The sequence below is a fragment of the Eumetopias jubatus genome, unplaced genomic scaffold, assembly GCF_037043125.1.
Source record: "Eumetopias jubatus isolate StellerSeaLion01/CBP00866 unplaced genomic scaffold, mEumJub1_p1.0 scaffold_14, whole genome shotgun sequence".
Lineage (NCBI taxonomy): Eukaryota > Metazoa > Chordata > Mammalia > Carnivora > Otariidae > Eumetopias > Eumetopias jubatus.
In genome coordinates this window covers 41,528,808-41,672,986 of record NW_028274820.1, presented here as the reverse complement: position 1 = coordinate 41,672,986, position 144,179 = coordinate 41,528,808, and the positions used below count along the sequence as shown (strand labels likewise).

The window sequence follows — 144,179 nt, the reverse complement described above, 5'->3', positions numbered from 1 at the left end:
ATTAGATTTGATCTCACTGATAGCATTTTTAAGTTCTGCCAATTCAGCTTTCATTTCTGCCCTTAGAGACTCTCTGTTGCCATTAATTGATTTCTTCATTCTAGCTATTGTCTTCACAATTGCTAACCTGAATTCCATCCCCAACATCTTGGTTATATCTGAATCCATTTGTGAATCTGTGGCATAAGTCATAATCTCTGAGTCTTTCCTATTTGGGGGGTTCCTCCTCCTACTCATTCTGTTGATGGGTGGTTGAGGGAATGTACAGAGTCCAAATTATTGACTACAACCCAAGTAAGATGCACCTGTTTTCTAGGGGCCTTAAGGGTTGCTGGCCTCTTGTTTTCCCAGCTTGTCTTCTCGGGGAGGGGCCTGCCACACTGCTACTCAGGCAACCCTGTTTGGGCAGATGGGCTCAGTGAAAACCGGTTTTGGGGGGCTTTTGTTCTCTGGCAGCTTTCCCCTCGCAGCTTCCCACATCTCTTCCAAGAGTCAGAGCAGAAGAGACCATTTCCAACCCTCTGCCTCAGAGCAGAGAGATCGTAGTCTGTTCTTCAGTGAGCTCTCCAGGCCACACTCTCTCCGTTTCTGTCCATGCTGCTATAAACTGCAGTGTCTTGGGTTGTGCGCCCCTCCACAGCGCTCCCAGTCCTCGCCTCCAGGTCAGGGCTCGTGTCTGCCCTTTGTGCTTCTAAAACCGCCAGCCGCCCCCAGTTTGCACGCATGACCCCATTGCTCTGGGTTTCGTCTGGGGGCGGGGGCTGCCCTAAAGTCCTTTCCCTGATGCTACTGGTCTGCAAGTCTGTGCCCCTCCCCAGTGCGGGAGGCTACCAATCACCCGCGGTTGCAGGATCCCCATGGCCAGGCTCCTTCCCACTGCCATTTATCCTCTGATATCTGCCCACAGAATCACGGCTCCCTGCTTCCTACCACAGAACCAACCACCTGTGATATTCTGTTTGTAGAGATCCAGATCTTCTTACATCTCAGGCTGATTGGGTGTTCAGAGTGGTCTGGTAGATATCCAGCTCAATTCCAGGGACCAGTTGGAATAGGGTCCCCTACTCCTCCATCTTCTCCTCTTCTCTGTGTATTATTTCTTATACCTACAAGTGAATCTACAGTTATCTCCCCCAAAAAGGTTTTACTTAAAAAAAAGTATATGCCAAGAAAATTACTGACCAGAAATGAAAAATTCTGGAGGAAATGCCTTGCCTTCTTGCAGTCAGACCATTTTCTTCATTATTTTGGTAAAACTTTTATGAAAGGATTCAAAACTTTTATGAAAGGATCCAAACTTCACTGAAGAGTTTTGAGTATTTTGAGAATAATTTCAGGAGGCAACACCACTGCCTTTTAAAGTAAAATTGTAGCCTTCTAGAAGAAGGCTCTCAGCTGCAGTCCAAGCACTATAGCACTTCCGGTAAATGGGGTCCTCTTATTTTAAACTGTATTTTGATGACATAAATGGTGTTTCTCCTGCTTTCTTGAGGAAGGAGCCCTCATTCATTTACCTTACTAATCCTTTTTTCCCTTGCTAATTATTAAAGAGACCCTTGCGAGGGGACACCATCATGTCATAGCAATTACGAATCCTAGGTTACATCCAGGAGGCTTTGAAGAGTTTAATACCCATACTCAAGAGAGATGGCATCTTCTTCAATTACTCTTTTCCATGGGCTTCTCCCCTCTATTTATATTTCTTTTTAACTCCCATTCACCTTCCACATGACAGTGAGGTGTTCCCATTTGGCATTCTCATTGGCAGAAGGAGTGGGGTGGACGCTGGTTATTCATGAGAAAATTAAGTGCAGCCTGGAAACAGTAACTTGGATTCTCTCTTTGTCATGGTCTTCCTAGGGTCTGACAAGCTTTCACCCAAGCCTCACTGCCAGGACCCTTGTACTTGCAGAGATAGAGTCTCAGCCTCTGAATTTTAGCTCACTGTATTCCTTTTGAGGCTTTATTCCCTTCTGTCCCCTTGCCCTTTATTTGAACATGATCTCATACTGCCTGGAAGCTACTCAGAAGCTCTCGGACCCTGTGTGGAAACACAGTTTTCAAGCCCTTTGAAGTCTGGAAAAGTTTCCCATAAATTCAAGCAGGAGGGAAGTTTGTATGGGGTCCCTGCAGTAACATTTCAGATGATGAAGAATATTTCAACCGCTATTTCATTGCAACATGCTTGCTAATAGTTCCAGTAGGAAATATCTTTGCCTTGCTCTGTGAAGTAAACAGGTGAGCTGCCAAGTATAAATACGGAAGCAAGGGGCTTCGTCTTGAAAATGAATGTAGTCTTGAAATGAATCACAGTTCCTTTCACAGATTGATTTTCATTAGTGCTTAATTGGTATCAATACTACATTTCATAGGAAATAAATGTGAGTTCTTTACTGCCTAGCCACTGATGCACACTTCCTCCTCTAATACCAAACACACTGTTTATGTTTTTCCTTTCAAAAGAATTGTGGTTTTGTTCTAATAATAAATATATTATCTAGTCCTTGTAATAATTTAGCTGTAAGAAGGTTTATAGCAAAATTAACAGGGTTAATGGGTTTTGTATTTCTATTTTTGATAAAATATGAACTCATACTCTCCATACTGTTCCACAAATTTCTTTTTCACATTATACACAGTGGACAATTGTCCAAGTCAAGCTTTATTTCTTTTGACCATATATCATAGATCACATGTACCAGCTATCTCCAGCATTCCTGACCAAAGGTGAGAGGTATCCTCACATTGCCGGAAGCAGGCAGAATAGGTCTCCAGATACAATTTGAGGACTGCTGTGTGTCTATACAGAAATCTACACCTTTATGATTCACATTTTCAGTTAACTCGTGGTTCTGTCTTTGGTGACGATGATGAGATACGTCTTCTGAAGCAGAGCTCTTAGCTTCCTGAGAGCAGAGCTGAGGACAGTGTGGAGGCACTGGGCCCTAAAAAGGGAAATAAAACTTAGAACTTTTTAAGTATAATCATAAAAATAGTGGCCACAGGCTTTGAGCATTTATTTTATCAGAAGCACTATAGTCAATTATTCACATATAATTCTCACATCAACCCTAGGAGATGGCAGCTGTTATTTCTTCTCCCATTTATAGATGAGGGGGATGGGACCTTGAGAAGTAAGTAGCTTGCTCAAGGTTCACTGGCTGGTAACTTGTAACAAATGTTTCTTACTGGTTAAAAAAAAAAATGTAATAGTACAGAGAACTCAGAGTTTAAGAGACTAAGTGCCTATCCTACCCATCCGAACCTCAGTTCTATACACCAACAGTGACTTTTAACTATTTCTAATTTTACCTTTTTTGGTAATTTTATTTTGTTTTTATTGAGGTACCACTTTATTGAGGTACAATTGACATGTAAAAAGCTGTACATATATATTGTATACCACTTGATGAATTTGAAGATAAGTGTACACCCATGAAACCATCATCAAGGCCATGAACATATCCATCACCTCCCAATGTTTCCTCCCACCCCTTTATTGTAATTTTTTGTAATTGTAATCTTATATTAAGACCTATTTTCATAGGAATTTTTTTAAAGATTCCATTTATTTATTTGAGACAGAGAGAGAGAGTGAGAGAGAGAGAGCCCAAGACGGGGGGAGGATCAGAGGGAGAAGCAGACTCCCCGCCGAGCAGGGAGCCCGATGCAGGACTCGATCCTGGGACTCCGGGATCACGACCCAAACCGAAGGCAGTCACCCAACCAACTGAGCCACCCAGGCACCCCTCATAGGAATTTTTTTTATTGAGGATAGTTGACACACAACGTTATATTAGTTTTAGGTTTACAACATAGTGAGTCAACAAGTCTGTATGTTCTGCTATGCTCACCACAAGTGTAGCTAACATCTGTCGTTATAAAATGTTATTACATTACCATTGACTATATTCCCTAATCTGTACCTTTTATCACCACGATGTATTTATTCCATAACTGGAAGCCTGTACATCTCACTCCCCTTCCCCCATCTTGCCCATTCCCCCCCCCCCTTCCCTTCCCTCTGCCAGCCATCAGTTCTCTGTATTTGGGGGTCTGTTTCTACTCTTTGGTTTTTTTTTTTTTTTTAATTTATTTGTTTTTTAGATTCCACATATAAGTGGGATGATACGGTATTTGTCTTTCTCTATCTGACTTATCTAACTTAACATAATACCCTGTAGGTCCATCCATGTTGTCAAAAATGGCAAGATCTCTCTTTCTCTCTGTCTCTCTCTCTCTTTTCAAATGTCTGAGTAATAGTCCATTGTACGTATATTAAGGGGCACTTGGGTTGTTTCCATAATTTAGCTATTGTAAATAATGCTGAAATAAACATAGGGTGTGTATGTATATATATATATATATATATATATATATATATATATATATATATATATACATATCTTTTCAAATTTGTATTTTTGTTTTCTTAGGGTAAGTCTCCAGTAATGGAATAGTATAGTAATTCTACCTTTTAATTTTTTGAGGAAACTCCATACTGTTTTCCACAGAGGCTACACCAATTTACATTCCCAACAATAGTGCACAACGGTTCTTGTTTCTCCACATCCTCACCAACACTTGTTATTTCTTCTTTTTTATTCTAGTCATTCTGATTGGTATAAGGTGATATCTCATTGTGGTTTTGATTTGCTTTTTCCTGATGATTAGTGACACTGGGCATCTTTTCATTTGTCTATTGGCCATCTGTATGTCTTCTGTGGAAAAATGTTTATTCAGATCCTCTGTTCATTTTTAATCAGATTATTTTTGTTTTATTGGTGTTGAGTTGTATGCATTCTTCATATATTTTGGGTATTAGCCCCTTATCAGATATATCATTTACAAATATATTTTCTCCCATTCAGTAGGTTGCTTTTTTTGTTTAGTTGTTTCCTTCACTGTACAAAACCTTTTCACTTTGGTGTAGCTTTAATAGTTTATTTTTGTTTTTGTTTCCCTTGCCTGAGAGGACATAGCCACAAATATGTTGCTGAAGCTGAATCAGAGAGATCACTGCCTGTGTTTTGAGATCACTGCCTGTGTTTTCCTCTAGAAATTTTATAGTTTCAGGTATTACATGTAGGTCTTTAATCCACTCTGGGTTTATTTTTGTGTGTAGTGTAAGAAAGTGGTCCAGTTTCGCTCTTTTGCACATAGCTGTCCAGTTTTTCCAGCACCATCTGTCAAAAAGACCATCTTTTCCCCATTGTATATTCTTGCCTCATATGTCATAGGTTAGTTGAACATATACATGTGGGTTTATTTGGGGGATCTCTATTCTTTTCCATTGATCTGTGTGTCTACTTTTGGGACAGTACCCTACTGTTTTGATTACTACAGCTTTATAGGTTATCTTGAAATCTGGTATTGTGATACTTCCAGCTTTGTTCTTCTTTCTCAAGATTGCCTTGGCTGTTCAGAGTCTTTTGTGGTTCCATGCAAATTTAGTAATATTTGTTCTAGTTCTGTGAAAAATGCTGTTGGTATTTTGTTAAGGATTGCATTAAGTCTGTAGATCGCTTTGGGTAGTTATGGACATTTTTAACAATATTCTTCTAATGCAGGGGCATGGGATATTTTTCCATGTTGATATCATCTTTAATTTCTTTCACCAGTGTTTTATAGTTTTTAGACTACTGGTCTTTCACCTCCTTGGTTAAGTTCATTCTTAAGTATTTTATTCTTTTTGGTGCAATTGTAGAAGGGATTGTGTTCTTAATTTCTCTTTCTGTTATTTCATTATTGTACAGAAATACAACTCATTTCTGGGTATTTTTATCCTATAATTTTACTGAATTCATTTATTCTAATAGTTTTGGTGGAATCTTTAGGTTTTGTATGTATAATATCATATCATCTGCAGACAGTGACAGTTCAACTTCTCTCTTACCAATTTGGATGCCCTTTATTTCTTTTCTTTTTTTTTTAAGATTTTATTTACTTATTTGACAGAGAGAGAGACATAGCGAGAGAGGGAACACAAGCAGGGGGAGTGGGAGAGGAAGAAGCAGGCTTCCTGCCCAGCAGGGAGGCCGATGTGGGGCTTGATCCCAGGACCCTGGGATCATGACCTGAGCCGAAGGCAGACACTTAATGACTGAGCCACCCAGGCACCCCTGAATGCCCTTTATTTCTTATCTGATTGCTGTGGCTAAGACTTCCAGTATTATATCGAATAAAAGTGGTGAGAATGGACATCCTTGTCTTGTTCCTGATCTTAGAGGAAAAGTTCTTAGATTTTCACCATTGAGTATGATGTTAACTGTGGGTTTTTCATATATGGTGTTTATTATGTTGAGGCATGTTTCCTACAAATCCAGTTTGTAGAAAGTTTTTATCATGAATGGAGGTTGAATTTTGTCAAATGCTTTTTCTGCATCTATTGAGATAATCATATGATTTTTATCCTTCCTTTTGTTGATGTGGTATATCACAATGATTGATTTGGGAATATTGAACCACCTTTGCATCCCTGAATAAACCCTGCTTGATCGTGGTAAATGATCCTCTTAATGTATTGTTGAAAGTTGTTTGCTAATATTTTGTTGAGAAATTTTACATCTATGCTCATCAGGGATATTAGCCTGTAGTTTTCTGTTTTTATACAGTCTTTATTTGGTTTTGATATCATGGTAACACTGGTCTCATAGAATATATTTGGAAGCTTTCCTTTCTTTTCTATTTTCTGGAATAGTTTGAGGAGAATAGGTATAAATTCTCCTTAAAAACTTTAGCAGAATTCACCTCTGAATCCTCTGGTCCTGGACCTTTGTTTGTTGGGAGTTTTTTGATTACTGATCAATTTTGTTACTACTAATTGGTCCATTTAGATTTTCTATGTCTTGATCAGTTTTGGGAGAAAATGGTTTGTTTCTAGGAATTTATCCCTTTCTTCTGAGTTGTCCATTTTGTTGGTATATCACTTTTCATAGTAGTGTCTTAAAATCCTTTGTTTTTCTATGGTAAAAGTTGTTACTACATTTTTTCTTGTTGAGTCTGGCTAAAGGTTTATCAGTTTTCTTTTCAAAGAACCAACTCTTGGGCACCTCGGTGGCTCAGTCGTTAAGTGTCTACCTTCAGCTCAGGTCATGATCCCAGGGTCCTGGGATCGGGCCCCACATCGGGCTACCTGCTCCATGAGAAGCCTGCTTCTCCCTCTCCCACTCCTCCTGCTTGTGTTTCCTCTCTCACTGTGTCTTTGTCAAATAAATAAATAAAATCTTAAAAAAAAAAAAAGAACCAACTCTTGGTTTCACTGATGTTTTCTTTTGTTTTTTTTTTTTTTTTTAGTCTCTATTTATTTCTACTCTAACCTTTATGATTTCCTTCTATTAACCTTGGGCTTTATTATTATTTTTATAGCCCCTTTAGTTGTAAAGTTAGATTGAGATTTTTCTTGTTTCTTGAGATAGGCCTGTATTGCATAAATTTCCCTTTCAGAACTGCTTTTGCTGTGTCCCAAAGATTTTGGACTATTATATTTTCATTTTCATTTGTTTCCATGTGTTTTCTAGTTTTTCTTTGATTTCTTGGTTAAACCATTCATTACTTAGTAGCATGTTGTTTAGTTTCCACATGTGGGGGTGGGGGAGGTTTCCACTTTTTTTCTTATATTTGATTTCTAGTTTCATACCATTATGGTCAGAAAAGATGCCCAGTATGATTTCAATATTAAAAATATTTGTTGAAGGGCACCTTGGTGGCTCAGTTGATTAAGCATCTGACTCTTGGTTTTGGCTCAGGTCACGATCTTGAGGTCCTGGGATCAAGCCCCTTGTCAGGCTCTCTGCTCAGCATGGAGTCTGCTTGTCCCTCTGCCTCTGCTCCTCCACCTGCTTGCATGCTCTCTCTCTTACTCTCTCTGCCTCTCGCTCTCTCTCAAGTAAATAAATGAATGAAATCTTTTTTAAAAAAATAAAATAAAAATATTTTTGAGACTTGTTTTGTGGCCTCACATGCTATCTATCCTGGAGAATATTCTATGTGCACTGAAAACGAATGTGTGTTCTGTTGTTCTTTGATGAAGTGTTCCATGTCTAAGTCCATCTGGCCTAAAGTATCCTTCAGAACCAATGTTTCCTTCTTTGTCTCTTGTTACAGTCTTTGTTTTATTTTTTTTAATTTATTTTTTTATTTTCAGTTAGCCACTGTATAGTACATCATTAGTTTTTGAAGTAGTGTTCAGTGATTCATTAGTTATGTATAACACCCAGTGCTCATCACAGCACATGCCCTTTGTTTTAAAGTTTATTTTGTCTGATATAATTATTGCTATCTAGCTTTTATTTTTTGCTTCCATTTGCATAGAATATCTTTTTTTTTCATCTTTTCACTTTCAGTCTATGTGTATCTTCATGTCTGAAGTGAATCTCTTGTAGGCAACATATAGATGGGTCTTGTTTTTCTTATCCATTCAGCCATCCTGGTGGGATAGCTGAAGCAGGCATAAGCCAGCATGTCCTGGGGTGTTCCACAGAGGGGGTACCTGGTGGGGTGGCTAGAGCCAAAATTGGTATGAGCTTGAAGGTTCTGGAGTACTTTGCACTGGGGGTGCCCTAGCAATCTGTCTAAAGCTGAAGTTGGACCTGGAGTGTTCTGGGGTTGCTTTGTGCCAGCATCATCTTGGTGCAGTGGCTGGAGCTGTAGTGAGTGCTGACCAAGGGTGTCCCAGTAGGCAGCACACCAGGGCCGCCTTGGTGAGATGGCCGAGGTTGGTGTGGGCTAGGAGCCAAGGGCTCACAGAGGAGGTGGGCCAGCTAGGGTATCCAGACCCTACTCCCATCCACCCTGTCAAGATAGAGATGGAATGTAAACCATGGTGTTCACCGACCCCTCCAACCTGGGGAGAATTCCAGCAGCTTTCCTGATATTTGGTGGAATTCTAGGACTGAATCTTTTATGTACTAACTGTTTTTTTACAGGCATCCAGGGCTGGTGTGGGCTAGGGGCCCAAAGCTTGCTGAGGCAACAGGTATCCAGCACTCTGTTCCTGTCTATGTTATCAACATGGAGGAGAATATAAACTGTGGTGCTCACCAGTGCTTCCAGCCCAGGGGTTAGTCCCACCATCTCCCTTGCAGTTTGCCAGGGTTCAAGGGCTAGTGTTTTTATACTCTAGTGGTTCTTTTAGACCATGACTTTCTGTGTGCCCTAGGGCAGGTGATTCTACTCCCAGTCCCTCAGTGCTGTCCCTCCTTACCGCAGCATGCAGCATCTGGAGTGGGGGTTCTATTCATTACCATGTCTTCATCTTTCTGGCCATTTTCTATGTGCTTCTCCATTTTTTGTTGTGCAGTAGCTGTTCAGTCAGCCCTCAGTTTTTCTTCAGGACAAATTGCTCCATAAAATTTAGGTGTAGATTTGTGTCCCCGGAGGAGGTGAGTTCAGGGTCTTTCTGCATTGCCATCTTGGGCCAGTCCTCTGATTTTTACCTTTTCTAATGGATACTTCCCTAGCAATAAGTTACATGCTTAGCAACCCCCTGCCTTTTTTTTTTTTTTTTTTTGGTTTTATAGTTATAGGCATTCTTTATTGTCTCCTAACTATGACAGAAGGGAATTTACATTGCTTATATTATCCCCCAAAACCTCCCAATGCCTCTCCCAATTCTTGATAGTTATATTATTTTTTTCAATTCTTCTGATTGATGACATTTGTTATTATGCAATTTCTATGATAAAGATTGATTACCCTCCCCCTGCTTAGGATTTTGTAAAAAAATTTTGAAAAACATTTTTTAAAATTTTTTAAAAGGTTTATTTATTTAGAGAGAGATCACACACAGAGGGAGGGGCAGAGGAACTGAGAGAGAGAAGCAGATTCCCCACGGAGCAGGAAACATGACAGTGGGCTCAATCTCAGGACCCTGAGATCATGACCTGAGCTGAAATCAAGAGTCAGATGCTTAACTGACTGAGCCACCCAGGCATCCTTTGAAAAACATTTTAAAAGGAGAAAGAAAGGAAGAAAGGAAGAACAAAGAGAGGGAGGGAAGGGAGGAAAGGACCTTAAATATCATCACTCTAGGACACTAACAATTTGGTGGGGGTGACATCTAGATGATGGCAGAACAGGAGGCCACCCTCCTATAGACCCACTCAGCAGCAATAATTTGGTAGCCATCCACAGACAAAATGTGCTTTTGTGGGAGCTGTGGCAACCAGGTAGGAGGTTGCAAAACCTCAGTTGAACCCAACAAGGAGGGATACCCTTGCAAATGGTAACCATAGGGAGCAGAGCTAGCTATACTTATATCAGACGAAATAGGCTTGTAGTCAGAATCAGTCACCAGAGACAGAGAAGCTTACTATATATAATGATAAATAGATTAAATCATCAAGGAGATATAATAATGGTAAATACCTATGCACCCAACATTGAAATACCTAAGTGTATAAAGCAAGTATTATCAGAACTGAAGGGAGAAATAGATAACAACACAGTAATAGTGGAGGACTTCAATACCCTGCTTTCAACAATGGATAGATCATGAATAAGGAAATCAATAAGGAAACAGCAGGTTTGAATAGCACTGTAGACCAAATCAACCTAACAGACATATACAGAACATTCCATCTAACAGCATTCTTCCCATACACAAAACATTCTCCAGTATAGATCATATGCTATGCCACAAGTCTTAATAAATTTACAAAGATTAAAATTATACCAAGTACCTTTTCTGACCATAATGATATGAAACTGGAAATCAAGAACAGACGAAAAACTGGAAAATTCATAAATATATGGAAATGAAACAACATACTCCTGAACAACCAACGAATTAAGAAAGTAAAAGGGGAATCAAAAAGTATCTTGAGACAAACAAAAATAAAAACACAACATACCAAAACTTAAGGGATGCAGCAAAAGCAGTTCTAAGAGAGAAGTTTATAGTGATAAATCCATATGCTAAGGAAAAAAATCTTAAACAACCTAACTACACCTCAAGGAACTAGAGAAAGAACACCCTATGCCCTAAATTAGCAGAACGAAGGCAATCATAAAGACTAATGCAGCAATAAATAAAATAGAAAGACCATAGAAAATATCAATGATACTAAGAGCTGGTGTTTTAAGAAGATAAAATTGACAAAGCTTTAGCTAAATTAACCAAGATAAAAAGAGAATACTCAAATAAAACCAGAAATGAAAGAGGAGACATAACTGATACCACAGAAGCACATGGATCATAAGGGACTATGAACAATTATATACCAACAAATTAGATAACCTAGAAGGAATGGATAAATTCCTAGAAACATACAGCTAAGACTGAATCATGAAGAAATAGAAATCTGAACAGATTTGAATCCGTAATAAAAAGCCTCCCAACAAAGAAAAGTCCATAAATGAATTCTACCAAACATTTAAAGAATAACACTAATCCCTCCAATTTTCTTTAAAAAAAAATTGAAGAGAAGGAAACACTTCCAAACTTACTGTAGGAGGCCAGCATTACTCTCATGCCAAAGGCAGATAAGGACTCAAGAAAAGAAAGTTACAAGCCAATATTGTAATTTGGTCTGGGTTTTCTTGTGTGCGTGTGTGTGTGTGTGTGTGTGTGTGAATATAGATGCAAAATTTCTCAACAAAATACTAGCAAACTGAATTCAATGGCACATTAAAAGTATCATATAAAGTAATCCAGTGGAATGTATTCCTGAAATGGAAAAATGGTTCAATACATATAATCAATAAACATGATATACCACATTAACAGAATGACAGATAAAAATTAAATAATCATCTCAGTAGATGCAGAAAAATCATTTGACAAACCGGTTGCTATTAATAATGAAGTGTTTCCCATTTCTATCTCTGAATGATGTTACCATAGAGAAGAGTTATGGATTTTTGTATATTCACCTTATATTCAGTCACTTTAATAAATATTCTTTGATTTATGTAGTTCTTTGGTACAGTCTCTAGAACTTCACAGAAAAATAGTTTTCATTAGCAAAAGAAAGCTTTTATCTCTTCTTTTTCAGAAGTTATACCAGCTATTTCATCTTGTCATCTTATTGTAGTCTCTATATCCTCCAGTGAAATGATAAATTATAATGGTGATAGTGTTTTCTTATTTTTGTGAGAATCTTGAGTCATTAAATGTGTTTTGCATCTGTTGATATAACCATATAATTTTCTCCTTTATTCATGTTGATAGATATTTTTATTTTAGTTCAATTCTACTTAGTAATGTTATGTAGGGTCTGCACTTATGAATGAAATTGGTCTATAATTTGCTTTTCTGAACTATTTTCACCAGCTTTTGCTATTAAACTTAAATGCTAACCTCATGAAATTGTTGAGATTTTCATGCTTTGTCTGGAATGGTTTAAATCACATTGGAATTGACTATGAAACCATGTGGTCCTGGCACCTTTTATAGTGAAAAATCTTTTCTCTTTTCAGTTTCTTTTATGATGATTGATCCATTCAAATTTTTTTACTTATTCTTGGAAAAAGTTATGCTAATTTATACTTTTTAGCAAATCATCATTTTTCTCTAGGTTTTCACATTGGTTGCTACAGAGTTTCAGGTAGTACTTTAGTCTCATTTTAGTGGTTTTTTTAGTCTCATTCATTCCTGTGCTTATTTCCTTCCTTTCATATTTATAAATTTGTATAATTTTGTTTTCTCTGTGCCATTTTTTCCCTACCAGGTTCTTGAGAATATTCACTAATTTTTTTTTGAAAAACAGTTTTTATATTTATTTTCCATTCTTCTTTCTGTTCTATTCTTGAGATTTTCAGCTTTTTTCTTGCAACCATCTTTTTACATTCTTAGAATTATTTCATTGTCATTTTTTATTTTTCTAAGATGGATACAAAATTCCTTTATTTTGGTATTATTTTTTTTTTAATAATAAAGGTATTTCAAGCTACAAATTTTTTCTCTAAACTGCTCTAGTTGAGTCCCATTGGTTTGGGTATGAGAGGGTCTCTTTTTCATTGCTTTTTAAATATCTTGTAATTTCAGTTTAAAGGTCCTTTTTCCTTCAAGAATTAAAGGATTTGTCTTTAATTTTAAGTAAGTTTTGTTTATCCTTTTTTTAATTTCTAGTCTCATCATACAAGGATCAGACGTACAGCTACAGAACTCAGTTTTATGAAAAAAATATTGCTAAGAACTTTTCTGTGGTCAAATGCAAATTTTGTTGTACAAAAAAATTGTGCTCTGTTGGATTAAAAGTTCTATGCCTAAGTATTAAACAAAGCTTTTAGAATTTTCTACATCCCTGCTTATTTTTCTCTAGTAGAACTATTTTATTCTGAAAAAAAGTACATTAAAATCTCTCACTATTGTGCTTTCATCAAATTATTCTTGCATATCTAATAGTGGCTGCTTTATACATTTGGCTTCTTTGTCTTTGAGTGTATATGATTCATCATTGTTAAATCATTTTCATAAACTATACTTGTTATGATGCCACAGTGTCTCACTTTTTCCGATATTAATATAACCACTCTTGTGTGAGGAGCCTATTAAGTTTGGGAAGTTTGACGAAACTATGGCATATTAAAACACAAATTATAAGACTTCTCATTTTCCAAGAAGATTCGTTCCATTTCTTTAGAATAAGCCTCTCATTTTTGGCCTGGGGATATAATTCTCTCTCGTTTACACTTTAGGAGGTTTGGAATCAGGTTATATAGGAAGATATCTTGATTGGTAAATTGTTCTCTTGTCAATCTCACTTTTCATTTCTAATTTGTAACACCTGCTAAACCTGAACCAGAATCAATATGAAGTTCTGAAGGGCAGAAAAGAAGGGAGCGAAGGAGGAAGGAAATCAGTCTGAGGGCATTTATTTGCTTAGGAAAATCCAAGATCTGTTGCATTCTGATATTCCTGAGGACACAAGATAGACAGAAGACAAATAGTGGAAGATGGAAGGTTTATCTGAAAGGCCAGAAAAGTACTTTATCTCCATAGGTCCCTCATAAGAAGACATCCATGGAGATTACTAGTTGTCCCAACTCTGTTTTCTGACAACATAGCTGTTCCTATGCAATATTAAGGCCATCAATAATGAGACATAAAGGCATATTTATTTCTGTCAAGTTGTAACAGTAGAAAGATGGCTTCTTCTTGTGGTTCCATTATTGGCTATGGGTTCCTAATCAAAAATAGAACCTAGTGTTTAAAAGCATGAGTTTGGACATAGACTTCTTGACTCAAATCCTTTCCCCATCATTTAGCAATTGTGTGAACTTGGATAAGTTACTTCACCTTTATAAAGTTCATTTCTCAATTTACAGAGAAAGACTATAATCATTCCTGTCTCAAGGTTATCATGAGTAGCAAATGATATAATGGGCTCTGTTTAATACAGCACCAGCCACCCAGAAACCTCTTAATAAATAATAGCTATTATTGTTGCTGTTATTAATATTGCTACCTAACATCATCATGCTCCTGTTTTCTCATCTTAAAATACAATGGGTAGGAGTTAATTTAATTGTTATCTCCTTGGAAATATGTGCATGTAGATTTTCTCTGTCAGCCTTCAAATTAGGTTTATTTAAATCTCTTTTAATTGTTAAGACGCTATAGTTCTTGTTGTCTGACCTGGTATTAGTTTCATCCTACCACCAGCTCTCTGTGGTGCCCCATGCTTAGCACTTACTAATTAACCCACCTAACACTGAGAACGCTGCTCCTAGAACCCTACTTCCTCAGCAGTAAGAGTATGTTACACCTTAGAGGAAGAGCTTAGATTGAGCTTCTGGTTCTTGAGGGAGAAGAAAGTGCTGGGGAACCCAGTTTTGGGGAATTAAAAGTAAACTCTGACCTTTTACAGACCCCAAGCAAGCACATTAAGAAGGTGAAAAGTTAGATTTAATTATTTGCAAGAGATGAACATGAAATATTTTGAATACTAACAGCGAGCACTTAACAAGTTTATGAAGAGAGAAAGGAATGAGATTCAAATAAGCTTAAGAAAAGTTATGGCTGGGGCACCTGGTTGGCTCAGTTGGTTAAGCCTCTGCCTTCGGCTCAGGTCATGATCCCAGGGTCCTGGGATTGAGCCCCGTGTTGGGCTCCCTGCTCAGCAGGGGGCCTGCTTCTCCCTTTCCGTCTGCTGCTCCCCCTGCTTGTGCTCTCTCTCTCTCAAATAAATAAATAAAATCTTTAAAAAATATGTCTTTAAAAAACCTATAGCAAAAATTACAGGGATAGGAACTTTGCAGTATACTCATGCTGTTTGTATATTGCATGTTTTGTATATTTATTTTTTTAAAAATATTCATATACATGTGAGTAATACAAATATGAAGACTGATCAAAAATGTGCATGTATGTCTAGTCATAGTTTATTGGAGTGGGCAGTAGTCCATCAGTCTTGCCTGTACCTGGCAGAGGCCAGGGCAAATGTTCCTATCACATGGTAACACCAGCATCTTGTGGGAGTCCAGGGACCAAATGAAAAGAAGATTGACTTCAGCATCAGGGCTGGTTCTGAAATATGACTCTATGACTTATTAGCTTGGTGACTTTGGGCATATTTATACTTCTTTTTAAAATATCCCCAGTTACTTCATTTATAAAATATCCTAGTGCCTGAAAAACTACTACTGCAATGATTGGAAATAATGCTTGTAAATGGCCTGGAATATGTAAGATACTTGAATGCAACCAAAGAGTAGCTTAATGTCAAAACTGATGTGAAGTATATTCACATTTTTTTTTTTTTTAGATTTATGTGTTGTGAAGAATTTGACCTAGACCAAAGAGGCCTGAAGAATGCCCTAATAAAAGTGTCTTTGTTGACCTGGGGGCTTTGGTGCACAAAGATGGTCTAACAATGTGATTTAGATAGGGACTTTTATGGAAAGAGCCCAGATGTCCATCAACAGATGAATGGCTAAAGAGGATGTGGTCTATATACCACACAATGGACTATTACTCAGCCATCAAAAAAATGAAATCTTGCCATTTGCAACGACATGGACGGAACTAGAGGGTATTATGCTAAGTGAAATAAGTCAATCAGAGAAAGACAATTATCGTATGGTTTTACTCATACGTGGAATTTAAGAAACATAGAGGATCACAGGGGAAGGGAAGGAAAAATAGGACAAAATCAGAGAGAGAGACAAACTATAAGAGACTCTCAACTCTACAAAACAAACTGAGGTTTGCTGGAGGAAAGGAGGGTGGGGGATGAGGTAACTGGCAGATGGGCATTAAGGGCACATGATGTAATGAGCACTGGGTATTATATGTAACTGATGAATAACTGAACTCTACATCTGATACCAAGGATACACTATGTGTTAATTAATTGAATTTAAATAAAATAAGATTAAAGAAAAGAATAGGGACTTTGGTCACACAGTATTAGCTCAGCCTTCCAATGAGCTGGAGAGTAAGATGAGCCATGTGGACAGCCAGCCAGGTCTATGTGTTCAGTGAAACTTCTGGATACCCCAGCTTGGGTGAGCTTCCCTGGGGAGCAAGTCATACCTTGTTGCCGGGAAAGTTAATGCAATCAGAATGTTGAGGAGAGGGCAAGCGGAAGCTCCATGTTTTGAACTTTCCTGGACTCCGCTCTATGGGTCTCTTCCCTTGGCTGATTTTAATCTATTTCCTTTTGCTGTAATAAACTATAGCTGAGAGTATAACAGATTTCAGTGAGTTTTACGAGTCCTTCTAGTGAATCATCAAAATTGAGAGTGGTCTTGGGGAACTCCAAACTTACAACTGGTATAAGAATGAGGGTGATTTTGGGTAATGTTTCCTAACTTTGCAGCTTGCTTTGCAAATTATCTGTAAATCTAAAATTACTCCAAATAAAGAGTTTATTTGAAAACAACCCCAGAATCATAGAACCTGCTCTGGCTAGATAAAGCAGAACGGGTAATATCCTATATCACCTTAATATAGGGATATTAGGTAAAGGAACAAAGCCCCAAATCACCCCATGAAATTTTACTAACTTGATTTTACTGCAACCACTGGTAGCTCTATCACTGGGACTGCTTCTTCCTCCAAAACCCAACCTTGCAAATACTAGGAAATCACCATCCCTGCTGTTCCTGTCACCTGCAAAATAAATAAGTTAGTTAGTTGATTTTTGGAAAATTTAAAAAGTGGAGTTTCCATTTACAGCATCCCAATCTGATATAAGTTAGCTGCAAAGGATGTTTGGAAATTGAGTCCTGACATCTCCGTGGGGGAGGGATGACTTCTTTTGTGAGAAAAGAAAAGATGTCTCACCAAGTAGATGACAGAATAAAAATTCCAAAGAGAAAAAAGAGACTGCAACTCTAACTTATTCCTTGATGGGTAGAAAGTTGTTAATCCCATGGAGAGGTAGAAATCAGCAAATATAAAAGTAATAAACACTATTATTAGTTTAGTATCTATTATGTGCTGGGCACTGTATATACACTAACTCTAAACTTTCTAATAGCCCTATATGATAAGCATTATTATCCTCATGTTATAAATGACAGAACTGGAGTCAGAGAAGTTAAACATAACCAATATCACACAGCAGCAAATCTGACTGACTCCTAATCCTCTCCATCTCTCCATCTGTTGCTTCCAGAATGCCACCAGAGCACCTGAAGCTAAGGAGACATTTCTACATGAGTCATGTAGTAAAGTATATTGGAAGTTGAACTGTGTTCAGTTTTCCTTGAAGAATGGTTTTCATTCTGAAATCCCAGTCAATGCCGTGGTTCCAGGCATTGCAATAGAAATGTCTAAGCCCAGGTAAATGCTAGTGAACAAAGGGTCAAGAGAGGTGTCCACTCAGAGTTGGTCACAGAGCGGGGAATTTAAGACAGGCGACTTTAGACATGGAGGATCCAAAGGTTCTGTCTGGCTTCAGAAACAATGTAGAGGTTCACCTTCCTGAGGATGGGATGCCTGGATCAGGCAGCCAGTCTACTACTTAGCTGCTCATCTGGTGGATCCTGCCAGAGGGCCTGATGATGATACACAATAAACAAAACAAAACAAAACAAAACAAAAAACCCTGCCCATTTTCTAAACTTCCAACAAGTTTATCATTAGGACATTGTATACTTTTTACCTTGGTTGGGAACTGCCATCGGATTTTCTGCCAGAGACTTAAAAGACCTACCTCTATGTTTTAACTGAAATATTATTGGGGGAAGGTTATGATTCTCAACAGAAAATTCATATATAGGAAGGTGGCAGGGTAATTTCTTTGTCTTTGTCTGACTTGCCACATTTAAATTTCTCTAATCATCCTTGACGATTTCAATGATGTGGACTTGTTTTTGCATAATGTGTGTGGCATAAATGGTTCAGTACCCATGAACAATGCTTTCTTTAGTATCCAAATGAAAGCATACCCGAGTGATGTATTTAACATGCAAATTGGATCACGTGATGCCTCTGTTTAAAACCCTTCAATGGCTTTCCTTTTAGAATTAAATCCAAACTCTTTACCACAGTGGAAAAGAAAAAATGTGCCTGCCTTTGTTATTTCTTTTGACCTTGGTCTTATAAGCCTGAATGAATTTATCTACCCAGCTCTGCAGCCATGTACCTCGTTACAGAGATTCAGGAAATATAGTTCAATTTAGTTAAATAATAATCAGCATGTATCTGTCATGGGCCAAGTTTGTGGTAGATGATGGGGATTTACATTTATATAAAACATGGACAATCATGCAGGCTGGTGGGGGACACATATGCCAATTAATAGTGAGAGACCAATGAGATACATGCAGAAAGAAGTCCACGCAAGGTGGAGTGGTGGAACCAAGTAGGAAAAGAGTGTTGGGAGGTAGACAGCCAGGGAAGGCTGCACAGAAGATACAATGAATGGGGCTTTGAAGGATGGAGTCAGTAACAGTGTAGGAGAGGAACAGCATGTTAAAAGGCCCAGGAGCATGAAACAACACAGGATTTTGTCATGCTGGGCCATAATGCACATGAGGCACAGGACATAGAGGAGGCTAGATCAGTAGGGACTGGAATGTCATGTTAGCAGTTTGGTCACCAGTCTTTAAGCCAATGGTTTTCTATCATTTTTGAGTCTCCAGTAGAGAAATGAATGGAAAATAACATGATATCACAGCAGGTTAAAATATATAAAGATATTCAATACTTTGTGTATGTGTGTATATATATATCTATATACCGCTACTACTAAATGAAGTACCATAATTATTCTAAACTGTAATTGTAAATTCATCTACATTTTAAAGTGATGAATCTTGAGCTATTTATAGCCAACTGGTTGGCCCCTGTCCCCTCAGGCGATTCGGGAACTCACCATCAGACATTTCCCTCAAACCCCAACATCTTTTTGTCATCTGAGGGCTTTTCCTGGTGGTAAAAAAAAAAAAATACTCTTCAGGTTGTACAAGGGGGAAGCCAAAAGTGCCTAGGGGAGCCAGGATGCCCCTCAAACAATGAAGGAAGAGTATTAGAAAATATTCCTGTGTCTTCAACCCCCAGGAAGACTATTCTCAGGGTTTTGTTTTGGGGTTTGTTTTTTTTGTTTGTTTTGTTTTGTTTTGTTTTAACACCTTTTTCCAGAAGCCCCTTGCAGACAGCAATAACAGCACAGCAACATGCCCGTTCATGGCTCTCTTTCCTTCCCCATCTACCTGCTTCACCCCTCACCATGCTTCCTCCAATCACCCCCCAAATAATCCTTGTCTCGGGGTCTAGGATGTTAACCTATTCTATGTATTTTAGCAAAGTTAGGAAAAAGTAATAAGCCTCATTTCATGTTCCAGAAAACTCATTTTTCTCTTTTTCATACATCATAAAATTATAGAAGATCGTGAGACTTACGAACCCCTATTTGTAGAGATTTGGACAGAAAACTATAGTACAACAACCAGAGCAAAACTCTGGCCATCCATCAGCACTGTGTGGTCTTTGGATAGAATTATCTTCTGTTCTCACTCTGAAGATTCCTTCCACCTACTGAGACAAGGGTACCGCAGCTCCAGGAAACAATGACTGTTCTTTTGTCCTGGTTTATTGTTAGTGTCAGAGCAAGCTGGACCCCAGTCTATGTGGAATCACATGACCCTCTCAGCTCCCACTTTCTCTGATCATCATATCATCTCAATGGAGTAAAACCAGATTTTATACATTGATTGAAGCTTTATACTATGATCTATGAAGGATTAGTGGTCACAGATGTCTGATCATGTACTAGCTATAAGCAGCAGGGATGTCCTTGAATGCCTTTAAGCAAAGAAATGGCACCTGAGTTTTATTTTACAATGATCACTCTGGAAGCCAGAGTGGAACATGGAATGAAGCAGGGTAAGAATCAAGATAATAAGCAAGGAGGCCACATGTAATAAACCAGGTTAGAAATTATTAAGGCCTGAATTCAGGGAATGAAGCTGGAGACCAGGAGATAGACTAGAGCAAAATCATAGCACAGGATTCTCGGAGCAGTGGCAGCAAATACAGATACCTCTAGGTACCATAGACATTTGGTTACATCAAGGTTTTGTTTTGCACTTGAGACTGAGTCCTACAAAAGAGAAAATAATTACAATATACAACATACAGGAATCTACAACGCCTTCAAATGGTCTCTGGAGCAGGGCAATGAATGAGTTTTACAGAATCCAGGAACTACTGAAAATATTGATGTAATTGTGTGCACTTTTATGGAGAGATAATTCATAGTTTTACAAATATTCAAATGGTTTCAAGAACCAAAAGGGAAAGCTTTAGCCTGAGAAAGGTAAAGAGAAAGACTTCATGCCTTTCCCTCTCAGAGAAGCTTGTGCATGAACTGGGAATGAATGTACAAAGAGCTTGTCAAGAAGGAAGAATGACCGAGTCCCGAACAGACTCATTACTGTGAAGATTCTGGTCCGTGCAGAAAGCAAGGCCCGGGTATGAAGGCGAGAAAAGTATTTAGCAGTAACTGACAGGGAAAGCTCAAGGGGAGATGCAACATAAAGCTTTCTCAAGTTTGTGTTGATGACTTCTGTCAGAGCTGCTGGGGAAAATTAAGAGGCCCCAAACTTTACAGAATGAATGATTATTTCCAAGCAGGGAGGTAAACAGAAGAAAATATATTAGTGGCCCAGGTGTCAGAAATGACCAAAGAAAATATTCTTCATCAGGGAACACCAGTCCATACGGTGTTTTGTGAATTTTGCAAAGCCTCCCTGCTTCATCCAAAGGGGGTGCCATCTTGAGGTAGCGCCCACAGCTCAGAGGATTCTAAACCCCACACATGCTCTCAGCCAGCTTCCCTTGTAAGGGTCCCACCTGAACAACTGTACACAGCAGCCCCACCTCTGGCATACCCGGACATTCAGGACAGCACATCAGCAACCCTCATGCCACATCCTACAACCTTCCCTAGCCATCCCATCACCACATACCAGCTGCCCCTGGACCACCAGCCCTCTGCCACCATTCTACCCTCTCGAAGCCACCTAAATATTCCCCACAGCCTTCCCACCTTCTGGGAAAAAAAGTTATTCACCCATCTTTCCCTCTGTTTGACACACTTCTTAGAAAGCCTCCAGACATCGTCCCAGCCTCACCCTTTCTCCAGACCATCCCTGAGACTCTCTACACTATTGTTCAGATCATCCTTGATGAACCATCCCTGATGAATCATCCCTGATGATTCTCGCTGGGGGCTTTTCTTCCCATTTCTTAGTCGATCATCTTCCTCCCCTATATCACCTCTCTCTCTCTTGCCCTCACGAGGTTCATTTTCTTCCTCCCTCGGGCCTTCTGGTTGATCTTTGTTGCTCTCTTTGTAGAATCTGATAGGCAAGTCTGGAGGTAAAGGAATGTCCCTGTGAATGTCTCCACTCCACAGTTGTCTGGCTCTGCCTCACAATTCTGCCGGAACTACCGAATGGCTGCTCTAATTCTTTCCAAATGATCCCGGGACCTGGAGAGAGTGTCTGCTGTGTGTCAAGTCAAGGCCTCTTTGCTACCAATTGGAACCTGCCATTTTCTTCCTCATGCCTTCCTGCATGGTGTTTTCTATCACTGCTGGGACCCCCCTGGCAGGGTCTGCACAATGTCCCCACCATTGCTCCTACCCAGGGAGCTGTCTGTGACTAAATATCAAAGATACAGATATTCCCCCAGGGGATGCCATCCGGCATCAACGCCAACACACACACTGCTGACATCTTAGGCTTTCAACTTCTCACCATCCTTTTCATTATATTCCCAAACTGTCCTCAAGAATTAATTAACCTGCTTTTCTCTTGTTATTTACTAAAGTTATTAGAATGCAAGCTGCCAACATTTTGGTAAATTGTCCAATAAATTTTAGTTAACATGAAATAGCAGTGACTATTTATTATTCTAATATCTGGATCAGACCTGTGTAAAGAGTAAATGGTATTTCGTTCCATTGACAATTATAAAGATGTCTGTTAATTAATTTTCATTCATTTAATAAATGTTAGGGAGTTTTAGGTCAGAGGTACTTTTATATCATTTGAGAGAATAATGAAATTCCAGCTATAGTTTTTTCACCCTGTTTAGCTAACGTTCAATTTCCAGCTGCTATTTATTAAAGTTATCCATGATCTTAGCTCTAAATTGGAATTAACCTATAAAAGGACATGGAAGGACAGACCACACCTTCTGTGGGATTTCCCATAACATCCTTACTATTTCTTAGGGGTTGAATTGTGTCACCCACAAAAGATATGTTGAAGTCTTAACCCCTGGTACCTTGGAATGTGACCTTATTTAGGAATGGGCTTGTTGCAGATGTAATTAGTTAAGATGAGGTCATCTGAAGTAGGGTGGGTGCTTAATCCATGATGATGGATTATAACAAGAGAGAAATGTGGACCCAGACACAGACGGAAGATGGCCATGTGACCACTGATGCGGAAACGGAGTTTTGCTGTCACAAGACAAGGAATGCTTGGGGCTACCAGAAGCCAAAGAGGCAAGAATGGATTTTTCCCTAGAGGTTTTGGAGCAAGCAGGGCCCTACTGACACCTTGATTTAGACTTCTAGGCTCCAGAACTGAGAATAAATTTCTGTCATTTGAAGCCACCCAATTTGGAGCACTTCATGTTAGCAGCGATAACACACTAATAAACACTATCTGAAAACTAGCTCGACTGCTAACTCATGTAGTCAACACCCACTGCTTCAGTGTTCACTACTGTCTCTCATTGCTGAGTTCTAGGAATACACAGATGAATGGCATGATCCCCACTTTCCAGGAACTCGTAATTCTAGGGGAGCAGGGCCAGGGGAGGCAGACCCACCAACAACCAGCACTAACCAGGGAGATATATGGAATTCAATAGAGAGAAGGACCAAACAGGAGAGCAAACACATGAACTACAGCTAAAGTAATTGAAGAAGACTTCACAGAGAAGGTGGCCTTGAAGGCTGGATCTGAGTAACCAGGAGGAAGTGAGAAGAACAAACTTTTGAAACAGAACAAATAGCATTTGGAAAGGATCGCATCATCATACTTTACTGGCATGGCAAGTTGAATTATTCTCTGCACTCAAATCCACAGGAATGACCTCCTATCCATGAAAACAAACCATTTACCCTTTGAGTTTTGATATTACGGGCACTTACCCTAAGGTGTCCATTTGTTTGCTCAAAACAGACTACTCTGTTGTCAAATAGAGTCATCTGTAAAACACCTTTCAAAACACTATTTTAAAATGTAGGTGTTATTATGCAGGTCTGGTGAAGCCAACAGATCAGGAGATAGATGCCACTGAATACAGAGTGTCTTACAGTTCTCAAGAGCAGGACGCACACCAGGCCACAGGGGCCATGTGTGGAAGCACCAGGGTTGGTCAAGAGGCTGAGGGAGCAGGAGAAAAACATGGGCAAGGACCTTTGTTGTGGTTTCTGTGGGAAGAAACAAGCCAGGCCAGGGAAGCAGGCTTAGGATTGGCTAGTTTGAATACTTTCAGTGGGCTCTGTGGTGTAGGGGCAGGCCCTGGTCCTCTGGTACCTGGCCCTTGGGTGATGAGAGCAGGTGGCAAAGGGTCCAGAAACAGGAGACAGGGTGTGGGGAGCTCTGGATTTGTCAGTTTGCATATCAAAGGCATGCCCCTGGGTTTACTTCATTTACTGTCTGTAGGAACTGGTTAGCCCTAAAAGGGACTGACTCTCCAGGGTCAACAAGGCCTCAAAATGTCAAAGCATCAGAAACACAGAAAATAAAAAGGCATAATTAATACAAACACCTTTCTTATAATTGAATGCAGCCAGATAAGGTGCAATTCTTCCTAAACTGTCCACGTTAAGGAAACTATCTTAGCCTTAAATATCTTCTAGAAATAATAGAATCCCAAAGATACACCAGTGCCAGTAACAGATTCCAGTGCTGAGACATACTAGGACTTTGGCTCCTAATAGGACTAGAAGGGGACCTTGCCTTTCCTTCTGTGTAACAGGAAAGTCAGGATGAGGAGCTAACAAGTCATCTGGACTAAATGAGAACTAAATGAGTTCATTTATGTCGTGTCAGTCTAGCAGATTGATTCATTTGGTTTTCATGCAGAGTTCCAAGAGAACAATGCCAATTATTTCCACAAATAGAACGGAACGATCCAGCTATCTGAGGAGTGACTTTAGCATGCTTATTCCTTTAAGGAATAAGAAATATCTTCCTTCTTTATTCCTCTCCCCTCTACCTTCCTTCCTTAGAAAAAAAGTATCTTGAAAGTTAAGAAGGCAAAACTCTAACTTAAGAAGTTCAAATTCTTCCTGGGTGTTTGCTACCATTGACATTGTTAGGGATAAGCAATCCTTAACCTTTACCAACTACTTCTTATTTGCCAAGTACCATGCTAAGAGCTTTGTAAGCAGGATCTCCTTTCTTCCTCTTTTTTTTAAATTATGTTATGTTAGGGGCGCCTGGGTGGCTCAGTTGTTAAGCGTCTGCCTTCAGCTCAAGTCATGATCTCAGGGCCCTGGGATCGAGCCCCGCATCACACTCCCTGCTCAGTGGGGAGGCCTGCTTCTCCCTCTCCCACTCCCCCTGCTTATGTTCCCTCTCTCGCTGCGTCTCTCTCTGTCAAATAAATAAAATCTTTAAAAAAATAAAAATAAATAAATAAATTATGTTATGTTAGTCACCATACAGTACTTCATTAGTTTTTGATGTAGTGTTCCATGATTCGTTGTTTGCATATAACACCCAGTGCTCATTGCAACACATGCCCTCCTTAATACCCATTTCTTCCTCTTAATAACTCTTTGAGATAGGTATTCTCATTCCCCTGTGTCAGGAATTAAAAAAAACAGGTTTGAAGACATTAGGTAACTTGCCCACAGGGACCCCATTTAAAAAAAGGTATGACAGATAGAAGTGAAAACCAAATCCATCAGACATGATAACCCAAATTTCTGATGACTGTGCTGGTGCTTCTTCAACTTAACATGCATGGAGACCATGCAAAGATCTTCCAAAAATGCAGATTCTGATTCAGCATGCTTCCGTAGGGACCTGTGATTCTGCATTTCCAAGAAACTCCAAGTCATTTCTAGCAGAGTACTCATTTTTTGAAATTAATATATTCCACATTTTAGAAGAGGTTTTCAGTTAACAGAGTAATTCCACAAAAAAGTAGAGTCCCATATATAGCCTCTCCTCACACACTTAGTTTTGCCCCCTATTATTAATATTTTGCATTAGTGTGGTACATTTGTTACAACTGAGGAGCCAATATTGATTATTGTTAAGTAAAAGTCAGTAGTCTGCATTAGGGTTACTGTTTGGGTGGTATATTCTATGGATTTTTTTTTAAAGATTTTATTCATTTAATTGACAGAGAGAGAGACACACACACAGCGAGAGCAGGAACACAAGCAGGGGGAGTGGAAGAGGGAGAAGCAGGCCTCCCGCCGAGCAGGGAGCCCAACGCGGGGCCCGATCCCAGGACCCCGGGATCATGACCCAAGCCGAAGGCAGACGCTTAACCGACTGAGCCCTATAGGCCGCCTATAGAACAGGCGGCCCTATTCTATAGATTTTGATACCATAGAATGGTATCAGACAAGACTCATAGGCTGGAGATCCCCATAGCCCTCCCCAGATCCTTCTGTCTCCCCAGTGTCTGCCATTTATCATCAGGTGAGCTCTGTTGTTTTTCTTATAAAAAAAAAAAAAAATGGTACTCATGTCTCTATCAAAAGTGAGAAAATGAAAGACCAGAAAAAGCTTCATGTTTCTGAAAAGTGGATGAGAGCAATCACTTAGTTTGACATGTATTTGTTGACTGCCCAGTCCCAATTATTGTTTTAGTTTGAGATGCTTTATATAGAACTCCTTCCTCCTGAAGCTTTGTCCTTTATGCCTCTGGCCAGGCAGGACAGCTACCATAAAGGAGGACAGGACACTTCAGGATTGCAGAAAACCTAGTGTTTTCCAAAGGTGCCCAGTTCTGGCTCCTCCTCTTACCCCTTCCAGTGGCTGCTCCCCCCCTTGCCAAAAATAGTACCACAGGGTCCAGTTCTTCCTACACTGTCCAGCTCTGCTTCCACACACTCCTAGGGGCAATGTATGTATTCATTGGATTCATTTAGTATGTCCTTTGGGGCTAACTAAAAATACTGGTTTTTTAGTATACAGAACTGGTTTTTATTTGAAACTGAAATTTAACTGTCCTGTGTGTGTGTGTTTTTGTGTGTGTGTTGTTCCTGTGTGTTGTTATATGTTTTGTTTTGTTACTAAATCTCGCAACCCTACCTCTGAGATATCTTCCCCCCCCTGCTCAAATATCAGAGACCAAGTGTTTCACCTTTTGCTAGGACCTGCTCAGTGTTCCTTCCCAAAGGGACCCACTCTCTGGAGCTACTGTCCCTATTTTCACTGTAGTTCTATAGTGGACAAATGAAATGTTCTGTCCATTTTTTTCTGATATAATAGTAATAATAGACCTCTCTACTAATTTTTACCCTTTCTCCTGTCACCAAGGTAAACATGAGAACAATCCTTAAACAGGAATAACTTAGTGAAGGAATGCTATTCCTGTGACTCCTTCCTTGGCACCATCATCTTCCGGGGCACAACCTCATCTTCTTACTGCTGTGCTTAGAAGTCTTTCCCCAACTTCCCAACTTTATTTTGCTGCTTTTTCTTTCTTTCTTTCTTTTTTTTTTTTTTTTTTGCTGCAACTCACCTCACTCTCTTTATGTGATTCAATCTTGAAGCATCCTTTTTTAGTCCTTCCTTTAATTCATTAGAAACAGACACTATGTGATGACACAGTTGCCATCTTTACTATATTTGAATTTTTGTGACAACATTTTTAAAGCCAAAATCATAAAATAAGAAATATTTGCTCAGCCCCAGGCTTGATGAGGACATCACATCAGACCTCTGGGCACTTTCTGAGTATAACAAGAATAGACCCGTGGACCTCTGGAAGGTTTGGTGATTTGTTTTTATGTCATGGAGGTTGACACATGAAGGGACGATTTTTGTAATTGTTTTCCCCAGAGGTTGCTAAGGTTTCACGTAGTTCTTCTTGCCTCCCACCCCCTCTCCAACCCCTGCCAATAACAGCTCTCGGACTTTTTCAGGTAAAAGCATGTGCTAGCCTCTTCTATCATCACATTGTTATAAAACTAAGAGGAAAAAGCCAGAGAGCTGGTGGTCATATTGAGAAGTAAATAATTCAAGACCTATAACGTGTATTGGTTTCAAAACTGTGAGGGTTGGGAATTAGGGTGGCACATGAAGAACTGTAAAAGAAAGAATTGGAACAAAACTTCTCAACGTACAAGCTTTATCAATCGTGTGTCCGACTCCTCAATAGAACTGGGTCTCAGCTGCACCAGAAATCCATCTACTTACCATTACCATTTTTGTAGAGTCGATGTGTACCATCAGACTAATCATCCCCAGTATTTGCTCCACCTGACTCTCCCAAAATCAATCCCACCCTCAAAGGCAGGAGATAAACTGCCCCTGAGAACTATTCTAAAGAACTTGCCAAAGTAGGTTGATGTTTTTAATCTCTTCTTAGTTATCCTTGTAATCTGGACTAAATGATTGGACACAATAAGACCTGGATTCATTAAGGTTGTAAAAATAGGCTTCACCAATTTGGGGGGGGGGGGAGTTGGTGTTGGTAACCACTGCAGTGAGGTGAATATCACTTGTCAGAGGATTTTTCATTTCTAAATTAATTTAATCATAGAACCTCTCTCAATTCTGCTTCTGTAATCATTATGCCCTTTCAATGTCTCTCTGAAGTTTGTATCATTCTAAAGAGGTAATGAAGTGCATAGAGCTTTATTGTCCCTCTGGCAAGGATTTAAACAAATCTGTGAGGAAAGCCAAGCCAAATAGAGAGAATATCCAGGTGGTCGCTCCTTTAGGGGTTTTGGCTTAGCTGGTAATAAACTGACACTTCTCTTTAGGTCCCACTGAGGTGGTTTCATTTTCACCTCAAAAGTTGGTAAATGCCACCTGACACAATGTTTTATGTATGTAAAATCCATACACAATATCATGTGATGCTATTTTCTTTATAAAAATGATTCTTTTTCCAGAAATCAAATGTGTCCAAAATAATTAAAAACATACTAAGAGATTTTAACCTTATGAAATTGAATATTATGAATGTGATTAAAGCCAACTGATTTTATACAAGTCCCATTAGCATAAGAGCAGGAAAAATACTTTAAAAATCTAAAAATAGCATGATGATGCATAAGAGCAAAGGTTCTGACGTGGGATGGATTTTTCATTTAAAGGCATTAACGCATGGCCTATCTATTTATGTGTCCTCCGTGGTGCTAAAGCTCAATGAATCTGGAATAGATTTGCCCCAAATTATGGAATTATATAATGTTACAGCAAGACTAATTGCTAAAGCAATACAGTCCAAAAGTCTCTGTGGCAGTCAGGAAGAAGAAAACCCAAGTGAGTATGTGATTTTTTTTTTTTCAAGATTCATTTAAGAGAGAGGGAGCAAGTAGGGCGAAGGGCAAAGGAAGAGGGAGACAAGCAGACTCCCCACTCAGTGCGGAGGCTGACGCAGAGCTGGATCCCAGGACCCTGAGATCATGACCTGAGCCAAAATCGAGAGTCAGGGGGCGCCTGGGTGGCTCAGTCATTAAGCGTCTGCCTTTGGCTCAGGTCATGATCCCAGGGTCCTGGGATCGAGCCCCGCATCGGGCTCCCCGCTCCACGGGAAGCCTGCTTCTCCCTCTCCCACTCCCCCTGCTTGTGTTCCCTCTCTCACTGTGTCTCTCACTGTCGGATAAATAAAATCTTTAAAAAAAAAAAAAAATCCAGAGTCAGACACTTAACCAGATGATCCACCCAGGCACCCCAGTAATTATGTGATTTGTCCAAAGTCACAACTTAGGGCAGGTGGGTTAGAGGCCTATCGTCAGATCCCTAGGCCCTTGGCCAGTTAGGCAGTAGGCCCTACTGTGCTCTGCCCCAACTTTCTTCTCATTCAGCTCCCTGGGCCACAGATGATAGGAAAGCTATTTCCCACAGTCCCTTTCAGCCAGGATTCTACACGTGACCTGGTGAAAGGAAAGAATTAACACCTGGAGTATAAATCTTCCTCCAGCCTCAGAGATGTTTGAGCACAGTTAAATTTGTAGTCAAACTTCTTGAAATATCCATTGTGGTCAGTCAAGAGCACCAAAAATCTCCTAAGTATGTTGTACTTAGTTATCCAAGATTGTTTGCTGTATAACTTGTCATTTATGGAAGGACTATAGTTACAAGAAAGAGTGGGAGGTTGGCACATGACCTCTGGGGTGCTAGGTGATTTAACAAAGTGTCTAAGTTCAGGGATTCTGAACTCTGTGGCTTCCCTGTGCTGATGTGATCCATGTTCACTCAGCATCTTTTCATTTCCCGTGGCCAGAACGTAAGCAATGCCCGTGACTGGGGACATTGGGAACTGTAGCCAAGGTCTCTGTGATGCTGTTGCCCTGGACGCCCTCTTTTCTGGAAACTTTCTTAAAGATAAGTAGACATTGTGCTGGGTAAGCCTGTTGTGCCTTGAAAGTCTGAATGATCATCCAGAGTGGAAACCCACCTTGGTGATCTTGCACTGAGTTACTACCAAGCAGAACCACCTACATGCTTGGAGGCGGATGTGAGCACCAGGTGATGACACGGGCAAAGCCATCAAAGCTTCTAGGAGGCACAGTGGCAGAAGTATCTGGCTTTTCTGGGGCAATGTCCTTGTCTTTCTACTGTCCAGACTTTAGCAACAGAGGGTGCAAGGAGCAAGCTATGGCAGCAGGGATTTTTCCAAAATAAGTAAGAGATGGTGGGATGCATTTTCAGACCCTGCTCCTGAATATGTCTGTTCTATGAGCCAACCGAACCATTCAAATATGCATCTTTTCACCACGTAGAGTGGATTCTTTTCCTGCTCTCAAGAATCCTGATCACTATTGTTAGGGGTTTCTTGTCTTTCGCATTGAAGGGATTGTTCTGAGCATTTTACTTCAGTTTGGCTTCTGTGTAAAACCCTGATCAGAGTTAAACCCATCCTCCCTAGGGGCTATAAGGGGCAAGATTTGTTTCTATAGCCTTTTGCCTAAAATTCAGAAGCCCCACAAAGCTGCCTATGATGTGTTTCAAAATCCTTGACCACCCACCCAAGTCTTTCAGTCAGTGAGATACCATCCCTTGGAGAGGAAGGAAGACTGGACCTGTGGTTAACTCTGCTTGGGTCCCTATGGCCATGAAAGGTTGGGATAATTTGGCCTGTCTGGCCTTATGAATATTAAACAGCCAAGGGAAAGGAAGGTTTGGAACAAGAAGCTTCACCGAGACCCTGCTTTGCTCACACAACAGAGGAGGCCGGAGAGCCAGTGCAATGGGGGTTCTCATCCACCTGGCCAAGGTGAAGGTGTCTCCCTCTGAGCCTAGTCAACCATCACCTGTCACAGCAGCAAGGCCCAGGCTTCACCACAGTCAATGGAGCAACTGACCAATGGATCAAATTTGTTTATGGACCATCTAATGGGTATTGGGACATTGTAAAAGCTGCAAAGGGAAAAAGAATGAGAGAGACACAATTCTTGCTCGCAGGAACTAATGTACAGGAAGAAAATCAAGCCTGTTATGACACATTTCAGCAGTTAGAGGAATCCAGGGAGGAAGTTATAGGTCAGGGTGGAAGGCAGATAGTCAGAGAGGGAGGAATGGTTGGTCCAGGGATGGTAGGGACCCTGAAGCTCTAAAAATGAAGAGGCATCATTTGGTGGGCGGGGGTGGGAGAGACAACTTTCTAAGCAGGAAGGCAATGGGGCAAACAAAGCATAAAGGAAGTAGGAAGGGAGACGGAACTGCCAGTGGGTGGCCTTACTTGCTTAAGGAGCGATGGTTACCTGAACGAAGCAGAAAGAACATGGTCCTTGAGAACATAAAGGAAAGGGGCTTGAACAGCATCCTAAATCTTGAGTTCCGCTGTTGCTCTGGTGTCCTCAAATGAAGAAAGGCAATAAAAGCAGCAGGTTAAGGCTGCTTTTCATTGTGCAGTTGCCTCCTGCATGTCTCAGAACTTAGGACTCATGTTGGGTGACCATAAATACACAAGCACGGGCTATGCGCTGTGAAATGAAGAGAATAATACAGGTTATGTCTAATTCTTCCTCTTGTGGATATGGGAATGTTTCCATCCGTACGTTCATTCAATAAGCACTGAGTACCCAATAATAACTAATTACTAATTGCAACTGAGTACTTACATGTATCCGACAGAATTCATTCATGTATGCAGCTGATACACATAATTGCCTCCCATTTTTCTCACTAATAGAACCCTTCTGGTCCTGGGGGTGCTACAAGGCTGCATTTCCCTGCCTCCTTTGCTGATGTGGACGTGGACACAGTTCTGGCCCACAGTAGCTGGGAAAACTGTCAGTGAGGGGACCTGCTTGCTTAAAGGCAGAGCATTAACTTGGCAGAAGGAGGAAAAAATCTGAACATAAGGAAAAGGGCTGGAGCAGAATCCTGAGATGCTGAATGTAGGAGATCGGCCCAAAAGGAAGAAATCAGTCCTTATGAGTCAGTTTGAGGATAAAATATTTCAAGATAAACTCTTTGAATTCTAAGAATGACCCCCTTTTAGTATAACCTATTGCATTATTTGGCTTACAGAACATTTGTCCTTCTCTCTGTATTACCAAAGGCCTCTCTATTATCCTCACCTGGCCTGGGCTGGAGACCCAGAGGGGGTGTGAGTATACACTCCACCTCAGAGAGGAGATGTTCACTCCTTTGAGGTAGTTAATGTTAATACTCTCATTTATGATAAAATGGTGACCTAGGAATCTAAATGATTAGCCAAAGATGACAAAGCCAGTCAGAGGCAAAGGGAGAACTCACACATGGATATGCTTCTGCTTCTTCCTTTAATGTCTGATAGCATGTGAGGGACAGGCAACACAAGAAGGAGCAAAAAACAGTCCTTGCCTAAGGGGAACTCCCAGTCTTTCTGGGGGCCTGACATATGGAAAAACACAGAAAAGAAACACTAAGGGAACACAGAGGAAGAAGAAATCGAATAGGCGGCAGTTTGTAGAAAAGTCTTTCATGGTCCTGGAATTAGTGTAGGGAAATCACCCACCCACCCTCTTTCTTGACCCACTCCTGAGGGCTTAACTGGCAACTGTTGCTCTCAGACAAGACAAGTTTCTTAATTTCGTTCCAACACTGGAATAACTAGTCATGACTATCTCCTATGTGCAAAACACCATAGTCCATCTTACTAGAAAGAGTCAACCAATGGATGAGAAATGCCTTGGCCTTCAAGAAAATTATAATTTGAGAAGAAAAATATTAAAAAATTATAATAAAGGAGAAAAAAATCATAGCCTAGCAAACTCTGTAAGAGTGAATCAAAGGTGAAAGACAATAGGGATACCAATCTGCTTTGATCTCTGATCTTTGTTGTCCTTTGTAGGTTGTTATCAGTCATTATTACAAAATACTGAGTCTTTACTGCATACCAAGTACCATGCTAGGCTCTGGTAATTCAAAAAAGAACAAGACACAGCTTTTGCCTTGGTGGGGGTTGGTGCCCACAGACCAGGCATTCTCAGGAAGGAGGATGGGGTGAGGAGAGGTAATATCACCTACAAGGGGGGGGGGTGAAAATTGGCTCTTGTGAGGGTGAAAAAAAATCTGTTTTTAAGTGTATAAGGCACAGATATACATGCAGTACATGAACAGATATGACTATGTGGTATGAAAATTTTATGGGAGGCATAGTGATTAGATAAAAATGTCTAGAAAGTTTGGGGGGATGATATTAAAAATGGATTAAGAAACACTGATATAGACAATTTAACAAGCAATTTCAACACAATGTGATAAATGCTGTGATAAGCCAAGTGGATGGTGGGAACACAAAATAGAGACACCCAACCTGGGCTTTAGGGGACAGGAAGACTGCCCTGCAGTCTCTCAGCATTGGCCCTTCTGCTGAGGCCAAAATGGTGAGGAAGGGCCAGGAAAGGTGTAGGAAGACATTCCAAAGCTATGGAGCATGGTGTGTAAAGTCGTAGCATTGAGAAAGAAAGCATACCCCACTAATGAAACTGCATGACGTTCACAAATTTCACCAGAAAGTCCAAGTGGGAAAGGGGACATGAGGTTTCCACTCTTACCCATACCAAGTAACACATACAATTGCCACTTTTGAGTGAGGCCCAAAGCAACCAAAGGCTCTGCAGCAAGTCAGCACTGCAATGCAAGCTGCTCTTGGGCCCTAGGACTCTGCAGATTCGATGAGATGCAAAATGTCTGTGACAAATTGGGGTGAGGTACGAGCCTCTGGGAAGCAACGAAAGGAGAGTCACAGCATAGAACCAGGGGGTTTTGAAGCAAACTCACACCCTCTTCTGCAGAAAACTATCTTTTCAAGAAACGGGTTTTGGCTTGCTATGAGGTATTGATAAAGATTAAATGCCTAATCGTGAGATATCAAGTGACCCTGTGATCTGAGCTACCAATGAAACCTAGATGCCGAGTGTATGTGACAGCAATCTACCAGCACGTTCCACGAGAAGATGATTCAGACTTCTTTGACACCTACTTTGGTTGAATCACCCCATTTCCTCCAGTCCATACTTAGGGCCCCATGGGAATTCCTGTGACAGTTGATCAAGGAGAGAAAAACTCAATCCTGGTTTACAGGTGTTTCTGCATGATATTCTAGCAGCAACCAGAGGTAATGGTGGCAGCATTACAATCCTTCTCAGGACTGGCTACTCTACTAGTAGCAGTAAAGGAAATTTTTCCCAGTGGGCAGTTTATTTGATCGTTCATTTTGCACCAGAAGACATATGTATCTACATTGATTCGTGGACAGTTGTTAACAGTTGATCTGGATGATCAAGGACTTGGAAAGAACAATATTGGAAAACACCCTCCAGTGAGGTCTGGGGAAGAAGTATGAGGATGAAACTTTCAGAATGGGCACAGAGTGTGAAAACATTTTTATGCCATGTTCTTGGTCATCAAAAAACATCTATTGCAGAGGAAGTTCTCAGTAATCAGTTGAACAAATGACTTGTAGATGTCAATATCTCCCCAGTCATCCCAGTGCTCACTCAATGGGCCCATGTACGAAGTGGCCATGGGTGCAGGAATGGAGGCTATCAATGGGCTCAGTACACATTGACTTCCCCTCGCCAAAGCTGACCTGTCTCCCACTATTGTTGAGTGCCTAACCTACCAAGATCAGAGATTGAGCCCCCTGGTGTGCCAGTATTCCCCAGGGATGAATTTACATTGGTTATATGGAGGAGGCAGGAATTTATCCTCATCAAATAGACATGATTCTGGATATGAGTGGACCATCCCTATTTATAATGACCTGCCAGCACCACAATTTGTGAACATCTGAAATGCTTCATTCATCATCATATCATTCAAATATCACTTCTAAGCAGGTAACTCATTCCAGAGCAAAAGAGGCATACAGTGGGCTCATGCCAGTGGAGCTCACTGGTCGTCCAATAGCCATCACTAGCAGCAGTTTGCCCAGTAGAATGGGGAAACAACCTACTGAAGACTGTCATGGTGCCAGTTGGGAAATGATATCCTGACAGGACAGGATTCTATTTTATAGGATGCAGTTCATATTTTGAATCAGTGACCAATAAGTAAAACAGCCTCACCCACAGTTAGAATACATGGGTCCAGGAATCAACCTATGGAATTGCATGAGGTTCCCCTCATTATTTATAATCCACGTGCAGAATTTCTGCTTTCTGTCCCTACAACTCTGAGGTTTGCCAGTTTAGAAGGGGGAAAGGTTTCCATCAGGAGTCTCAACGACAGTTCTGTTGAATTAGAAACTGAGACTACTGCCTGACCATTGAGAGTTCCTCAGGCTACTGATTCAATAGGTGAAGGTGGACTTGATCTACAGGGTGAGATGATTATCTCTGATTACTAGAAGGAAATTGGTTTGAAACAGGGAGGACGACTTGTGGAATCCAGGGATTTCTCTGCCAAAAAAATGGCAGGTCCACTAAAGAATCAGACCCATTAAGAATGAAGATTTAGAACACCTCACCAATTAAAATACCTTGACCTGCTAAAGTTATGGCTGTCAGGAAAGGAAACATGGGTTGGGTAGAGGAAGAAGGAGGTTATCAATATAAACAATGGCCCTGTGACTGGCTATAGAAACAATGACTAATGGCTATAAATTTTTTCTTCTTTGCTGATTATATGAATGGGTATATGTTTGTATAATTGTAAACATAAATTTATTTTTCTCTTACATCCTAACCTTTATTATCTTATACAAGTTTTTTGGCAGTTTACGACTTAGACTTTAGGCAATTAAATATTCAAATAGAACTGTGACTGAATTTGAGGACCAGATATTATAGCCCAGAGATAAATGGTAGGGTTATTAATGAAGGTGGATACATTTATTGAGACTTTGAGTTCCTCATTTTGAGAAAAGGATGAGAACGTCTTCGTTTGTACAAAGGATGGTTACCTTGCTAGATGAAAATGGAGAGCTGTTTCTGTTGTTGTTTGGAAGACCAATAGGCACAGGAAGGATGCGTGTGTGTGCGCTGACCAGCCAAAGGGACAGATTTTGCCGGTTATTAAGTTATTCTCGGTTAGCTTCAAATCCACCCTGCTATACCCGGTTTGTGATGTTGCGGCGGGGACTCTACTAATCACATTTCGGCTTTGCCAAAAGGCTTTGTTTGGCTCTGCCAATAGGGGATCACAGGAAAGCTAGATCGAAGGCGGAAGAGGCTGCTCCTTCCTGTTACTCAGAGTCCCCCGGCCTCACCTCTTCCCTCAGGAAGTAGCAGCCTGTTCTCCACCAGCTGCAAACTAGCCTCCTCCTGCTCCATCTCAGAGCCACCAGCACCTGCTGTGCTCTGCCCTGTCTGCGGGGCGGGGAGCTTGAGCCGCTCAGGGCACCACCTCCAAGCTTCTAAAGTTGAGTCACTTCAACTTCTTCCCTCATTCCTCCAGCCCTCCAGCAGATTAATAGCCGTTTCTTGCAATCTCTGCTTCTGCGCCATCTTAGCATTCTCTTTCTGCTTTGTCAGTTCTTCAGTAACTAGTTAATAGTTTTTATATTCGGTTCTCTCAGTGGCAGTGACTGGTGTGGTTTCTGTCCCCTGACTAACCCCCAACTAATCCAAAAAAATCAACACAGGCTGGATCATAAATCATCTTATAATAACCGTTAAGAAGTTTGGACTTAATAAAATGGCACTGAAGGGTTTTTAAATCAAGAAAGTAACAATGAGATTTGGACTTGAGAAAAATTACCCCAGCTGCACTCTGGAGAATACATCGGAGGGGTCAGTACTAGAGGCACTTAGGAAGGGATTGCCGAAATCCAGGTGAGATAGTGCCTTGAACTGAAGAAGTGAAAGTGTTGATTAAAAAAAAAATGAAGTAGTTGCTACTGAGTAGTTAGGACCATAAGGACTTAGTCTGGATTGGATAAAGGTAGGGAAGGAGGGAAAGAAATTTATTTCCTTCGGAAGTGACGAAGAGGAAGCTATCAAGGTTGACAGTCTCTGGTGATGACAGCTGGGTAAGTCAGTTCATAGAAAAGAAGCCCAAACACTGAGGGGTAATCAGGTTTAAGGCAGTCAAATGAATTTGATTTTCAACTGTGGTCTTTGGCTTTTAGGACAAAGGATGTTGCATGTGGTTCTCAGAGTAAACAGGTGTATTTCTCTCCATTCCTGAATTTGAAAGATACTAACAGCTCTGTTGAGATTTAGGGGCTATTTGTGTGACTTCAGGATCTCGGGAAATTTGCTACACAGTCTCCTCCTTTTGAGAGAGCTGTTATATAGTGTTTCCTGCCATGCTATCCGTGTCTCTCTGCATAGGGGACGCTAGTGAGGACTGCCCTGAGTGTTGGCATGACTACTAGGTGGCCAGTGCGGGGCACTCATCTAGGAGGAATTGATGCAGAGGTGCCTAAAAGCATGATGAGAACCTGGTGAGCAAAATGAGACTCTCTGAGAGGGTAAGACCACTGAAAAGCAAATGTCTAACGTGTCACTTGATGAGGACATAACCAATAAGTGCTGACCCAACAGGGGACCTGTCTGTCACCTTTACCAATTCAGTTCCATTTTCCTTTGGGAGGAAGTATAACAGTATAGTGGTTAAAGGCACACGTGCTAGCAAACTCATAAACGATCCCAGCTCTTGTACTTACCAGCTGTCTCACCTCTAGCTGGTTATTTCATTCTTTTAAATTTCAGATTATTCATCTATAAAACAGAAAATAATAGCAACCCAAATCATAAGAGAGTTGATGTTTAAATGAGAGAATCCATATAAAGCCCAACTGAGCATTCTGTGTTAGCTGTATGTGCTAGCTACCAGTTTATCGCCTCTCCTTTCCAAAGTCATCCTGCATTACCAGCTCTGTGCTAATGCAGATTTAAATACTTCCTTGCATTGAGCACAGTATTGAGCTTTGTCGATGGATGGTTACTGCAGGAGGAAGGATTTTTCTCCCTGATTCTAGTGTGCTGCCATTTTTGCTTCTGGCTCCTGCTGTGTAGAGGTCAGCGGCACAGGTCTTGGGATATCGAAGGGTGCTCTGCCCTGGCTGCACACCCAGGATTTGTAGTCTCTTGTCAAGCTTGTAGCCTGGCCCAGACTGGTGAACACTTCCCATGGCCCTCCCAACATGGACCCCAGGCATCCCAGGCCTCATGGCACCTGACTCACTCTGTGCCTGCTGCCAGCCTCAGCCTGCCTGTGCTACCAAAGTTCTTGCACCAGGTCCTCCAGATACATACACCATGTACCCCAGGCTGCACACTGCTCTGCCGATGAATGGGATCCAGCTACCCCAACTCTCTCTGCAAGCCCACCTGCCAGCCTCAGCATACCCGCTTGGTACGCTTCCTGCAAGCTTCCTGCTTGCCCAGCAAATACAGACTACCTCTAGCCTGGGAAAAACAACAACCATCTCTGCTGGCCCCCAGGCCTCAAGCACGCCTTTTCCAGCGAGCTCTGAATCCCGGCCTTGGGGAGGGCCCCCCATTCCAACTCGGTCCTTCCTTGGATAGTGTATCCTTTAGAGTTCTCCCTAGATCTTTTTAGTTCCTTCTCTATTTAATACTTTTTTATATTAAACCTTCTATATTCAAATTAATGGTGATGTCTGTTTCCATAATGGATCTTGACTAATGCACTATTTTTGATATCATTATTTTATTCAACAAACATTGAGTTCTTGCAGTGTGGTTGGCACTGTTGTGCATACTGATGAAACTGCAATAAACAAGACAAAATTCTTGCCCTTATGGAACTTGCATTCTCTAGGAAGACAGATTGGGACACCAGTTAAATGATGTGAGATGTCTGTCTCTAGAAGGCAGAAGATACCCCTCACATTTCATAAAACTTTGAGATCAAATTCACATCTTAACATTAGGAAAGCTGGTGCAAAAGATCAACTCATTCAAATCTAGTTCATTCAAATGTTTTTACCATAATCTTTTAATCATTTAAAAATCACATTGCTGGGGCGCCTGTGTGGCTCAGTTGGTTAAACGTCTGCCTTTGGCTCAGGTCATGATCCCAGGGTCCTGGGGAGGAGTCCTGCATCGGGCTCCCTGCTCAGCGGGGTGTCGCCTCTCCCTCTCTCTCCCACTCCCCCTGCTTTATGCTTGCTTTCGCTCCCTGTCAAATAAATAAATAAAATCTTTAAAAAAAATAAAAATAAAAATCCCATTGCTTTTGAGTGAGCTTGTCTTACAAGTCCATTGTGATATACATTTTAAATTTACAATTTTACTCTTCTTATCCTGGTGCTTGGTTGTCTTTTTAGTCATCTAATGTGAGTGGTGGCATTCACTAGATGTGCCGTTACTCTGCAGGTAGTTATTATTTTAAAGTTGCTTAGCAACAATTATTTAACATTGAGCTTCTATTAGCTTTTGCACTAAGATGTTTTGAAACCCTGAAAAGGGTGTACTATTTCAGGTATTTAGCATTGAACTCCATTATTTCTTTGCTAAAATGCAGTCTTAAGAGTTTGTACGGAAATTGCACATTAAAGCCCTTAATAATTGCTGATTGAGCCCAGGATTTCTACATGTTTCTATCAGACTTAGAGATATTCAGAGCACAAAACTAGTTGAAATAAATAAATTTGTGTTTCAAAATCACTAATCTTGAGAGTGAAGATGCATTTCTTGATCAAATAAATTCTAAAAATGAAAAGGTGAAAAATGTGGTTAGACCAGATAAACTTATCTGCCTCTTCAAACTGAATAGCTTTATATGAATCTAATTGACATTACAAAGGTCCTATAATCTTTTGTCTATCAGGTTTCTTACTAAAGAATAAATTAGAGACTGAAGAGGAGATGCAAACAACCTCACCTGCCGGTCACTGCAAAACCAAGTTTACTTGAAACACATCAACATAAAATAGTGCCAAGGGCTAGAAAATAAAGAGCTTTATAAAAAACAAAAGCAACGAGTGCAAACACAAAACTAACCCTTATCTTTATTTTCCTTCTCAAGCCAGTGTGTTCCTACAGTACATACTGAACACATTCATGAAATACTATGAATAAATCAAAACTGTAGAGAGTTGGATTACGCTAAAAAAGAAAAAGAGGGGAGCTAATTATATCAAATGAAAGAAAACCTGTGGTTGATTAACAAAATGATTATTTTCCAACTTTATTGAGTATTGAGTGTGGGCACCTGTTGTATTTTTTTTTTTAAATCCAACAGCATGCTCAATAGTGAAACGCTCTTTTTTTAAACAAGGTCCACTATGCCATATGTCAGGAGTGGAGAGGCCAAGAATAATGGTAAACATTCACAGAAACCTTACCCAGTCAAAATATAAAACACTGTCACCCAGGACCCTTAAAGAGCCCCATGTATCATTCCCAATCCTTTGTTTGCTCCCTTAGAGGTAACTACTTTTTGTGCCTGTTATTTTCTTCCTTTTCTTTATAGTTTTACCACTAATATCTGCATCCCTTACACTATTGTTTCACTTTGCCTGGTTTTGAACTTTGTACCAATGAATTCATACTGTATGTGTTTAGATTTGACTTAAATTCTTTCCATCAGTATCGTAGTTATGAGAGGCTGTAGTTTATTCAGTTTCATTGCTCTGACTATACCATAACTTTTTTTTTTAAAAGATTTTATTTATTAATTTGACAGAGAGAGAGCGAGCAGGAACACAAGCAGGGGGAGTGGGAGAGGGAGAAGCAGGACTCCCGCCGAGCAGGGAGCCCAATGCGGGACTCGATCCCAGGACCCTGGGATCATGACCCGGGCCGAAGGCAGACGCTTAACGACTGAGCCACCCAGGCGCCCTATACCATAACTTTTTAGCCAGTCTGTTTGAGGGACATTAGGATTGGTTCTGGCTTGGGTCTGCTAAAATCATTCTTATATGAGCATTCTTGCATAGTATCCTAATCTACAAATGCACACGATTATCCAGTGTACATATGTCAGAGTGATTTTGTGGGATGTAAAGTAATATTAATAACAAGGATAGCAATAACAATGATAGAAAATTCTTTATAGTTTTTATTATGTTCTGGATACTGTTATGAGCATTTCACATAGATTAACTCATTTAATCTTCACCAAAAAACTCCCATGAGGGCAAAACTTAGTTCCTGGGGCAGGAATTGGGAGTAAGAGAGTAAAAATCTTACTCTTTTTATATTTGAAGTCACATACTTAAGGTCATAGAAGTAAAAAGATGGGATTCAAATCCACGTAGTTGTAACAGAATCGGTACTCAACCACCACATCATAATGCAATAGTATTTATACAGTGTAACATCTTCAAATTTGTTAAAGAACGTCAAACTGTTTTCCAAAGTTATGCTAATTAACACTCTCATTAGCAAGATGAGAGTTTCCATTACTTTCTATCATTCTCCACACCTGTTGTCAGCTTCCTTATTTTACTCAATTTTAAAGTTGTGTAATACAATCTCACTGTGATTTATACTTGCATTTCTCTATTACAAATGAAACAAAGGATTTTGTTTTGTTTACTGACAATGTGAATTTCCTTATTCGTAAATTTCTTGTTCAAGGTTTTCCTCCATTTTGTTTTGGATTTTATATCTTTCTTATTGATTAGTTTGTTTGTATTTTTAAGATTTTATTTGTTTGACAGAGAGAGACACAGCGAGAAAGGGAACACAAGCAGGGGGAGTGGGAGAGGGACAAGCAGGCCTCCCGTGGAGCAGGGAGCCCAATGGCGGGGCTTGATCCCGGGACCCTGGGATCGTGACCTGAGCCAAAGGCAGATGCTTAACAACTGAGCCACCCAGGCAACCCTGATCTATAGTTCTTTAGATGTTCTGCATATTATTTCTTTGAGCATTATTGATGTGCTACAACTATCTGTTCATATTCTGAGGCATGCATTTGCACTGTTTATTGCTTTTGATGGAAAAAGTAACTTGTTAATGTGTTTATAGATGTTTACTTTTTTCCTTTACAGCTAGAGCTGGTTGTGTCTTTAAAAAAATCCTCTCCTGGGGCATGTGGGTGGCTGTCAGTTAGGTGTCTGACTCTTGATTTCGGCTCAGGTCATGATCTCAGGGTAGTGAGATCAAGCCTGCATTGGGCTCTGCACTGGGTGTGGAGCCTGCTTGAGATTCTCTCTCTCCCCCTCCCTTTGCCCCTCTACTTCCACCCCTGCTTGGGCTCTCTCTCTCACTTTTGCACTAAAAAAAAAAAAAAAAAAAAATCTTCTCCTGGGGTTCCTGGGTGGCTCAGTGGGTTAAGCATCTGACTCTTGATCTCAGCTCAGGTCTTCATCTCAGGGTTGTGAGTTCAAGTCCTGCATTGGGTTCCATGCTGGATGTGAAACTTTAAAAAAATCCTCTCCTACCCCAGTATTTTGAAGATATTCTTTATATTTTGTTCTTACAGTGTCATAACTTTGCCTTCTTTTGATCTTTAAGAAATCTACAACCAATTCTAGGTACCCAAGATTTTTTTTCCATAAAAATATCTAAATTTCCCAGAACCATTTGTTGAAAAGCAGTCCTTTCTGCCCTGTAGGATGGTACCACCACTGGATAAGCTAAGCCTCCATATAATAAAATGTTGCACTATCTTCATAACTATAGTTATAATGTATTTCAATATCTGGCCAGCAGAAAAAGTTCTATTACATTCTTCTTAGTGTACTGGCTATTCTTGGTCCTTTCCACTTCCATATAAATCTTTTAAGCTTTTTCAATTAAAAAACCATTTGGAATTTTGATGAAGATTACATCGAAACTATAAAGCTTCAGGAATAATTATATTTACAATTCTAAATCTTCTAATCTTTGAGCATGGAGTAACACTTTTTAAATGGTTCTTTATTCATAAACCTGATGCAAGCTTACAAAATTTACTGTACATTGACAAATCTGCAATGAGAAATTACACAAAAATGAAGCATGCCAAATGTGCAGATGTTGATCAGCTAGCCATCAGGATATGAATGAATTCAATAATGTATTCAAGATTTAGCCTTAGGTATAAGGAACTTCAATGCTTTAAAGAATTCTGCTTTGTCACTTACTATCTGAGCACCTGGCAATCAGAACTGTATACAAATGTAACCAAGTGAACAAAAGAATACATTTTCACTCTTTAGTGTCTTTAAGAAAAATTTCAAAATTTTCTCCAGAGAGTTTTGAATACCTTTTGTGAAATTGCTTTGTGTTTATTTGGTGATATTATTTTAATAATATTTTTATAAATTTTCACATTGTTGCTGCTTATATAGAAATGCAACTGATTTTTGTACAGCAATTTTTGCATCTAACAAACTTGTTAAATTCTTACTCTAATAATTTATAGATTATTTTGGATGTTCAACATATACATTAATATTGTCTCAGACTAACAGTTTTGACTTGAAAAGCAGTGATGACAAATATTCTTGTCTTTTTCCCAATCTCAAAGAGAAAGCTTTCAAGGATTCATCATTATGTTTACTGCAGATGTTTGGTAGAAACCCTTTAATTAGATTGATGAAGTGCCCTTTATATCTAGTTTGTTAAGAGCATTTTTATCATGGATAGATGTTGAATGCTTAGCAAATGCTTTTTATACATCTAATGAGATGATGACATTTACACTCTAATTTGATTATGTGGTGGATCATAGTAATTGATTTTCTAATGTAAAAACAACTTTGGATTTCTAACATAAACCTGACCAAGTCATGATGAATTATGCTTTACTGTATTTGTTTTACTAATACTTAGTTTAGAATTATGCATCTATATCATAAGTGAAATTGGCCTGTAATTTTCCTTACTCATACCATTATTATTGGTATCAGATATTTGACGGTCTCATAAAATGAGTTAGGAAGAAGTATCCCTCTTTTTCTATTCTCTGGAAAAGCTTGTTTAATTTCTTGAATATTTAGCTGTACTCACCAAAGAAGTTGTTTAGGCCTCAAATTTTCTTTCTATAAATATTGATAAAATTAATTTAAAAGCTATGGAAGCTTTTTTTTGGCTATTTTGCTAAGCTATATAATTTCTAAAAATTAGCCCTTCTAGACCACAAATTTACTGGCTTTGAGTTGTTCATAATATCATATCTATTTAATGTCAGAAAAGAAATGGTTATGTCCTCTTTTTCACTCCTGATATTTTTTTTCTTATTCAACTTTACCAGATTTGTCACTGAAAAAAGTCCTTTTCAAAGAATAAGCTTTTGATTTTTTATTAGTTTCTGCTCTAATCCTTATCTGAGATTATTTTGTATTTTTCTTATTAAAATAGATGCTTCTCATTAATATTCAGGCTTTCTTTTTGCTAGACACATTTAAAGCTATGAATTTCCTCCAGCTACTGTTTTAGATACAGCCTATAAATTTTATATCTCCAACAGTGTTTCTGGCTTTACAGTGTTTTCAGATATAAATATATCAGATTAATTTTGGTTGGTATAACTTTCTGTATTTTATGCTTTAGGTGTGCATATAAGCGCATATAAGTGGTTTTATTTGTCAATAAAATAGTCCGCACACATTTGCTGTGTTACTGACATATTTTGGTTATTCTATTATCTCAATTTTTTTCTATCTCATTTATCCTCAATTACTAACTTGGAAGTTACATACTCATTTCTATAAAACAATCATTTTAGTGGTTGGTTTTGCATTAGAAAACCAATTCTATATAACATGTAACCACTAAAATGGTCATTATATAAAAATGAGTTACACGTTAGAAATCACATTTATACTTAAATTATACCACCTTTATTCTCTTCTCATACAAGCCACACTATTTTTTTATTTTTAGTTGAAGTATTTGGTTGATGTATATTATTACACTGGTTTCAGGTGAAAAACATAGTGATTCAACAATTATCATTGTGAACACTGTGTCATGTATATAAGTGTAGTTACCCTCTGTCACCATACAAAGTTATTACAATATTATTGACAGTTTTCTCTTTGCTGTATTTTTCATTACCATGACTTATTTTATAATCAAAAGTTTAAACCTCTCAGTCCCTTTCACTTATTTTCAATCCCCCATCCCCCTCCCCTTTGGCAACCACCAGTTCTCAGTATTTATGAGATTATTTCTATTTTTGCTTGTTTGTTTTGCGTTTTAGTCCCCCATATAAGTGAAATCATATGGCATTGGTCTTTCTCTGACTTATTTCACTTAGAATAATACCCTCTAGGTCCATCCATGTTGTTGCAAAGGGCAAGATCTCATTCTTTTTTTACGGCTGAGTAATATTTCATTTTATATATACACATGCACACACTGTGTCTTCTTCATTCATCTATCAATGGACACTTAGGGCCCATATCTTGGCTATTGCAAATAATACTGCAATAAATATAGGGGTGTATACATCTTTTTGAATTAATGTTTTCGTATTCTTGGGTAAAAACCAAGTAGTGGGGTTATGGGATCATATGGTATTTCTATTTTTGATTTTTTGAGGAACCTCCATACTCTTTTTCTACAGTGGGTACATCAATTTACACTGAGGGTTGCAGACTCAATACTAAAAAGGAGTGAGGAGTCTGGCAGCCATACACAGACAAAAAGCCCAATATGGCAAAAGAGTAAATATGAATCAATTTTTAAAGAGCTGAATAAATGCAATAGCATCTGAAAAATGATCACTTCACAATCTCAAAGTAGACATACATAACTAAAGTTACAAGTCGTTTTAGTAATTTTTTTTAAATTAAACATTTTAGGATGTACATGGGATTACCACTTGATTTTTTCAGTTTATAATCAACTTAAAAAATTTATAAAAGTGTTTTTATATCTACCCAACTTTGAGGCAATAAATGAGATTCTCATTTGTATGATAGATTTTATAATGTATGATGATGACACTGAATGTTAAAGCTCCTTTTTAATCTTTCATTGTATCTAAACAATGACTCAGGGAGAATGGATATTTACAAGAATAATCATATATTATTAAAGTAGAAATGATGAAACTTTCAGAATGACAATGTATATAACTAACAACCCTGTTGGAATTCCACATCTGTCATTATCACAATATACTTAACTGTTGAAGCTAAAACCATGAGGCTAATGCTTGAAAAAGAACAGCATAATACATTATATTTTAATTAAAAAAAAACCCTGTAGCCTGATTGGAAAAAAAAAAAAGAACAGTATTAAATTTATATATAAAAAAAAAATTTTGGCAAAATTCCACAACTTTGTGGAATTTTAGAGTCATTCTTTCTTGTTTAGTCCAAAAAATCAAATCCTATCCAGCAAGTACTGTTACTTAAATGCACAGTTTTGTGTACTAGTCATATTGATCTATATATTGTAGACACCATTAATAACATCCCCAAATATTTCGTTAATACCAGGCATTCTCAAAACCTAAAATCTTATGGTTTTTAGGAATTTATTTCTTGAGACTTAAAATAAGAGGTTCTGAACTTAAAATGCTTGTTAAGCTTTATTGTGTAGACTAAAATGTTGGTTTCCTAGATTCAGTAATACTAAATTGTCTATTGGGTTTAGTGGCTTCTTGCATCAGCTCCTGCAACTGTCCAATTTGTTCATCACGAAAGTGATTAAGTTTTTCTTCTGGTAGGGCAGCTCCAAAACATACTTTTTCTGTTGAATTTTGTCCGTTTTGATTAGTTTGTTGCCATAGCACTGCTGCATACACCTAATAAAAAGACCAAAAAAAAAAAAATGAAGGTTATATATATAAAATTAAGATATGCATTCATCCATTTAATGTTAGAGGACTTGAAAAATTCTAAGTCACCTATTTTTCTCCATCACTGAAGATACAAACAATATAGTTGTGTTTTTACTACTCAGTGAAAATTTCAAATATACCTTTTTAGCAAAGTTTTTAACCTGGAAATCTGGGGGTTGGGTGTGACCCATGAACAGACTCGAAGAACATGCATAAACCACCCAAAAGTCATATGCTAAAATGTATGTACACAAGCACTGCAGATAGTTGTGGGGCTAGAACTTACCTCAGGTTTTTAAGGAGGGGAAGGGGTCTTATAGACTTAAAAGTGGGGTGCAAAATTCATTGTTAATTTCCTTGCTTACAATTAAAAGACTAATTTAAATCACACTAAACATTTTCAAACCTTTAACCCTTCTATATTTAATAATAATCTCTGTCAGGAAAAACTTCTACACTTTTCATGCTCTCATTTTTCTCTCAATAGGCATCTGCAGCCTAATATTCCAACTACTGTTGTAGTTGGAAGTGATACTTTTTAAGCAGACTCTCACTCTACAATCAATCTTTTAATCAGACAGGAAGTAACAATGTATTTTAGTTCATGAAGTTAAAATATTATATGCACCCTCTAGGTAAGTAAATTAGTTAACTCTATGTAATGCCACTAACTCTATCTGGTTTAATTAAATTGCTTGTAACTGCTGGATAGCCATTATCACCAAAGAAACTTTAATTCAAAACATTCCAACCTTTACCTGTATTGAAAATATTTTTTTCCAGAAATCTGTTTCATATAACTGAAAAAGAGTTGCACGTACCCCAAGCTTTAGCAATCCCACCTCAAAGTATAGGCCCAGAGCAAGGTTTCTCAACCGTCACACTATTAACAAACTGAATAATTTGGATAATGCTTTGTAGTGGGGTGGTGGGAGTCTGTTCTCCCAGGGTAGGATGTTTTAGCAGTATCTCTAGTCTCTGCCCATTAGATGCCAGGAGCACAACTCCCTTCAGTCTTGATAATCAAAAATGTCTCCAAACATTGCCAAATGTTCCCTGGCAGGCAAGACTGACCCAGGTTGAGAACTATGGTCCTAAAGAGACTTTCAAACATATGAATGAGTAGCACAGGAAGCGTGGTATTACTTGTTAAAGCAAAAACTGGAAACAATGTCATTGTACTTTTCATTAGGAGAAAGGACAAATACACTAAGGTTTATTCAGATACTTCATCTCCTTTTTTTTTTTCTTTTGGTCTATACTTGATAAATTTAATTTTATTTTTTATTAGGTTATGTTAGTCACCCTACACTACATTTTGATGTAGTGTTCCATGATTCATTGTTTGCATGTAACACCCAGTGCTCATTGCAATCCGTGTCCTCCTTAATACCCAACACTGGGCTAACCCATTCCCCCCCTCCCTCCCCTCTAAAACCCTCAGTTTTATTCCTGGAGTCCATAGTCTCTCATGGTTTGTTTCCCCTTCCAAATCCCCCCCCCCTCATTTTTCCCTTCCTTCTCCTAATGTCCTCCATGCTGTTCCTTATGTTCCATAAGTGAAACTATATGATAATTGTCTTTCTCTGCTTGACTTATTTCACTTAAGCATAATCCCCTCCAGTTCCATCCATGTCGATGCAAATGGTAAGTATTCATCTTTTCTGATGGCTGAGTAATATTCCATTGTATATATGGACCACATCTTCTTTACCCATTGATCTGTTGAAGGGCATCTCTGCTCCTTCCACAGTTTGGCTATTGTGGACATTGCTGCTATGAACATGGGAGTGCATATGGCCCTTCTTTTCACTACATCTGTGTCTTGAGGGTAAATACCCAGGAGTGCAATTGCTGGGTCATAGGGTAGCTCTATTTTTAACTTTTTGAGGAACCTCCATACAGTTTTCCAAAGTGGCTGTACCAACTTGCATTCTCACCAAAAGTGTAAGAGGGTTCCCCTTTCTCCATATCCTCTCCAACATTTGTTTCCTGCCTTGTTAATTTTTGCCATTGTAACTGGTATAAGGTGGTATCTCAATGTGGTTTTCATTTGAATTTCCCTGATGGCTAATGATGTTGAACATTTTTTCATGTGTCTGTTAGCCATTCGTATGTGTTCTTTGGAGAAGTGTCTCTTCATGTCTTCGGCCCATTTTTTGACTTGATTATTTGTTTTTTGGGTGTTGAGTTTGAGAAGTTCTTTACAGATCTTGGATACCAGCCCTTTATCTGTAATGTCATTTGCAAATATCTTCTCCCATTCCATGGGTTGCCTCTTTGTTTTATTGACTATTTCCTTTGCTGTGCAGAAGCTTTTTATCTTGATGAAGTCCCAAAAGTTCATTTTTGCTTTTTTTTCCCTTGCCTTTGGAGATGTGTCTTGAAAGAAGTTGCTGTGGCTGATGTTGAAGAGGTTATTGCCTATGTTCTCCTCTAGGATTTTGATGGATTCCTGTCTCACATTGAGGTCTTTCATCCATTTAGAGTTTATCTTTGTGTAGAGTTTATCTTTGTGTACGGTGTAAGGGAATGGTCGAGTTTCATTCTTCTGTATATAGCGGTCCAATTTTCCCAGCACATTTATTGAAGAGACTGTCTTTTCCACTGCATATTTTTTTCTGCTTTGTCAAAGATTAGTTGACCATAGAGTTGAAGGTCCATACCTGGGCTCTCCGTTCTGTTCCATTGATCTATGTGTCTGTTTTGTGCCAGGACCATGCTGTCTTGGTGGTCACTGCTTTGTAATATAGCTTGAAATCAGGCAACGTGATGCCCCCAGCTTTGTTTTTCTTTTTCAATGTTTCCTTGGCGATTCGGGGTCTTTCCTGGTTCCATATAAATTTCAGGATTGTTTGTTCCAGCACTTTGAAAAATGTCATTGGAATTTTGATTGTGATGGCATTGAAAGTATAGATTGCTCTGGGTAGCATAGACATTTTAACAATGTTTATTCTTCTGATCCATGAGCATGGAATGTTTTTCCTTCTTTTGGTGTCGTCTTCAATTTCTTTCATAAGTGTTCTGTAGTTTCTAGAGTATAGATCCTTTACCTCTTTGGTTAGGTTTATTCCAAGGTATCTTATAGTTTTTGGTGCTATTGTAAATGGAATCAACTCCCTAATTTCTCTTTCTACAGTTGCATTGTTAGTGTATAAGAAAGCAACTTATTTCTGTACATTGATTTTGTATCCTGCTACATTACTGAATTGCTGTATGAGTTCTAGTAATTTGGAGGTGGAGTCTTTTGGGTTTTCCACATAAAGTATCGTGTCATCTGCAAAAAGAGAGAGTTTGACTTCTTCTTTGCCAATTTGAATACCTTTTATTTCTTTTTGTTGTCTGGTTGCTGATGCTAGAATTTCCAATACTATATTGAACAACAGTGACAGGAGTGGGCATCCTTGTCATGTTCCTGATCTTAAGGGAATGAGAATGATATTCACTGGTGGCTTTCCATAGATGGTTTTCATGTATTTGAGGAATGTTCCCTCTATCCTCCCTACACTCTTTTCAAGAAGCCAGCTTTTGGTTTCATTGATCTTCTCCATTGTTGTTTTCATCTCCATTTCATTTATTTCTGTTCTGATCTTTATTATTTCCTTCCTTCTACTAGATTTGGGCTTTGACTGTTCTTTTCTGAGCTAGCTCCTATAGATGTAAGGTTAGGTTGTTTGAGATTTTTCTTATTTCTTGAGGTAGGCCTGTGTCACTCATAAGTTTCTCTCTGAAATTGCTTTCACTACATCACAAAGATTTTGGACTGTTGTGTTTTCATTTTTTTTTTTTTTAATTTACTCTTGATTTCTTTGTTGACTCACGGGTTGTTTCGTAGCATGTTTAGCCTCCATGTGTTTGTGTCTTCACCATTTTTTTCCTGAGACTGGTTTCTAGTTTCATACCTTTGTGGTCAAAAAATATGCATGATATGATTTCAATCTTCTTGAATTTATTGACACTTGTTTTGTAGCCTAACATGTGATCTATCCTGGAGAATGTTTCATGTGCATTTGAAAAGAATGTGTATTCTGTTGTTTTACATGGAATGTTGTGTATTTAAGTCATCTCGTCTTGAATGCAAAGCTACTGTTGCCTTATTAATTTTCTACCTGAATAATCTAACCATTAATGTAAGTGGGATATTAAAGTCCCCTTCTATTATTGTATTACTCTCAATTTCTCCCTCTGTATCTGCTAATACTTACTTTCTGTATTTAGCTCTCCAATGTTGGATGTATAGATGTTTACAATTGTTATATCCTCTTGTTGGATGATCCTTCTATCATTATGTGGTGCCCTTCTTTGTCTCGTTACTGTCTTTGTTCTAAAGTCTATTTTGTTGGATATGAGTATTGCTACCCCAGTTTTTTTTTCTCCCTTTTAAATGGAATATCTTTTTCCATTCTTTCAGTTTCAGCCTATATGTGTCTTCAGCTCTGAAGTGAGTCTCTTATACATAGCATATAGATCGGTCTTGTTTTGTTTTTTCATCCATTCAGTCATCTAATGTCTTTTGATTAGAGCATTTAGACCATTTACATTTGAAATAATGACTGATAGTTATGTACTTGTCATTTTGTTGAACTGTTTTCTGGTTGCTTTTGTAGTTCTCTGTTCATTTCTTTTCTTACTCTTTTCCCTTGTGATTAGTGACTCTATGGTGTTATACTTGCCTTCCTTTCTCTTTATTTTTTTGTGTATTTATTGTAAGTTTTCAGTTTGTGGTTACCATGAGGTTTATATGTAACATTCCAAGTATAAAGCATCTATATTAAAATGGTGGCCACTTAGGTTTGAAAACATTCTAAAAGAACTTTTTGACTCCCACTTCCACAGTTCATGTAAATGTTGGCATATTTTACATCTTTTTATTCATATTTCCCTACTTCCAATTAGGGCCTTTTCTTTTCCACTTAATGAAGTCCCTTCGATATTTCTTGTAATCTTGGTTTAGTTTAACTTTTGTCTGGGAAACTGTCTTTGCCAAATAGGAAAAAAACCTACAACCAAGAATATTCTTTCAGCTCTTAAATTTCTGTTGAAAAATCAAGAGGCTTTATGGAGTTTCTCTTTGTTGCTGCTTTAAAATTTTCTCTTTATCTCTAATATCTGACATTTCAATTACTAAGTGTCAAGGGATATGGACCTTCTTGGGTTCATCTTGTTTGGAACTCTCTGTGATTCCTCGACCAAGATGCCTATTTTCTTCACACGCTCTTCACCTTCTGGGACCTCTATAATGTGAATGTGCACTTGATATTGTTCAAAGCATCTTTTAACCTCTCATTTTTAAAATTCGTTTTGCTGTTGAGCTTGGGTGTTTTCCATGACCCTGTCTTCTAGATCATTGATCAGTTTCTCTGCATCCACTAATGTATTGATTCCCTCTAGTGTATTTCTCATTTCAGTTATTCTTCAAATCTGACTGGTTCTTTTTTGTATTTTCTTTTTGTTGAAGTTCTTACTGAGTTCTCTCCAGTCCAGTGAGCATCTTTATGATCATTACTTTACTTTAAATTCTATCACATGTATTGCTTATCTCCATTTTCTTCTGTCTCATTTTGCTTGACATTTGGTGTTTCTTTCTATGAATTAGAATTCTCCCAAACTTGAAGAAATGGTCTTATATATGGTCATCCCCAGGAGAAGCTATGTGTGCTTGGTGACTTTGGCTGCCTGGAGCTATGGCTGGTGTAGGCTGGGGGTCCCAAAGCTCTCTGTGCAGAGGGTACCCTGGCAGGACAGCTAAAGTGAAAGAAAAGTGGGGTGTCCTAGGGTATTCAATGCAGAGGGTGCCCTGGTGGAGTACATACTGGGTGAGTCCCAGGGTGCTCAGTACAGTAGGTGTAAGATAGGAGGTTCCAGAGCACTGTGAGGTAGGATGGCCCTAGCAAGCCATCTGGAGCTGAGTGGTATGGGCCTAGAGTGTTCCAGGGTGCTTTGTTCCTATGTCACCTTGGCATGCTGGCTGGAACTGCAGTAAGTGCTAACGATGGGAGTCCTGATTTATGTTGCTCTGAGGCCTTGATGGGATGGTTGGGGCTGGTGTGGGCTAGGGTCTTGGGGCTCACTGGGGTGATAGGTCAGCTAGGGCACCCAGACCCTTCTCCTGTCCATGTTATTAAGGTAGAGGGAAAATGTAAACCAAGGCTCTTGCCAGCCCCTCCTACCCAAAGAGAATTTCAGCAGCTCCCTTCTTGTTTGGCAGATTTTCCCTTCTTGTTTGGATCCCTTATATTGTAGTTGTTCTTTGGTTTTTGTTTTGTTTTGATCATGACAGTGTACTCCGTAATCCTCATCACCTATTTCACCCATTCCCCCACCCACCTCCCCTCTGGTAAGCATCAGTTGGTTCTTTACAGTTAAGAGTCTGTTTCTTGGTGTCTCTCTTCCCCCCGCCGCCCCACATGAGTAAAATCATATGGTATTTGTCTTTCTCTGACTTATTTCACATAGTTTTCTCTAGCTCTAGCCAGGTTGTTGTAAATGACAAGATTCCACTTTTTATGGCTGGGCAATAGTCCACTGTATATACATACCACACCTTCTTTATCCATTCCTATATCAATGGATGCTGGGCCTGCTTCCATATTTTGTTTATTGCAGCATTATTTACAACAGACATAGGGTGCATGTATCCCTTTGAATTAGTATTTTATATTTGGGTAAATACCCAGTAGTGGGATTACTGGATTGTAGAATCTATTTTGAACTTTTTGAGGATACTCCATACTGTTTTCCCCAGGAGCTGCACCAGCTTACATTCCTACAAACAGTGCATGAAAGTTCCTTTTTCTCCACAGTCTTGTCAACACTTGTTTCTTGGGGTTTTGATTTTAGCCATTCTGATAGGTCTGAGGTGATATCTCATTGTAGTTTTGATTTGCATTTCCCTGATGATGAGTGATATTGAGCATCTTTTCATGTGTCTGTCAGCCATCTGGATCTCTTCTTTGGAAAAATGTTCATGGAAAAATGTTCATGTCTTCTGCCCATTTTTTAACTGGATTATTTGGTTTTTCTGAGTGTTGAGTTTGATAAGTTCTTTATATATTTTGGATACTAGCCCTTTATCAGATATATCATTTGCAAGTATCTTCTCTCATTCAGTAGATTGTCTTTTCATTTTGTTGGTTGTATCCTTCACTGTGCAGAAGCTTTTTATTTTGCTCTAGTCCCAATAGTTTATTTTTGCTTTTATTGCCTTTGCCTTGGGAGACATATCTAGAAAAATGTTGCTACAGCCAATGTTAGAGAAATTACTGTCTGTGTTCTCTTCAAGGAGTTTTATGGTTTCAGGTCTTACATTTAGGTCTTTAACCCATTTTGAGTTTATTTTTGCATATAGCAAAAAAAGTGGTCTAAGTTTCATTCTTTTGCATGTAGCTGTCCAGTTTTCCCAGCACCATTTCTTGAAGAGACTGTCTTTTTCCCACTGCATATTCTTTCCTCCTTTGTTACAGATTAACCATATAATCATGGGTTTATTTCTGGGTTTTCTGTTCTGTTCCATTGATCTATATGTCTATTTTTATGCTAATACCATACTGTTTTAATTACTCCCACTTTGTAATATAACTTGTTTTGTACTTGCTCTTTTATATGGCAGCCTTTTTTACTGTGCCCCAAGGCATCTGGTGCGGGTGTGTGCTAGATGGCCTGGGGTTCACTCAGGCAGCAGGCCGATCAAAGCACCAAGCCTCTCACCCAGAGAGAGCATAAAGCCTGGTGCTCACCAACAGCTCTCCTGCCATTTGGCAGGGTTCTAGGGATGGTTCCTTTATATTCTAGTTGCCCTTTTAAACCACAGCTTTTTTCTTTGGTCTAGAGCAAACATATCTGCTTATTGTCCCTCAGTACGATCCCTCCCCACTATACTTAGCAGTGGCTGTGGCGGGGGTTCCCTTTGTTTTCATGTAAAGAACAGTAAGAGAAATGGAAACATGGTATAGCTATCTTTTGTGCAGAAGCTGTTCAGCCACCTGTCAGGTTTTCTTCAGGAGGAATTGCTCTATCAATAGTTATGGATTTGGTGTATCAATGTTGGCGATAAGGTCTTCTATGTTGCCATCCTGGACTAGAATTTCAGATACTACTTTACAACCCATTAATACGTAAATGAACTAAATGCCTATTAGCATGGATGAAAGTCCAAAACAGCATCCAAAAAGTGGATTTTAAAAAGTTATTCATTTGTAGAAATGGGAAAATGGAAAAAATTCAAATGTAAGGGGCCCTTGTTAGCCAAAACATCCTTAAAAAAGAACAAATTTGGAGCACTCACAGCATACAACTTCAAAACTGACAAAGCTACATTAAATAATCAAAAAAGTGTGATATAGATCAACAGAATAACACTGAGAGTCCAGAAGTAAACCCTCTATATATGGCCAATTGTTTATCAACAAGGGTGTCAAGTCCACTCAATGGGGGGAAGAACAATCTCTTCAAGAGATACTTCGGGGAAAACTGGATCTCCCATCTTAACACAAAATCCATGAAATTTCAGACCTAAATATGAGATAAAGTCATAAAACTCCTAGAAGAATATAGATAAATCTTCATGACCTTGAGTTTGGTAATGAATTCTGAAATATGACCCCAAAACATGAGCAATAAAAGAAGAAATAAACTGGGCTTCATCAAAAGCTTCTGTGTAGCAAAAAACATTATTAAGAAAGTGAAAAAAACAAACTACACAATGGGAAAAAATATTCACAATCTATATGATGAAAAAACCCAGACTTATATAAAAAACTCCTACATTTCAACAAGAGGACAAAAACCCAATTTAAAAATGGGCAAAGACTTACAATGATGATATACAAACGGTCAACAAGCACATTAGAAGATACTCAACATCATCATGGAAATGCAAATCAAAGCCCTGTTGTGTTGGCAAGAATCTAAAGAAAATGGAACCCTTGGGCATTGCTGATGGGAATATGAAATGGTATAACCACTGTGGAAAACAATTTGGCAGTTCCTCACAAGGTTAAAGAATTACCATATGACCCAGCAATGCTACTCATAGGTATATACCCAAAATAAATGAATGCAGGAACTCATACTTCTACACCTCTGTTCATAACAGCCTTACTCACAATAGCTAATATGTGGAAACACCCAAGTGTCCATTAAGAAATGAACAGATAAAATGTGGTACAGATGTAAAATGAAATATTTATCCTTAAAAAGGAATGAAGCTGGATGGAAAATGATGGTGGAGGAGTAGGGGACCCTATTCCAACTGGTCCCCAGAATTGAGTTGGATATCTACCAGACCACTCAACACTCATGAAATCAGCATGAGATGTAAGAAGATATAGCTGAATTTCTACAAACAGAATATCACAGGCAGTTGGTTTCAAGGTATGAAGTGGGGAGCCATGATTCTGTGGGCAGATATCCGAAGATAAAATGGAAGGGGAAGGGAGCCGTGGGGATCCTACACTGCTGGTGAGCAATAGCCTCCCACACTGGGCACAGACTCGCAGACTGGTAGTGGTGGGGAAAGCACTTTAGGGCAGCCCCCAGACTGAAACCTGAAGTGGTGGAGCCACACATGCGAACTGGTGGCGGTGGACAGTTTTAGAAGCACAAAGGGCAGATACAAGCTCCTGTGCCCCAACCTGGAGACAAGGACTGGGAGTCCTGCTGAGGGGCGCACAACCCAGGACACTGAAGTTTATAGCAGCACATACAGAAACGGAAATAATGTGGCCTGGAGAGCTCACTGTGATCTCTCTGTTCTGAGGCAGAGAGTTGGAAACAGTCTCTTCTGCTTTCTCAGAAGAGATGCGGAAAGCCACCAGAGAACAAAAGCCCCAAAAAACCGGTTTTCACTGAGCCCATCCCTCCCCCACCACAGTGGGTAGGGCAACTCTGCCCAAACAGGGTTGCCTGAGTAACAGCTCGGCAGCCCCCGCCCCCCAGAAGACAGGCTGGGAGAACAGGAGGCCAACAACCCTAAGGTCCCTAGAAAACAGGTGCGTCTTGTTTGGGTTGTGGTCAATAATTTGGATTCTGTACATTCTCTGAACCACCCCTCAACAGAATGACTAGGAAGAGGACCCCCAAAATAGGAAAGACTCAGAGACTGACTTCTGCCACAGATTTACAAATGGATACAGATATAACCAAGATGTCGGAAATGGAATTCAGGGTAGCAGTTGTGAAGACAATAGCTAGAACAGAGAAATCGATTAATGGCAACAAAGAGTCTCTAAGGGCAGAATTTAAAAATGCTATCAATGAGATCCAATCTAATCTAGATAATCTAACAGCTAGGGTAAGCGAGGCAGAAGAATGAATTCGTGATCTAGAAGACCAATTGATAGAAGCATAAAGAGGAGGCCAGGGGGAAACAACTCAAAATCCATGAAAACAGAATCAGAAAAATAAGTGACCCTCTGAAACGTTCCAATGTCACAATTATTGGGATCCCTGAGGGGGTGGAGAGAGAGAGGACTAGAAGATATATTTGAACAAATCATAGCTGAGAACTTCCCTAATCTGGGGAATGAAACAAATATTCATGTCTTAGAGGCAAGAGGACGCCTCCCAAGATCAAGGAGAACAAACCAATGCCCCGGCATGTAATAGAACTCGCAAATCTTAGAACCAAGGAAACCATCTTAAGGGCAGTTAGGGGGAAGAGATTCCTTACGTACATAGGGAGGAACATCAGAATAACGTCAGACCTATCTACAGAGACCTGGCAAGACATATACAGGGTACTAAATGAGAACAACATGCAGCCAAGAATACTTTATTAGGCAAGGCTGTCATTTAGAATGGATGGAGAGATGCAGAGCTTCCAAGACCAGCTGAAAGAATATGTGACCACTAAGCCAACCCTGCAAGAGATATTAAGGGGGGTTCTATAAAAGGAGAAAGACCCCAAGTGATATACAACAGAAATTTACAGGGACAATCTATAAAAACGAGGTCTTCACAGGCAACATGACAATAAATTCATATCTTTCAATAATCACTCTCAACGTGAACGGCCTAAATGCTCCCATAAAACGGCACAGGTTTGCGGATTGGATAAAAAAGACAGGACCCATCCATACGCTGTCTCCAAGAGACTCATTTTGAACCTAAAGATACACAGACTGAGTGAAGGGATGGAGATCCATCTTCCATGCCAACAGACCTCAAAAGAAAGCTGGAGTAGCAATTCTTATATCAGACAAATTAGATTTTAAACTAAAGACTGTAGTTAGAGACACAGAAGGACACTACATCATTCTTAAAGGGTATCTCAACAAGAAGATCTAACAATTGTAAATATCTATGCCCCCAATATGGGAGCAGCCATCTATATAAGCCAACTGTTAAGCAAAATAAAGAGTCATATTGATAACAATATGTTAATTGTAGGAGACCTCAATACTCCACTCTCAGCGATAGATCATCTAAGCAGAAAGTCAACAAACAAGAGCTCTGAATGACACACTAGACCAGATGGACCTCACAGACATACACAGAACATTCCACCCTAAAACAACAGAATACACATTCTTCTCAAGCGCACATGGAACTTTCTCCAGAATAGACCACATACTAAGCCACAGATCAGGTCTCAACCAATACCAAAAGACAGATTCCTGCATATTCTCAGACCATAATGCTTTAAAACTGGAACTCAATCACAAGAAAAAATTTGGCAGAAATTCAAACACTTGGAAGCTAAAGACCACTCTGCTCAAGAATGTTTGGGTCAACCAGGAAATCAAAGAATTTAAACAATTCATGGAAACCAATGAGAACAAAAACTCATTGGTCCAAAACCTATGGGATACTGCAAAAGCAGTCCTAAGGGGGAAATACATAGCCATCCAAGCCTCACTCAAAAAAGGAAAAATCCCGAATTCACCAATGAACTCTGCACCTTAAAGAACTACAGAAACCGCAATAAGCGATGCCTAAGCCACACATTAGAAGAGAAATAATTAAGATTAGAGCAGAGATCGATGAATTAGCAACCAGAAACAGATCAGATCAACAAAACTAGAAGCTGGTTCTATGAAAGAATAAGATTGATAAACCACTGGCCAGACTTATCCAAAAGAAAAGAGAAAGGACCCAAATTAATAAAGTGATGAATGAAAGGGGAGAGATCACGATTAACACCAAGGAAGTAGAAACAATTATTAGAAATTATTAACAACAACTATATGCCAATAAATGAGCAATCTAGATGAAATGGATGCCTTCCTGGAAACCTATAAGCTGCCAAGACTGCCAAGATTGAAACAGGAAGAAACTGACAACCTGAACAGGACAATAACCAGTAACAAGATTGAAGCAATGACCAAAAATCTCCCAAAAAATGAGTCCAGGGCCTGATGGATTCCCTGGGGAATTCTACCAAACATTCAAAGAAGAAATAATACCTTTTCTCCTGAAGCTGTTTCAAAAATAGAAACAGAAGGAAAGCTTCCAGACTCATTCTATGAGGTCAGCATTACCTTAATCCACAAACCAGGCAAAACCCCATCAACAAGGAGAATTTCAGACCGATATCCCTGATGAATATGGATTCCAAAATCCTCAACAAAATCTTAGCTAATAGGATCCAACAATACATTAAAAGGATCATCCACCATGACCAAGTGGGATTTATCCCCGGGATGCAAGGGTGGTTCAACATTTGCAAATCAATCAATGTGATAGAACACATTAATAAGAGGAAAGAGAAGAATCATATGGTCCTCTCAACTGATGCAGAAAAAGCATTTGACAAAATACAGCATCCTTTCCTGATTAAAACTCTTCAGAGTATAGGGATAGAGGGAACATTCCTCAAGTTCATAAAATCCATCTATGAAAAACCCACAGAGAATATCATCCTCAATGGGGAAAAGCTGAGAGCCTTTCCCTTAAGATCAGGAACACGCCAAGGATGCCCACTCTTGCCACTATTGTTCAACATAGTACTAGAAGTCCTGCAATCAGACAACAAAAAGAAATAAAAGGTATTCAAATTGGCAAAGAAGAAGTCAAACTCTCTCTTTTCGCAGATGACATGATACTTTATGTGGAAAACCCAAAAGACTCCACCCCCAAATTATTAGAACTCATACACCAATTCAGTAATGTGGCAGGATACAAAATCAATGCACAGAAATCTGTTGTTTTCTTATACACTAACAACACAACTGTAGAAAGAGAAATTAGAGAAACGATTCCATTTACAATAGCACCAAAAACCATAAGATACCTTGCAATAAACCTAACCAAAGAGGTAAACGATCTATACTCTAGGAACTACAAAACACTCATGAAAGAAATTGAAGACGACACAAAAAGGTGGAAAAACATTCCATGCTCATGGATCAGAAGAATAAACATTGTTAAAATGTCTATGCTACCCAGAGCAATCTATACTTTCAATGCCATCCCGATCGAAATTCCAATGACATTTTTCAAAGTGCTGGGACAAACAATCCTAAAATTTGTATGGAACCAGAAAAGACCCCGAATTGCCAAGGAAACGTTGAAAAAGAAAAAGCTGGGGGCATCACGTTGCCTGATTTCAAGCTATGTTACAAAGCAGTGATCACCAAGACAGCATGGTACTGGCACAAAAACAGACCAATAGACCAATGGAACAGAATAGAGAGCCCAGATAGGGACCCTCAACTCTATGGTCAGATAATCTTCGACAAAGCAGAAAAAAATATGCAATGGAAAAAAGTCTCTTCAATAAATGTGCTGGGAAATTTGGACCACTATATACAGAAGAATGGAACTCGACCATTCTCTAACACCATACACAAAGATAAACTCAAAATGGATGAAAGACCTCAATGTGAGACAGGAATTGATCAAAATCCTAGAGGAGAACATAGGCAGTAACCTCTTCAACATCAGCCACAGCAACTTCTTTCAAGATACATCTCCAAAGGCTAGCGAAACAAAAGCAAAAATAAACTTTTGGGACTTCATCAAGATAAAAAGCTTCTGCACAGCAAAGGAAATAGTCAACAAAACAAAGAGGCAACCCACAGAATGGGAGAATATATTTGCAAATGACACTACAGAAAAAGCGCTGATTTCGAAGATCTATAAAGAACTTCTCAAACTCAACACCCAAAAAAACAAATAAGTCAAAAAATGGGCAGAAGACATGAACAGACACTTCTCAAAAGAAGACATACAAATGGCTAACAGACACATGAAAGAAATGTGCAACATCATTAGCCATCAGGGAAATTCGAATCAAAACCACACTGAGATACCACCTTACACCAGTTACAATGGCAAAAATTGACAAGGCAAGAAACAACAAATGCTGGAGAGGTTGTGGAGAAAAGGGATCTCTCTTACACTGTTGGTGGGAATACAGGTTGGTACAGCCACTTTGGAAAACAGTGTGGAGGTGCCTCAAAAATTTAAAAATAGAGCTACCCTATGACCCAGCAATTACACTACTGGGTATTTACCCCAAAGACACAGATATAGTGAAAAGAAGGGCCATATGCACCCCAATGTTCATAGCAGCAATGTCCGCAATAGCCAAACTGTGGAAGGAGCCAAGATGCCCTTCAACAGACGAATGGATAAAAAAGATGTAGTCCATATATACAATGGAATATTACTCAGCCATCAGAAAGGATGAATACTCACCATTTGCATCGACATGGATGGAACTGGAGGGATTATGCTTAAGTGAAATAAGTCAAGCAGAGAAAGACAATTATATGGTTTCACTTATATGTGGAACATAAGGAACAGCATGGAGGATGTTAGGAAAAGGAAGGGAAAAATGAAGCGGGGGAAATCGGAGGGAGAGATGAACCATGAGAGACTATGGACTCCAGGAAACGAACTGAGGGTTTTAGAGGGGAGGGAGGTGGGGGGATGGGTTAGCCTGGTGATGGGTATTAAGGAGGGCACGTATTGCATGGAGCACTGGGTGTTATAAGCAAAAAATCATGGATCACTACATCAAAAATTAATGATGTATTGTATGATGACTAACAATAAAATTAAAAATTTAAAAAAAGTAATTAAGTTCTGGTATATTCTACAACAGGGATAACCTTGAAAACATTATGCTAATAAGCCGACACAATCAATATTACAGGATTCCACTTACATGAAATATATAGAATAAGCAAATTTAGAGAGACAGAAAATAGTACAGAGGTTACCAGGGGTTGGGAAAATGGGATTTATTGCATAATAAACACAAAGTATCTGTTTGGTTAAGAAAAGGTTTTGGGTATAGATAGTGGTAACTGATGCACAACATGGTAAATGCAATTAATGCTCATGAATTATATGCTTAAAAATGGTTGAAATGGCAAATTTCATGTTATATATATTTTTATCACGTTAAGAAAAAGGTTATGCAAGATATTCTGTATCAATTAATGGTGGAGTAACTTCTATCAGACCAACCCTCCTGCAAATAACCTTGTAAACTCTGGACAAATATAATCAAACAACAATCCCAAGGCACCTGAGAACAACCAAAGTCAAAGAGAAAATAGAAAGGAGTTGACTCTTCAGAAAAATGACAGAAAATACTAGGTTAGACTCCCATTTTTATGACTCTTTGTCTACGATCCCAGTTGGTGCCAAGAGGTAACTAAAGAATCAGCAGACATTGTAGGATAACCACAGTAATTGGAAAGTGACAAGGGGAAATCACAGGAAAAAAGAGCTATAGAAAGGGAACTCTGAATTCTGTAAATAAACTCTGCCAAAATCTCTGGCTAACCCCTTAACTATGAATGCTCAGAACAGACTCACACAGCCCCTCCCCCCCACAAAAATTGGCAAAAAAGAAAGCAAGAAATAGATATTTCAGCAGCTTCTTGTCAGAGGAGACAGAGTTTGGGATCTGAGTCCTGCCAAGGTAACTGCTTGATAAAATCAATAAGCTTTGGAAGAAAATAGTGGAATAAGGTCTCTTCAATGTATCATTCAGTCCCCAGGAAACAAATCCAAGATTACCAGAAACATGAAGAAATTCAAAAGAAAAGACAATGTCTAAAATGATTCAGATATTACTGGAAAAGAATTTTATTTTTAAGTATTGTCTCCACCCAATATGGGGCTCCATCTCACAACCCTGACATCAAGAGTTGCATGCTCTACTGACTGAGCTAACCCGGCTCCTCTAGTGCAAAAGGATTTTAAACCACCTATTATGAATATGTGCAAGTATGTAAAAGAAAATTTGGTCACAAAGAATGCATAGATGAGAAATCTCAAAAAAAAAAAAAAAGAGAGAGAGAGAGAAACTGTTAGACCCAAATGAAAACTCTGGAACTCTAAAATGCAGTATCTGAAATGTAAAAAAACCTCACTGGTCTTAATAGCATACTAGAATTGAAAGAAGAAAGATTCAACAAACTTGAAAATAAATCAGAAGTTATCCAATCTGAAAGAAAAAAACTATTAATTTTAAGATCAATGTTATATGGGACAATGTCAAAACATTTATATATTTAAATAGAATCCCAGAAAAAGAATGAGGCAGAAAATATATTTGAAAAGTAATTATCTTAAAAATGTATAGATTCAAAAAGCTTAGTAAGCTCCCAGCAAGATAATTACATAATGAAGCCACTCCAACTAGGTGTTATACTCAAATGATAAATTATTGAACACTACATCTGAAACTAATGATGTACTATATGTTGGCTAATTCAATTTAAATAAAAACTTTAAAAAGTAATAATAATGAAGCCACTCCTAGCCATATCAGAGCAAAATGTTAAAAAGGACCAAAAAAGCAAAAATCTTATTTATAAATAGTATGACCATTTTGCATACATTTTAAAAATATATTCTTCACAAACATTATATATATATATGTGCAAAATATATCAAAACAAACATGGAAACGACCATCACCAATGTCAAGATACTGATTATCTCTAAGGACACAGAAAGGGGAAAAGACTGGGGTAAAGTTTTATCTGCACTCTTAATGTCTTTTTAAAAGACTGATCTAATGCAAATCCTGTAAAATGTCAGTATAGGCAGCTCCACTAGAGGCCTCAAAATGAACACAAGTGCCCCATACCAATGATTGGGGGCAAACTGTAATACATCTTTCATACCTACAGTACAGTACATAGTTTATTATCAGGACCTCTATAATGCTCAGCATAGATGGCATGCTTCATTATCTCCTCTTGCAATATCTCTTCCATGGTCAGCCATCATAAAGGGAGAGGTGCGTATATCTCCCTCTTTAGGCCAAGCTGATTTACAGCCCCATGCCAGCCAGGAGAGTAAAGGAGTCACATGATCTTCATTGATGGCTTCATGCAGACCTTGCTCTAAATCAATATGTGTCATAATGGACACCATCTTGGACACTTTTGTTTCCAAAAGCAAAATGCCTTCAATGCCCACATCCCATTGATAGAACAACCATGCTGTGATGGACTCCATCTTTGTGTCTGAATTTATTCCCCAATTCCACCAGTTTGGGTGTGTATAGTTGCTCACTGTGGTTCTGGGGTTCCACACCCTGTGGCGTGGCTACTCTGCTTTCACTTTGGTGGTTACAACCAGCTGAGCTGAGGGAATGAGAATGTCTCTGGACTCATCCCAGTCAATCTCTTCCTCAGATGAGCTCTCAACAGGGCTGCATGACTTGGTCCCAGGTGGGCTTAGAGATAACCACCCAGACTCATTGCTGGGGAAACTTACAACCCCTCAGCCAGGACCAGTCTGCATGCTAGAGTTTCTAATTTATCATCTTGTTTCCTCAAGCAGATTATCAAGTTCTCTACAGTCTTTGCTTGTGCTAGTGTTCCTCTCTAAGCCTAATTCCTCCTGCACGTGGTACATTTTCTCCGAGGCAGCTAATTCTGCTTCTGCCCCAAGGACAGCTGTAAGGAGGGGCCACCCAACCCCAGAGGCAGCTGCTCACCTGTGTATCCATCCTCTAAATCAAAATTTCCTCTAGACACTTAAGCATTTTCAAGGTGTCCCTGTACTCACAGTGTGGGCCCCATCCATCAAAGATTGCCGCTCTAAGGCCAAAGTGGATGTGGATGGTCAGCCCAGAATTTCCCCCTTTCCCACATCTAGGCACTCACAGGGTTTTTTCCAGCCTCCTGGCTGGCCTGCCAATAGTCAAACGGCACCCCTGTAGACTCTAAGCCCAGGGTGGGTGATGGTCTGGGGAGGCCAAAGAAAAGACCCAGAGACAGCAACTGAAACATAGGTTTACTGGGAGAACTTACATACAGGGAGTTCAGGAGCAGCTGACTGGACAAAGCATTCACTGCTAGTATCTATATGTAGCAAACTTTTATAATGTAGCAACTGAGCCCTGCAGCCAGCTATAGCCCTTCTTATTGCACAGCCAGTGTTCCAAAGAGATCTAGGCCTGCCATTTAGGACTCTTCCTTACAAAGGAGATGCTCTGGGTTGGCCACCCCCAGAGCCCCTGACCTTGAATAGTGAACAATACATTCTACATATTTTGCTTGATGGGAATACAGAGGGAGAAACAGTAACAGGAAAACTATATGAAAGTACAAATCTGAGCAGGAAAGGTATATAGTTATATTCAGAATAATGGTGGTCAGTAAATCACATAAATCCAACATGAAGTTTAAACACAAAAGTATTAATGGATACAAAACATAAAAAGTTGTAAGTTGTGAAAATAAAAATAGAAAATATGAGGGCGAAGAAGTAAAAATGTAAAGCTTTAGTATGCATTTAATATTATCAGCTTAAAAGAGACTGAAATAAACAGACTCAGAAAAGATGAAGGGAAAGGAATCTAAGCCACTACAGAAAATCATCAAATCACACAGGAATAGAGCAACAGATGAAAGGAACAAAAGACTTGAAGAATAGCCAAAAAATAATTAACAGAATAGCAATAGTAAGTCCTTACCTATCATTAATAACTTTAAATATAAATGGACTGAATTTCTCAATAGAAAGATGCAAAATGACTGAATGGATTACAAAAAAAAAAAACAAACTATGCTGTCTTCAAGAGGATCACTTTAGAGTTAAGGACACATATAGACTGAAACTAAAGGGACAGAAAAAGATACACAGTATGCCTATGGAAATCACAAGAAAGCTAAGGTAGCTATACTTAGATAAAACAGACATCAAGACAAAAACTGATAAAAAACAAAGAAGGTCATTATATAATAAAAAGGTCAATCCAAGAGGATATGTTAATATTTATGCAGCCAACATAGGAGCACCTAAACATATAAAGCAAATGTTAATAGACGTACAGGGGAAACGGACAGCAATACAGTAATAGTGGGAAACTTCAATACCTGGATCTGGATAGATCATCTAGAAAGAAAATCAATAATAAAACACTGGACTTAAACTACACATTACACTGATGGACCTTCCATCTAAAAACAGAATACACATTCTTCTCAAGCACATGTGGAAAATTCTCTAGCATAAATCATGTTAGTCTACAAGGCCTTGAATCACATCAAGCATCTTTTCAGACCACAGTGAAACTGGAAAATTCATAAATATGTGTAAACAACATACAACTGAATAAAATAAGTCAAAGAATAAATGAAAAGATAAAATCAAAAAATATCTTGAAAAAAAGGAAATACAACACACCAAACTTATGGGATGCAGAAAGGCCAGTTCTAAGAGGGAAATTCAAAACAACTACATTAAAGATTTTATTTATTTATTTGAGAGAGAGGGAGAAGCAGACTCCCTGCTGAGCAGTGAGCTCCACACGGGGCTCAATCCCAGGACCCTGAGATCATGACCTGAGCCGAAAGAAGATGCTTAACCAACTAAGCTGCCCAGGTGCCCCAAACAACTACATTAGAAACAAGAAACATTTCAAATAAAAAAAAAATTTTAAACCCTAATTTGACACTTGAAGGAACCAGAAAAAGTAAACATTTAGCCCAAAGTTCACAGAAATAAGGAAATAGCAAAGATCAGAGCAGAAATAAATGAAATAAAGACCAAAAAAAGGCAATAGAAAAGTTAAATGTAACTATGAGTTTTTTTTAAAGACAAACAAAATAGACAAATATTTAGCTAGATTCACCAAGAAAAAAAGACATTATAACCAATATCACAGAAATACAAAAGATAAAAGACTACTATGAACAATTTATATGACAACAAATTGGGACAACCTAGAAGAAACGAATTTTTAGAAACACACAATTTACAAAGACTGAATCATGAATAGAAAATTTGAACAGACCAATCACTAATAAGGAAATAGAATCCATAGAGTCCAGGACCAAATGGCCTCACTGGTAAATTCAAACTCTTCCAAAAATGTATGAGTACAGAATATTTCCTATTTTGCTCATTTTACAAAGCCAGCATTACCTTGATACCAAAACTAGACAACAACACTGTACAAGAAAAGAAAAATTAGAGGTCAATATCCCTGATGAACATAGCTGCAAAAATCCTCAACAAAATATTACCAAGCCCAATTCAACAATACATTGAAAGGATCATATACCATCATCAGGTGGGATTTATCCCTGGGATACAGGATGGTGCAATATCCATAAATCAGTGTGATACACATTAACAAAATGAAGGATAAAAATCATATCAAGAAAAGCATTTGACAAAATTCATCCCTTCATGATAGTGGTGAGAGCAGATATAGTGGGCTTAATGGTGTCCCCCAAGACATCAAGTCCTAACCCTTGGAATGTGTGTTATTCTGTATGGTAAAGGATTTGCAGATGTAATTAAAAGTTTAATACTTGAGATGAGGAAATTATCCTGTTGGGCTCTAAATACCACCAGAAATGTTCGTCTAGGAGAGAAGTGGAGAGAAATTAGACACACCAGAAGAGAAAGTGATGTGAAAATAGAGACAAAGTTTGGAGTGATGTGACCACAAGTCAAGAAATGCCTGCATCTACCCAAAGCTGGAAGAAGCAAGGCTCAGGTTCTCCCCTAGAGCCTCCAACACCTTGGTTAGGACAGTTGGCATCTAGAACTATGAGAAGAAACTTTTGTTGTGTTAAGCCCTCAGGTTGTACTAATTTATTACAGCAGCATCAGGAAACTGTGACAGCAAGAAACGACTGAAAGTTTTAGAAAAGTCTAATAGAAAAAACTACCCTTCATGCTATGCTAACAACTTAAACTGTTATCAAAAGGGGAATTTGCTGTAGCTTGCTAATTCCTTTTCTCACTAGAGTTTTTGAAAAGGCAGAGGACCTACAGTACCAGTTTATCAGTGACCAAACAACTAAAATATTTTGAGACTAGTTCTGCCTTCACTGTATCTTCTCATATTAAACATGAATCCAGTTGATACCACTGAAATACTGATAACAAAGTGGATAGAATCCATTAGAATAGGACTTTAACATATGTAAAAGATAATTTTACTAAATTGACAGTTTATCTCTTATTAGAAAACTGACTTCTATTGCACAGGGTTTTTATTAAAGAATAGAAGTGAACTGTAGGGGATTTTTTTTTTTACCAGTTTTGGAAATTAATAAAACTAAACGGAAAACCTAACAAGATAAACAACCAGAGAGATGTACCCCGATACTTATCACCTATACCAAAAATCAACCTGTACCTAAGAAGCCTATACATCTAACCCAATTTCATAATAACATGTTAAACATCACTACGGGAACACAATCAGCAAAATCTAGGCTACAACAACAACCCCAATCTAAGAGCTAATAAAGGAAAAATAACTTTACAGTGAGAAACCACTAAGACACCACCTTAACCAAATGATCGAGGTTAACATCACCAGTAATAAGTGATAGTGACAGCATGGTACCCCCTGATAATACTGCACTGAGAAGGGTATGTCATCTCCGTAATATTTCTCCCATTAATGTACAACCTCAATGTAATCATAAGAAAACATCAAACTGCAACTAAGGGACTCTTCAGCAAATAACTACTAGTAGTTTTCAAACCTTTTAATGTCATGAAAGCAAAGACTAAAGAACTGTCACAGATCAGAGGAAACAATGATAACATGACAACCACATGCAGTGTAGAACACTGGATTAGACCCTGAAACAGAAAATTAGCATAAAAACTGGTGAGACTGGATATACTAAGTAGTTAATAATATTGTACTGATGTTAATTTCTTAGTTCTGATCATTGTACTATAATTATGCCAGATATTAACAGGTAGGGGAGCTATACTATTTTTGCCACTGTAAATCTAAAGTTAATTCAAATTAAAAAGCTAAAGTATTTTTAATTTCAAGAAAAGGAAGATTTAACAGACCTCAATTATGATGTATCAATTTATTTGCATTCTTATTCAAACAAAAATGCTAATTTAAAAAACTGGATGTTTGATATTAAGAATTACTGCTAATTTTGGAAGTACAGTAATGGTATTATGATCATGATTTTAGAGTTTCTTTTAGAGATAAATATTAAAGTATTTGTGAATAAAATTACGGCTTGTGATTTGCTTTAAAATAATCTGAGGGTGAGGGAACAAAGTAGATGAAGGTATAAAATGAAACAAGATTGGCCATAGTTGAAAAATGCTAAAGCCAAGTGATAGGGATGTGGTGGTTCGTTATATTCTCTACTTTTGTATATGTTTGAAATTTTTTCTATTAACTAAAAATTATATACACACACTGCGTGCACGTATACAACACAATTTAAACAGAATTAGCCGTGTACAAATACAATTCTACTAAAACTATTGTTTCAGGGGCACCTCGGTGACTCAGTTAAGTGTCTGCCTTCGGCTCAGGTCATGATCCTGGGGTCCTGGGATCGAGCCCCGCATCAGGCTCCCTGCAAAGCAGGAAGCCTGCTTCGCCCTCTCCCTCTCCCTGCTTGTGTTCCTGCTCTCCTCTCTCTCTCTTCTGTCAAATAAATAAATGAAATCTTTAAAAAAAAAAAAAAAAACACATTATTTCAATCACTCCTAAACTTACCTACAAAGCTTCCCAAAGCACTGGAAGGCTCCCTTGGCCTAATCTAAGCACAAGCCTGTGGAATCTAGACTAATCTGCTCTCATATTAACTTCTCTAACCAAAAACCATAGCTCTTAATTCTTTTTGTTTTAATGAATAAAGGATACTAAAAGTGTTTTGACTGCTAAATTTAATTTTTATAAATCAAAGAAAAACAAACTTTTTCAGATTTAATATTAACTGTTCTTTGTCATGTCAACTTATAACAGTTTTTTTTTCTTATACAGTCATCAGGGTTCAAAGAAGAAAACTAGTTTGCTCTGAGGCTACCCTCAAAAATTTTTTTTAAAGATTTTATTTTTCTGGGCTTACACCTTTATTTGCTGGTGCAAGACTATAGTGCTTTTCCTGCCTCAGTCATGGAAGCCCACACAGAAAAAGGGGCCAGAAACTCAAAGTAGTTTGGAATGCTGAGCCCCTTGGAATGCTGAGCCCCCTATGTGGAGAGCAGGTGGAGAGTCCCACAGTCCTGTAGGAATGAGAATTTATGGGAATGAGAAATAAACTTCTGTTAAACTACAAAAAAAAAATGTATCTTGAGTGACCTCTATACCCAACGTGGGGCTCGAGCCCATAACCCCAAGATCAAGAGTGCCTGTTCCACCTATTAAGCCAGCCAGGCACACCGCCCCCCCTCCGAGATCTTTATTTCTAATGAGGTCATAATGATTACCTGGGTAACAAAGTTTTGTCCTTTTTATTTCCTGTTAAAGAAATGGTTAATTGGCAAGAGAGTGAGGATGAGACAATATTAATTAAGTTTCTCCTTCCTCTCTAGTAAGTGTTCATTAGAGAACACACTAAGGTTCTTTAATGAAAAAACCCCTACCTTTACCAGCAGTTTTTCTTCTTTCTGTTTCTGGAACTATTTCTTAAATACCTTACTATGACCATAATTTTTAAGCCATACATATTTTTTAAAATCTAGGTAAAACATAACAAGAATTTTAAATAGGTTTCACAACTTCCTTACCAAAAGAATAGGATTTCAACTTGATACTTTAGTATATGCTTGTGAACCCTGATTAAATTCACTTAGTATACCATTAAATACCACTTGTATTTATAATGTGAATCACTAGATTTGCACCACCAGCCCTCCAGGCTAGAATCAAAGTGGAATAAGATTCCTTATAAACCTGGCATACAAAAATTGAGACTAACTAGTTCTTATGAACAAATCTGGGCCACAATTTTTTTAAGATGCCAATAATGAACACTGTTGGTAAGAATAAGATTTGAACATGGGACAGTGATAGAGTCACAAAAAGCCAGGAATCAAGTAAGTAAAGCTATGGACTTCAGACAGTTCGACTATAATTGTGAATCATAGGAATAACAGGGCAGAAAAGGTACTAGACCCATCATATCTTTAAAAAGTCTCACCTGTATATAGAAACAGATATAAGGATTAATCAAATTAAATATAGTACATCTAAAATATGCAACAGTTAAAAAGAGCTCCCTAAGTGAAAAAAGCAACTTGCAGACTATTATGTAAAACAAAAAAAAGTCATTTGTATATGTTTTTAGAATATGTACACAATTATGTAGGTAACCGAATACTTATATATTTATACATGTAAATGAAGAAGCTGAAAGGATGCTCACAAAAGTTTGGGGGTGATCTTTTATATTTTGTTCTGAACATTTCACTTCTGTAACGTTCTGATCTTTTATAGCATTAATTATTAAAGTAATTAAATGGAAAGAAAACAAAGCAAAGAGAAGCTTTACTGGACAAATTTTAGAATGGAGGAAATTATAGCTCTGGTTTTCATGATTTGTCCTAACAGCAGAGACCAAATCAATTTGCTATAAAGATTAACAAAAGAAAACTCAAATTCTCACTTTGTTTAATCACACATCTATTACTTGCCCTTTGTTCTTTAAAACAAAATTACAACTGAAAAGCCCAAAAATGCAGTCAGAAACATTTTTAATTCTGTAAGAAATCATGATATGATAATGTAAATTGTCAAAGCCTAAATAAAATTGCTTCACAAGAGGATATTCATATTTAGAAAAGCAGTTATCATAGGCCCCTTTGAAAAGTGAAAACAAATGGCTTAACAAGCCTAATCTTTCTTTTGAACTACATATTATATGTATTATTATTATTCATATCAATTCCCCTTGTAGGCATATATGGTGCTGCCATGCCCACAATTTCCTGGAAAGCTAAAATAAGAGTAATCTTTCAGAGTTTTGCTAAATTATTTGTTACTCCTTCAGTGTAAACTCCCAAAGAAAAAGAAAACTAGTAGATCCAGAAGGAAAGTTATCTTTCTCCCAAAAATTAATTACTGTAAGATTTTATTTAGCAACATTGAACCAACAAAGTTTGGAACATTTAGTCAAGCTTTCCCTGGAGAACTGATTAAAAATGCCATGCCTCCTGGAGGAACAAAAACAACAAAAACAACCCCCTCCGTAAGAAACCTGAAAGTTACCGGAATTATAGTAACTAAATTCAAAGACACCTTAGGGATTTGAAGCACAGCTGCCCAAGTCATTAATACAGAATATTTTATATTACAGAAAAAAGGAATCTATGTTGTCAATAATAAATCTGATCTTTTGGCTGACAGATTTTATGATTTTCGTATCAGTGATGACAGATCCATTTTTATAGCACAAAACATATCAAATACCACTTATGCTGTTTCTCAGCACCCAAATAGTTATAAAACATCACACTGATTCACAGAACACAAACAACAAGAATAGAAAGTAGCACCAGTGTCACCAATACATATTTCTCAGGTGGCCATGAAGCTGGGCCTCTTTGGAATCAAGTTTCCTAAGGTTCCTCTGCCCAGGGAAGCAGACTCAGGACACACCTGTGACTCCAGGGATTAGCAAAAAAGGTGTTAGTTGCTACTCAAAGCAGAGCAAAAAAAGAGACTGAACACATGAACATGGAAGGTTCCTGGTTAGGGATGCAGTAAGGAAATGTGGAGAAGATCTGGTTCACAAATGCTCTTTACACTTGTTTACTGTGAATTCTGTATGTCCTTGACATTAGTCCCATACAAATCAAGTGTTTCATAATGGCAGAAATGAGAAGTCAGTACAAATAAATAAGTAAATTTCTGTTTATGAAATTCATCCTGGTTCCTAGAAGCTTACTATTAGCATTGTACTTAAGGTAAATATTATTACATAAGATACCTTACTTAAAGGCAACTCTTCATCACCCCAAAACATTCATAAGATTAAAAAAAAAAAAAATTTTTCCTGGTCATTTTTTAAGACTATGAAGGTAAATGCATTATATGTACATTTTATGCTTTACTTAGCAATTTTATTCTTTTGTAATATAATTTAAATTTTATAATATCTCATTATGTTCTAGATATAGAATTAAATGAGTAATACTATCGGTTAACACAGGATATTTTAAAATGATAAAAACTTGTCAAGCTCTCTAACTGGACATCTTTATTAATCAGAACTACCAAATATGTATAGTATAGGATTATTGTAAGAATTAAATTGTAAACAGTTAATATTTTTAAAAGGTCTTTGCGTTCAGTCTGTAAAATACCGTAGAATTCTCTTCATGGTTATGTGTCTTTGTATTCCTGCCTGGAATGCTCTTATCATGCCTGGCTTCCTACCCTCATCATAGCTTAAATGTCTCTTCCTTAGAAAGGCCTTCCTGACTCTTTCCTATATAACTGTTACTCCTGTTCTCAGTACTCTAAGTTTCCTGCTCAGTACTTAGCCTAATCTGGTATTTTTATTTCCCCCACTAGAATGAAAAGTCCATGAACATAGAGACACATGTGTATTTTTCACTACTGAATTCCCTTCATCTAACATGGTGCCTAGATCAAAGAAAGTGCTCAATAATTACCATCTTGTGATGAATGAATGAATGCTGTCCAAACATCTACCAGAAACCACTCACCCAGGGTATTTATAGGCACAAGGTTGATGCATAATCTTCAAATATGCTTACTTTATCTAGTTTTTTTAAGGAGTCATAATTTAAGATATTGAAGGGAATATGGATTTTTTCATAAAGTGAAAATATAAAATCTTTTTTCTTACTGATGACATTGTCAAAGGTATCTTTGCTCAACGGTTGTCAAATATTTTGGTCTCAGAATTTCATATTCTTAAATACAAAGAGGTTTTCATGTGAATTATATCTACCAATATTCACCGTATTAAAAATTAAAACATTTTAAAATTCATTAAAAATATATTACCAATAAACTCAAAGTAATAGCACATTTTTATGAAAAATAACTTTAAAAAAATCTTAGAAGAATGGTACTGTTTTATAGGTCTGCAAATCTAATGACTGGTTTATTACAAAGACCTCTGGATTCTCTTTTCTATTGTGATATGTAATTTTGGTTGAAATATACGAAGAAAATCTAACCTTACACTGATTAACATTTGTAAAAGGGAAGCAATTTTAATACTTTTTCTGATAATTGTGGATATTCTTTGATACTACACCAAAACTAAACAAGTGGTAGTTTTGGGGAAGTTGCAATGTACCATATCAATGAACTTTTCCTACTCTATTACATGAAAATTCATTGCTCCACTTTACCATTTGAATGAAATTTTTATCTATACATGGTTCTATAATACCATGCATTGGTCATTTGTAAAATCACTACTTTCACTAAGCTATACTGATCTCCCAAATGCTGATGTTTTACTCTACAATATTTTAAAAATTACATTTATTAATATCTCCACTGATAAAATGAGCAAAGTCTTTGTCTTGGGAACTGTCTTCCAATTGGAGGATGGAGGGAGGATAGTTTTCCAAAATCCTAATTTTTGCCCCAAAGCTCAATTTTTATCTTTAGCAAACAATGTCAATAATTTTCCATGAAGTGATGGGCTCACTCCACTCATTTTTGAGAAAATGTCTGCAAATTCCCAAGTCCAAGAAATGATTACTTGTTGTCATTCTTTTTGGTAAAAACTATACATTTTAAAAAATGAGTAATGTAACTTTCAACTCAAGTATCTTTATAAGTGCTTTTATTCAAGACAATTATCATACTTTGGTATGAAACTAAAGTTTTTCATGATACTTCCTATTTCTTCACACAGACTAATTAAAGGACATACTCAAAGGTAAAAATTTAATAAAATTAATAACATTTACTGTTTCATTAAAGATATTCAACAAAATTGGCTTTTAAAAAAAGGCAGGGGAGTTCAGGAAAGATCCAGAAGAGGATCCTGAGTTCCCTTTATCCCACAGACACAACAAGATAACAACTACATTTATGCAACTGGCTCTGAAAATGACCTGAAGACTAGCAGAATGTGTAGTTATTCACAGTTACTCACAGAGAGGGGGCCACATTGAAAAGACAGGAGAGGTAGAGACTCCTGCAAGACTAAACACAAATGGAAGGGACACCCCCAAGCACAGAGAAGCCAGAAGATCAGACACCACACCAGGAGCTTTTTAAATAAGCAGGACTTAACTCCAGGTACTTTAAACCTCATTGGGTTTAACAGCAGGGAGAGCCAAGGTTGATAGGAAATCAAGTCCCTGTCCTTAAAGAGCCAGCATAATAAACTGGGGCAGAGACACAAAGAGAAGCACCATTTTGAAAAGTGCCTGGGATACACACAAAGGAGATTTATTTACTAATCTCAGAACCTGTGCTGGCAGGGCAGGGATCTTCAGGAGATTTCTCTAGGAATGAAATGCTGGCATTTTGTTGTTTCCTTTCCCCAAACTAGATAGTTCTAACTTTCAAAAATGTCTGGCTAGGGGCACCTGGGTGGCTCAGTTGGTTAAGCATCTGCCTTCAGCTCAGGTCATAATCCCAGAGTCCTGGATCAAGCCCCACATCGGGCTCCCTGCTCAGCGGAAAGCCTGCTTCTCCCTCTTCCACTCCCCCTGCTTGTGTTCCCTCTCTCGCTGTGTCTATATCTGTCAAAAAAATAAATCTTTAAAAAAAAGAATGTCTGCCTAACGGTATCTATCTTGCTAGTACAACATGCCCAGCCCCTACATTCTCCTAAGGACCCTCCCATCTAACCTGTCCACCTTGGCTGACTTCCCACCAACGCAGCTCCAGCTCCAAAACACCCTGCAAGCAGCCTCAGCAGAGACCACCCCTCCAAAGTGACTATTGCCCTGAGGAGAGGGGAAGATAACACCACACACCAGCATGTCTGCAGTTCTTGTATAGCTGAGCCTCTTAGCTGGTTGCACAGGAAGCAAGCCCTTCCATTCAATTCACCTGCAACTGTGTCAGGGAGGTTAATGGCAGACACCTAGTCTGGCTGCTGGCCCCATCCACCTAAAACTTGTGGTGGCCTCAGCAAAGCCTCTTAATAGTGCAGGGACAAAACCCTGACACGTGCACCCACAGCAGGCAGATCAGATCATTGCAGCTAACTGGGCTGAAAGCAAACACAGCTCAGCCACAACAGTAGGGTGCATGCACTCCACACAGAAGACACCCCTGGAGTGCCTGGTTCTGGTGACAAATGGGACTGAGCTACAGGACACCACAAGACCTGTTGTACACAAGGCCACTACTTTCAAGACCAGGAGATGGAGCCAACTTCTCTAATACATAGTTAAAAACACAAGAGTCAGACAAAATGAATAGACAGAGGAATATGTCCTAAATGAAAGAATAGGACAAAATGACAGAAAATGAGCTAAATGAAATGGAGATAAGCAAAATGCCTGATAATTCAAAGTAAAGATCATAGATATTCACTGGACTTAAGAGTGGAAGAACTCAGTGAGAACTTAAACAGATAGATAATATTAAAAAGAATCCATAGAGCTAAAGAATTCAAGAACTGAAAAAATGCACTAAAGGGAATCCACAGAAAAGAGGATGCAGAAGAATGGATCAGCAATGTAGAAGACAGGATAATGGAAAGCAAATAAGTTGAACAGCAAAAAAAAAAAAAAAAAAAGACATAGTAATAAAAAATGAGAATATGTTAAGGGAACTCAGTGACACTATTAAGTGTAATAACATCTGTATTATACGGATCCCTAAAAAGAGAAGTGAAGAGAGAAGGGGGACAGAAAACATGTTTGAAGAAATAGCTGAAAACTTCCTAATCAGGGGAAGGAAATGGACATCCAGATCCAGGAAATACAGAAAGCCCCTAAAACAAGATTAATCCAGAAAGTCCACACCAAAACACAGAATAATTAAAATGGCAAAAAGTAATGATAAAGAGATTTTAAAAGCAGCAAAAGCTACATACAAGAGAAACCCTGTAAGACTATAAGTTGATTTTTCAGCAGAAACTTTGCAGACCAGAAGACAGTGGCATGATATATTCAAAGTCCTGAGAGGAAAAAACCTCCAACAAAGAATACTCTACCTAGCAAGATTATCATTAAGAATAGAATGAGAAATAGTTTCCCAGGCAGACAAAAGTTAAAGGAGTTCATCACCACTAAATCAGCCTTACAGGAAATGTTAAAGGGACTTTTAAGACAGTATGGAGGTTAAAATGTAAAGGCAGTAAAATGAAGTATGTCTATAAAATTAGTCAAGACACACAAAAAGACGCAAAATATGCAATCATATACATAAAATGGAGAGGGAGATAAAAATGTAGCACTTTTAGAATGTGTTCAAACTTAAGTGACTATCAACTTAATATAGACAAATATACACATGTATATTACCATAATGTAACCACAAATAAAAAAACTATAGATACACACAAAACCATCAAACACAAGGCAAGAGAGTAAGAAAAGAGAAACAACTACAAGAACTACTAGAAAACAACTCGCAAAAAATACATACTTATCAAAAATTAAATGTAAATGGACTAAATGCTCCAACCATAAAATATATGTAACTGAATAGATTTAAAAAACAACAATGGGGCACCTGGATGGCTCAATTGTTAAGCATCTACTTTCAGCTCAGGTCCTGGGATCAAGACCCGCATCAGGCTCCCTGCTCAGTGGGAAGCCTGTTTCTCCCTCTCCCACTCCCCCTGCTTGTGTTACCCTCTCGCTGTCTCTCTCTCTCTGTCAAACAAACAAATAACAAGACCCATCTATATGCTGCCTACCAGAGACTTGCTTCAGACCTAAAGACTCATAAGGCTAAAAGTGAAAAAAATGGAAAAACACATACCATGCAAATGGAAAAAAAAAACAAAGCTGGGGTAGCAAAAATTATATCAGATAAAATAGATTTTAAAACAAAGACTGCAGCAAGACAAAGAAGTACACTACATAATAGAGGGATCTATCCAACAAAAGGATATAACAAGTATAAATATCTAAACACCCAACACTGGAGCATCTAGATAGATAAAGCAAACGTTAAAAGACATAAAGGGAGAAATTTGACAGCAATATAGTAATACTAGGGAATTTTAACATCTACTTATTTCAATGGATAGATAACCCAGACAGAAAATCAACAAGAAAACAGTGGCTTTGAACAACACAATAGACCAAACGTATATACAGAACATTCCATCCAAAAATATACATTATTTTCAAGTGTACGTGGACAATTCTCCAGGAGAGATCACATGTTAGACCACAAAATAAAGCTCAATAAATTACTCAAGAGACACAAAAAGATGTAAGATATGAGGTCATATACATAAAACCTGGAGGAGAAAGTGGAGTTAAGAAGATGGAAATGTCACACATCTTTTCCAACCACAACGATATGAAATTAGAGATTTAAAAAATCTGGAAAGAACACAAATGCATGGAGGCTAAACAACATGCTACTAAGCAATGAGTGAGTTAACCAATAAATCAAAGAGGACATCAAAACATACATGAGGACAAATAAAAAGGAAAACACACAATCCAAAATCTTTGAGACACAGCAGAAGCAGTTCTAAGAAGTTTATAGCAATACAGACCTACTTCACCAAAACAAAAAATCTCAAACGAACTAACTTTGCAGAAAAAGAAAAAACAAAGCCCAAACTAGTAGAAGGAAGGAAATTATAATTATGTGCATATATAGATATACACACACACACACACAAATTTTAAAAAGATTGATGAAACCAAGACTCAAAATCTGAAATGAAGAAAGAAAAATAACTGACACCATAGAGATGCAAAGAATTATAAGAATATTATGAAAAAGTATATGCCAGCAAACTGCACAATCTAGAAGAAATGGATAAATTCCTAGAAATATACAATCTTCAAAAACTGAATAAGAAAAAAAAATCTGAAACAATTACTAGCAACAAAATTGAATCAGCAATCAAAAAACTCTGAACAAAAGTCTAGGACCATACGGTTTCACATAGGAATTCTACCAAACACCTCAAACTCTTCTAAAAAGAGAGAAAGGAAAACTTCCACAAAACCAGCATTACCCTAATATCAAAACTGGACAAACACACTACAAAAAAAAAAAGAAAGAAAGAAAAGAAAACTGCAGGCCAATATCCTTGGTATGCAAAGATGCAAAAATCCTCAACTAAATACTGGCAAACCAAATTCAAAATTACATTTAAAAAATCATTCACCCATGATCAAGTGGGATTTATTCCAGGGATGCAAGGGTGGTTCAATATTCACAATGGGATATACCAAATTCACAAGAGAAAGCATAAAAACTATAGGATCATCACAACAGATGCAGAAAAAGCATCTGACAAAGAACAACATCCATTATGATAAAAACTCCCAGTGGGAGGAGCAAGATGGCGGAGGAGTAAGAGACCTAAATTTCGTCTGGTCCCAGAAATTCAGCTAGATAGGGATCAAACCATTCAGAACACCTACAAACTCAAGAGGAGACCGAAGAAAACAACAGGAGCAATTCTATGAACCGAAAAGCAACCACTTTCTGGAAGGTAGGATGTGCGGAGAAGTGAATCCAAGGCAATATTTGGGAAGATAGACACCAGGGGCAGGGAGAGAGCCTCCGTCAGCCAGCTACTGGCAAGTGATAGAGCAGTGGAGCACAAAATCAGAACTTTTAGAAGTCTGCTCCACGAGGGACGTCACTCCAGTGGCTAAGCGGGGGGTGGAACCTTTGTTGGGACATTGTGGTCTCAGGACCCTCGGGGTCACAGAAAGACTGGGGGTGCCTGAGTGTGGCAGAGCTCCCAGGTATCAGAGCAGGGAAGCCAGCTGCAAAGGCAGAGCTGAGGAGTGGGCTCTCAGCTCAGGGTTGCCATAAACCATGATCTGTGGCACAGTGGGGCCACTGCTCAAGCAGAGACCAAACAAGCGACAGATCTGGGGAAACTCCTCTTCCTCCCCCGGGAGGAGCGGCATGGGAGCGCACCACAGGAATTTGCTGGGATTGGAGACTCCAAGCGGGGTCAGGTGCCAGAGACAGAAATGCTCAGTCACAGGACGGGTGAGCACGGAGTGCGGCCAGAGATGGGGGAGACAGGAGTGATTGACTGCTTTTCTCCGAGGGCCCACTGAGGAGTGGGAACCGAGCTCTCAGCTCCTCTGGTACCAGAGACTGGGAAGCCACCATTTTCACTCTCATCCTCCAAAGCTGTACGGAAAGCTTGCAGGGAACAAAAGCTACTGAGAGCAAACCTGAGCAGATTATTTAGCCTGGTCCCTGGCAAGGGAGGTGCAATTCCACCAAAGGCAAAGACATCGGAGAATCACTGCAAAAGGCCCCTCCCCCAGAAGATCAGCAAGAACAACCAGCCAAAACCAAGTTTACCAATCAATGAGAACTGCAAAACCCCAGTGCTAGAGGACTACAGCACATAGAATTCATGGTATTTTCCCCATGATTCCTTAGTCTTTCAAAGTTAATTTTTTTATTTTACTATTTCTTTAGTTGAATTTTTCTTCTTTCCTTTTTCAACCAACATATTATCTTATCAATTTGTTTTTTTAATCTTTTTTAATTTTCATTTTTACAATCGTATTCTATTCCTTCATTGTATTTAACCTTTTTTGTATATATGTTCCTTTCGTTAACATTTTGGGATATGGTTTCCTCTAAAAGACCAAAATATACCCTAAACCTAATGTATGACATTGTCCTAGTCTCCCACCTGATCACAGTTTTTTTTAATTTTTTTTAATTTTTTTTAATTTTTTTTCAACCAACTTATCAATCCGTTTTTTAAAATCTTTTTAAATTTTCATCTTTACAGTCATATTCCATCCCTTCATCATATCTAACCTTATTTTTGTACATATATGTTTTTCTTTCTTTAAAATTTTGGGAGGCAATTTCTTCTAACAAACCAAAATACACCCAAACTCTAGTGGGTGGCTCTGTTCTATTCACCAGCCTAATCATATTCTTTTTTCTTCCCCCCTTTTCTTTCCCCCCGGTTTCAGGTATCTTCTGATTTGTTTAGCGTGTATTTTTCTGCAGTCATTGTTACCCTTTTAGCATTTTGTTCTCTCATTCATCTAGTCTGTTCTGGACAAAATGACAAGATGGAAAAACTCACCTCAAAAAAAGAACAAGAGGCAGTACTGACTGCCAGGGACCTAATCGATACAGACATTAGTAAGATGTCGGAACTAAAGTTCAGAATAATGATTATAAAGATACTAGCTAGCTGGGCTTGAAAAACGCATAGAAGATACTAGAGAAACCCTTTCAGGAGAAATAAAAACTAAAACCTAACCAAGTTGAAGTAAAAAAGGCTATTAATGAGGTGCAATCAAAAATGGAGGCTCTAACTGTTAAGATAAATGAGGCAGAAGAGAGAATTAGTGATATAGAAGACCAAATGATGAACAAAAAAAGAAGCTGAGAAAAAGAGATAAACTACTGGATCACAAGGGGAGAATTCGAGACATAAGTGAAACATTAGAATAATAGGGATCCCAGAAGAAGTAAGACAGAGAGGGGCAGAAGGTATATTGAAGCCAATTATAGCAGAGAAATTTCCTAATTTGGGGAAGGAAACAGGCATCAAAATCCAGGAGGCACAGAGAATCCCCCTCAAAATCAATACAAATAGGTCACCACCCCAACACCTAATAGTAAAACAAGTCTCAGAGACAGAGAAAATCCTGAAAGCAGTGCGGGACAAGAGGTCTGTAAACTACAGTGGTAGAAACATTAGAATGGCAACAGACCTATCCACAGAGATCAGGCAGACCATAAAGGAGTGGCATGATATATTCAGGGCACTAAATGAGAAAAATATACAGCCAAGAATACTATATCCAGCTATGCTGTCATTGAAAATAGAAGGAGAGATAAAGAGGGTCCAGGACAAACAAAAACTAAAAGAATTTGTGAACACCAAAGCAGCCCTACAAGAAATATTGAAAGGGGTCCTCTAAGAAAAGAAAGAGCCCAAAAGTAATGTACACCAGAAAGGAACACAGACAATATACAGTTAACAGTCACCTTACAATACAATGGCACTATTTTCATATCTTTCAATAGTTACCCTGAATGTAAATGGACTAAATGCCCCAATCGAAAGACACAGGGTATCAGACTGGATAAAAAAAAACAAGACCCATCGATGTGCTGTCTGCAAGAGACTCATTTTAGACTCAAAGACACCTCCAGATTTAAAGTGAGGGGGTGGAAAACCATTTACCATGCTAATGGACATCAAAAGAAAGCTGGGCTGGCAATCCTTATATCAGGACAAATTGGATTTTAAACCAAAGACTATAATAAGAGATGAGGAAGAACACTACATCATATTTAAAGGGTCTATCCAACAAGAAGATCTAACAATTGTAAATATTTATGCCCCTAACATGGGAGCAGCCAATTATATAAACCAATTAATAACAAAAGCAAATAAATACATTGACAATACTACAATTATAGCAGGGGACTTTAACATGCCCCTCACTGAAATGGACAGATCATCTGCGCAAAAGATCAACATGGAAATAAAGGCTTTAAAACACACACTGGACCAAACGGACTTCACAAATATATATTCAGAACATTCCATCCCAAAGCAACAGAATCCACATTCTTCTCTAGTGCCCATGGAACATTCTCCAGAATAGATCACATCCTAGGTCCACAAATCAGGTCTCAAACGATACAAAAAGACTGAGATCATTTGCTGCACATTTTCAGACCACAATGCTTTGAAACTAGAACTCAATCACAAGAGGAAAGCCAGAAAGAACTCAAATACATGGAGACTAAAGAGCATCCTACTAAAGAATGAATGAATGGGTCAACCACGAAATTAAAGAAGAATTAAAAAAATTCATGGAAACATATGAAAATGAAAACACAACTGTTCAAAATCTTTGGGATACAGCAAAGGTGGTCCTGAGAGGAAAGTACATAGCAATTCAAGCCTTTGTCAAGAAACAAGAAAGGTCTCAAATACACAGCCTAAACCAACACCTAAAGGAGCTGGAGAAAGAACAGGAAATAAAGCCTAAACCCAGAAAGAGAAGAGAAATAATAAAGATCAGAGCAGAAATCAATGAAATAGAAACCAAAAGAACAGCAGAACAGATCAACAAAACTAGGAACTGGTTCTCTGAAAGCCTAAGTAAGGTTGATAAACCCCTGGACAGACTTATCAAAAAGAAAAGAGAAATGACCCAAATAAATAAAATCATGAATGAAAGAGGAGAGATCACAACCAACACCAAAGACATACAAACAATTGTAAGAACATATTATGAGCAGCTATATGCCAGCAAATTAGATAATCTGGAAGAAATGGATGCATTCCTGGAGATATATAAACACCAAAACTGAACCAGGAAGAAATAGAAAACCTGAACAGACCCATAACCGCTAAGGAAATTGAAGCAGTCATCAAAAATCTCCCAACAAACAAGAGCCCAGGGCCAGACGGCTTCCCAGGGGAATTCTACCAAACATTTAAAGAAGAATACCTATTCTTCTGAAACTGTTCCAAAAAAACAGAAATGGAAGGAAAACTTCCAATCTCATTTTACGAGGGCAGCACTACCTTGATCCCAAAACCAGACAAAGACCCCATCAAAAAAGAGAATTACAGACCAATATCCTTGATGAACATGGATGCAAAAATTCTCACCAAAATACTAGCCAATAGGATCCAACAGTATAGTAAAACGATTATTCACCGCGACCAAGTGGGATTTATTCCTGGGCTGCAAGGTTGGTTCACCATCTGCAAATCAATCAATGTGATACAATACATTAATAAAAGAAAGAACAAGAACCATATGATCCTCTCAATAGATGCAGAAAAGCATTTAACAAAGTACAGCACCCTTTCTTGATTAAAACTCTTTACAGTGTAGGGATAGAGAGTACATACCTCAATATCATAAAAGCCATCTATGAAAAACCCACAGCGAGTATCATACTCAATGGGGAAAAACTGAGAGCTTTCCCCCTAAGGTCAGGAACATGGCAGGGATGTCCACTATCACCACTGCTATTCAACACAGTACTAGAAGTCCTAGTCACAGCAATCAGACAACAAAAAGAAATCAAAGGCATCCAAATCAGCAAAGAGGAAGTCAAACTCTCACTCTTTGCAGATGATAGGATACTTTCTGTGGAAAACCCAAAAGACTCCAACCCAAAACTGCTAGAACTCATACAGGAATTCAGTAAAGTGGCAGGATATAAAATCAGTGCACAGAAATCAGTGGCAATCCTATACACCACCAACAAGACAGAAGAAAGAGAAATTAAGGAGTCGATCCCATTTACAACTGCACCCAAAACCGTAAGATACGTAGGAATAAATCTAACCAAAGAGGCAAAGGATCTGTACTCAGAAAACTATAAAATACTCATGAAAGAAATTGAGGAAGACAAAGAAATGGAAAAACGTTCCATGCTCATGAATTGGAAGAACAAATACTGTGAAAATGTCTATGCTACCTAGAGCGATCTACACATTTAATGCAATCCCTATCAAAATACCATCAACTTTTTTCAAAGAAATGGAATAATCCTAAAATTTGTATGGAACCAGAAAAGACCCCAAGTAGCCAGAGGAATGTTGAAAAAGAAAAGCAAAGCTGGTGGCATCACAATTCCGGATTTCAAGCTCTATTACAAAGCTGTAATCATCAAGACAGTATGGTACTGGCACAAAAACAGGCACATCGATCAATGGAACAGAATAGAGAGCCCAGAAATGGACCCTCAACTCTATGGTAACTAATCTTCGACAAAGCAGGAAAGAATGTCCAGTGGAAAAAAGTCTCTTCAACAAATGGTGCTGGGAAAATTGGACAACCACATGCAGAAGGATGAAACTGGACCATTTCCTTACACCACACACAAAAATACTCAAAATGGATCAAAGACCTAAATGTGAGGCAGGAATCCATCAAAATACTTGAGGAGAACACAGGCAGCAATCTTTTCAACCTCAGCCATAGCAACTTCTTCCTAGAAACATTGCCAAAGGCAAGGGAAGCAAGGGCAAAAATGAACTATTGGGACTTCATCAACAAAAAAAGCTTCTGCACAGCAAAGGAAACAGTCAACAAAACCAAAAGACAACCGACAGAATGGGAGACGATATTTGCAAATGACATATCAGATAAAGGGCTAGTATCCAAAATCTATAAAGAACTTATCAAACTCAACACTCAAAGAACAAATAATCCAATCAAGAAATGGGCAGAAGACATGAACAGACATTTCTGCAAAGAAGACATCCAAATGGCCCACAGACACCTGAAAAAGTGCTCAACATCACTCACCATCAGGGAAATCCAAATCAAAACCCAAATCAAAACCTCAAGTCGATCCCACCTCACACCAGTCAGAATGGCTAAAATTAACAAGTCAGGAAATGACAGATGTTGGCGGGGATGCCAAGAAAGGGGAACGCTCCTAAAGTGTTGGTGGGAATGCAGGCTGGTGCAACCACTCTGGAAAACAGTATGGAGGTTCCTCAAAACATTCAAAATAGAGCTACCCTACAACCCAGCAATTGCACTACTGGGTATTTACCCCAAAGATACAAATGTAGGGATCCGAAGGGGCACATGCACCCCAATGTTTATAGCAGCAATGTTCACAATAGCCAAACTATGGAAAAAGCCAAGATGTCCATCAACAGATGAATGGATAAAGAATGTGGTGTGTGTGTGTGTGTGTATATGTGTGTCTATATACACACACACACACACATATATATACACACATGCATATATATGTATACACACATGTATATACATACACATACGTATACACATACATATATACACACACACACACACAATGGAATACTATGTATACATATGTACATATATATGTGTGTATATATATATATATATATATATACACACACACACAATAGAATATTATGCAGCCATCAAAAAATGAAATCTTGCCATTTGCAACGATGGGGATGAAATTAGAGGGTATTATGCTATGCGAAATAGGTAAATCAGAGAAAGACAATTATCATAAGATCTCACTAATGTGAGGAATTTGAGAAAGAAGACAGAGGATCATAGGGGAAGGGAGGGAAAAATGAAACAAGACAAAACCAGAGAGGGAGACAAACTGTAAGAGACTCTTAATCTCAGGACTCAAACTGAGGGTTGCTGGAGTGGAGGGAGGTGGGAGGGATGGGGTGGCTGGGTGATGGACACTGGGGAGGGTATGTACTATGGTGAGTGCTGTAAATCATTTAAGACTGATGAATCACAGACCTGTACCCCTGAAACAAATACATTGTATGTTAATAAGATAAATTAAAAACAAACAAAAAAATACTCTCAACAAACTGGATTTAAAGGGAACATACCTTAACATAATAAAGGCCATATATGAAAAACCCATAGCTAACATCATACTCAATGGTGAAAAACAGAAAGCTTTTCCTCTAAGATCATAAGCAAGACAAGGATGTCCATTCTCACCACTCTTATTCAACATAGTACTGGAAGTCTTAGCTATAGCAATCAGACAAGAAAAAGAAATCAAAAGTCATCCAAATTGGTTAGGAAGAAGCAAAACTGTCACTATTTGCAGATGACATGATACTGTATATAGAAAACCCTAAAGACTTCACCAAAAAAGTTATTAGAATAAATGAATTCAATAAAGTTGCAAGATACAAAATGAACATACATAAATCGGTTGCATTTCTATACAGTAATAATGAAATAGAAAGAAATTAAGAAAATTCCATTTACAATTGCACCAAAAAGAATAACTAGAAATAAATTTAACTGAGGAGTTGAAAGACTTATACTCTGAAAACTATATGACATGATAAAAGGAATTGAAGACAACAGAAATAAATAGAAAGGTATACCATGTTCATAGATTGGAAGACTACTGTTAAAATGTCAAAACTACCCAAAGCAATTTATAGACTCAATGCAATCCCTATCAAAATACCGGTATTTTCAAAATATCAATTGTTTCACAGAACTACAACAAATAATACTAAACTTCTATGGAACCACAGAAGACCCACAATTTTGGGTAGCCACAAGCAATCTTGAAAAAGAAAAACAAAAGTGGAGGTAACACAATGCAAGATTTCATGATATACTACAAACTACAGTAATCAAAACAGTACGGTACTGACACAAAAACAGATACATAGGTTAACAGAACAGAGAATCCAGAAATAAACCCAAAGTTATATGGTCAATTAATCTATGACAAAAGAGGCAAGAATATACAATGGAAAAAAGTCTTTTCAATAAATTGCGCTGGGCAACCTGGACAGCTATATGGAAAATGAAACTAAACCACTTTCTTACACCATACACAACTCAAAATGAAGTAAACTCCTATATGTGAGACCTGAAACCATAGAACTCCTAAAAGAAATCACAGGCAGTCAGTAATCTCTTGGACATCACCCTTAACAATTTATTTATGGATATGTCTCCTAAGGCAAGGGAAACAAAAGCAAAAATAAACTACTGGGAGGGGTGCCTGAGTGGCTCAATAGGTTAAGCATCTGACTTGGGTCAGGTCATGATCTCAGCATCCTGGGATCAAGCCCTGCTTTGGGCTCCACACTCAGCAGGGAGTCTGCTGCTCCTTCTCCCGCTGCCCTGGCCCCTGGCTCATGCTCTCTCAAATAAATAAAATCTGTAAAAATGTAAAAAATAACCATTGGGACTACACCAAAATAAAAAAAGCTTTTGCACAGCAAAGGAAACCATCAACAAAACAAAAAGGCAATCCAGTGAATGGGAGAAGTATTTGCAAATGATATATTTGCTAAGGGGCTAATATCCAAAGTATACAAAGAACTCCTACAACTCAACAGCAAAAAAACCAAGCAATCCAATTTTAAAAATGGACAGAGGACCTGAATAAACATTCTTCCAAAGAAGACACACAGATGGCCAACAGGCACATGAAAAAATGCTCAACATCACTAATCATCAGGGAAATGCAAATCAAAACCACAGTGAAATATCACCTCACATCAGTCAGAATGGCTAGTATCCAAAAAAAAAAAAAAAGTGTAGATGAAGATGTAGAGAAAAAAGAATCTTTGTGCACTGTTGGTGAGAATGTAAATTGGTGCAACCACTGTGGAACAGTATGGAGGGTCCCCAAAAAATTAAAAATAGAAATACCACGTGATTCAGTAACCACTACTGGGTATTTATCCAAAGAAAATGAAAACACTAATTCAAAAACCTACGCACTCCTGTTTCCTGCTGCATTATTTACAATAGCCAAGATATGGAAGCAACTCAAGTGCTCATCAATAAACGAAAAGAAGATATGGTGTGTATATATATATATATATACACATATATATATGAATATACGTACGTACATATGTATATACACACGCACACACACAATGTAATATTACTGGGCCATGAAAAAGAACGAGGTCTTGATATTTGCAACAACATGGATGGGCAGGGGGGTATTATGCTAAATGAAGTAAGACAGAGAAAGATAAATATCATATGACTTAACTTATACTTGGAATCTAAAAAACAGAATGAACAAGGAAAAAAAAAAACACTCTTAAATACAAAGAACTTGCGGTTGCCAGAGGGGAGATGGGTAGAGGATGGGTGGAACTGATAAAGGGGATTAAGAGGTACAAATTTACACTTATAAAATAAGTCATGGAGATTAAAAGTACAGCATAGGGAATACAGTCAAGAATACTGTAATAATGTTGCATGGTAACTACACTTATTGTGGTAAGCACTAAGTAACATACAGAATTGTATACAGGAAACCAGCATGACATTGTATATTAATTATACTTCAATAAAAAAGAAAACTGCAAGTGCAAAGCAGTGATGAATACAATTCTACCTGCGCAATGGCCTCAATTTGTGCTCAAGTGCCAGCAGTTTTACCCATCATTGGTTCTAAACGATCAGTTGCACTTTTAGAGCACAGCCTTTCACAAAGTATCTTTCATTGACTATATGCTCTTCCTTAGATATGAGAATTCTCTGCTTAGATTTGGAAAATGCTGCATACTATATGCCCTCTTAGAAATTAACTCTATTCATTTTATATTAGGATTTGAAAAGTACCAAAGTAAAAAAAAAAGAAAACTATAAAACTGTTTAACAAATATTCCAAAAACATATTTACAGAACCTCTTTAATGAAGAGATTAAACAGATCTCAAAGCACATACTTGAGAAAACATTAGTCTAACTATAAAACTTCATCTTTAATATGAAGATTCCAACTTGCCTCATAGAAGAGTCACTCTTCTTTTTGACTTTGCATTTTTCTTTCATTAAATCCTTACTCTAGTTGTCAATTATCTGACTGCTATTAGGATTTAACAAAAATACAATCTATAAAAACAAGACTAACTTGTTATAATTTCTCTTTGGGAGAAAACATGTCAAAATGTGAAGAAATCTATCGTCAACTCAGTAAGACATGAAACAAATAAGACAAAACTACAGTAAAACAGGCAAAATGATTTGCATATAATAGAGTTAGCAATCAAGAAAACTTTGAAAGATTGACTAAAAACATGGTGCTCCATAAAATGAGTTAATACCTAAATTAACAGCATCACACACACATAAAAATCAAAGATAATTTAGAGAAATAAACCCATGTCAATTTTCCACAAACTGATTTATAGATTCAGTGTAATCCCAATCAAAATTCCAGCAGAGTTTTTGTAGAAATTGACAGGCTGATTCTACAACCTATATGGAAAAGTCAGAAAAATTAGAATAGTCAAAACAGTTTTGAGAAACAAGAACAAAGTTGGAAGACTTACACTACCTGATTTCAAGACTTGCTATGAAGCTACAATACTCCAGACAAATGTGGTATTAGCAAAAAGACACAGAATTATAGAATAGAGAATCCAGAAATAGCCCCCACAACCAAATAATTATTTACAAAGGTGCAAAGGCAACCAAATGGAAAAAGGGTCATTTTTTCAACAAAATGTGCTGGAGTAACTGAACATTCAAGTGCAAAAAAGTGAAACTCAATTCATACCTCACACCATATACAAAAATTTATAAAACTTTAGAAAAAAAATCATAGGGAAATATTTTTGTGACCCTGGGGTATGTAAAAATTTATTATATACAACACTAAAAACAATCCATATAAGTAAAAGTTCATAAATTGATTTGTTAGAAAAATGAAAAGGTAAGCTACAAACTGGGCAAATATATGTGCAAAACATGGATCTGACAAACAACTTGAATAGGATATACAAAAATGTCTTATAACTCGATAATAAAGAGACCAACAATAAAAGGAAGGGGAAAAAGATTTGAATAGAGAATAGGGATTGCAATAAGAACATGGAAAAATGTTCCATATCATTAATAAGGAAATCCAAATTAAAGCCACAGTGAGTACACACCATCTACAATAGCTAACCATACATACTAGTACTAACCATATTAAGTGTTGACAAGGATGCAGAGCAACCAAAATTCTCAAACATTGTTGGTGGCAATGGAAGATGATATAACCACTTTATAAAACAGTTGGGTAGTTTCTTAAAACATAAAAGAAAAGACCCTGCTAGGCACCTGGGTGGCTCAGTCGTTGGGCATCTGCCTTTGGCTCAGATCATGATCTCGGAGTCCTGGGCTCAAGCCCCGCATCAGACTCCCTGCTCCACAGGAAGCATGCTTCTTCCTCTCCCACTCCCCCCGCTTGTGTTCCCTCTCTCGCCCTGTCTCTGTCAAATTAATAAATAAAATCTTAAAAAAAAAAATTGACCCTGCTATTTCAATTGTAGATATTTGCCAAAGAAGAAAGTATATGTCCACACAAAGACTTGTACCCATATGTTCAAAACAGCTTTGTAATAACCAAAACTGGAAACTCAAATTGTTCAACAAGAGATAAACAAATTCTGGTACGGCCATACAATGTAACACTACTCAGCTATTACACAGCTACATCATCCATGAATCCCAAAACTAATTATGCTGAGTGAAAGAAGCCAGGCAAAAACAAGTGTTTACTGTATAATACCACTTATATAAAATTCTAGAAAATATAAACTGATCCATAGTGACACAATCACTGTTGACCTGGGCCAAGGAGGAAGGGGGAAAGCAATAAAAAGAACAGAACAGGAGACACAAGAAAACTTTTTGGAGTGATGGATATTTTGTCACCTTGATAGTGGTAATGGATTCATAGGTCAAAATTCATCCAATATACACTTTAATATGTGCAAATCACTGTACATCAATACCACCACAGTAAAGCTATTAAAAAAAAAAAAAACAACTAGCCAACCTCCTCCTTACTTACTCTCTCCTCACAACCCAATGCCATTGGGGGAGGGAGAGTCCAAGAAATCAGCAAGGAGGTAAAATTAGCTAAATATCTAAAGATGGCAAGGATACAGTGAAATATGAACTTATATACATAACTGATTTAATAATTCATAGGGAACAGAAACTGCTTATGTGGGTGATACATTGATATCATTAAGACAAGACTTCAAAAAGCACTTTTAAAAACCCTCTTTTCTTTACCAAATACTGTACCATTAAAATTTTTAGGCATCAAGGACTACTTTCAGTTTAATAATTAACAAGAAAATAGAAAAAAGGCAGGCTTTTAGAAAGATAATGTACAGAGCTCAACTTTATGCTTTTTTATTTTTTATAAAAAATAAACTGATACATTTTTATAATTATTTTTCTTTTTTATTCTACAGCACTGTATTTGGTAAATAAAAGCTGTTTAAATTCTATACATTTTTCCAAAAATTTTTTACTGTTTTTACTACTTGTTCATCTACAGTGCAGGATAATCCAATTTTAAAAATAGATTAAATAAACAATTATATAAACTAACTTAAGAAGAACATGATGCATTCAAATTATACTTTGATGTAATCTTTTTAGAAAATGAGTTTTCTAATTACTAATTTATATTTTGGCTTGCATCCAAAAAATCCAAAACAATTTACATAATTCTCAGTCTCCAAAGTAATCTATCAAAAGATCAGGTGAGTTACTCTTGATCAAGCTAAATAAGGTATTTTTTAAATCACATATGAAATTGACAGTAATTTTACATTTCAATTTGGGGTCATGTGCCGTGATCCAAATACTACTTTATTTCTGGAAGATGAATTTAACAGATAATTAGAATACACTAGGTCTTAAAAAGTTATTTTCTGCATTTAAACATTATTCTAACGAGCCAAAAAAGAGAGTGTGGCATTATCACTGTCACAATGATACTACATGAATTACCCAGAAACCATTTATCTATAACAAACCAAAAAAGAAAAAAAGAAAAAAACACAACTCAATCACTAAAAGAGACTATATGATTAAGCATATAAAAAATGAACTTAGGATATTTACTGTTAGGTTCAAAAAGAGAAGTAACAGGAAGAGAAAACAAAAATTAGTTTATAAACAACACAATAAAAAAAAGCAAAAGGCACGAGGAAAACACAAAGCCAAAGTGTAAATCCATCCTCAACACTCCTCTTTAACTGCTTTGGTGTGAAAAGGGCACTACATTTTATAAAATGTTATCAAGCATTTTCAAGTGACAGAGTGCCTGGATCAGTCAAATGAGTATTTTGATCCCCTAAGTATGACCTTATGGTGAAGAAAGTTATACCACTATAAAAGCTTAGTCATAAAAGCCCTTATATGTCACTCTGAGTATGCTTAATAACTTGAAGACATGCAATTTCTTCAAATTGCAAGGATGGTGACCATTATTTCTATTCTACAAGATGCTCCATCATCTGGTACCCGCTTATGTCACCAGACTCATTACAAACAACTCATTACAAATGACCCAAATATATCCCATTCTCTTCATGCATCAACAGACTTATATTCCCTCTATTTGGAATGTCCTTACTCATTTCACGGCATAAGACTTCACGACTCAGCTCGTGTGTCACCTTCTTCTCCATTACATCTGTATCCCTACCCCATGTGCCTGTGGTGCTCCCCTGGCACTCCATACACATTTCTTCTAACACACATCTTACAGCACGTTATTTATGTTATTATGTTCTTTATGTAGACTTTGAAGTTAAAGACCTGCAGGCAAAGGAGCAGACCTAGGCACTCATGCCTTCAGAGTCTAGCATCACCAAGTTTCAATATATAGTTATTAAAGAAAACAGGCAGGAGAAAGAAATAAAATGTGCTGACCTACCAAAATCTATGTTCTCAATCACCTGACAAATTTTGTCTCACAAGGGAAACAGCCAATTTAGCAGTCCATATATTACCACTTACATTTCACAAAACATACAGAACTTGACAAATTTGAATGGATGAGCTTGCAAATCTAAATATCAGAATTCAGACACTAATTTATCCCAATAAAACGAAGATATTCAGTGAGGATTAATAAAAATGTGATTATTTAGGGGTGGTTTTCATGGCTCCTTTATACTGTTTCACAAAATGTCCCCTAAGATCTTAATTTTTTAATCAAAAAATATTTAAAAGGAAAAATCTCTTTAATTCTATATTTAGGAGTCAAATGTTAATCTTCAAATAAAACACTTTAAAAACCATCCAAAGAAATACTTAACAGTAACCAAAATGAAGAAAAGCAACAAAAACAGGAAAATTTCTTTCAGATATCCTAATTTGAAATCAAGAAATGTATTTTGCCAATATACAAATACAAGTATAACCTGGTCTGTTAAAACTAATCTTAAAAGCAGTTCTAAGGGGCGCCTGGGTGGCTCAGTCGTTAAGCGTCTGCCTTCAGCTCAGGTCATGATCCCAGGGTCCTGGGATCAAGTCCCACATCGGGCTCCCTGCTCGGCAGGAAGCCTGCTTCTCCCTCTCCCACACCGCCTGCTTGTGTTCCTGCTCTCGCTATCTCTCTCTGTGTCAAATAAATAAATAAAATCTTAAAAAAAAAAAAAGGGCAGTTCTAAGGACATCCATAACTTCCCCCCCTTCCTCTCTATATATGTAAAACCTGCATCTTAAAAGAATAGTCTCAACAGTAAATAATTAATCACATCAGTTTCCTTTAGCTTTTCATTTTCATTTAAAGGATAAAATGTAGCTATTTTATATATGTGTAAAGTTTCTCAAATGATGATTAAAATTTAAAGACTGCTTAATAGAAACCATTGTTTTCAGAGGATGATTCTCACTGAGATACCATCTCTTTCTTTTTCAACCAACTACAGTTTAATCTTTTTAAAAGTGAGTTACTCCATCACTGATCAAAGAACTCCAGAAGATGGCGGAGGAGTAAGAGACCTAAATTTCATCTGGTCCCAGGAATTCAGCTAGATAGCGATCAAACCATTCTGAACACCTATGAACTCAACAGGAGACTGAAGAAAACAACAGCAGCAACTCTCTGAACAGAAAAGCGACCACTTTCTGGAAGGTAGGACGTTCGGAGAAGTGAATCGGAGGTGATATTAGGGAAGATAGACAGCGGGGGGAGGGAGCCTCCAACAGCCACTAGCAGCAAGTGATAGAGCACAAAATCAGGACTTTTAGAAGTCTGCTCCGCTTACGGACATCGCCCCAGTGGCTAAACGGCGGGGAGTGGGGGTGGTGGAACCCTCGCTAGGATAGTGTGGTCTCAGGACCCTTGGGGTCACAGAAAGACTGGGGGGTGCCTGAGTGTGGCAGAGCTCCCAAGTATGGGAGGAGGGAAGCCGGCTGCAAAGACGGAGCCGAGGAGTGGGCTCTCAGCTCGGGGTTGCCATAAACCGTGATCCACGGCACACTCGGGCCACTGCTCTTCCAGCAGGGACCCAACAAGTGGCAGATCTGGGGAGACCCCCCTTCCTCCCCAGGGAGGAATGGCACAGGAGCTCACCGCAGGAATCTGGTGGGTTTGGAGACTCCACACAGAGTCGTGTGCCAGAGACAGAAATGCTCGGTCACAGGCCGGGTGAGCACGGAGTGCAGCCAGAGACTAGGGAGATGGGAGTGATTGACTGCTTTCCTCTGGGGGCGCACTGAGGAGTAGGGCCCCCAGTTCTCAGCTCCTCTGGGGCAGAGATTGGGAGGCCGCCATCTTCACTCTCGTCCTCCAAAGCTGCACGTAAAGCTTGCAGGGAACAAAAGCTCCAGAGAGCAAACCCGAGCAGATTACTTAGCCGGGACCGGCAAGGGCGGGGCAATTCCGCCTCCAGCAAAGACATTTGGGAACCACGGCAACAGGACCCTCCCCCAGAAGATCAGGAAGAACAGCCAGCCAAGACCAAGTTTACTGATCATTGAGAACAGCAGAACTCCAGCATTAGGGAAATACAGCACATAGAATTCATGGCTTTTTCCCCCCTGATTCTTTAGTCTTTCAAAGTTAATTTTTTGAATTTTCTTTTTTTTTTTCGAATTTTTCTTTTTCCCTTTTTCAACCAACATCTTATCAATCCCTTTTTTAAAAATCTTTTTTATTTTTCATTTTTAGAGTCATATTCTATCCCTCCACAGTAGTTAACCTTATTTCTGGTATATATATAATTTGTTCTCTCTTTAAAATTTTGGGATACAGTTTCTTCTAACAGATCAAAATATACCCTAAATCTCTAGTGTATGGCTTTGTTCTAGTCTCCTGCCTGATCACATTCTCTCCCCCCCCCTTTTTTTTAATTCCTCTTCTTTTTCAACCAACTTCTTAATTCCTTTTCTAAAATCTTTTATAATTTTCAGCTTTACATTCATATTCCATCCCTTCATCATACTTACCCTTATTTTTGTACATATATAAGTTTTTCTTTCTTTAAAACTTTGGGAGGCACTTTCTTCTAACAGACCAAAATACTCCCAAAATCTAGTGTGTGACACTGATCTATGCACCAGCCTGATCATATTTGATCATATTCTTTTTTTTAACTTTTTTTCTATTCTTTTTTCTTTTTTTCTTTTTCCTTTTTTTTTTTTTCTTTTTTCTTTCTTTCCTTTTCTTTTCCCCTGGTTTCAGATCTCTTCTGATTTATTTAGTATATATTTTTCTGGGGTCATTGTTACCCTGTTAGCATTTTGTTCTCTCATTCATCTATTGTCCTCTGGACAAAATGACAAGATGGAAAAAATCACCTCAAAAAAAAAAAAGAACAAGAGGCAGTACCAACTGCCAGGGACCTAATCAATACGGACATAGTAAGATGTCAGAACTAGAGTTCAGAATGACGATTTTAAAGATACTAGCTGGGCTTGAAAAAAGCATGGATGATATTAGAGAAACCCTTTCAGGAGAAATAAAAGAACTAAAATCTAACCAAGTTGAAATCAAAAAGGCTATTAATGAGGTGCAATAAAAAATGGAGGCTCGGACAATCGGCGGAGCAAGATGGCAGAGAAGTAGGAGACCTGGATTTCATCTGGTCTCAGGAATTCAGCTGAATAGGGATCAAACCATTCTGAACACCTACAAACTCAACAGGAGACTGAAGAGAAGAATTGCAACAACTCTCTGAACAGAAAAGCGACCACTTACTGGAAGGTAGGACGTGCGGAGAAGTGAATCCGAAGCGATATTCGGGAGGATAAACGGCAGGGGAGGGGGCCTCCTTCGGCCGCTTCTGACAAGTGATAGAGCCGCAGAGCACAAAATCGGAACTTTTAGAAGTCGGCTCCACTGAGGGACGTCACTCCAATGGCTAAGCGGGGGGTGGAACCCTCGTGGAACACTGTGGTCTCAGGACCCTCGGGGTCACAGAAAGACCGGGGATACCTGAGTGTGGCAGAGCTCCCACGTATCGGAGCGGGGAAGCCAGCTACAGAAACAGAGCCGAGGTGCAGGCTCTCGGCTCGGGGGTTGCCATAAACTGTGACCAGCGACACAGTCAGGCCACTGCTTCTCCAGCAGGGACCCAACAAGCGGTAGATACGGGGAGACTCCCCTTCCTCCCCCAGGAGGAGCGGCGCGGGAGCGCACCGCAGGGATTTGCTGGGTTTGGAGACTCCACACTGAGTCAGGTGCCAGAGACAGAAACGCACGGTGAAAGGCCAGGTGAGCACGGAGTGCGGCCGGAGACCAGGGACACGGGAGTGACTGACTGCTTTTCTCTGGGGGCGCACTGAGGACCGGGGCCCCAAGTTCTTGGCTCCTCTGAGCGGAGACTGGGAGGCCACCATTTTAACTCTCGTCCACCAAAGCTGTACGGAAAGCTTGCAGGGAACAAAAGCTCCCGAGAGCAAACCCGAGCAGATTGCTTAACCTGGACTGACAAGGGCGGGGCAATTCTGCCTCCAGCAAAGACATTTGGGAACCACAACAACAGGCCCCTCCCCCAGAAGATCAACACGAACAGCCAGCCAAGACCAAGTTCACCAATCAAGGAGAACCAAACAACTCCAGCACTAGGGGAATACTGCACATAGAATTCATGGTTTTTTTACCATGATTCATTAGTTTTTCAGAGTTATTTTTTTTGACTGGTTTTTTGTTTGAATTTTTCTTTTTCCCTTTTTCAACCAACATCTTATCAACCCCTTTTTAAAACAAATTTTTTTTTCATTTTCCATTTTTAGAGTCATATGCTATCCCTTCATAGTAGATACCCTTATTTTTGGCATATATATATATATAAAGTTGTTCTCTCTTTAAAATTTTGAGATACAGTTTCTTCTAACAGATCAAAATATACCCTAAATCACTAGTGTATGGCTTTGTTCTAGTCTCCTGCCTGATCACATTCTTTTTTTTTTTTTAAATCTTCTTCTTTCAAACAACTTTTTACCAATTCCTTTTATAAAATCTTTTATAATTTTCATCTTTACAGTCATATTCCATCCCTTCATTGTATCAACCCTTATTTTGTACATATATAAGTCTTTCTTTCTTTAAAATTTTAGGAGGCACTTTCTTCTAACAGACCAAAATACACCCAAAATCTAGTGTGTGGCAATGATCTATGCACTAGCCTGATCATATTTGATAATATTCTGGTTTTTTTGTTTTGTTCTGTTTTTGTTTGTTTTTATCCTTTTCTTTTTTTTATCCCCTTTCTTTTTTCTTTCTTTCCCTTTCTTTTCCCCAGGTTTCAGGTCTTTTCTGATTTGTTTAGAATATATTTGCTGGGGACGTTGTTAACCTGTTACCATTTTGTTCTCTCATTCATCTGTTCTCCTATGGACAAAATGACAAGACGAAAAAAATCACTTCAGCAAAAAGAACAAGAGGTAGTACTGTCTGCCAGGGATATACTCAATACAGACATTAGTACGATGTCGGACCTAGAGTTCAGAATCATGATTTTAAAGATACTAGCTGGGTTTGATAAAAGCATGGAAGTTATTAGAGAAACCCTTCCTGGAGAAATAAAAGAACTAAAATTTAACCAGATCGAAATCAAAAAGACTATTAATGAAGTGCAATCAAAAATGGGGGCAATAACTGCTAGGATAAATGAGGCAGAAGAGAGAATCAGTGATATAGAAGACCAAATGATGGAAAATAAGCTGAGAAAAAGACAGATAAACCACTACTGAATCACGAGGGCAGAATTTGAGAGATAAGCAATACCATAAGACGAACCAACATTAGAATAATTGGGATCCCAGAAGAAGAAGAAAGAGAGAGAGGCAGAAGGTATACTGGAGCAAATTATAGCAGAGAACTTCCCTAATGTGTGGAAGGAAACAGGCATCAAAATCCAGGAGGCACAGAGATCCCCTCTTAAAATCAGTAAAATTAGGTCAACACCCTGACATCTAATAGTAAAACTTATGAGTCTCAGAGACAAAGAGAAAATCTTGAAAGCAGCTCAGGAGAAGGGATATGTAACCTACAATGGTAGAAACATTAGACTGGCAACAAACCTGTCCACAGAGACCTGGCAGGCCAGAAAGGACTGGCATGATATCTTCAGAGCACTAAACGAGAAAAATATGCAGCCAAGAATACTATATCCAGCTAGGCTGTCATTGAAAATTGAAGGACAGATAAAAAGCTTCCAGGACAAACAAAAACTAAAGGAATTTGCAAACACAAAACCAGCCCTCCAAGAAATATTGAAAGGGGTCCTCTAAGAAAAGAATGAGTCTAAAAGCAGCATAGACCAGAAAGGAACAGAGACAATATACAGCAACAGTCATCTTACAGGCAATACAGTGGCACTAAATTCATATCTTTCAATAGTTACCCTGAATGTAAATGGGCTAAATGCCCCAATCAAAAGACACAGGCTATCAGATTGGATTAAAAAACAAGACCCATCAATATGCTGTCTGCAAGAGACTCATTTTAGACCCAGAGACACCCCCACATTGAAAGTGAGGGGGTGGAAAACCATTTACCATGCTAATGGGCACCAAAAGAAAGCTGGGGTGGCAATCCTTATATCAGACGAATTAGATTTTAAAACAAAGACTGTAAAAAGAGATGAGGAAGGACACTATATCCTAAAAAAGGGTCTATACAACAAGAAGATCTAACAATTCTAAATATCTATGCCCCTAACATAGGAGCAGCCAATTATATAAGGCAATTAATAACAAAAGCGAAGAAACACATTGACAACAATAATAGTGGGGGACTTTAACACTCCCCTCACTGAAATGGACAGATCATCTAGGCAAAAGATCAACAAGGAAATAAAGACTTTAAACGACACACTGGACCAAATGGACTTCACAGACTTATTCAGAACATTCCATCCCAAAGCAACGGAATACACATTCTTCTCTAGTGCCCATGGAACATTCTCCAGAGTAGATCACATCCTAGGTCACAAATCAGGTCTCAACCAGTACCAAAAGACTGGGATTATTCCCTGCATATTTTCAGACCACAAGTGCTTTAAAACAAACTCAATCACAAGAGGAAAGTTGGAAAGAACTCAAATACATGGAGGCTAAAGAGCATCCTACTAAGGAATGAATGGGTCAACCAGGAAATTAAAGAAGAATTTAAAAAATTCATGGAAACCAATGAAAATGAAAACACAACTGTTCAAAAATCTTTGGGATACAGCAAAGGCAGTCCTGAGAGGAAAGTATATAACAATACAAGCCTTTCTCAAGAAACAAGAAAGGTCTCAAATACACAACCTAACCCTACACCTAAAGGAGCTGGAGAAAGAACAGAAAATAAAGCCTAAACCCAGCAAGAGAAGAGAAATAGTAAAGATCGGAGCAGAAATCAATGAAATAGAAACCAAAAGAACAGTAGAACAGATCAACGAAACTAGGAGCTGGTTCTTTGAAAGAATTAACAAGATTGATAAACCCCTGGCCAGACTTATCAAAAAGAAAAGAGAAATGACCCAAATCAACAAAATCATGAATGAAAGAGGAGAGTTCACAACCAACAGCAAAGACATACAAACAACTATAAGAACATATTATGAGCAAATCTATGCCAGCAAATTAGATAATCTGGAAGAAATGGATGCATTCCTAGAGATGTATCAACTACCAAAACTGAACCAGGAAGAAATAGAAAACCTAAACAGACCTATAACCACTAAGGAAATTGAAGCAGTCATCAAAAATCTCCCAACAAACAAAAGCCCAGGGCCAGATGGCTTTCCAGGGGAATTCTACCAAACATTTAAAGAAGAATTAATACCTATTCTCCAGAACCTGTTCCAAAAAATAGAAATGGAAGGAAAACTTCCAAACTCGTTTTATGAGGCCACCATTACCTTGATCCCAAAACCAGACAAAGACCCCATCAAAAAGGAGAATTACAGAATATCCTTGATGAACACGGATGCAAAAATTCTCACCAAAATACTAGCCAATAGGATCCAACAGTACATTAAAAGGATTATTCACCACGACCAAGTGGGATTTATCCCTGGGCTGCAAGATTGGTTCAACATCCACAAATCAATCAACGTGATAGAATACATTAACGAAAGAAAGAACAAGAATCATATGATCCTCTCAATAGATGGAGAAAAAAGCATTTGACAAAGTACAGCATCCTTTCTTGATCAAAACTCTTCAGAGTGTAGGGATAGAGGGTACATACCTCAATATCATAAAAGCCATCCATGAAAAACCTACAGCGAATATCATTCTCAATGGGGAAAAGCTGAGAGCTTTCCCCCTAAGGTCAGGAATGCGACAGGGATGTCCACTATCACCACTGCTATTCAACATAGTACTAGAAGTCCTAGCCATAGCAATCAGACAACAAAAAGAAATCAAAGGCATCCAAATCAGCAAAGAAGAAGTGAAACTCTCACTCTTTGCAGATGATACGATACTTTATGTGGAAAACCCAAAAGACTCCAACCCAAAACTGCTAGAACTCATACAGGAAATCAGTAAAGTGGCAGGATATAAAATCAGCGCACAGAAATCAGTGGCATTCCTATACACCACCAACAAGACATAAGAAAGAGAAATTAAGGAGTCAATCCCACTTACAACTGCACCCAAAACCGTAAGATACCTAGGAATAAATCTAACCAAAGAGGCAAAGAATCTGTACTCAGAAAACTATAAAATACTCATGAAAGAAATTGAGGAAGACAAAGAAATGGAAAAATGTTCCATGCTCATGAATTGGAAGAACACTGTTAAGATGTCAATGCTACCTAGAGCAATCTACACATTTAATGCAATCTCTATCAAAACACCATCCACTTTTTTCAAAGAAATGGAACAAATAATCCTAAAATTTGTATGGAACCAGAAAAGACCCGGAATAGCCAGAGGAATGTTGAAAAAGAAAAGCAAAGCTGGTGGCATCACAATTCCAGATTTCAAGCTCTATTACAAAGCTGTCATCATCAAGACAGTATGGTACTGGCATAAAAACAGACACACCAATCAATGGAACAGAATAGAGAGCCCAGAAATGGACCCTCAACTCTAAGGTCAACTAATCTTCATCAAAGCAGGAAAGAATGTCCAGTGGAAAAAAGACAGTCTCTTCAACAAATGGTGTTGGGAAAATGGACAACCACATGCAGAAGAATGAAACTGGACCATTTCCTTACACCACACACAAAAAGAGACTCAAGATGGTTGAAAGACCTCAATATGAGACAGGAGTCCATCAAAATCCTAAAGGAGAACACAGGCAGCAACCTCTTCGACCTCAGCCGCAGCAACTTCCTAAAAACATTGCCAAAGGCAAGGGAAGCAAGGGCAAAAATGAACTATTGGGACTTCATCAAATTAAAAAGCTTCTGCACAGCAAAGAAAACAGTCAACAAAACCAAAAGACAACCGAGAGAGTGGAAGAAGATATTTGCAAATGACATATCAGATAAAGGGCTAGTATCCAAAATCTATAAAGAACTTATTAAACTCAACACCTAAAGAACAAATGATCCAATCAAGAAATGGGCAGAAGACATGAACAGACATTTTTCCAAAGAAGACATCCAAATGACCAACTGACACATGAAAAAGTGCTCAACATTGCTCAGCATCAGGGAACTCCAAATCAAAACCTCAGTGAGACACCACCTCCCACTTGTCAGAATGGCTACAATTAACAAGTCAGGAACGACAGATGTTGGTGGGGATGCGGAGGAAGGGGAACCCTCCTACACTGTTGGTGGGAGTGCAAGCTGGTGCAGCCACTCTGGAAGACAGCATGGAGGTTCCTCAAAATGTTGAAAATAGAGCTACCCTATGACCCAGCAATTGCACTACTGGGTATTTACCCCAAAGATACAAATGTAGGGATCTGAAGGGGTATGTGCACCCCAATGTTTAGAGCAGCAATGTCCACAATAGTCAAACTCTGGAAAGAGCCAAGATGTCCATCGACCGATGAATGGATAAAGAAGATGTGGTATATACATACAATGGAATATTATGCAGCCATCAAAAGGAATGAAATCTTGCCATTTGCAACGATGTGGATGGAACTGGAGGGTATTATGCTGAGCAAAATAAGTCAATCAGAGAAAGGCATGTATCATATGATCTCACTGATATGAGGAATTCTTAATCTCAGGAAACAAACTGAGGGTTGCTGGAGTGGTAGGGCTGGGAGGGATGGGTTGGCTGGGTGATAGACAGTGGGGAGAGTATGTGCTATGGTGAGCGCTGTGAATTGTGCAAGAATGTTGAATCACAGACCTGTACCTCTGAAACAAATAATAAAATATATGTTAAGAAGAAGAAGAAGATGATGATGATAGCATGAAAGGAGAAATGAAGGGGGGGGAAATCAGGAGGGGAGACGAATCATGAGAGATGATGGACTCTGGGGAACAAACTGAGGCTTTTAGAGGGGATGGGTTAGCCTGGTGATGGGTATTAAAGAGGGCACGTACTGAATGGAGCACTGGGTATTATACGCAAATAATGAATCATGGAACACTACATCAAAAACTAATGATGTAATGTATGGTGATTAACATAATAAAATAAAAATAAGTTAAAAATAATAAAAAAAGAACTCCAAGCTACTGTTTTCCATTAGAGTTTCCTCATAGATATAACAACAGTTTAACTATGTTTCCTAATATATTTATTTTGCCATCTTCCTTATAGTTTAAGTTCACTATTCAATTCTTTATATGATAATAGTATATGGCTTCAGTGTACAGCAAATTATGAGAAATTATGTTAGTCTGTCCTCCTCCATCCCCAAATTGGTAGACAATTTTTACTCCAAAACTTCACTTCTGGTTATTCAAACAATTCAGCATGAGGACTAGCCGCACAACAGTCATAGCTATATAAAAGAACCATGAATCAACATACCTTTAGTTTGGGGATAATTATTACCTTGCCACTATATATTCAGAAACAATGACATTAAATACAGTCATTCTCTTACGTTAGAAACCACAATGGTGTCCTATTTCCCACTGGATCAAATTTAAATTCTATCAACCAACCCCAAAATTATTTTCAACTTAAACAGGTATTCCCTACTCCCACAGTAATATATATTACTGTGTGTGTGTGTGTGTATCCAACTCTAAGCTGGCATGTACCACAGTTTTATTAATTATGTATCTATCATGGTTTATTAATTATGTATCTATCACGGCCACTAGAAGCTGCTATTTAGCAGGGAAGATATTTCATTCAAACAGATAATGAAAGATCAATGAATTAAGAAAAGAAATACCAAATCACCTTTCTCCTTAGATCCATCTCTATGTCTGCCTTTTCCTGCTTCTAAACTTCTACTCCAGCTATTCTTTCCATCTGAAATGGCCTCCTATTTCTTATCAATCTAAAACCTTGCAGGGAAGCTATAGGTAGACCAACATTGAAACTAATAGCTATAAAAGCTCTTTATATTTTAAGAATCACATTTAAAAAAATACTAGACAGCAAATTGAGTAAGGTCAGTATCAATGATATTTTATATATTAATATAATTTGTTCAATTCTACTTATTTGTACATTAGAAATGTTTATGCTTTCTCTTTTCTGTACTTCCAACTAGATGCTTACAAATTTATTTTTTGTATAGGTGATGTGCAAACACTAAAAAGGCATTTTGTGTGTGTGTGCATGTGTGAGAGAGAGAGATCTGGTGAGTATCAGATCACCTGACTTAACAATTAAAAGTGATTGCCTTTAGGAAGCAAAAAAAAAAAAAAAAAAGCAGCAATGGGAAGGATGGGATGGGACAGCAATGGTTATTATAAATGTTTTGGTGCTACTTGACTTTTGAAGCTGTGTAAACTTACAGCTTTGAAAAAATAAAAAGAATATTTGATGATTATGTCTTTCTGGCAGGTGACCATATATCCTGCTTCTTAGATTTCTAATCTGCATTCATTTCCTAAAGTGAAGTCTGTCTTCTGATTTTTCTGTCAGCTTTATCGGTCTTAAATCTCTAACACAGAAAGAGCCAGCATTAGCATCACTGGAAACTTGTTAAATATGCAAATTTCTAGTCTCACCTCAGATCTACAGAATCAGAAACTTCAAGTGGGATCCAATAATCTGTGGTTTAAGAAGCCCTCCAGATGATTCTTCTGTACCCTGAAGTTTAAGAACCACTACTACAATGGTTTAACATTCTCTTTTCCTGACTCCTTCCTTCACAAAGGTACATCCTAACAATTTCCATACAAACACAGATATACATGCACAGCCCCTGCAAAAGATTGGTTCTATTTAACATAAATACCTGGGGAAAGGGGACCAATTATCACTAACACTGCTCTTTATTCTGCCCTCTAATATCCAGAAACTGATAGGTGTTTAATAATAAATTTGCAATGTTTTAAGTGTTGCACAAAAAGAAATAATATGGAAGGGATGCCCTAAAGACCTTTTCACCAAATAAAAGTATCTTTCTTAACTATAAATTACAATAAAAACAACTACCATAACATTAAAAAAAAGATGTACTTACAATATCACACTTTTTATCACTTTGACTCATCCTCTCTTAATTCTTAATCAAAAAAAATAGAATGTGTTCTATAGCACATGTCCATAAATGCTAATAAACCAAAATGAAGCTTCTAACGATTAATTCTTCACAGTGATAAGTATTTGGAAATACCGATTGTCACTGTCATTCTAATGATGAAAAGCTAATATGGACCCTGGAACAAAACTGAAATCAACTGAATGTCTGTTGGAGAAGAAGAAAAAACAATATAGTTAAATGGAGCTTAGCTTAGTACCAAAGTAAATTTCAATAGGAGGAACCATGATGTGTAGCTAGTTTTAGTTTCTAAAAATTAATCAGTATTAAAATTAAAGTGACTATACAGGTCAGAGTCTTAGCAAGAATTTTTGTAATTTTATCCTACTTTGGTATATCTTAAACTGCAAACACCTTCAAGCAAACACAAATATATTAATATATTCAGGTGGTACGGAATTGGAGGAGGGTTACTTTCCTTAATAAAACCTTTATTCATTGTATTAAAATAGAATTTTTTTTAAAGATTTATTTATTTTAGGGAGAGAGAGAACATGCACGAGCAGGGAGAGGGACAGAGTGAGAGAGAGAATCCTGAAGCCGACTCCCTGCTGAGCACAGAGCCCAGGCCTCCATGCCAGGACCCTGAGATCATGACCTGAGCTGAAATCAAGAGTCAGAGGCCTGGGGCGCCTGGGTGGCTCAGTCGTGCCTCGGCTCAGGTCATGATCCCAGGGTCCTGGGATCGAGCCCCGCATTGGGCTCCCTGCTCAGCGGGAAGCCTGCTTCTCCCTCTCCCACTCCCCCTGCTTGTGTTCCTTCTCTTGCTTTGTCTCTCTCTGTCAAATAAATAAATAAAATCTTAAAAAAACAAAAAAGTCAGAGGCTTAACCCACTGAGCCACGCAGGCACCCCAAAATGGAAATTTAATGTATTCAGTATGATCTCAGGATGAAAATAACAGACCTATAAATGATTATCAACTTAAGGAAAATATTTTGCAAAAACGTTTTATATATATCATATTTAGCAAAGTAACATTTCTGGGAAATTTTATCAACCAGAACATGTTAGCCTAGATTTACTAGAAACAAGAGGTCCATATTGTGTTACATATAGCAAATAATTTCACCTTAAAAATTCTAGGCTTTAATCAAAATAAAGAAAAATTGGACAAATTTCTATGATGGCCAATCCATAAAATGACTCAAGGTGAAAACTATGAAGACATAATTTCTAATCATTTATAATGCACCTGGCTACACAGTACATCCAACTCTAAGCTCTGGCTTATTTCTCATAAATATAATACCATACTGTAGTAAAACCAACTGTAAACTCTGGCTCATTTCTCAATGTTATACCATACTGTAGTAGAATCAATTTAAGAAAAATAATTCTCTTTTACAAATAAATTTGCCATTTCATATACAGTCTTACCCATTCTTTTTAAATAAAGTAACTTCTCAAACAAATAGGACTCTATTTTTAAAAGGCTCTTAAACACAATTTAACCACAAAATCTCAATAAAACGTAAAAATTATTAATTTCCACAACAAATAGTTCTCAACTGCCGTAATAACAAAGAGATACAAGAATGAAGATAATACAAGTCACATAAGGTTAAATTTGATGTATACTCTGCTCAGCTGAACGGGACCTTAGACTATTTTTCCAAAAACTGTATGACTTGCTATAGTTTTAAACAAGTGGAGATCAGAACCACTACAGCTACTAAGAATCTTAATCACTACAGGTTCCAAGAAGAATGAGACAGTGATTGAGTATGTTGGACCTGTCTCCCATGCTGCCTACTGAGTCAAGGGGAACTGAGCCAGCATGCTCTACTTCTCATCTTTTTCATTTCCCACTTTGGGAAGGTAATATTCAGACAGTAAGAAAATGCAGGGAAGGGCGCCTGGGTGGCTCAGTTGTTAGGCGTCTGCCTTTGGCTCCAGTCATGATCCCAGGGTCCTGGGATCGAGCCCCACATCTGGCTCTCTGCTCCGCGGGAAGCCTGCTTCTCCCTCTCCCACTCCCCCCACTTGTGTTCCCTCTCTCGCTGTGTCTCTCTCTGTCAAATTAATAAATAAAATCTTTAAAAAAAAAAAAGAAAAAATGCAGGGAAGTGGAGATGCTGCATGCCACAGGATTTATGCTCCTACCTCCCTTAACAAGTTTCCCCATTTCACTGAATTAGGCCCTGGCTTTGTAATGAGACCAGCTTCCAAAGCGTATACATAATCTCCAGTGCACAAAGTTTTTATACTAATCCTCATACAATGATAGAACAAGAATATTTTAAAGAATACATTTGCACATAATTAAATATTTAGCCCTAAATAGAATTTCCTTAAAATCTCTACACTTCATTAGTAGATATACAAATTGTTAACACTAACTAAACCACTATGCTAGGGAAGATGCTTTTGGTGTTTCTGATTTCAATAACACAGTCCTCCTTTTCCAATTTAAGAAAATAGTGTCCTCCTTTTCCAATTTAAGAAAAAAAATTTACTACATTGGTAAAACACACTCTGGGAGCAATTAAAACTTTCATGATAGATCCTTCCCTTTCCAGTCTAATTATGGATTGATTTTTAAAAGACAAATAACTTACAAGTCACTAGAGAGAAATTATTTTGAAATTCCCAAGGGGCTTTGATTGAGTCTATATTATATTTATGAACTATGCTTTTGAGAATTAATGGGATTTTTTTTTTCAGTTCCAAGTAATTAAAGCCTCTGGTATTCCACCCTGGTAATTGGCAAAGTATATTGGAATTTTTGATAAATTTCATCTCACTGCCTTTTCTTAAATGCCTGCAGGCTTGTAACAAACTGTTAAATATGAGAGAAGTAAAGATGGGAAGGAGAAGAAACGGAGAACAGGCTAAGATCAGTTTGATTACTTGAAGGACAGGATAGTAGAAAGTATTTGTTAAACTGGTTGTTCAACTTGACTCCTGTGCTATGGTGAGCGCTGTGAATTGTGTAAGACTGTTGAATCACAGATCTGTACTTCTGAAGCGAATGACGCAACATATTTTAAGAAAAAAGAAAAAGAAGAAGATAGCAGGAGAGGAAGAATGAAGGGGAGTAAGTCAGAGGGGGAGACGAACCAGGAGAGATGATGGACTCTGAAAAACAAACTGAGGGTTCTAGAGGGGAGGAGGGTGGGGGGATGGGTTCGCCTGGTGATGGGTATTGAGGAGGGCACATTCTGCATGGAGCACTGGGTGTTATGAACAAACAATGAATCATGGAACAGTACACCAAAACAAATTATGTAATATATGGTGATTAACATAACAATAAAAATTAAAAAAAAAAAAAAAGCTCTGGTATTAATGGTAACTAGAAATAAGCTACCTGAGTTCTGGGAGGAAGAAAGAATTGGCAAAGTGGAAAAAAAAAAAAAGGTAACAAAAATAAAGATGACACTGAGCATTTAGGTCTTTCTTATTTAGTACAAATTAGTGATTCTCCGATTAAAAACTAAGTAAAGAAACACTGCTATTGTAATCATTCCTTCTTCCAATCCCAACTAACAGCAGCTAATTACAGAGTCCCATAGACCACACGCTAGTTATTTTTTTAAGAGATGACAAAGACCCTAGATTCACAGCAGCATTATTTACAGTAGCCAAGATATGGAAGCAACTTAAGTGTACAATGATAAATATATGGATAAGGAAGGTGTGTGTGTGTGTGGCGAAATATTACTCTGCCATTAAAAAAGAATGAAATCTTGCCATTTGTGACAACATGGATGGATCTAGGAGGTACTGTACTAGGTGAAATAAGTCAGACAAAGACGTACCATATGATTTCACTTATATGTGGTATCTAAAAAAAAAAAAAACACAATAGAAACAGACTCACAGATACAGGAAACAAACTGTTGGTTACCAGAGGAGGGAGGGGGTGGGAAGGACTAAATCAGTAAAGAGGATTAAGAAGTACAAAGGTCCAGTTACAAAATAAATAAGTCATGGACATATAATGTAAAGCATAGGAAATATAGTCAATAATATTGTAATAATTTTGTATGGTAGCTAGACTTATTGCTGGAATCATTTCATATTGAATCACTATGATGTACACCTGAAACTAATAGGATAATGTATTTAATCACACTTCAATAAATACATAAATTTCAGAAATAAAAAAACTGGCACAATGTGTTAGTTTATACCAAATTCCAAAAATTTTCCCATTCAAAAAAAAAAAGTTCTACTATACCAGTTTCACAGGTTTCCTTTTACACAATGACTGTATACTGTTCTTCAAACCGAAGGCCTTAGCAGCCCTTTGCTATTCTTTCTACAAATTTACTTCTAAATTCCAAAGGTTCAGCACTACCAAGTCCAAAGCCTAATCTCAAAACCTGACATCTCTGCCTTTCACTACAATCCTGTATTGACAACTGCCTACAGTTCTTCTCCATTTGGATACTTTTCCATCAGCATCCAGTGAGTAACATGTCCTTGTCTTTCCCAGTGTCCTCAGAATACAACCTTTCTCAAACATTAAAAATCATACAAACAGATGTCACCAAAAATAGCAGAGTAGGAAACTCCAATAGTTCATCCCTCCACAAAAGCAACAAATATACTGGCAAAAACTGGCAAAACCAACTTTTTCAGAACTCTGGAAACTAATGGAAAGCTTATAGCAACCAAGTAAACGTTTAGCCAAGAAAAAAATAGTCCAATCTTGGTCAGGGAGCTCTGTGATATTTGAACTCACTCTGGTCCTGTCCCATGCTCTCTAGAAGAACAGTGGTGGAGGATATCAGGTCACTTTCCCAGTACAGGTATCAGGTATCAGAGGCAACAGAACAGACCTTATTCTCAATTAGGATTTTTTTGTTGAGACCTGTTTGGTGACTCCTTAAAGGAGCAGCTCAAAGGGCTTGCTCTTATCTGTCCTCTCAGAACTCTCCCAGTGCTGGGGGGGACCACCAGCGACATACGTCAAAAATACATCAGGCAAGCATACTAGTTACTGATGCCTGCGGCAAGAAATAACAGTTGAGGCAAACAACAGACTAACCAAAAAACTTGGAATAAAAGGCTTATGAATGAAATGCTTTGCAAAATAAAGGTTTTGAAAAGCACCCACATATTTCTGGGAATTTAAAGGTCACATACAATGGCCACATGTCTAAAATGTTGAAGGAGTTTGGATTCTGTGTTACTGCTTTGAGGAAAGCCCTCCGGGAGGGCTGCCTGAAGAGGAACATCCACACACACTTTTCCAAGAGCAAGACATAAATTTTTATCATAAACCACCGAGGCTTTGGGATTGTTACAGAAGTTGGCATTAATTATGTGAATATTAAAGACCTAGAATCTAAGGAACCAAGAAGATATGCATGCTATTTTGCTGTAAAATGAAGAATTTGTTTAAAGAAAAATGAGTGACTTTTTTATACTATGCTCTGTTCACTTAGGCTCTCAGCAAATGTATTATCTCTGTATTGCTGAATCACTAACAAACATTAAAAAGAAAAATATAAAAATAGGCTGTTTTCATATGTGTATACAGGTATATTTTTCTCTAAGTTATTTAGCAGTACATGTTAGCCCCCCACATCTTAAATTTCATAATACATACTGTTAGGTAAATAGAATTTCACGTACTCAAATTTAACTTTGCTAGAATACATCTTTCTTTTTTTTAATTTTTTTATTATGTTAATCACCATAACCATCATTAGTTCTTGATGTAGTGTTCCATGATGCATTGTTTGTGCATAACACCCAGTGCTCCATGCAGAATGTGCCCTCTTTAATACCCATCACCAGGCTAACCCATCCCCCCACCCTAGAATACATCTTTCTTATAAGGTGAGTTTCACCTGAGTCAGAGAGTTTTAGCATTAACACCTGGGAGCAATAACTGAAAATAACAACTATGAACTAGTTTCAAGCTAAAAAGAAAAACACAGTCGATACAAATCTATTCATATGTATTCAAATCCATGCAATTATTCTTCTGAATGATAATGCTTCAGATGAGAACTATATGACAAAGAACAACTGTGAATAATAAAAAGAGAATCTCTTGAAACAATGGGAAGGCAAAGCAACAAATGAAAAACATGCAATTGTTAACAGTTCACCTGGAATGACCAAAGCCCTAAGCCTGCATTCATCTTGAATTCATTTTTAAACAAAAAAATTAACAATACTTTTACAAAATGCTCTAAAAAATATACAGCAAAAAAAAATTTTGGAAGCAGCATCTCAAAAAATGTCAAATAGACATAAAATATTAACTTCCTTGAGCATGTTGCTATATGCCTTATTTAAAAGTATCATGAATTTCTTTTCCTTACAGCAGCATCAAAATGCCAGTTACTGAATTTTCCAATTTATCTCTCCTATTTGGAGTTTTAGTATTTGGTATTATTCAGTTAATGTACATTCAATTTTCTCATTATTATGTAGTCCATAAATGCTAAAATAAGTAAAAGTAAAAATATATTAATATGTACAAAATATAGTATTATATAAAATAGATTATAGACTAAATGTATAAGGTAAATGTTCTCCTTAAAAAGATTACAGATGCCAAAAAAAAAACATTACAGATGCCCACCCAAATCCCCCCCCCACCAAAAATATGCATCATTAACTATTACATTTGTAATCTATGGCAGCACAGATTGTCCAAATACTGCTTTATACAGAATCTATTAACTGGAATTTCTTAACAATAGGAATCTGTCAAAAATGCCTAAAGATATATACCTTACTGTGTAATGGGCATTTCTGAAAAAGCTGCATGCACCTAATTTTATAAGTTGAATTATTAAATGAACTACAGAATGAAAGGGTTTATTCCTAAAACTCTGTTAATGTTTAAAAGATCCCTGTGGAAATAAAATCATCAGTCCTATTAATCACAGCTTACATTCATATTCTGCACACTGGGTTTCCTTAAAATGATTCTGCTCTCTATTATTTTCTAATTACTTTTTTCTAGCATTATAGCACATGTATCTTCCCATTTCAAAGAAGTATTTATAAATAAAGAAACTAGGAAAGTGGTTATGAGATTAAAAGAAATGCAGATTTAAGAAAAAAAGGAAAAAGAATGACAGCATTCAAATTCTATATTCCTAGAGAAAATAAATGTCAGCCTCCTAGAAATAATCTCCTCATTAACCCACCCTGAAAAGGAAACCAAGGAATCTAACAATGGCTGTGACTTCTAGAAGGGTTCCCCAGTTCTAACTAACTGGAATGTAGAAGCCAAAACATTCAGTCTTGTTATCAGGAAATAGAAGGAAATTGTCCTAAAAAGGATATCATGCACAAAGGAATAATAACTTGAAGAAGTCTGAAGAATATAGAGAAGGAAATTTGGGAGACAGTAAAATGATCTTTGAAATTCTTTTTAGTTCACTAGCCCATTAGTCTCCAGAGTGAGATGTGAGCACCTGAAGGATACAGGATTACAGCAAGGCCATCCACCAGAGTAAGGGAATAATCAGAATCTCCATGTAAGTTTATTTTAAAAATAAGGGAAATTTTGTTTTATTGGTATTTAAGTTACAGGCTGTCATTGACATCCTCTTAACTGTGTAACGGAATCATGTAAGATTCAAGTAATACATGAGGTTAGTTGTCTAGTTCCTCCATGCCACCAAAGCTGACAGAGACCTCTCCCTCTACACTCTACGTCTGCTTCTGGTGTACAGTATTTGGATGTGCTAGTTTGATAAGCCAGTTAAACAGATTTTCAATTTATATTATCTAGCTTAATTAAACTAATTCATAAAATGGACAGGTGGCTTTAAAAGATGCCTATGAAGAATCTTCTGGCTGAACACAATTATTAATACCACAAGCACCAACAAAGAAGATACAGCAAAGAGAACACTTTTCCAACTACTAGTACATCACACTAATAGTACATGTACTACTAGTACATCGACCAGATTAATGAAGTAAAAACAATGGCAAAAATGTCCCCTGGATATGTGATAAGAATAGAGTTTACTTCTGTGGTCTTCCTTCCCAAAACTCAGAACCCCAGTTTATTCATGAGGAAAACATCAGACAAGTCCCGGTTGGAGGACATTCTACAAAATACCCAACTTGCACTCCTCAAAACTGTTAAGGTCATCAAAAACTGGGAAAGTCTGAGAAACTCTCCCAGTCCAGAAGAGGGTATGGAAACAGGACAACTAAATGTAATGTGGTCTCCTAGATGAGATCCTGGAACAGAAAAGGTCATCAGGTTTAAAAACTAAGCAAATATGAATAAAGAATGAAGTTCTTTGGTTGTGACAAATATGCCTTACTTTTTGAAAAATGGCAACATATTCAGGCCTAAAAACCTCAGCCCAAAATTTTCAAAATCATCAAGACTACCTGCAATACAAATTTATATTCACTATTGTTAATGATGAACATTTGGCCTTAAGTGAATAATGTGTTTCAGATATTAGCTAATGATAAAACATGCTCAGAAGTTATAAAATAATAAGTATATATAAAAATCTATGCCCCCAAAGCATGGAGACCACAATTCTAGAAAATGATGAGTAGGTTAATTAGATGTGATACTACTGTTAATATATCACCAATTATTTATTGAGTATGCATTAAATGTCAGGTGTTAGAGATACAAGGATAATCCTACAATTTCTGATTCAAAGCAGCTTATAATTTAGTGATCAAACAGACAAGTAAAAAGGTAATTAGCACACAATGTAATCATAAAAAGCAGTAAAAGAATAACTGCCACAAATAGAAATGAATATAGAGTTCAATGGGAGCACTTGGGCTGAGAAATGAGACATGAAACAAAGAAGATGCCTGAAATAAGGTGCCGTCTAGACTTACCCTCAAAGTATAGTAAGTTGGTCAAACTAAATAGGAGAAAGATGTTCCAGAAAAACGGACCAGCATGTACAGGAGTCTAGAGCTATGTTGTCCAAGAGCAGAGCTACTAACCAACATGACTACTGAACGCTTGAAATATGATTACGGGGAACCTGAATTCTTAACTTTATTTCATTTAAAGACTGAAGCAGTTCAGCATAGTCAAGATATCAATTCTCCCCCAAGTTTAACACAATTCCTATCAAAATCCCATAAATGCTTTTGTAGGCATAGACAAGCTTATATTCAAATGTATATGGAGGGAAAAAAAAGGTCTTAGAATAGTCAAAACCATTTTGGAAAAGAAGAATAAACTGTAAGGAATCACTCTTCTTCATGTTAGGACTTACTATATATTACAGCAAAGAAGACTGTGGTGGAGCCACACAGATCAATGGAACAGATTGGAGAACTGAGAAACACATACAAACATGCCTAACTGATTTTTTTTTTAACAAGGTGCAAAAGCAATTCAATGAAAGAGAAATAGTCTTTTCAACAAATGGTGCTGAAGCAATTGGACATCCATAGGCTAAAAAAAAAAATGAACCTTGAACTAAACCTTACACTGCTTGCATACGTTAATTCAAAATGGCTCACTTGGCTTAAATGTTAAATGTAAAACTATAAAACTTCCGGGGGAGGGGGGAACATAGGAGCAAATCTTCAGGACATGGGAGTCATCTGACTTGACACCAAAAATATGATCCATAAAAGGAAAAAATGATAAATTGGACTTCATCAAAATTTAAAACCTTTGCTCTGAAAAAGACTGTTATAAGAGAATGAAAATCAAATTACAGTCTAGAAGAAATGTGTGCAAACCACATATCTGACAAAAGCCTAAAATCTAGAATACATAAAAAGAATTCTCAAAACTCAATAGGAAAAAAAAATCCAAATAGAAAATGGGCAAAAGGCATGAACAGACATTTCAAAGACAACATACAGATGAGATATAAGCACATGCAAAGATGTTCACCATCATCAGTCACTGGGAAAGTGCAAATTAAAACATAATGAGATACCACTACACAACTATCAAAATGGCTAAAATTTAAAAAAAAAATAGTGACAATAAGCGCTGGGAAGGATGTAGACAAACCGGTCAATTATACATTACAGGTAGGTATGTCAAATGGTACAGTCACTCTGGAATATAGTTTGGCAATTCCTTTCAAACAGACTTGAGCTGCATAAAATATTTTCCCTGTAAACACAACCTTCTTGTTTTGATAGGAAACATTTTACTTTAACAACTGCATTGTGTAAGATACTGTTGTTGTGCTGTACTAAGAGAGGAAAGTGCAAGCATTACTTTAGTACTACACACAGGCACACAACCAGTCTAGTTAGTGTCCCCAGACTGTTTCAGCTCAAGTGATGTTCGTCTAGGCACCAGTGTCATGCATATGAGAATATGCAAGACAGCATGACTTACAGGGATACCTATTAATTGGTAATTAAATCAAAATGCCTGCTTTTTAAATTATATATAATTAAATTTGTTTCAACTTAAAAATATAGTATGGACAACTTTAAATGTAAAAGAAAGATCTATTGATGCAGAATTGAGTACATTCAAAAGCTAGAACTAGGACAAAATATAAAAAAAAAAAAAAAACCTGGAAGAAGCGATGACAAATTTCATGATGAATGGCAACTGTAATTTACCAAAGCAGAGCAAAATGAGGAAGTTGTTTGGTTTTGTGCCAATTATTATTTTACAGCTCCAAATTCACTCGAAGACTGCTCTGTGAAACGGACCTGGGCCCTTTTAAGTATTTCCTTTTGCCAGCTGGCACAATGTTAAGCTTCGTCAGGAGAGGGCACAGGAGAGACTCTGCAGGAGCAAACGGCTTTGCTTCCTCAGGCTTGCTGCAGCAGAGCTCCTCTAGAACACCCAGCTCATGCAGTGCCCAGTGGCCAAACAACCAGCAGCCAACAGCGCCCCTCTTCAGTAAGACACTTCCCTGGACACAGCTTGGGTGCTAATTTCTGGCAAGCTCCAAATGGCAGATTTCTAGCATGTTCTGCCAGCATGGCACCACAGCAACTTCTCTGTCATCCGGTGAGTTATAGCTATGCCCCCTCCAGCAAGGTCTGGATTTAAGCCCTTAAGCTTAGTGGAACATTTTCATTGGTAATACTCTTAGGAGTGCTATTGCTGGCAGCCCTAACTTTTCACCTTATGTGACCAGTAATTCTTTCAGGTTTAGATTTATTTCTTAAGGCCCAAATGTCTTGCCAGGTCTAATTTGTTCATGTAATACTTTCTAACAAAATGGATCTGAAGAAAATATTCTTTTTATTTGGAAGATGGAGAAATTAAACTAAGAAACATGACAAAGGTGATAAAGCAAATCAGTGGACAGAGTTAAGAATTTAAAAATCTTGACTAAATTCAGTACTTTATTCCCAAAACTATAGTAAACCACTTCCCTATCAAAACTATTGCCTGATAAACTTTAAGTGGCTAAAAATATAACCACCACACATTCTGGTTGGTAGAGGATCATCCTAGTTTATTACCATTGTTTTTACATTTCATCCAGTTTAAAATTTGTCCTGAATTTTTTCAATTTCTACCAAAATATTAACAGTTGCATTAAGATAGCTGGGCTGGTATTGGCATACCTTCATTTTGTACTTCCAACTTCTGCCAGTCTAGTCTAGTAGTGTAAGAGATGCAACAAAGACAAGCTTTCAATTTAAGATGCCATTAAATCTAGAAGATGACTACTAACAACCCACATCTCTTTCCTGACCCTTTCCTGATGCAGTGTAAGTAACATGTTCTTTCTGAAGACAGCATGCAAGGCCTGACTGATAAGCAAGGGCACTCACACACAGTGGTTCCAGATTCTTAACTTTCCAGTCTAGAGTAGATAGGAATTCACTCTCTTAAAGGTGAAATATCTGACATTATTGTCAGTGCTACTGCAAATTCTGCAAAAAATAAAAAAATAAAAAAAGTTCAACATCATTTTTACAGTGATAATATGAATATATTTTGGTGGAATGCCAAAGAAACAGTTATTATTAAATTTAGAGACCCTCAGAGAAGGAATGTACTTGGAATCAGTTGTGGTGCATACATAATTTATAACTGTGCCCAAACTGTGATACTCTAATCAAAACAGAATCTGTTGTCAAAATTGACACTTTTAAAAAATCTATAGTTTAGCCTGGGTGGCTCAGATGGTTGGGTGTCTGCCTTTGGCTCAGGTCATGATCCCGGGGTCTCGGGATCGAGTCCCGCATCGGGCTCCCTGCTCCTTGGGAGCCTGCTTCTCCCTCTGCCTCTCTCTCTCTCTGTCTCTCATGAATAAATAAATAAATAAGTTTTAAAAAAATCTATAGGTTACACATTAAGAGTAATCCACAAAATTTTGTAACAAAACTGACACTGAATGCAACACTTCAGCATGGCAGTATGAACTTTCTCTTTATGCTGCCTATCATCTACAGATTTAAAAAATATCGGAGCTTTAAAAAAACTAATTTGTAAATCAACCTAAGTACTCTACAATAATATTGAACTTTTTTGTAAACAAGTCTTTAAATTTTGGTTGCATTTTGTTCAAATCAGTAGGAATTCTTAACATATGAGACAAAGAGGCAAAAAGCTTAAGCTTTTAACTTCCAACAAATGGCATTTTTTAAAAAACAAAGCTTGTAAGTAGGAAGACTGAAATTTGCTGCTACTAAAATAAGAAACAAATCAAATTTTAAGAGCACAAATGGTATACAAGATTAATTCTGAAATTCAATCATTATATATCTATCACAATTTCTGACAGCAATCTTTTGAAGGAGCTATTTATAATTGGATGTATTTATATTCATACTAAAATGAATAAAAATTAAAAAGCCCTATCATTTTGGAGCATCTGAATTTGGCAAAACATTCAAAATAATCATAAAGACAACTTATCTGACAAGTTCTGTCTTATAAAAATATTTGTTAAAGAAAACCATTCTAAATGGAGACTAAAAAATAGTACCTGTTAAAATATTTGGGCTTAAATATTGATACATTTAAATTTCAAAAAATGTTGATCTGAAAATATCCTCCATTGAGCAGAATTTACCTTTAACTCCTTTGATATCTCAGCACCTATAAAAAGGTGGTTTTCTCAATTAAAGAAGTCAACAATTGAAATCTGTTAATCATAAAATATAACTTTGAAAAGGCTTACAGCAAGCAATTTTAAGGGAAAACTTTCAATAACAAAACCATATTGCCAAAACTATATTCTTCACAAAAAAGGGACATGGTATTATAGAAAAAGCTAAAAAGGACTAATATTAATATATCCCAAGAGTTATTATCCTACTTATGTTTTTTTTGTACTGTTCATATATAGGGGGGTTTTTGCCTTAAAGTAAACATATATATAATTTTTATATTTTGACACCTTATTTTTGGAAAGTTTTCACAAAGAGCTATTATTTTTAAAGATCTTATTTATTTCTCAGAGAAAGAGAGAGCAAGAGCACAAGTAGGGGGAGCGGCAGGCAGAGGGAGAGGGAGAAGCAGACTCCCCACTGAGCAGGGAGCTCGATGCAGGACTCGATTCCAGGACGCTGGGATCATGACCTGAGCCGAAGTCAGATGCTTAACAAACTGAGCTACCCAGGTATCCCCATAAAGAGCTATTTTATAGGTCTATCAATAAAAGTCAAATACATAAGTTAATAAATTTATATTTTACGTATGTTGTACAATTTCATGTAGTGCTTTCCTCCCAAGCATCTCAGTTTTGACAAATTATACAGATAATATATAAGATAAAACACTTACACACTGAAAAAGGCCAGAATGTTACTAGCTACAAGTAAAAAAAAGTCATGTTATTCCCTTTTTAACTAGATAATCATCTAGTGTTCAAAACAAACAAAACAATTGGCCTATTTAAGTTTCCACAGATTTTCCAAATCTTTATTTTGATCTTTTTCAAGTCATCATTTGAGTAATTCATAATTTTACAGTTAATCTGCTGTACCTATGTAAAACTTGCACAGTGTTTAAAATTTTACTAAAAGTATACTGTTTTAGTGAGAATCACAAACATTAACTCAAACACAACACTGTATTTGGGAAGCTATCTGCCTTGCAAGACTGTGAACTCCAAAAAACAGATTATAGGGCGCCTGGGTGGCTCAGTTGGTTAGGCAACTGCCTTCAGCTCAGGTCATGATCCTGGAGTCCCGGGATCGAGTCCCACATCAGGCTCCCTGCTCTGTGGGGAGTCTGCTTCTCCCTCTGACCCTCTTCCCTCTCGTGCTCTCTATCTCTCATTCTCTCTCTCTCAAATAAATAAAATAAAATCTTTTAAAAAAAAAACAAAAAAAAACAAAAAACAGATTATATCTGAAGTTTTTACCACTATGAATTATCATCTGTCTACGGTGGTATATGAAACAGCAAGCATTTAATAAATATTTATAGACTGAATGAATTTCTTAAATTAAAACAAGGGCGATTTCAGAGAAGACCGGACAATGATAAAGAAAACAGTAAAGAGAGCAGGAAGCATGAGACAGTCATTCAAAATTTTAAGCAAGTTAACATAAAAGAATGCATGTTGCAGCAATTCCTCAATTTCTAAAATAAATACAACTCTATATTCAAGTTTCATACATTTATAAATAGTAAATAACTGTACTAAATTTCCCCTAAACTGACTAATCAAAAAAAAAAAAGACACCAATTATTTTAAACACTATTCAAGGGAAACCCATGAAACCTTTAAAAATGTATTTAAACTGTATACAATAGAAAAAAATCCATTTTAAAATTAGTGAAACCACTTAAAATACTTAAAATAACAATAACATATCTATATCAGACAATGCAAACACGAAAATTACTAGTTGCAATATGAAAAGATAAATACTATTTCAGATAAAATTGAAACCAACTTTTCTGAATTTTATGTGCTAGCCTTTCCAGATATAAGGATCTTCTGCCATCATGTGGAAATTTTTGGAATTACACTTACACCAAAAAATGCCAGTATCTCATTAGACTATTTGTTTCCCAATATTAGAATCTAGTTATAAGCTAGATCCATATTCTTAGAAGAATTTAGTGAAAATGATCATGCACAGGAACTCTTAGCTCCTGTCTTCTTCCTAAGATGGTGTTCAATGCAGCTTAAGGAAACTGCATGACAGACATTCAACCTCTTTTTTATTTCCAAGACTCTTAGCAATCCCGGCTATCCTAGGTCTCTCCTAGTTCATGATCTTCAATTCCTTAAATATTCATTCCTTATCTCTTCCCCATTTTAGGCACTTAAAAGACTATATTCAATGGAAAAGGAAACAGGGATATAAAGCTACTTTAACTTGTCCTGAGTAATTAGGAACCACAGATGTTGAATATAAATTTGATAAAGACCAGAAGCGTATTAACAGCTACATAGCAAAAAAAAATAAAAAATAAAAACTGAACCAGCTATTCATACATTCATATGCCTACTGACTTATCAATGTATCTAGATAAAAACATGAATTAAAGTGCTTGGAATAAGCCTAGTACCCTATGAAATATAACACTGAATTCTTATTTATAAAATGCAATTTAAGAATTCTCATATCAGAGTAAAAGCCTTTGCTTAAACTATTAATCTTTATAAAGACTACAATTCACACATTCAAATAATTGGTTTACTTTTTAATCTAACCATGGACATCAGAATGTTTGGTCTTCATCTGAAATATAATCACACATTTTTTCTTTTGGGGGGAAAAAACAAGATTTACTGAGCATTTATTATAAGCAAAATACTGTCCTAAGAGCTTTAAAGTACACAAAGATAGGTAAAACATAATTTTTGTCCTCAAGGAACTTATCATCTATTAGTGCCAAAAGGATGTACACAAATAACTATAACACAATGTTGAAAGCATTAAGTAGCAAAACAAAAATACAAAAAAATACTGTTTTAGGAAATTAGAAGATAGAATTTTGTTTTTTACTGAATAATTAGTTAAGAAAGAGTTTATAGGAAAGTACTGGAGCTGTTGGGAAGACATTTTAAGATTGGGCCATACAGAAAAAGGAAAATATTTAGGCCAAATGAATAGTGAAAGCCAAAACAACTTACAGCCACAGCCAGAGAACAGCCCTCAAAGAGAACTGGAACATAGGATACATGGCAGAGAATATTGAGATGAACGATAGGAAAAATATATTTGAGCCAGATTTTGCACAGTTTTAAACTCTAGGTTAAAGAGAGGTCAATGGGAAAACAGTGATTTTTGACAGAGGTAATAATATGGTCAAAGTTGTGTTCTATAAATTGACAAGAGACTAAAGGCAAGAGTATTTATGAAATTACTACAGACAGAGGTAATGAGAATGGAGACAATAAGTCAGGATTCTGATATGGTAAAAGGAAACAGAATCAACAGGATTTAGCAACTAATTGGATAGAGAAGATACAAGAGAAGGAAGAATTAAAAATAATGAAATCACAAAATTTGTTTTCAACACCCTCAAAGCTCTTCCCTGGAAATCTTGCCTCCTTCCTTTTAATCTCCTTCTTCCCCTACACTAGAGGTAAAATAGCTAGCATTTATTGAGTACTATGGTACAAGGCAACTGTTATGAATATATTATCTTACTGACTCCTTAACCTTAAGGGGTAACTACTGCTGGTATTCCCATTTTACTGTTGAAGAAACAGACTTGGAGTGGTTAAATTACCCAAGGTCACAGGGTAAGTGACTGGATGTTAGCCAATGTCAGATAATCATTAAAGTGTTACTGACAATAGTTTAGAATGCAATCTCCCATAAAGGGTTTAAAAACCGCATTTTTAAAACAAACTCAAAGAGGGGCGCCCGGGTGGCTCAGTCGGTTAAGTGGCTGCTTTCAGTTCAGGTCCTGATCCCAGGGTCCTGGGATCAAGCCCCACATCGGGCTCTCTGCTCAGCAGGGAGCCTGCTTCTCCCTCTCCCTCTGCCTACCACTCTGCCTACGTGTGCGCGCACGCTCTCTCTGTCAAATAAATAAAATCTTTAAAAAAAATAAATAAATAAACTCAAAGATAAAAAGATCTTCAAAATCCAACAGAATGGATCCATATGAAGGAACAAGTGACAAGGTAGATACACTGAGGAGAAAACTGCCTAATCATGAATTCAATTGGCAAAAAAGTTGTTTTCCTCTCCCTGGACTCTTATTACCCATTGTTTGCTCTACTGACAAAAGAACAATATTCTCAACTGCTATTTTTTTTTTTTTAAGATTTTATATATTTGAGAGAGTGAGCACACGAGCAGGAGCAGAAGGACAGGGAGAAGCAGACTCCCCCGCCGAGCAGGGAGCCCGATGTGGGGCTCGATCCCAGGACCCTGGGATCATGACCTGAGCCGAAGGCAGACGCTTAACGACTGAGCCACCCAGGTGCCCCTCAACCGCTATTCTTTACGGTACAATGAGTCTCATACTATCTTATACAGATCCGCAGCAAACTTAATAAACTCCTTAAAGATACTGACCATGTATCAACCTCTGAATCCCCTGAAATACAGTAGGCACTGAATGAATGAGTGGACACTGAATGAAATCAACGCAGGTGAGCTGCTTCTGTTTCGTCCTCCCTGGTGCAGTGTGACCAACATCTTCACAAAATTCAAGGCCCACATTTGGAACAATTTCTCCACGTCCTACCTTGGATGTGATGAAAACTCTGTCCTGATTCTTTGCTTCCTTTCCAGTTTTTGACCTTATGAATGTCCTCTGGATAAACCGTCAACACCCTCAATTTGTAAAAACCATGGAAAAACAAATGGCTAGCCCTATTTATGTTAGAAGAGGTATTTCTCCTAAATCCCAAGACATTTCCAAAGGTTCCCTAACCCACTGACTCCCTCCTCAGTTATCAAGGAAAGGCTTTACTTTCCGTGGGGTCCAACAGTACCCATGTTCAATCATGAGAGGATTCTCCTTTGATGGACTTTCCAGTAGGCTGTGCACAGGATCTGAAACATGGGGCCAAGTTCCCAATGCTCTCAACTTTTTTTTTTTTTAAAGATTTTATTTACTTATTTGACAGAGAGAGAGACACAGCGAGAGAGGGAACACAAGCAGGGGGAGGGGGAGTGGGAGAGGGAGAAGCAGGCTTCCCGCGGAGCAGGGAGCCCGATGCGGGGCTCGATCCCAGGATCCTGGGATCATGACCTGAGCAGAAGGCAGACGCTTAACGACTGAGCCATCCAGGCGCCCCCCAATGCTCTCAGCTTTGATTTGTATATCCTTTCCCCGAGAAACAGTAAAATAGTCGTTAGGCGCCTAAATAGTCCTGCAGAAAAAAGTCTATTTAACCACAGTACAGTTAGAATATTACACAACAGCAGTTACATTTTATGTTTTCATTATAAATATACCATATTTATGCTGTATTATGGACTAAATAGCTGTTTATTGGTTAATTCTGGTTAAAAGAATTTCAGTATCCATAAAAGGAGGATGAATTATCATTAGAATCTTCCAAGTATTAAGCAAAGCAATAAGCTGCTGGGAATCAAACTAAAGTAGAAAGCTATCAAACGTGTTATAGTTAAAAGCAACATACACTTCTGTAATTACAAAGATAAAACAAAAAGAAAAGCAAATCATTAGGATTTGGGATCCAGTTTGCTTTTAAGAAAGAAAGAACTACTAAATAACTTTTTAAACTTTGGATAACTTCACACTAGTCCTGCTACTATTTAAGAAAATATAGTTTAAAATATACTGTAGTTCAATCTTAATCCATGAACACTTGCCACCTCCTTAATTTAGGGTGTGAAGCACATTTTGATAGCATTTAGTTGAAAAGAATAGAAATAAAATGATCTGGTATGTCTCACTCATCAAAAGTGCCAAATCTAAATTTGTTCTTCACATCAAACAGAAATTAGATTTTATTCTTTTTAGACACACGCCATCGACATTTGTAGACACACCCTATTTAAAACAAATTTGATGTATGCAAATGCAGGTTTACACAAAGAAACAAAATTACGGGCTGATTATTCACTTCACAAAAGGATTCTCAAAAGAATTCCCTTTAATAGTAAGTTTGCCAGTATACTTAAAATATAAATTTCAAAAGAAATCAATTTATAAACAACTTTTCAGAAATATAGTATAAAAGTAGTTACAAAAGTATCAAGCTCCAGAAACTTCTATTACAATCTTTGTCCCAAAAGCTTGTCAAATCTAGGTGAAACAAATTAAATACAACAGCTGAAAATGGCATAGAAATGTAGATCTTAAATAGTTCTTACATACTTTTGTAACTATCCTAACAATAATCATTAAACTACCAAATTCTTCTTTAGAATTATATGCAGAGATTAGCAAACAATAGTCAATATGGCTAACAGTGACCCATGAAACCAAAGAGCAAAGAGTCTGTTTTGCCTTCTCCATGCAGGTAAGCCAGAAGTACAAAAGAAGAAAAATCCAGAGATCCCAATCAGCATTGCAGTTTTTGTTTTGTTTTTTCTCTGCAGTGTTCCAAATGCTCTGAGATGTAGAAGACAGTATCTGGGAAAAGGAAATCCAAATTTTATGGCCCAAAAATGGACAATTTTGGACCAACATAGGGAAGATGGAAAGATCCTAATGCCCCCAAATGGTCATTACTGGCTAATTTCTTCCCATTCTGTTCAGATTTCCACCCTGAGATCGAATCCAAAAACCCTGGCATAGCCACTGAAGACCAAACATATGTGGAATAATATGACAGCAAAAAAGCAGCCTCACAATAAGGTAGTGAGGCTAAAAAAGAAATAGAAAAAAAAAATTAGCCAGCTTGGGAAAATTTGATGGTACAAAGGAGAGAGCTTGTTGCCTGAAAAAAAGAAAAGAAGAAGAAGAAAGTGAAGAGGATGACAGGAGAGGAGGAGAGGGAGGTGTTTGAGGAAGGGAGGAAGATAGAGAAAACTGCGTATCTATCTCCACATGAACTCCAGAGTAAGGAAAACACGGTTACAACCGTTTTTGAGGTGCCTCTGCCCTCATTAGATTTAATTACAAAGTTAGAATATGATCACACTGCAGTTTCTAAAAACATCCTAGAAATATTAAGTGATTTACATGAATGAAGTAGCCAAGGGTATCGGAGCGCTCAAAGTTATATCAAAGTTATACACATTTCCAAATATCTTAAAATAAGTTTTTCTCATTCTGTGCATCTTGCTCTTGGCCTTGTAAAGGCATCTAAAGATGTGCACGGCATTTTTTACAAGTGGTGTTACCCAGGGTTACTGGCTAGAAATCCTGAGTTATCAACTGTATATATCCATTGCTTATAAAATGAAAACGTAACATGCACAAACCATCGAGGCCCATGCTGGGAGGTGTGAGGCAGTTGAACAAGAGGCCTTTTGAAGGAGTCATGGTTTAGAATGTGCACTGTGAAGCTGTATCCACTGATGCTACATGCCGATGTCATTGTAGCTGGTTTGGGATACGTGTGTATGTGTATTTGCCATGCCACCCTACTGCCTTTCTTAGTTTGGAAGGGGGAAATCCTCTATGAGAAGTGTATGCATTTTTTTATTCAATGGAATAATCTTTAAACAAACTGTAGACCTCTTCACCTTCAGCAAAGACTCACTGCATCAAAGTCCAGAAACCTTTGCCTAAACATACAATAAGCAACATTCAACAATTTTTATTTGTAATAACGATATCTTTTCAAAGGAAAATAAACCGTGTGTGTATTTAAGATCTATTCAAATAAAGCATAAATATTTTAGTGTTTGAGAGCAGAGAAGTCAAAATGCAGTTTATTTTGGAAATGCTTCTGAGTTGTAGTGATTTAGGAGTTGAGAAGAGCAAAAACTTGTAAATAAGATAAATATGATCCTCCCTCGGGAATTAAGCTAATTAAATCCACACACCATGGGAAGTATCTGAATTCTCTCAGGCCCCGATGAGAAATTTGGTAGCTTAATCTATTAACACATTAATGGCAATAATGCTTTGACAGAAAGCACTTACAATGAAAATAATAAAATAATAAACTATTATGAGGGGGCAAATTTGCTAATATGTGTTCAGCACTGTCCAGGGGGGGCGGGGGGGGGGGAAAGCAGTGAAGCAGTAGAACCCAGGATGTTTTCTGCTGTAGATACAGTGAAGCCTAATGAAAAATCTCTCATGCCTACCTACTTCCCATTATTTTAATTCCATGTTACTCAGCAACCTTCTAAACACTAATTCAGTTTCTGAGAAAGCTTAATAGAGGTCCATAATCCCTTATTTACAGTTCTGAAGTCAAAAAAGTTTCCACAAACAAAAGCTTTTGCAGAACTTATTGGCAGCAAATCCTGATCTAAATGGACATAAACCCTTTATTTACTCCACTTAATATTAAAAGTCAAATGTTTTACTGTGGAAATATTAATGTATTCGATTACAGGGTGTCACCCCAGATTCCTTGGTGGTATTTCTTAAAATTCAATCATATTTCTTTTTATCTTTCTAAAAATATAAAAGATTCTGAATTGTGAGACACATCTGAAAAAGAGTTCCCTGGATCTAGATATAAATATTCTGATTCCTGGAAAAGAAGAGCCCCTTTCACCAGTCCCCACTCCCCCACTGACAGAAATGAATATTCTAGTTTATAATTCAATCACCATTCTGGTTTATACTTCAATATTTATAAATTTAGTTAATGTGAGTCTGATGCCAACACCTGATCGTCTCCGGGTATATTGGTATATAAAGTCTAATTCCAGAGCTACAAGATCAATTACCAGGAATTATAATCACAATGTTGAGTGGCACATACCCACCTGGAATCTCCTTTCTAACCTACTGGCTTCTAAGCCACCAAGTCAGCCTGTTTACAGGTCTTCCATCCTCTCTGACTTAACCTACCAGGAGACAGTTAACCAATCTCCCTCCCAGTCCCACCTGTCAGCCTGACACAACTTCTACAATACTTAGAAAAAGAAAATGTGAAAAATTAAAATACTATATTTTTTAAGTTATTAAGTAGCAATTTAATTTGATCAAATTAAGTTACTGGAGAATCAATGACTAAGTACAATTTGTAGGAAATTAAGCAAGAGAAGATTCTTCATGTTGTTTAAAAAAAAACTTAATATGGGGAGCCTGGGTGGCTCAGTCGGTTAAGCGGCTGCCTTCGGCTCAGGTCATGATCTCAGGGTCCTGGGATCCAGCCTACATTGAGCTCTCTGCTCAGTGGGAAGCCTGCTTCTCCCTTTCCCTCCGCCCTTCTCCCTGCTTGTGTGCACATGCGCACTAATAAATAAAATCTTTTAAAAATAAATAAACAAACTTACTACTATACCAGAAAATGGTCCTGATGATTCTTTTCCGATCTCGGTTTAGAGCACTAAAGATTCAAAATATGTCTTCCGTGGTTAGGTAAAAGAGAATAACTAGATAAGTTTTATTTTGAGTCTACACATTTTTTTTCAGCAAAGCTTTATAGTTTTTAGTGTGCAGGTTTGTACATCCTTTGTTTGCATCATCCCTGAGTATTTAATATTTTTTATGGTAAGTCGTATTTTTAAATTTTAATTTCCAAGTTTGCATTGCTAGTATATGAAAGTACAGTTAATTTTTGTATAATGATCATGTAGCATACAACCCTGCTATACTAATTTTAGATTTTTTTTGTAGATTCCATCCAATTTTCTACATAATCACATTGTCTGTGAATAAACACAGCTTTATTTCTTTCTTTCCAATCTGGGTACCTTTTATTTCTTCTGTCTCATTTCAGTGGCCATTTACAATGTTGAATACATGTTTAGATTTTTTTCATTTCATTTACAAAACTCAGCAAGAAGCATAAAATATATAGCTGACATTATTAAACATGAAGAAGTCTAAGTTTAACTTACAAAATTTATTTTTTCTAAAGATTTTATTTATTTACTTGAGACAGAGAGAAAGAGAGTGCACAAGTAGGGGAGGAGGGTCAGAGAGAGAGTGAGAAGCAGGCTCCCCACTGAGCAGGGAGCCTGATGTGATGCGGAGCCACCCAGGCACCCCTAACTTACAAAATTTAAAGGGCAAAATTAGGAAATGTATTTATAAGGTGCTGGTATTTGACTCTTTTAATGTTTGCCTCAAGTGCTTTAGGACATGAGACTGGTAACAAAAATATTGAGTATATCCAACTGCATTTTTTAAAAATAACATTTACTGGCTTTTCTTATAATTACTAAAGTAGCCCTGATCTTTGCAGAGAATCTGGAAAATAGGTGGTTCAAGGAAGAAAATTACAATCATCCTTTACCATATCACCCAAAGATAAACAGTTTACATTTAATTATAACATGAACAGTTTTCCCAGGGATTAATTCTTCTGAAACACTATTTCTAGTTGCATACTAACCCATCCATCGTATGGCTATGCTATCATTTCATTCTTCTGCCCTCATTGGATATCTATGCTGTTTTTGATTTGTCATTATTACCATATACATGCAGCACAATGAATATCCTTATAAATAAATCATAGAATGATCTTTTACTAAAGTCCCTTTTGCCCATATTTTTAAAAACTGTGTTTTCCCAATCCAAGCTAATAAACCTTTTATATTAATTCTATTAAGCATATATCACATTAATTCAAAATATATTCCATTTGTTTTTTTAACTTTTTAAAACTCAGGAGTTATTAATTTTATGTTAATTGTATTGGTATTACAAAAACAAACAAAATATATTTTTTTACCCATTCTATTACTATAAAAACATATTACCCTAAAACTAACAGAAAAGGTGAAAGAGCAAAATCAGTGTTACCAATGAAAAGTGTAAAATAGGTTAAGCCATTTGATACAGTTTTAACTCACCTAATATAACCGTATCTTACAGGTAAAAGAACTTACCGGTTCATTCCTGTCTTCAAGGATAAAATATTATTTTTCCAACTGAGACCACTGAGGCCTAAATAAACCTTCTAAAAATTACACAGAAAACATATGTGCTTGACTAACTAGAGTTTAAGTTATATCACAGCAACTTCCATTCTCATTTCATTACTGAAAAAATTTTGGCAATTAGCATCTTGGGCTAATAAACTTAAATCATTCTTTAAACGATAATTAAACATTTGTTTATTATGCTAGAGGTGTAGAGGATAAAAACATGATTAAGAAGCTTCTCTTTCCCTTAGGAAAAATACAAAAAATGGAGAAGCAATACACAAATAAATTGTAGTAAGCAAACAAGCAAAATTCAAAAGAAAAATACTGATAACCATTTTATGCTGCAAAAGTTTAATAGTTTTTTGGAAACATTAATTTCATGAGCTAAGAACACAAGATTTTTGTCCTATCTAGCTGTGTGATGCCAAACAAGTCATTTTACTTAGGTAAGTCCCAGTTACTTTCTCTTTAAAATGATAGAACTGGGGTTTCAGTTTAAGATGACAGACTGGAGAAATCATAGCAGCATATTTCTTATTTCCTCCCCTCCCAAAACCCCTTTGAACTGACAGTAAAGGATTTTTAAAAGAAGTAATCCATAATGACCGAGAACAAGAATAGAGTCATTAGCAGCCAAGAGATTTCAGCGAAGACAGAAAGCAGGTAGAGGAGTGAACTCATAAAACAGTGCAGATATAGGGATCCACAGCTTAGAACAGAAAAGAGAAAACAGCTGAAGATCAAGCCAAACTGCCAGAGCCAACTGAACACAAATACCATGTAGGTAAGGAAATCAGGAGTGAGAAGCAAATCTAAGGCAGATAATGGAAACTCTAAGCCTAAAAGTAATTTTCCAATCAACAAGCCTAGCTGTAAACAGAGTTCTGTTTCTTACTGCCTTACATGTATATAAGGAAGATAACCAAAATTCACAAGATATTTGAAACATAAAAGACATCAAAATAAAATGAGAAGTCCCCTCAAAAATAGATAAATAAGGAATAGAAAATATTGCTCTAATAATAATAATAATATTGCACTAATTTTTTAATCACATAACATTACTTTGATTCTTTTTAAAGTACATTAACTGAAAAAAATAAGAGTTTACTATAGCAATCTGAAGCTCCCTTTCAATTCTAATACTCTCTATGTAAAATTTCAGACATTTATTCTTATGAAGCAACTGTAAAATATATTTCAAATAGTAGGTAAAAACCAGTAAAACTGTGCATATACAATCCTTTATCTTCTTAAAGTCTATGCAAAACCTTATTTCAAATTTTTAAGACTGTGTGTTATGTAACATAAATAAATATGTACAGATCTATTTTATTTTATTTTTTTAGGGGCTCCTGGCTGGCTCAGTCAGTAGAGCATGCACCTCTTGATCTCAGGGTTTTGAGTTCAAGCCCTACACTGGGTGTAGAGATCTATTTTAGAACCATAACTACTAGCATATTAATATTATTATACTATCACCATTATTTTAAATCTGTAAATTCAAATAAATTTTAAATCATTTTTTTAAAGATTTTATTTATTTATTTGAGAGAGAGAATGAGAGAGAGCACCAGAGGGAAGAGGGTCAGAGGGAGAAGCAGACTCCCCGCTGAGCAGGGAGCCCGATGTGGGACTCGATCCCGGGACTCCAGGATCATGACCTGAGCCGAAGGCAGTCGCTTAACCAACTGAGCCACCCAGGTGCCCTAAATTTTAAATCATTTAAATAAAAGAAACAGAGCTCTATGTTTTGGTAACAACATCAATATAGACAATATTGATCAAATTAGGATTTTTAAAATACCTTTATAACACAAGCACTGTCAGAACACATCTCATGACATCAATAAAAGTTAAATATTCCTAAATAAAAACAATATCTTAAAAGTATCACTAAAAAGCCAAATGCTTCAGAAATGGAAAAACAAAGATGTTTTATGTTCCAATGATAGACAGTTTCATATCCTCTCCTTTACCCCCTTTTCAACCACCAGATAAGGACCAGAATATGGCTAAAAAAATTTTTAAGAGGAAAGCTTAATGTAGAAAACATACATCACCATTCAGTAAACCCTCACCATCCAATAAACCATCACAAAAAACACTACATTGAGTAACATGCTGAATAAACAGTACAACTGAGAGATTCACAAACGACTCCCTCATACTTGGTAGATGCATCCCCAACATATATGATCCGTCTACGAAACAGAGAGGTAATTCATTCCTTTTCTTCTGCAAGCTAAAATACAAACTACAAATCAGGATGTTCAAAAGCAACCAAATGATGTCTCCAAATTAGGTAAGAAAAGCATACAATTATAAAAACTGCAAAATACCAATCCAAGCCTAATTATCCTAAGTTAAGGAAACTTTAAATATAGGTGACAGGCAACTTAATCATACATGTTTTATCTGATGATCTACTTCAAAGTCCTAAATAAGACAAAAATATCCCATGTGAGTTACAAATGGATGGTTACATGAAATATGAAGCACTTCCTCTTCTCCAACAAATACAAGAAAACAAAACATCAAATGTTATATATGATACCTAGACTGCCATACAAATCTAAAGAATTAAACATGAGAAGGACAAAAGGATGTTCCTTTGCAGAAGTAGCCAGAAACAACCAGATACAGAAGAAAAGAACAGAACAGTTCCAACACTGTACTACTACCTTCATTCTCTTAACTCCTGAATGTTAGTGGTCTATCTTTGACTACCTTCCCCCACATTTTACCCAACCTGGGCACTTTCAGCCATAACTTTGAACCAGCAACTAACTACAGATAAGGAATTTCAATTCTCTACCTCCAGCCACAATCTCTCTCCTGAGTATGAGACTAATATATACCTCAGAACATGTCCACTTGACTGTCCCACCAGGATGCTTACCACAAAATATACTATACTGTACGCCTTCTCCACCTGCTTCTTCTAATACCTAGTCTGGTTACTGGTATTATGTTCTTAAAACTGAGAGTTTTCCATTCTATTTCCCCCCCTTCACTAATCCTCTGTGGGTCCTGAAGTTAAGTCCCATTCTACCTTATAAAAGATAACACATCCATACCCTGCGCTCTCAACACTTATATATATATAACATCTCTACTACATCTCTCCCAACAGTCCTCCCTACCTTCAAGCTGACTCATTCTTCCATCATTCCTTTATATTGCTGCTAAAGTGATCTTTCTAGAATATAATTTGAATCATTTCACCACTGCTTAAAATCTTTCAGTGATTCCAAATAAAAACCTAAAATTCTTAGTAGAATATCCTGTCTCTTGCCACCTCTCTAGCTTTATCTCTTCCTAATCTCTAAGACACTAAATTTTAAACACATCACTGAAGATCCTGGAAAAAGTCATACTGTCTCTTACTTCAATACCTCTGCATATGTTACTCCTGCTACCTAGAAAGTCTTTTTCATGACATGGTAACTTAGACTTGCTCAAGGCTCAACTCAGACATTGTATGTGGCCCTCAACTTCCTCCATTCTCTACCTGCTCCCATCGCATTTAACAGACACACATTCATACTGTATTATAATTGTCTAATATACACTACTAAATTTTGGACACTGTGAAAGTAAAATACAATTATTATTCATTTGTGTGTCCCATAACGCCTAGCACTTTGCCTGGCAATAATAAGTGATCAATAACTACTTACAGAATGTGTAAGCCATTTGGCTTTTTCCAGAAACAAGTTCTACTATAAACATCCCCCAACAGACACAGAGCAAAGCAGCTCCTTAAGAAAAGCAAAAGAAACCAGGCAAGAAAGGAGACAAATGGGGCAGAAAAGGAAAAATTAAATGCACAGAGTCTCTTTAGAACGGCTCCTGAGAGCTGTTTTTTTACCCTTCATCTCAGGTTCTATCACAAACATGTTTTACTTGCTATTTAATCTTCAATGCTTATTCTAATTTCCCAGAAAATAAGTGGCAAGAAGTTCTTCTCTCCACAACTGGGCAGGCAAAAAAAAAAAAATATGGAAAGTATTACCTAATCAGCTATTCTTCAAAACTTTAAATATGCCATAATAAATAAGACTCCTGATCTACCCAGACCCCATTCCACTTCTAACAGTTGCCTCCTGAAAGACTTAAGATTACAATAAATATTTTACCCAACCAGATATCAAACATTCTCCTTCAAATATTCCCAACATCTCTTTATGAACCTACACTTTTTTCTTTTATGGTAAAATACTATATAAATCCAGTATTTACTCTGTAAATAAGCATATACATTTTTATCCTTAAGATAAAATGAAATACTTTTCTCCTACCTTCCCCTAAATGGTCCTGGAACAGAAACTTCCCCAGCTGAATTCCCTCTATCATTTGCCATGGTTTTCCGTGATTACAAATGAAAAGAACAGAGAACTTTCCTCCTAATGCTGGGGCCTCTAAAATGCCTGAGCTTTCCCTTCTCTTTTCTCCAGTGGGACCCATACCTAAGTTTGCCCCGTAAAGTAAAACAAATTCAGAATCCATTCCAGTCTGTAAGTAATTTTAGAAGTGAGAGAGTATGAAAACCCAAAGTCCACAAAGCACAGGAAGTCCACAACTGTGTTACCCTCAATTAGCTTGACAGAAACATAAGCATCAAGCTAGTGATATTCATGTGTGCCAAATATGTAATCATCATTAACCAAAACAACAGAAATCCAGGCCATAACTAGTCGCAACATGTATAACACAATCATAAATTAGATGTTTTGAAGAACACGTAGCAGGGAAAAGCCCAGAAGACTGAAGGATATTACTTTGCAGTATCACTGCCGTAGCCAACATGTTCTCCCCTCAAAGTCATTAGAATCTTCTCTATCAGTCATCCTTGAAAAAGAGAAACTACTCTCTTGGCAGCATCCACACCACCCCTTCCAGCTCCAGGCTTAGACTGAGCTGCCTTGCAACTGTGAGAATTGTTACTTTATCCAAATAGTTAAATTACTAGGTTTAAACTAAACTTTACCCAGCTGCTAACTTATTAATTACAGAGCCCTAGCCCCACGGAATACACTTTTCTTCATTCCAAAAAATAAGTGGAAATGTTAGATCAATAATGGGGAAGAAGGGACAAGGCTTACCTATTGAAACTTTCCAATAAATAAATTCAAAAGGAATGAGGGAAACAGAAAAATCACCATGAGAACACAATGGCAAGATCCATCAATGATGCTAAACTAGTTGGCAAAATTTGAGAAACAAAATATTTGCATAGATTCACAGTACCTCCCCAAAATATATACTAATTTCAAAAAGGAAAATAGTCACTTTACAGTGGAGAAACTTAACCAAGTGATCACAGTTAACATCATGAGTAGTAAATCATATTGATATCATGTGCCCTCTGATGTGCTGAGAAAAACTCATCACCCTTGTGGTATCCTTCCCACTAATGCACATCAATCTAATCATGAGAAAAAAAAAATTAATAAATCCAAATTGATAGTCTACAAAGTAATTTACCAATACTTTTCAAAAAGTGTCAAACACATGAAAGATAAGATTGAAGAACTGTCATAGACCAGAGAAAATTAAGGGGACAGAATGACTAAATGCAATGTGGGATCTTGAATTGGATCCTGCAACAGAATAAGAACATTAGTGGATATACTGGCAAAATGTGAATAAAGCTTGTAGTTAACATCACTGCAGCAATGTTAATTTCTTTTTTATGTCAATGTCTTATTTTTGATAACTGCACCATGGTTATGTACCATGTTAACATATGGGGAAGCTGGATGTAGGATGTATGGGGGCAACTCAGTACTGTCTCTGTAACTCTTCTGTAAGTCTAAAATTATTTAATTAAAAAAAAAGCTGAATTCCTGATACCAAGCCTCCTCGTTCGATCAACATATTTACCCGGTTGTTTTTTTATGCATCTCTCTCCTCCAGCGTTTTATCAATTTATTCTGAGTTTCTACCCTTGCTAAAGCTTCCAAGTTCTCACACTTTAGGAACTCTCAAAGTGCCCTTATTTCTTCTCAAACAGAGCTAGAGACCCTCCTTCTTGTCCTGCCACAAACTGTCCTGGCTTAAAAGACGTCACTTAAACACTCTAACTTCTTACAGATTCACTGCAATTAGCAATTTACAAAGCGCTTTTAAATGAATTTACATACACTAATTTAGACGTCCATAAATACTGTTATTATTTCACAGATTAGAAAATAAGACTAGGAAAAATTAAGTGATATGACATTTAACAAATTCCAGAATCTGAATTTGAATCCAGTTCTTCTAGCTCTAAAACTAACTTACCATATTAAAAGAAAGCAATTTGCACTTAAGATTCAACTTCCCTGGCTCCATGGAGGCTACTTACCGCTAACACACGATTTTAAAGTTCTAAATTTCAAGACTGTCTTAAATAACCCTCTTGAAAGCTACAATCAAGAATTCTAAGATTCAGTGAAAAAGGTCTGTGTTCACCCTAACCATAAACTTTATAATTAAAAAAAAAGACAGTCTAGCCATCAATTTAGGCTTTCCAATAATCGCTTACCTCTGTTCTTTTACCAACACTGGTTCATGCTTTCAAATACCTGAGATGTCGCTCTAATTTCCAATTCCATTCATATCTTGATATTTGCAAATCATAACTAAGAGCAATGCTGCTAGGCCCCCAACCCCACGAAATACTCTAAATCTTTTTCCCTCACTCAAAAAAAAAAAAAAAAAAAGGTGGGGGGAGTGGGTAGTAAAAGGGCTAATCCCTAATGCATGTGCCTGAGATTTAGTGCAACGAGACAGAGCAATGTAACAAAGTAACGGAACCTGAGACTCCGGAGAAATCCAACTTTCACCTGATTTAACTCAGCATTTTTCTCCACCACCGCTTGTGGTCGTATCCGATATCTGCCTCGGTCAACTGAGAACATTAAGACCCAAGAAAGAGCACGGAAATTTAAAAAACGGTAATTATGGAAACAATCCTCTAAGTCTGAAAACTAGGTAATGAGAAAACCATTAACTTATTAACAGGCGCTTGCTACGTGCAAGGCACTGGGAGGGGCAAAAAGCTACTTGAGGTGATTTATTCAATTTTGTAACCTCCCCTCCTCACCCCTCCAGCGCCTGGCACGCGCAGGAGCTCAAAAGGGTGAATTGTATCGGAGACGCCCAGGTAACGGGATCAGCTCCAGCCAGGAACCGGTGAGAGAAACAGACCCGCTCGGGATGTAACTTTGGGAAGTACTGTTTGAACAGCTTTGCGCTGTTTAATTCAAACGGAACAGGCTGCAGCTATTGGATCCTGCGTGGCGCCCGGGGAAACCAGCAGGGACAGGCTGTCTCTCTCTCACAGGGACAAACAGGGAAACCTCTGAGGGTCTGGGGCGAAGAAAAGGTGGCATTCACTTGCCTCCCATTCCTGCAAGAAACGCTGGGCCTCGTCAGAACCAACGGTCTTATGTCTCCTAAATTCGTCCTTCACGTATTGGTCGCCAAGGGCTTTGAGATCTGGGGGCAGAGCCCGGTGCAACAGCAAGATGCGCCGATACAAGGCCCGGACCCGCGACACGTGCGGAGCCAGCATAGCCGCGCGCGTGGACCGCACACCGCGACTGCGCAATGGAACGAAGCGTGCCCACCGCACTGAGAAGCCGGGTGTTAGTAAACCGGAACACAAGCGGAGGAGGGCGCGCGACCTTCATCCGGTTTGGTCCGCTCTAAAATCAGGACCTTCCGGAAACCGGGAAGCTGTGGCTGACGCGAAAATGGGCGGGTTCTTGCCTGGAGGGGGCGTGGCCTTGGTGGAGATGGGCCTGCGGTCCGGCCCTACTGCTAAAAGCCTAACTTGTCCCAGCGAGAGAGGCAGCCAACCAGAGGTCTGGCGTGGGCCTTTTGTCACCCCCTCAGTCACACCGCATCTTCCTTTCCATTCATCTTACCCTTCTCTCCTGATAAAGGCCTGAAAAAGCCTTCGTCAAAATCGGGCTCCTCCGGAGTCTTCGTTGGCTAGACCCACTTCAGGTGTCTTAACAGTGTTCCTGTCTTCTCGAGGGCGATCAGAGTGGGATTAGGATTAATCTCTCCATTCAGGAGCACCTACCCACGTACTCTGCACAGTGCTGTGCTCCTAATTTGTACCCTTGAAGGTGCAGCGTCTTTCATATAACTCAAGTGAGCTGTGAGCCAGCAGGTCTCTTTTTTTTTTTATGTTGTTAGTCACCATACATTACATCATTAGTTTTTGATGTAGTGTTCCATGATTCATTGTTTGCGTATAACACCCAGTTCTCCATGCAGTACATGCCCTCTTTAATACCCATCACCCGGCTAACCCATCCCCCCCCCGCCTCCCTCCCCTCTAGAACCCTCAGTTTGTTTCTCAGAGTCCATAGTCTCCCATGGTGCGGCTCCCCCTCTGATTTCCCCCCTTCATTTTTCCCCTCCTGCTAGATTCTTCTTCTTCTTTTAACATATAATGTATTATTTGCTTCAGAGGTATAGATCTGTGATTCAACAGTCTTGCACACTTCACAGCACTCACCATAGCACATACCCTCCCCAATGTCTATCACCCAGCCACCCCATCCCTCCCACCCCCCACCACTCCAGCAACCCTCAGTTTGTTTCCTGAGATTAAAAAAAAAGAATGAAATCTTGCCATTTGCAGCGACGTGGATGGAACTGGAGGGCATTATGCTGAGCGAAATAAGTCAATCAGAGAAAGACATGTATCATATGACTTCACTGATATGAGGAATTCTTAATCTCAGGAGCCAGCAGGTTTCATTAGCTCAAGTCAAACTGGCTGCAGAAGAATCATAGAGAAACATTTTGCTTACTTTTTTTTAAAGATTTATCTATTTGAGAGAGAGTGAGCAGGAGGAGGGGCAGAAGGAGAGGGAGAAAGAATCTCAAGCCTACTCCCTCTGAGTGCAGAGCCCAACACCCGTCTGATCTCACACCCTGAGATCATGACCTGAGTGGAAATCCAGAGTGGAAGGCTTAACCAACTGAGCCAACCAGGGGCCCCTAGAAACATTTTAAATGTATTGTTTCCAGGGCCACGATCCTGGAGATGCTGGTTAAATTGAGCTGAAAACATAAAATCGAGACATTTAAAAAATCCCCACCTTTAGCAAAGGTGATACTGAGAGTGTGACTGCTTTCTAAAGCTGGCAGCAATTTGGCCTCTTTCCTTCTCCCCCATCACACCTTTGGTCCTTCAGCAAATCCTGATGGCTCCACCAACAAAATATATGCAGAACTCAACCATTTCTCACCATGCCGGCAACCACAACCATCTCTCTCTCCAGTCAACACCTCCTGATACTGTGGTAGCTTGTGTTCCTGCTTCCCGCCATGATCAACTTTGGTCATGATCCACCTAAACTGTAAATTAGATCATGTTATTCCTCTGCTCAACAAAATCCTTCAGTAAAACCCAAGGTCTCTTCACTTCTTAGCTCTCTAGATTTTCTCCTACTGCTCTCTCCCTAGTTAGCCAGTTCCAGACACACTAGTCATCTTTGAATAGGCCAGGGACACTCCCAGCTGAAGACCTTGGTACTTGCTGTTCCCTATGCTTGGAATGCTCTGCCACATATATATCTTCTTATCTAACACCTTCATTTCACCCAGCTCCTTACTTCAGGTCTCCTTCTAAGACCCTCCCTGGCGACTATATTTGAAATTACAACATCACCATGCCAAGAACTCCCTAAGCCCCCTCTCTGCTTTATTTTTCTCTAAAACACAAATTTTGCTTACTTGCTGATTGTCTGTCCCCCCCACCCACCCACACACACCCTAGAATACAGATTCCATGAGCGCGGGCATTTTGTGATTTTGGGGGTGTCAAATGACTCAGATGACCCGCTGGTGATGAAGGGGCAAGAGTATAAGAATTTATGTGCTTCCCTCACAGACTTTTTTCTGTGCAAAGACTTTTTGAAAGACAAAGAAGACACACACCCTGCTAACAAGGGCAGGGACTTATTTTTAGTGTCCTTTTCAGGGCCCACCACAGTGCCTGACAAATAGTAAGTACTCTAATATTGATTACCTTGAATAGACTTTTTCCTTCTGCTTAAAATTTAGAAAAAATATTTGTTTAAAAGAGCAAAGAACATTTTTTTTAAATGGATTTAATTTGGTATTATGACAAACCACATTAATGGCAAGAATTGAATGGCAGCGTGGTTATTTTACTTCAGGAAATTTTTTTGAACCATACTTCACCTGTTAATATCCCTATAAATTGAAAATTAATTTCTTGTTCCAGTTTACTTTTTTTCTGGTTTCCTTTGGGGCTAAATTACATGTATAATAAATACTTCTTTCAGAGCCAGAGCTCTTATAAAAATGTGGAAAAAACATTCTGCCAATGAATTAATAAAAAATAACAATAAAAGACTTAATTCAGCCTAAAGGGAGCAGAAAAGGTCCACAGAACATTGGGCAATCAATACTCAGAAATGGCAGATGGGTGAGAGAGAAGCCAAGACATAGCGGTTGGGCCTTGGGAAGAGGAATCAAGGAATAACATCTATAATGACAGATGGCCTTTATTTATTTATTTCTTTTACAATGAGCTGGACAGTGAGGTATGTTTTGAGGACAAAATTTTCTCTGATTCCTTGACCTTCCAATTTAGGCTGACCAGTTTTCCTCTTGTGGTCAAAATAGCCATGAATTGAAAATAACATCTGAGTTATATTCCTGGCCATTAATCTGAATCTGTACACTTCATGTAGGCCTTTCTTTTATCTTTCCTCCATGTGTTTCTTTTTCCTGTGTGTTATTAAGCAAGTCACTCAACCACTCTATGCCTGAAATTACCTAATATGCCAAATGCTGGGTTAGGTAATCTCAGTACCTTCTACTTCTACTAATCTAATCATGATTTCTCTCAGATTCCCTCCAAAATTTTTTTGTAAAAAGAGAAGGAGACACCTATACACACAACTAATTGCTTTGAAAAGACTTTTTTTTTTTTTTTTTTAAAGTAGGCTCCACACCCAACTGGAGCCCAGTGCAGGGCTCAAACTCATGATGGTGAGATAGAGACCTGAGCTGAGATCAAGAGTCAGCTCCGGAGCGCCTGGGTGGCTCAGTCGGTTAAGCGTCAGCCTTCGGCCCCGGTCATGATCCCGGGGTCCTGGGACTGACCCCTGCATCCAGCTCCCTGCTCAGCAGGAAGGCTGCTTCTCTCTCTCTCTATCTCTCTCTCTTAAATAAAAATCTTTAAAAAAAAGAGCCAGGCACCCCTGCTCTGAAAGGACTTTTAAGAGAAAGGGGAAACTCCTCCAAACTCTGTGTGGAACACATCATGTAAGCCTTTCAGGGCACACAAAACATAACCACCACAATATACCCATACCCATAAAGAAGATCAATGTAGCAATTGCTCTATGCAGTGTGGTACCTGTGCAGACCAACTCCCACACAGACAGACATAGAAGAGGCTGCTAGAGAAGTTTTTTGACAAGCAGAGAACTTTGAGGTCAAAGGAGATAGAGAAAAATCAGTGAGTAAGAAAAAATAAACTGAAAAAAAAAAGGATTTTACTTTTAAGTAATCTCTACACCCAATGTGGGGTTTGAACCTACAACCCCAAGAACAAGAGTCACATGCTCTTCCGACTGAGCCAGCCAGGTGCCCCAAACATTGGCCTTTCCTATTTATATGTATTAGGATATAGCTTTCTATTACTTGTGTCGCTGGATTTTTTTTTTTTTTTTTAGATTTTAATTGTGCACTTACATGCATCAGAAAAAGCTATTCAGTTTTTTCTAGTGATCAATAAAAAATGTACTAAAAATTTTTTTTTAATTTTTAATTTAAAAAAAGAAAAAATAAACTGAAAGAAAAAGACAGGAAACACCTGTGTGGAGCATACTGCATTGTTACTTTGTATTATGCTCTAGTGTTTACATGAAGTATGAAAATAATTCTTACTTGCCAATAAGGTTAAAGCCTTGTCCTCTACAGTGGCATGAGAGAGGGCTGGTGAATGGGAGAGGCTGGTGGTGAAAGATCTGGAAACTGCTCTATGTTGTTAGTCATGGAAACACACCCACAGGCTTGGATTTGGCTGCATAAGTGGCTCATTTTTTAATTTACAGCTACTAAATTCCAAATTTTCAATCTTTGAGAATAATGAAAAGGCAAATGCCTGGAACAAGATATATCTTTGACTCAAACAACCTTCACATGCTTAGAGGCCTGGAGAGATGAATAAGCTAGATTTAACCACAGTCGGTTCCTATAGTCCCCCAAACAACACCACAAATGGTCTTTCATTTTCCATTTCACCTTGGAGTCCTAAATAGGAGTGTCACTACATTGAGGTGAAAATGTAAGAAGGAGGGCTCCTTTAAACATTTTTACTTGGTGTCTGAGTATCTCTAACTACTGAAATGCAATGGTAAGGAAGCAGATCTTCTTGAAAGTCAAAATTTCAAGCTTAAACATAACAGTTCAAAGAATGGGAGAAGCAAATAAATTCATGGAGAGTCTATTCTTTGAAAGTCACTTTGGAAAACATATTAGTCTTCCTTTAGTATATTCCTAAGTTTTTGAAATATGTTACATAAGAAATATCAAAGAGGCACTAAATGTGTTTATACCTGTACAGAAAGATCTAACTATAAGGAATGTTTTAAATGTTTACAGTTGTTGATAGACGAGGATAGAAAATCAACCGAAGTTGAGATACATACACTGTCATGTATAATAATTTAAAGTACTAATGATACTAATTTTCTCTAAAAGGAAAAAAACTGACCATTGCTGCAGAAGCTGAAAACAAATTCAACATCCATTTCTGATTTCAAAATAATAAAAATCAATGGATTTCTTTTTTTTTTTCTTTTCAGAGAGGTGGGGAGGGGCAGAGGGAGAGGGAGAGAGAGATTCCTAAGCAGGCTCTATGCCCATCATGGAACCCAACGCCGGGCTTGATTTCATGACCCTGAGCTGAAATCAAGAGTCGGATGCTTAACTGACTGAGCCACCCAGGTGCCCCAGAAATCAATAGATTTCTCAACACAAAATCCATCATCTTAGTTAACAGGAAAACATCTAATATAGTCGGCAAACTTTTGCATAAAAGGGAATGGGAAAAGAACATATATAATATTTCCTTCATACAAAAAGATAAACCAAAAACTATTTTTTCTTAAAGTTACCTATGGGGATGAGTTTTGGTGAGGGGCAAGGCAGAAAAGATAGGAATGGAAATGAGATGCTTCTAGGTTTACATTTTTATATAGTTTCAACTTTTGAGCAGTGAAAATATCTTACATAGGAAAAAAAATCACATTAAAATTTTTAGAAGCTAACACTAATATAGAAAGCAAACCTTAAGAATGATCGCTGAACACTGCTTTGGCCATACACTGTGAGTTTTGTTCAAAATAGTTCATCACTTACACTTATATCCTCATTTCCCAAAAGTTATTTAGTTGATGTAAAAATTGATGTTTACTTCTCTTTCATAAATGTTCTCTAATTTTACTGCATTGTAATCAAAGAAAAAGTTGTAATTTATCAACTTGTCAGGAAAAGGAATTTCTTCAAATTTCCTTTAGCCCTTCTACACAATTTTTTGAGGTTCTAAGTATGCTTAAAAGAATATGTTGTTTCACAAGAAACAACAGGTGTTGGTGAAGATGTGGAGAAAAAGGAACCGTCTTGCACTGTTGGTGGGAATACAAACTGGTGCAGTATGGAGATTCCTCAAAAAGTTGAAAATAGAACTACCCTATGTTCTAGTAATTCCACTACTGGGTATTTGCCAAAAGAATACAAAAACACTAATTCAAGGGGATACATGCACCCCTATGTTTATAGCAGCATTATCAACAATAGCCAAACTATGGAAGCAGCCCAAGTGTCCATCAGTAAATTAATGGATAAAGAAGATGTGATTCATATATAAAATGGAATATTACTCGGCCCTTAAAAAAGAATGAAATCTTGGGGCACCTGGGTGGCTCAGTCAGTTAAGTGTCTGCCTTGGCCTCAGGTCATGATCTTAGAGTCCTGGGATCGAGCCCCTCATTGGCCTCCCCACTCAGCAGGGAGCCTGCTTCTCCTTTTCCCCCTGCTCCTCCTCCCCACTTGTGCTCTCTCTCTCAAATAAATCACTAAAATCTTAAAAAAAAAGAATGAAATCTTGCCATTTGCAACAACATGGATGGATCTAGACAGTACAATGCTAAGCAAAATAAGCCAATCAGAGAAACATAAATACCATATACTTTCACTCATATGTGGAATTTAAAAAACAAAACAAAAGGCGAAAAAAGAGAGAGACAGAAACCAAGAAACAGACTCTTAACTACAGAGAACAAACCGGTGGTTTCGGGGGGGACAGGGAGTTGGATGAAATAGGTGATGAGCACCAGCCATTTATAGAAGTGTTGAATTACTGTAATGTACACCTGAGATTAATATTACACGGTATGTAAACTATACTGGAGTTAAAATTAAAAACACTAAAAAAATAAAAAATAAATTAAAAAAGAATATGTCATTTCTACTTTGCAGGTCCAAAATACATATGTGAAATAGATCTTAGATCAATCTGAATTATTCCAATTTTCTATTTTTTAAGTTTTTGCCTCCTTGATCTCTCAATTTCAGAAAGTAGAGCATTGGAGTTGCCAAGTATGATTGTGGATTTGTCAGTTTCTCTATTTGGTTATATCTGGTTTTGCTTTCTATGTTTTGACAGTTATATTAGACATAAAAGTTAGTTTGAAAGTCAGTTATGTTAGACATATTAAGATTTATGACTGTTCTATCTTCTTGTACCTTTCAGCAAGAGTTCTTCTGGGCCCTTTAAATTTTGTTTTAAATTCTATTTTGTTTGATATTAATATATAATTACAATTGCTTTCCTTTTGTTAGCATTTGCTTCAGGTACCTTTTTATTGTCAACCACCATCTGTCATTCTCTTTTGTCCCCTCTTCACTATTTATAGCTAGATTTTATTTTTATTAACTCAGTAGATGAGTTTAGCCTATTCATATTGATTGTGTTTAATGGCCTTTTTGAACTAGTCCCTGCTGTCATA

The 144,179-nt window shown here is 37.8% G+C and overlaps 1 protein-coding gene across 1 annotated transcript; it reads right to left on the bottom strand.

The window, feature by feature from the left end:
• Positions 1 to 46,424: 46,424 nt before the first annotated feature.
• On the bottom strand, positions 46,425 to 136,807 carry SDHAF3 (succinate dehydrogenase complex assembly factor 3). Its single transcript, XM_028119464.1, has 2 exons — positions 136,508 to 136,807; positions 46,425 to 46,659 (listed from the first exon to the last, which is right to left on the bottom strand). The coding sequence occupies exons 1-2, from the start codon at positions 136,679 to 136,681 to the stop codon at positions 46,456 to 46,458; spliced, it is 378 nt and encodes a 125-aa protein (XP_027975265.1). The 5' UTR covers positions 136,682 to 136,807; the 3' UTR covers positions 46,425 to 46,455.
• Between the last annotated feature and the right edge of the window lie 7,372 nt (positions 136,808 to 144,179).

What these genes read in the sequence shown, in the direction of transcription:
- SDHAF3 (XM_028119464.1), bottom strand. Translation starts at nt 136,681, where the DNA reads ATGCTGGCTCCGCACGTGTCGCGGGTCCGGGCCTTGTATCGGCGCATC. An exon ending in GTTTCTTGCAGGAATGGGAG is followed by an intron (nt 46,660 to 136,507) that starts GCAAGTGAATGC and finishes TCTTTTTATTAG; the next exon opens with GTGTATGCAGCAGTGCTATG.